We start from the raw sequence: 117,284 nt of genomic DNA on the forward strand, positions 1-117,284 counted from the left end.
GATGATGAAATTGCCTTTTATTAATTGATATTAAAAGTACAACAAGTCAATCTTTCCAAAACCTTGGACCGTTATATGCTGAGATCTCATTAATTCCATCTCTGATCAACCCAAAAAACTGATGGAATTCATTTCTGGTCATTGGCTCACCATCTGCTACTTGTTGGGCTAGGCCTCGTAATCCTAAAGCATAATTCTTGGCATCATCTGCTTGTACATGATAGCGCATAGCTTCAGAAGCCCAACGTTCTGCTTCTCTTTCTGCATTTTCTTTTTCTGATGATAAGGTTTGCTCAACAGAAAGCAAATGGTCGACATGCTCATCTAAATTGGCAATGACTAAATCTTGATTTTGATGTTGCTCTTGAAGTGATTCATTTTTCTCTTCCAATTTTAATACCATTTCCCTAGCTTTTGATGCTCTTCTAACCCATCTCTTCATGTTGACATCTTGCTTCCTCTTATCTTCTGATAAAAGTACATATTTTTCTTGTAATTGCTGGAACTGAAGTTGTTGATGTTGTAGCTGAGCTGACAAGTCATCCTTTTCTTGTTTTATGATAGCCAAAGTTTTCTCTCGAGTGGCTAGATTAGATTCTAACTTTCTTTTTTTAGCCCATAACTCTTCTACTTCAGCATTCAAACTTAGGTTATAAGATTCTTGTTGGGCGCGGACTTCTTCGTGTATGTCTTCAGCAGACTGAATCAAAGACCTGGGTGGCCCTTCAAAAGGAGGAACTTTGTACCTTTTCCCTCTCTTCTTTTGCCATATTGGATATCCTTCAGTTGTTTTTCCTTCTACTCTCTTAGCAGAAGTAACCCTACCAGGATGTTTCCTTGCCTTCTTCACTGACTCCAATAATTTCTTCGAGGTCTTGAAATCTTCATAAAATGTTCCTAGTTTGGTAGTCCTTGGAATAAACTGCTCAAATCCAAACTATCGTAAGACCATGTTGGGACAGTAACTAATACAGTAGTGGGCTCCTATCAACGGGACCCATGGGTACTCACCACAGTATGCCAGATAAGATTTGAAATAAGAGTATCGACTTCTCCAATGAAATGGAGATTTACTTAGACTCAAGAACATTGATTCCCATGTGGTTCTTCCTACTTCATGCAAGTGTTTTTCAGCAAAATTCTCTAGCTGAGAATAAAGATGCCATGGGGTACCAACCAAACCTGAAATCTTCCCCTCAATCATATGACTCACAGTCCAGACAAACAACAACTGCAAGCAACATCTTAAACGACCCCTTCCGACTTTTCTACAATAATTCAAGGATGAGAAAGTTTCTGCCAATATTGTTGTAGCCGGGTTAATTTTAAGGGTCACCACATTTTTAAATACATTGACAGCCTCAAAATCGATCATTCCCTCTGCAGATGGGAAAAGAACCAAACCATATATGTCTAAGGCCAAAATTCTCAATCGAATTTCATTGCTTTCATCGTGTAATCTCCTCTTAAATATGGCTTCTAGTTCATTCCAAAACCAACCCTATTTATTTCCTCGTTTAATTGCATGTGATTTTGCTAGTTGACAGTCTGTCTGGGTAATCCAAGCAAAGTTAGAAAGTGCATGCTCTATAGGTGTGTAAAAGTACACCTTTTCTGACTTGGGACAATTTAGCAGGGATTCATACTCCTCGATAGTAGGAGTCATATCCACAGTATCAAATGTGAAGCACCGATATTCTGGATCCCAAAACCCTATCATGGCCTGAAAACAAGCATGTTGGACCCTAGTTTTCAGTAAATGTGATAGATCCCCATATTGTTTCTGAAAAGTGATTTGATCATGAGAGGATAACTTTTCCCAGCAGTCTAGCAGTTGTCCTGTGCCAAGTGGTCTGTCATCTAATTTAACATACGCTGGCAACTGAGACTCAAATTATGATGGCAAACAATCCCCTTCATCATGTTGGCTCAATTCTGATCTGGTCAAAAATTCCTCAATAGTAATGGGTTTTTCCATCTCACACTTCCTGTAAGGATCGATGGAGATTTAATGAGCATATGAAATGTATATGAACATGTATGTTCATGCATTGACATTTATTTGTGTCCTAAAGGGTATATCCTACTTGATAGGATCTAGCTCATAAGGTTTGGCTTAGTTTAGTCTATCCTTAAAGATATTTTTTGGTTCTTAGATTGCCTGAATTACTCGTGAAGTAATCGGCCTCTTAACCTTATACAACATGAGTAGGGGAGAAAAATTCCACAATACTGGATGCATAGGGTGAGTTACAATCCAAGCAAAAGTCCAAATGAGTATCAGTGAGCATAAGTCACACTTGCCATCTGAATCTTTCTTTTCTAATCTTAAAAAGGACGAGCTCGGGTCCAGAGCTTTTATGGGTTCACAGTGAAGTGTGTGAAGACACAAATAAATAAACATGCATGCATGTGGCAATATGGAAAATGGAAAAGAATCACAGTAGATATTGCATAAAATAAATAATGCAAATAAAATAAATGCCCAAAAATAAATAGCGATAAGAAAGAGCAAATGAAAAGCAAATACAAGCAGTTGGCTCAACCCTAAGTCCCCAGTGGAGTCGCCATTCTGTCGATACACGACGTCGGGCGACGGCTCCCACTTTTTTTGTTTATTTAATAAAAAGGGTTTTTTTCTCGATTGGGGGAAATAAAGATTTTATTGGAGTCGCCATCTAGTAATTTGAGGGAACTAGAAATCCCAAATTAGACACTGGTCCCAGAGATTCAGGTACGGGGTTAGTTATGATTAAGGGAAGGTAGACACCACCCTTAAAACATCCTTTCAATAGAAAGGTTACCCTTACTTGTGTGTTTTTTGTTTGATTCAAATGCGATTATATTTTGGGCTTATTTGTAATTCTTTTTTAAATGATTAACATCGGTCCCTAAAAATAGGAGACGCGTTAAAAATGACATCACTCCCTAAAAATTAGGAGGCTCGTCTAAAATATTGACGTTTGTCCCTAAAAATGAGAGTTACGTCTGGGTTACCAAAAGAAATAATGGATATAATCCATTATATTTTGGGTTTATTGGTAACTTTTTTTAAAAAAAAATGGTTAACATCGGTCCCTAAAAATAGGAGACGCGTTAAAAATGACATCAGTCCCTAAAAATTAGAAGACTTGTCTAAAATATGACGTTTTAACCGTAAAAAGGAGAGTTACATCTGGGTTACCAAAAGAAATAATGGACATAATCCATATTTGGTATTTACATTTTTGACATCGGTCCTTTTTTTTTAAAAAAGAGACGTGTCGACTTTGGTTTTTGTATTTTTTACAACATGCAAGAAAATTTACAAGCATTTATCTATAAAAAAAATATAAAAAATAACAATAGGAACCCCAAAAAACTACCTGAGTGCCACCGTATAGGTAAAATACTGAAATACCCTTGAATTTCTCCGAAAATTACGAAAATGCCACTGGCGGCGCGTGTGGCTCACGCGCAGCTACTGTTGGAGGAGGCGAAATTTTCTGGCAAGATTGCCGGCCAAAAAATGATTGCTTCTGGTAAATCTGAGGGCGAGGATTCTGATGATGGTGGTCGTGACGGTCGTTGATTTCTGATGAGTGAGAATCGACGACTTGAAACTTCGGTGGCAGCCGACGATCGCCGCCCTTTTCCGGCCAAATAGGGCGGAGAAAACGCTGAAACCGGACGGGTTTTTGCTTTATATGAGGTTAGAAACCTTTCTGTGGTGGTGCGGAGGCTTCAAACGGCCGAAAAATGGAGATCGGATGAGAGAGAGGGAATCGTCGGCGAGAGGAGAGAGAGACTCTGAGATTTGCTACGGTATGGACGCGTGCATGGTGCACCGGTGCTGCTGAAGGCTGTGAACCGTTGGATTGCAGTTGAACTGATCCTGCAGCTGTGATTGGCTGGATCTGCAAGTTGATCGGACGGTTCGGATGGGCTGAAGTATAATCTGGTGTGGCGCGGTGTACTGAGAGATTGGTACACTGGGTGACGTGGCGCCACTGGATCTAAGGGCAAATTGTTTTAAGGGCTGAGATTGATTTGGGTTTTAATTGAGTGTCGTAAGCCCTATTGTATTTTATTAAATCAACGGTTCAGATCTAAACACTATTAGATCTAACGGTTAGGATATATTTGATATTTTTCATATTGTTTTTAATAAAAATCAATATCCTACTCTCGTGAAGAAATAGTAACAAAAACCTGGCTATTTATATCCAATCAGGTACATACAAATCTCAAATTTACACGAATCTTGTTTTTTTATCACCGTTTGCTTTCGGCGCAACTTCCCGTTTTGACAAAAAAATTTATTTTATTTTATTTTTTTATTATGTATAATAATATATATTTATATAGGTAAAATTAAAAACTCAAATCAGTATTAGAACAAGCCCGACTCAACCGCTAAAAATCAATTTTAATTACCGAAAATTATGTTGAAACATAAAAAATCTTTCAATGGATATAAAACCGGTGGACCGGGTTTTGACCAAAAAAAATAACAGTTTTGACCCAAAACGGCATGAAACTCATTTTTTATCCTGGTAATCATAGTTTGACCCGTATTGACCCGGTGAACTCTGTTTTGGTCAAAAATGACGGTTTTGACCCGAAACGGCCCGAAACTCATTTTTATCCTGGTCGACATGGTTTGACTCGTATTGACCTAGTGGACTCGGTTTTGGTCAAAAATGACGGTTTTGACTCAAAACGGCCCGAAACTCATTTTTTACCCTGATCGACATGGTTTGACCCATATTGACCTGGTGAACTCGGTTTTGACCAAAAATAACGGTTTTGACCCGAAACTCATTTTTTACCCTGGTCGACATAGTTTAACCCGTATTGACCTGGTGGACTCGGTTTTGATGGAAAGATGCGGTTGACTCGAGAAAAATATATTTTTGAATTTTCCTTTTTCTTAATTTTTTTGGATTTTTATAAATAATAATAGAAATAAAATAACATTCGAGAAAATCTTGGTGGATCCAAAATTGAGTTACAACAGATGTTATCTGACAAGCACCTGCATATTAGTTCTAGTTATCCTAATACATCAATTTATGAAAGCAACTATTTCCTTTCATAAAGGAAAGAATATAATATGCATTAGTCTCAACAACTATAATTAATGTCTAGTCTTAATAGAACATTGACCAGAAACATTTAGGAACAATGTTTTGATGCAATAGGTTTCTCATAATTATAATAGCTTTATAATTTCTCACGTAGTAGCATTTTGTACCTGCTATCTAATCTCTTATTCTCATATTGTCCCTTTATGAATAATGAATATTTTTTGTCTTCAAGCAGGTTCTTGCACAAGAATATATTATGATGGGCAGGATTACCGACCTAGTATTGCAAATAGATCTTGTCTAAACCTTTTATACCTACTTTGTAAATATATTATTTTAAAAAATTGAATTTATCACTAATATATATTATAACAATCATGTTGTTTTCTTTTATGTTTGTACTTTGTAGGAATTTAAGAAAAAAAAAGATACTTTAGATCTCATTAGCCTTGATAACATTGAATTATTAAATGAGTAGATTTGTGAAGAACTTAGCTTTCTTGATAAAGAGGATTTAAATTGGGAGACTATTGAGGCATCTTTTTTTACTTTGACTTTAAATGATGAAGAGATTCATTTTAATAGCTAGGAATGTTTAGTTGAGCTTGCTTGGATCAATTTTTTTTAATGTAAAAAATATATTCAAGCCTCATGAAAATTTCTGGCAATATTAAGTCCAGTTTAGTGAGTTAACAATGAAACCTTCTTATTCGACTTTTCTTTTAGCTTGGGATTCAAATTAAACTATGTGGAAGCTGTCCCGATATGACCTAGTCCACTTTGCGTATCCAAAAGCAACTCAAACAACCTGTAGAAACATGATTTAACTTTAAAAAAAATCTCAAAATAACATTTTTTTTAAATTTTTTTTAGACACCAACATATTGAATAGAGTCGGGCTTCGTGGCTTAACCCGTGAACCGAGTCATGGACTCCACTGAATTTAATAACTTTGTTTTTTAAATTATTTTTTACTTAATTATATGATAATAAAAATAAATACTCGTAAAATCGCTAGTTCCTAAATCATTTAGGTACTTCCAAGACGTTAAAAACCTGTTGACCAGTTTTCCGATCCAAACGTCCTAGTGTTGCAAAAAGAAGCATGATATTGGTAGGATGATCAATACTTTTCCATGTGACTGATGCCTGTTGGATTGATTCAGAACAAGGTTTCCTGAATTTAAAAGTTGAGCCATAGAGTTGCTGGCTGATGAGACTGAAACATTTGTGAACCAGACAGGACTAGTGAATTTGGTGTCTTTGCCGTAGAGGACGAGGTTATCTTGACCATTGATTGAGAGCACTCCAGAGGTATCATTGATAGGATTATCCCAAAGGGAAGTTTCCTCCTCTGGAGACTCATTAAAACTTAACATTGTCTGTGGACAGGAAAATTTGGAGAAGAAGGCATTCAAGCAATGAAATGAGAAAATATTTGACAGGGATGCATGGTGATGGCTAGTGATCAGGTTAATACATCAAGGTAGATCATTCTTTTGGGAATTAGTAACCACCTCTAGTAGTGTCGGGATTTTTATTTTGTATTGTCATTTTCAATTGACTAGTTACTAAGCGCATTAATTTCTTGGCTCAAAAGTTAAATGCAATTGGATCTAATTAACCCCACCATTAAGATTTAACGTCATTTTAAGGCAAATATTTTTAAATGAAAGTTAAATGGATAATTAATATCTAAGAGAATGAGATTCAACGGAGAATGAAGCTTCTTGATCATTGAAAGAGCGGTCTAGTCTAGCCCGCACTGAAACTCTCTGATGCATATTTTCATTTCCCCAACACTGTGCATGACTTTTCAGCAGTGTTAACCCCACTGCAATACAGCCTCCACCATTTCCCTTCTCAGACTCAACCATCTCCACCATAACCAAACCAGTGATATCAAACCACCAGCAACAGCTTCTTCTTCATCTTTCTTCGAAAACCCAAGAACAGCACCCCCTCATCATCTTCAGAAAGCCAAACCAGAACCCCTCTCTCTCTTAGTTTCTCCCATCGTAGTCTCCCAATGCCTTCTCCTAAACCACAACGCAAGGCACTCTTCACGGCAGATCCACAACAACACAACAATAACAATCAGAAGAGCGAAGAAGAAATTACAGGAGAGAGAGAGAGAGAGAGGTAGATCTAAAAAAATACAAATAAATAAAAACTACTGTCTAGTGTTGATTTCTTTGTCTTGCAGGTAGCGGTGATACTCACCGCCGGCAGGGAAAGGAAGAGGTCAAAGAGTGGCTTCAGATCCACCAATTCTTGCTCTTCAATCGATGACGGCGCATGAAGCCAAGCGCCGACAGTGACTGTGGTGCTTGGTTGGCACTCTTCACTGCTTTTGTATGAAGAGTTGTAACATGAACACAACTTCTAACATTGTAGGTCGATCATCTGGAAATTCTTGCACACACAGTAACCCAATCTGAATGCATCTCAAAACTTCATGAGGAGGGCATGACTGTTCCAGCATTGGATCAGCTATGTCTAATGCCTTTTCTTCTCTCCATAAGTCCCATACCTGAAACAAGTAAGAAGATAATCGAGAAAAGAATCTAAGACAATCACCTAAGATATTACCAAGAAATTTATCGATCCACTTACATGTCCGATAAGATTCAGCCAGGGTTCTTTCTCACCGTAGTCGCTATTTTTCCTGCCACTTATGATCTCCAGTGTTAAGACACCATAGCTGAAGACATCTGACTTTATCGAATACTGTCCGTGAATCCGTTAATTGCGTACTCAGGTCACATGTTTTAAATAATATTTATTTAGTTTTATTTATTAAAGATAAAATAATATTTTTAATTTAATATATATATATATATATATATATAATTTTTTTATATTTAGATTGAATTCTCTAGTTTCTTTTATATTTAATCTGAATTACTTTAACAATATATAACCCCTACAATCATAAAAGATGAAGCTTGTTGGTATTTGATCATGATGGATCACTGGAGAGAGGAAAGAATCAGGTGACTTACTATGTTCCGACCACACGAGTGGTTTTTCCTTGGACTTGGTCTCCATAAACATTCTAGCCATACCGAAATCTGAAATTTTTGGGTTCATTGCAGCATCTAGTAGAATATTGCTGGCTTTGAGATCCCTGTGGATGATTTTTAGTCTTGAATCTTGATGAAGGTATAAAACCCCTCGAGCAATCCCGGAAACAATTTCAAAACGCTTTCTCCAATCCAATAGCACCCTTTTTGTCTCGTCTGCACTTAAACATTAAAGGTTTGCCCAGAAATCATTTGTTTTGATTTGATCAAAGTGAAGCTGCATAATCAGGGGACTCTTCCCTTTGAACACAGACACGAAAATGGATGAAGAGAGCCATACCAAAGATGAAAAAACCCAAGCTTTTGTTTGGTAAATACTCATATATCAGCATCTTTTCCTCTTCATGAATGCAGCAACCAAAAAGCTTGACAAGATTTCTGTGGTGGAGTTTAGATATCAACCTTACTTCATTCATAAACTCCTTCATCCCTTGCCCTAAGCCCTGAAGTTTTAGATAATCTCTTAACTACAATTTCCTGTTCATTGACTAGTGCCCTAGGTTTCTAGCACTTGAATTGTTGGTTTTTAAAAAGTAAATTTATAAGTTAAGTTATACCATTTCATATTATATGTATTATGATTTTCATTGCATAGAAGGTGACAACGTATTAAATATCAGAAGTTATAGCACGATATGTACCGTACTCTCAGAAGCCATCATAGCTTTGAAACTCGATATATGCATGGTTTTGTGCCTGTGTCGTGTTATATAAGTTATGTTATACTGTTTAGTTGAATGTAGCATCAGCAAAAAATGTTTGTAAGTGTACTTGTGTGTGTGTGTGTAGTTTGAAAACTTGTTATTGTTTTTGGAATGTTTTTTTTTTTGCTAACCTGCGCATAATCTAATAAAAAAATCTTTGTGGTTTGGCCGTATGATTCTGTACAAACTCAAAGAAAACTTCATAATCTGGAAAAATTAGTGCGCAAGGGCTTTTGATGGGTGATTTTACTGGATTTCTATTTCTTAGTGTTTAACCATGGATCAGTTTTTATCCATTTTAATGTGCAAGTTTACTCTATTTTTGCAAAGTTTGTTTTCGTGTTTAGAACTGTTTTTTGAAAATGTATCTAATTTGAAAAAAATATTGAATTAATATATTTTAATGATTTTAATGTTTTGATATAAAAAATAAATTTGTTTTTTTAAAAAAACATTTTAATATATTTTTAAGTGACATATAACCTTGACCAAATGACTGTAGTATTGAGGCTATTTTTTTTCCAAGGAAAAATTCCTTTCCAATTATAATATTGGAATTAATAAATAAATAATTCTTTTATACAAGAATAAATCCTTTTAATTGGTGTAAAAAAAACCAATTTAGTTTAGATGGCTTTTAGAGTATTCTTACACTTCCACTTCTTCTTTCTTTTTTTAACTCTTGGAAATCAATATTTTTATGTTTATATAAAATCTTTAATTTCCAAAACTTAAATTATTTAGTCAATTATTCTTAATAATGCTTACTATATTCAAAGATACCCGGAGATTGGAGACGTAATTATCAGCCCTTAAATGATAAAGTATTTGTCTAATTTGTAGATTTACAACAATGGTGGATAGTTGGTGGAAATCACAATTCAAACTTGCCCTTCAATGACGGTGGATAGTTGGAGGTAGACATGAATTTGTTTATTCTTAGTGCATGGCTTACGGCATAATTTGGAAGAATCCTGGAGAGTGGAGGGGTGACTATCAGCCAGAGAAACGAGGGTCGACAAGAATAATCCCCAATTTTCAGCCAAAGCAAGACCATTAACAACAAGCACCGAGACTAGCAACAGTAGACAGAAAATACAGCATACAAGAAGTGACAGAGAATTCCAAAAGCAGAACAGAAACCCTAGACCTCAAATACCGAGACTAACAACAATTGAACAAGGGAGTTCAGGAGAAAGAACTAACATTATAGCGTATTTATGTGGTTGATATTCATCATAATTTCACATTGAATCATCACTATTTTTGTAATATTTTTTTTTAAAAAAATTAATAGAAAAGGACAACAACTCCTTTGAAAGAGTAAACAATAGTTACGAGTAAGGGATACTTTGATAATTGTATAAAGCTAATAGAAAAAAAAAAGACCAGAAATTAAAAGAGAGCAAATTGAAAGGGAGAAAAAAAAGGATGAGAAAAGAGGGAAAGATACAAGAAAAAAGAGTTGGAGAATATAGGTTTTTAAGGTGAAATTTGTACTTTGATGTGTTCGATTGTTGTTATTAACTATAATTTTGAATTTGTTGAGATTTTAAGAATTTGAAGTTTGTGTTTTTTAGTTTAGTTGATGAATTAATTATAATGAGTTTTGGAGTTATAAGTTGAAATTTTAAGAATCTGTAATATTGGAGAGCTGGCATATTGAGATTCTAAAATCCTGACAAACTAGTTGGCTTAATGGTTTCAGTCAACTAGTTTACTGAGTAGTACAGGTTGATTGATTCTTTTAGATTCAATTAATTTAGAAAATGTTTGATATCTATTAAGTGGATCTATTTTAGTTTTATAAATATGTTATGGTTTTTAATTTTAGAGTTGTAATCTCTTATGTTATCTGCTTCAAGTCGTTTTAAGTATGCTTTTTTTTTTTGTATTCAGATACTCCTGATATTCCACTTGTTGAGCATTAGTAGGATTCATTCAATATCTGCTTATGTGTTTCTTCTATTTTTGAGACAGGTCAATGAATAATATTCCATAAATCATATCTTAGAGTCTCACTTATCATGACCTGAATCTTGAGTCCATGACCAGCAACGCAATAGTGGTATCGTAAAGACACCTCACTTACGCTAAGCCTTAGAACGTATATATCATAAAACAAATTATATGAAGATTTCACAATATTTTAATATTTTTTCAAAATATTATTGTCTTCAAAACCAAATAAATCAAATAACACTTCAAAATAATTCTCATTGTCAGATAAAGCAAAACAATAATCTATAATACTTATTACATTATCAAAATCCAAACATAATTAAAACAATGTAATACTGGAGCGTTTAAGACATCAAATCAAAAAATAATAGGAAGGTCTCGTGAAACAAGCAAAGCATATCAACCGAAACTAAAAAAGCAGGAACACTCAACAAAGTCCACTTGCTAATAAAAACTAAAACTCTGAAATAATATTAAAAAATAAGGGGTGAGTTCAACCAACTCAGTGAGAGAATAACATTGAACATACATTTTAAATATTGATAGTGTACGCAAGTCGATATATCTTGATATAAATATACATGTTAAGCATATTAATATAAAATAATGGAATACATGTCAAAGATCAGATGACACTCGAATGTAACCATATGACACTTGAAGGTGACCATTGTGGGAGGATCAGTCATCACAAGTTGATGCCTCTCTCACCAGCTAGTTATGTAGAATATCATGTACACATGGACTAACTACTCTCTATTAGTATGAAGTTACTGACAAACATACTGATATCAAGATATAATATAAACTTGCATAATTATCAAAGTAATGTATATCATATTGAATAGAATTTAGTTCAATAAAATATGAGTGCATATTCAAGAGGAGATAAGTACTCAAAAAATAAAGCAACATATATAAATATTTAAGAAATTAACTAGTTGCACTCATCATATAATTAACATACATATATATTTATATTACATGCATATTAAAGTTATATTTTTCACTTGAAAAATAAAAGCAAAAGACAAATGAATGTAGAATCGAATACTACTAAAGATCATTAGGAGGAACGTTAGTGAAACCTATAATAGATACAAAAAACACTCAGAAACGACTTGAAGCAAAGTAACATAAAAGATTAAAAACTCTGAGTTTAGAGACCAAAACGTAAATATAAGGCCGAATTGTTTCACCCAATCGATCCCGAACATAACACAAATTGATCAAACCTAACAAACCTGATAAAATTATAATGTTGGGTCAATCAGTCGACCAAAATGACCAACTAGTTAATCACTATCATAGGCCAACCAGTCGGCTAGTATAAACTAACTGGTCAGCTGGTTCAGCCAACTGCTCGACCAGCAAAAATCAGTCAACTGGTTGATTGGGATTTCCAGAATCCTAATCTGTCAATATTCAATTCTGTAGTTTCCACAATATAATAATTTGTTCATTAACAACTCATAATTCTAGACATCAAATCAGTTCGTTTTAAGCCAACTAACATCCTAATACATCAATTAAAATCCTTAAATCCTTTAATCATCTAAACAATTTAAAAACCCTAAACAATTCTTACATCCTTCCATAATCAATCTTTTAATCAAGAATAACAAAAAAGGGAATCACTTACTTGTTTCTTCAAACTTTCTTGAATCAAAACTTAAGCTAAAACTGAAATCCTTAGTATATATGGGAGGAAGTTATGGTAGAGAAAAGAAAAGAGGAAAAGAAAGAAAAAAATAATTCTCTACCAACATTTCTTTAAATACCTAGGTTAGTAGGGTTAGGTTTGGGCTGAACTTTGAACTTGGGTATGATGGGATAAGAATATGGGTTTTACATCATCTTGCAGCTTAAGCTTTTAGGTTGAATTGGTTCTTTGACATGGTATCAAAGCATTGTTGGCCAAGTGGTTACGAGTTCGAATCTCACAACTCTCATTTTATTTGATAATTAAACAGAATGTAGTGTGAACATGTGCAAATTTCAAGCTCAAAGCGTTTTTACTTGAGAGAGTGTGTTAAAGAATTATGTAAATCATATCTCAGGGTCTTACCTAACAACTTAACCTTTTAAGTTGAGTTGAATCTTTAACATGGTATAGATATTTGAATTGTTAATATGATTTTGATCATGCTTCTTAGTAAAATATATATTGCTCATTATCTTTGTTTATGATGAATCATGATCACTTATTGAAACTGATTTCTTGATATGAGATACTATGCATATCTAAATTGATAGCTCTTCATTTGATTGATTGTATGAACTGAGTTTTTAAGAAATGATTATGTTCTGTTTGATTATGACCTTGTGGTATGTCAATCTATATACCCCTACTAATAGAGTAATGTTAGCTTTTATACACATTATTATTCTGAACCCTAGTTAGTTGGGGGAGTTACTACCCTATGGTAAATAATCATCCCACATTCTGAAGCGTCATGCTCACTACATATTGATTTTCTGATAAGCTTTACCTTGTGATATTTCTTATGATAGTCTGCTAGTGAAACTCACCTGTAAAAGCATGAAGTCAAACTTGTATATATTTTCATTGCTATATTACATTATAGATGTATATTAAATGTTATTTACTAACTGAATTATTACATTAATCCTTTTATTTTTTTTCAAGCTTATAGCTTTGTTAGCATGTTGTTTTTGTTAGACTTTTAAAACCTTTCTTTTTTATTGTAATAAATATTATTAAGTTATGCCTAGTTATTGCTCCATAGTTATTGAGTTGTATTAAGGATTATATTAAGATAATTAATTCATGTTGTCATGAAATTAATTATGACATAAAATGCTGCAAAAAACTCTGATTAAATTAAAAGAAAAGGTTGGTGTGTATATTTAGGTTCACATAGGTAAGGAACTTGAAGGGAATCGAGCTGTGACAATTTTCAACATAAAAAGGTTATATGTTTAAGTCATCAAATGCATGTACGCAAAGTCAACTTTTAAAAGTTATTGAAATAGAATACGTACAGCCTGGGGAAATTTTGATCTTCATCACTTGGGGTTTACAGATATTTGCAGGATGCATTATAACTTAAAAATTGGCTGCTAACGATTTTTAAAAGAAATTTCCATGTCAGAGAGATACAGACAACTCTTGAACACATTTGTATAATGGTTGTCTGGTTGTCTTGAGGGGCTGCTAAGGTGAAGTCAAGAATATGAACGTGGAAAGCAAACTTTGTAATTAGATTATTTCTACACATGCATCCACACAAGCCAGAGTTCCCTTTTACAATCTAAGTTCCTCCAAGCATCATTTTCATTATATATTTATTGCTCGTTAGCAAAGTCAACACCAAGAAACACGCAAGGTGACCTTGCCCCAGATTCTGAAGTCCCAGAAGTCATACAAAATTAGATTTATCATACTCTGTTCACATTTCCACCACTTAGGTGAGGGAATGATTGCCAAAAAACGTTTTCTACATTCTATGTTTCTTCTAACCCTCCAATTCACTTCATGTACTTACATGGACGCCATAAAGACAAACCAAACAGTTAAAGATGGAAGCCTTGTAATCTCCAAAGAAAACAATTTTGCATTAGGATTTTTTAGCCTTGGTAATTCAAGCTTTAGATACCTTGGAATTTGGTATCATAAGGTACCTGAACAAACTGTTGTGTGGGTGGCAAATAGAGGGCATCCAATCAATGGCTCCTCAGGGTTTCTCTCCATCAACCAATATGGAAACCTCGTCCTCTATAGTGACTCTGACCGAACGGTTCCAGTATGGTCTGCAAATTGTTCTGTTGGATATACTTGTGAAGCTCAGCTTTTGGATTCAGGAAATCTGGTTCTGGTCCAGACTACAAGTAAGGGAGTTGTGTGGCAAAGTTTTGATTATCCTACTGATACCATGCTAGCAGGAATGAAACTTGGTTTAAATAGGAAAACAGGTCAGGAACTGTTTCTGACATCATGGAGATCAGCAGATGACCCTGCAACCGGGGACTACTCGTTTAAGCTCTATCCCAATGGCTTACCACAATTCTTTCTCTCCAGGGGAACAAGACGTTATTGGCGAACAGCCTCATGGCCATGGAGAGGCCAGTGGCAATTGTACAAGGAAAGCTTCGTAAACATTCAAGATGAAGTATACTTTGTCTACACACCTATTGATGATTCCATTATCCTTAGAATAATGGTGGATCATACAGGGTTTTTGAAGGTTGTAACATGGCATGTAAGTGACCACAAATGGAAGGAGTTCTGGGCAGCACCTAAGCACCAATGTGATTGGTATGGAAAATGTGGTGCTTATAGCACGTGTGAACCTGTTGACATTACCAGGTATGAGTGCGCTTGTTTGCCTGGATATGAACTCAAGGATGCAAGGAACTGGTATCTGAGAGATGGGTCTGGTGGTTGTGTCAGCAAGGGACTAGAATCCTCTTCAGTGTGCGATCCTGGAGAAGGGTTTGTGAAGGTGGACAAAGTATTACTTCCTGATTCTTCATTTGCAGTTTGGGTGAACACAAGTATGAGTCGTGCAAACTGCGAAAAGCAATGCAAGATGAATTGCTCATGCTCTGCGTATGCAATTGTAGATGCTCCAGGAATAGCAAAGGGCTGCATTACATGGCATGGAGAATTAATGGACACAACATATGATAGGAATGACAGATATGATCTGTATGTTCGTGTTGATGCGCTTGAATTAGGTACTTCTTGCTTTGCTCTAAATTTTCAAATAAAAAGCAATACTTTCCTGAAACATTTCTCATAAACAATAATATCAGTGGGCAAAGAATTGTTTTGGTTCTGTTTCAGTTACCATCAATTCGGTTACCATTCGTAACAAAAATTTCAAGTTCTCTGTACTCTTCTCACTCTCATGCAGCTGAGAATGCAAGGAAATCAAAAGGGTCTCATGAAAAGGGGTTGCTGACCATTCTTATTCCAGCTGTTTTATCAACATCGTTGATCATTAGCGTACTTGGTTATTTGTGGCTCAGGAAGAGAGGAGAAAAAGGTAAGACAAAGCAATCCTCGCAACACAAGGTAGATAAACTGATAAAGTAACCATCCATAAAAATAATAGCTGATAAGCTCCACTCCAATAGTATTTCATATGGTGATGCTGTTAGTGTATCTTCTTTGACAATCGACAGAACGAATACCTTGGAGATTTTAGCAGTTCTGCTTATATTTGTCCTATTGTTTTCAGCCGCTTTAAACACTTTTTGTTCTAAGAATTGTTTTGAGGAAGGCATTCACTTACTGTTTCCCGTCATTGAAAATTCTACTAATTAAGAGACTTGGGTGGCAAACGAGCTCCGGAGAAGTGGCAATGATGTAGACTTGGATTTCTTCAAGCTCAGCACACTTTCTGCTGCCACAAAAAACTTCTCCCCAGATAACAAACTTGGGGAAGGTGGTTTTGGTTCAGTTTACAAGGTAGTTCTTTATGCAACATCTCAGAAATTAGTTGTTGATTCTCTCTTCAATTGTGTTTGAACTTTGGATTGATTAGCCAGAGTGATATTAGGGTCAGCTACCTAATGGGGAGGAGATTGCTGTCAAAAGACTCTCAAAAAATTCAGGACAAGGAATAGAAGAATTTACAAATGAAGTCAAGGTAATTGGGAAGCTTCAACACAGGAATCTTGTGAAACTTGTAGGCTGTTGCATTCAGGGAGAAGAACCGATGCTAATTTACGAATACTTGCCAAACAAAAGCTTAGACTCATTTCTTTTTGGTAAGCCTTTTCATATTGGCTACATCTTAACGCTTGTTCAAATGAAAAACTTGAAACTTCTTTTACAGATGAAACAAGAGAACTGTTCCTGGATTGGAGCACACGGGTTGTCATTATAGTTGGCATCGCTCGTGGGATTCTATATCTTCACCAGGACTCAAGGTTGAGAATCATTCACAGGGACTTGAAATGTAGCAACATTCTATTAGATGCAGAGATGACCCCAAAAATCTCAGATTTTGGAATGGCTAGAATATTTGGAAGGGACCAAATACAAGACGAGACACGTAGAGTTATGGGAACATTGTAAGTACAGCAGCACATCTGAAAAGAGAGATTGACATAATATTCATGAATGATGAGTATAAAATTTAGTTAACATCAAGGACTATCTGCCTATTTTTCCTTTGCAGTGGATACATGTCACCAGAGTATGCTGCGTTTGGCAAAATTTCGGTGAAATCAGATGTGTTTAGTTTCGGGGTTATGTTATTAGAGATTGTAAGTGGCAAGAGGAACAACAGATATAATCTACAGGATTCTTCCTTGACCTTGATAGGGCATGTAAGAGACTTCTAGCAGTACTGACTACAATAGATACAATTTGATGTTGACTATCATCTCCTCTTGTTTGTTAATGCTATGAACCACACAGGTGTGGGAGCTATGGAGAGAAGAGAGAGCATTGGAGATAGTTGATTCATCATTGCAGGAGTTATATCACCCTCAAGAAGTCTTGAAATGCATTCAAATCGGGCTCTTGTGTGTGCAAGAAGATGCTATGGACAGACCCTCCATGTTAGCTGTTGTTTTCATGTTGAGTAGTTCTGAAGCAGCTATTCCTTCTCCAAAAGAACCTGCATTCATTTTTAGAGAAATTTGCAGTAAGCCTCATACCCTAATTGAGGTACAAGAAGATGATGGTGGTGGTGGTGGTGGTGGTGGTGGTGGTGGAGTAGAATTAGCTATAAATAAACACGGCTGACCATTACTGGGTTGCAACTCCCTGAAGATGTCTCTCTCAGAATCATTAACTGATCGTACACTGCACTATTAACTTGGTTCGAGGTAACTAAAAAAAATTGTAGCTATGATCAAAGAATGTTCTTAATTATGATTGGTGAAACTCGTAACGAACAGGGATGATAATTTAGCCTAGGCATAAATGAAAAGGAGATGCAGATAGAAATAGGAAGGGAAACACCTAGCCTGGTCTGAACTGCTGCCATGCATGCTGGCAACACCCAGATTCAAAGTTCAAACCTCTGATGCACGGTTTGTTAGCCATCTCCTGTTGTCTTTACATTTTAGTATCTTTCAATGATTTCTTTCCTTTACAGACTGAAATAAAGAAGAAATCTTTCATCTTCGTGATTACAAGAAAGAGTTTTTCGGTTATCAGGTTCTTCTATAGTGATGAGCTAAAACATGCAAGTCGCAAAGAGAAATTGAAAGCGAGAGCAAAAACAGCACAGTTTTTCGATCAGCTGGCTGTTCTTGCTCTTGACTCAGACACAGTACTACTAAGTAGGATACATTAACATAAGCAATTTCTTAATAGTCATGTATATAATGTCAGCTGCTGTATTTTCAGAATGGTTTGAAATCAAATTATGGACTTCAAGAGAACTATAGAAATGCTTTACCATCTAGTATGCAGGGTGTTTGGCAGTTCGTGGACCTCGACATGAACTGTGATTTCCACTGTTGTGGATGAATAGACGTAGTTACTTCCACCCGCCATGGACCTGGCTGTTAAAACTATGCTGAGGCCTTCATACCATAATGCCAAGTTAACCCTGACCATTAGCATGCGGCATGGTTCCATTCAAGACTGGTAGTAGGGCAAGGCAAGAACAAGAATACCTAGCTCAATTGCATCCACTCGAACATACATTTCACGTCCATCTTCAAACTCTCTTATTTCCATTAATTTTCCATACCAAGTCAAGCAGCCAACTCCATTCCTTTCAAAACCTAAGCTTCCAAACGCCGAACATGAACAATTCCTCTGCTCACACTCCCATCTGTGAAAAAAATGTTAGCCCAAACGGTTTTGTTTCCTACACTAGCCCATGTTAGTCCAATTTCTTTGGCCCAAAAAGTGTCCATATATATATATATATACACACACACATGCCCAGCTTACTCTTTTTGTTTTTTTCTTCTTCGGCCGAGAGCTACTGTCCCGTTTCTCTTTCCTTTTGCTGCAAATTCCTTTCTCTTCAAGCAATAAGCTAATTAATTAAGCAAATTACAAGTTTCCTTTATCCTTTTCTATTTGTTTCATCGTATTATTTTGGGTTTATTCTTTTATAATTAGTTAGTTAGAATGTTAGGGTTTATTATAATTTAGAGGTTTATTGAATTGATTTGAGTATGTGTAGCAATATATGCTTATAAACATGTATTAAGAATAATTAGTATCTGATTTTGATTAACATGTGTGTGTGTGTGTGTGTGTGTGTGTGTGTGTGTGTGTGTGTGTGTGTGTGTGTGTGTGTGGGGGGGGGGGGGGGGGAACAATTTGAATGCTTAAAGAAAATAGGGAATTATTGTAGAATTATATAGAAATAATCATGTTTAGAGGTTGAAGTTGGAAAAGTTTTAGTTTGGTCCCTGAGTTTTGAAAAAATATGATTTTGCCTCTAGTTTATGAAAAATTACAGTTTAATTCCTAGACATAAATAACAGTTTTTAAGATAGATTTTGATAGAAAATTGAGTTTTATTTGTGTTGGGGGGGGGGGGGAAAACCTAAACAATTTGAATGCTTAAAGAAAATAAGGAATTATTGTAGAATTATATAGAAATAATCATGTTTAGAGGTTGAAGTTGGAAAAGTTTTAGTTTGGTCCCTGAGTTTTGAAAAAATATGATTTTGCCTCTAGTTTATGAAAAATTACAGTTTAATTCCTAGACATAAATAACAGTTTTTAAGATAGATTTTGATAGAAAATTGAGTTTTATTTGTGTTTTATTGACAAATTTTTATAGTTTCATTTTGAATTGAGAATTGATAATATTTTACAATAAAACATATTTAGGTACTTTAAAATCCCCTCATAGTACAAATATGTACAAATATGTTTTATTTTATGGGGACTTCTAAAGTACTTAAATATGTTTTATTGTAAAATAGCATTAAATTTTAATTCAAAATAAACCTCTTTTTTTATAATAAACTACAAATAAAACTTAATTTTCTATCAAAATCTTTCTTAAAACTATTATTTAAGCACAGTGATTAAATTGTTATTTTTTAAAATCTAGAGGCAAAATCATAATTTACCGAAACTTAATAACCAAACAAAAATTTCATCATTTTCAAACTTGAAACAGATTTTTCATGATTTTAACATGATTTTTCTATATAATTCTTCAACAATTCCCTATTTTCTTTCAAGCATTCAAAATCTTTAGGTTTTACCCAAAATATATCTATTAATCAAAATCACATGCTAATTATTGTTAATACAACTTAAATACATGCTCACATATGGCATACACTTAAAATTAATCAAGCAAACTCTTAAATTATCATAAACTCTAACATTCGAAGGAACTAATTATAAAAAAATAAACCCAAAATAATACAATGAAACAAATAGAAATAATTATAAAAAAAGATAAAGGAAACTTACAGTAACTTGCTTAATTAATTAACTTTGTGCTCGAAGAGAAAGGAATTTGCAGCAAAAGGGTAGAGAAACGGGAGAGTAAAGAAAACGTGCGTGTCTAGGTCTCAGCTGGACACACACACACACTCTTTGGGCCACAAAAATTGGACTAACATGGGCTAGCAAAGGACCATTTAGGCTAAGACTTTTTTTTTTAAAAAAAAAAGTTACTACGGGCCTCACAGAACCCTTGTACAAAAATTGGACTAACATGGGCTGAGCTTGCATGTGTAGTCCCCACTACCTGGGTCATCGATCATTGATCTCCACAGTGTTAAGAACCGATCAAGACCAACTCGCCGTCCAACGTGATCTTCATCCCTGGAAGCATCGTATCAGTAGGATAATCAAATATTTGCCAAACAATTCTTTTACTTTCATTTTTGACCGAAACAAGATTTCCAGAATCCAGGAACTGAGCTGCACCAGCACTTGATGATCTTATAGTGGACCACGGAGGAAACTTCATGTCAGAACACGGTTTCCAGCAGGGTTTACCACGAGGACCCCTGAGGGACCACTAATGGGATCATTTTTGTTTACTACCCACACAAGAGTTTGTCTTGTTATCTTATGATACCAGATGCCATGATATTTATACCTTGACTTACCAGGGCTAAAAGATCCAAATGCAAAAGTTCTTTCTTTTGAAACAAGAACATTGCTAGCTGTAAGGGATTGATTAACGGTTATGATATATATATATATATATATATATATATGGAATCACATAATGGCAAGAAGACTATAAGAAAAAAGATCAGGAGTGATTTCTTGGTATCCATGATTGATTTAGTTCCACTCTCTTCAGTTCAAATTTATGTGGTCTTTTTTCCATACATTTACTCTCGATTTCTTGACACGAAGAAATAGCATTCTTTAAATGATTTCTCTACGTTGATGAAATTTCATCTGCTAACCAGTAGTGACCATTTCTGCGGTCAATTTTGATTATGTTGGGCAAAAACAAGTGTTTGTTCTTCCACTCTTCTTGATTAGTTGATGTAGAAAAGGAACTGTAATATATTAGACTAAGCAGGTCCATATTTTGGCTTGCTAGATAGAACTTGAACAAGAAATGGAAAATATGGTCAATAGCAGAAATGATATCGTGGCTGCCATCACAAAATATTACATTTATTTCATTTGAAATATGTCAACACTAGCAGTCAGCACATGCAGTTTCCTGATTACAGGTGTGGATTATAAGTTATCTAATAGGTAAACTTTTCTACATTGCCACTTGAGAATATCTTGGCATTTGTTTGATCCATTAACAGATGTTTGCTGATTGTTCTGTGCAGATTATAATTTGTCAACTCTGCAGTCTGCCACGGTAACTGTCAACTTCCTTGGTCCTGTAAATACTGTTCAACAACTTCATTTTCCACATTTCTGTTAAAAACTCTCGTCAGATTGACTATATTTTCCCTTAACTAAACCTGACGCAATTGGTTTCTGTCGAATGCAATGAATATTAAGTTCTGCGGTAAGTTAACACTTGCATGGGCAAAAGCCTGTTGTTAAATGATCACGGCATGGCATAACTGTTAAGGTTAGTATGCTGTAACTAGTAAAGTTAATGTGACAATATATTTAACCTTGATTTTAGTTAGTTAAACTGTGTTAGAAAGAGAGTAATAGTTAGATTAAAAGGTGATAAAGATGAACAAGTGTTAGGCTAAGGTGTGTTGGTTTTATGTGTATATATGTGGCTGAAAGTTCTGGAGATGTATGAAGAAAAAAAAAGGAAGAAGAAAAGAAAGAAAAGTGTGATAAGTTTCTACAATGTATATCTCCTCTTGTTCATGCTATTCTGCAGAAAATTGCAGACTTGTTTTCTCCCTTAAAACCTGCATTTTGATGTTGTTGTGACCACACACAAGCTAATAATTTAGCCAACAATAACTTCGGAGCTTACTAGTGCTTTATACGGATTTTGAAAGTTTCAAACACAAAGTAAAACCGTAATAAGAAGATAAAACGAATCAGGGGGGAAATAGAAAGAGATTCAAATGCTTTAAGATAGAAGGATAGAATGAAAGCAGTCATGTCCGCCTATCTTCCATTTATCATAATCAAAAGAGCTGGTTTGGAAGATCTAATAAAAATAATCTACTAACAAGTTATAAACTTGAAAATAAAAATAAAAATAAAAAGATGAGTTCAACAACTCACGGAGTAGATAACATTTAATAAACATACATGAGATAATACAATAATAAGGAATATATATACAAATATGACTTTAGGTTCTTATAAAAAAAATTCTCAAATAGATCATAACAAGAATATTATAAGGTAAAGCTCGTTAAAAAATCAAAATGTAATAAGTATATGGCTTCGTACTGTGGGATGATTGGTCCACACAGGTTGATGACTCCCCTGACCAACTATGGTTTTATATACGATGTGCATAAAGACTAACACTACCACGTTAGAATATGTATTATGACTAGCATACCATATGTTCATATCATAATGAAACAAACATATTCACATCTCAAGGCTCAACTTGTGACATTAATCAAATAAAGAGCTATCAATTTAAAAGTCAATTCAAAAGTACATGTTGGCTTATATCAAGAATTTAAATTCAACAATTAATCATACTTTATCGTAATAAGGTTAATAATCAAAATATCTATTATCAAGAAGCACAATCTAATTCGTATTAACAATTCAAATATTTATATTATTTTTTATGCATATGAAAAATTATCCACTTACTTGAGTCAAAAGCGAACAAAACTTGAAAGCAGATACCGAAAGCAATCATATTGATGTTCTGTAGGTAGAATATCGGAATTATCTGAATATAAAATGAAACATATTCCAAAACAACTCGTACAACCTATTTAATATACTTAACTAAAAGTCTAATTTATAACCATATATGTTTATCAATCAACCTAGTTATTTTTTTTTTTAAATCAAAAAATTAAATGGTTTTCTTGAAATTTAATTCAAAAGAAAACAAATCATAAAACTTGATAATTCACCAAATAACCCTTAATTATTCATCAAACCAATCTAAAAAACTAAGATTATAGCTAGGGACCATTCTGAATTTTTCTCAGATTTTTAGGGGTCAAATTGTAATTTTATCTAATTAAAGGACCAAACTAAAAATATCATAAATTCACAACTATATTGAAATTTTGCCCATAATTCATCCTCGATTCTATCCATAATTTCAAATTATGCTCTAGGGATCAATCTGTAATTTTTCCAAAATTCAAAGACTAAACTATAATTTTTACAAATTAAAGGACCAAATTGAAATTTTTTTATTTTCAACTTCGAGACCATATTGTCCAGATTTTGAGCAAGGGTTTTTTTCCTCAATATTCTTACAGCCAACACATCAATTAAACCAATAAATCTCAAAATCATTAGTCCTAATAAAATCATTTAAAATTCAATCAATTAAACCATTATCCAAAACATTTCAATCAACTCATCAATTAAACAATCTTCAAAATCCTAGTGTTCAATAAATTCAAAAATCTCAACTAATAACAACCCTTATATATATATATATATATTAAAGCATAAACCTTCCTTAACAACTTATTTTTTATATTTTTCTTTTCTTTTCTCTTTTTTTCTCTCTTTTCTCTAATTCTCTTTCTCTTTAATTATTTTTTTTTTATCTCTTTCTATTTATATTTATCAATTTTTTATTCAATTACTATAATACTCCTCATTTATTTATATTTATTGTCTAAGCCTCTAAGAGCTTAGTTGCCTTTTCCTGGTAAATCGTTATCTTTTATTATGAAAACATCACACCACCGGATATTTAACTAAATTAATGAGATTAAGCAAAATAGTTAGAAAGATGACATTGGTTCCTGCATCGTTGGAGATATAGTCAACAGTGCTTCTTATGGATAAATTGTGATTGCCTTTACAAAATACTGTAAGACAAACAGGAAACCAATCCGGTGTCAAAGAATTTATCCCTTTGTTTTAGAGTCATATACTGCAAATTTCTTGTTTTCCTCTCCCCCCCCAAACAGAAAACCAATTGTGATTTCCTGTTAACCATTATTCGGCTTGAAACCAATTTATCCATCAACTAAGCAGCACTGTTGACTATATCTCGAACAATGCAAGCACTAATGTCAAAATATATAGCAGACATGACTGAAGATTGAATATCTGTACAAGGAAACCGCCAAATGGGATTCATAATAACTCTATATCTGTTTGAACTAATTTCCTTTCAACAGTTTCACGTTCAGATTCTTTACAATGGGAATATTCAGAGAAAGAATCGCTTCTATATATGTATGCATGAATGGCAAAGAAAAAACAGAAACTATGGCATATCCGTATCTAGGGCAACCTGTTCCTGGCTATGCTCGAACTCAGTACAGATGCAGAAAAAACAGAGTGCAGCGAAACACAGTGAATTGAGGAAGCAAGAGATCCTTACAGCATTCAAAAACCTCCTAAGATCATGCAGCAGAAAGAGGAATCAACATCGAAGTACATGAAACACAAAAAAAAGTGAGAAAGTTGCCAAGCTAGACAACCCCTTAGAAGAACACCTTTTTTTCCAAGCTCCCTCCTCTGCTTGTGCATATTCTCCTTCTACCTCCCTGTCTCTTCCTCTTCCATAAAACGTACAAGGCAACTAAAACCAACAGAAGAACCACTGAGGTTGTTGATGCTGAGAAGATGATCAGTGTCACTTTCTGTAAGCATCCACGACTAAACGGTAAGGATCATCAATTTGATTGGAAATAAATTAATTCTTCTAATTGACTAGTCTTATATACCAATTCAAAGATCCCATAAAGGCCCACCTAACATAACTGAACTATTTTACAGTTATCAACTTGGCGCGAAAACAAACTACCTCCTTCACCAATCTTCTTCTGCCACCTCATCACTAAACCCAAAAAACAGCAACGTGTCATCCTACTATTGGTATTCCAATGTCCCTTCTCAATCTATATATGATCCCCCACTTAGAGCTACGCCTCCTATTCTTGATTTCTTTCCTTAGCCTTCCAAGAGAGAAAGAAAGATCAGAGAGAAACGACGCAGAGAGATCATAGAAATGTGCGACTTTAATCTTCAAGAATTCCAAATCCCCGCAGCCAACAACTTTGAAGATGAATCCATTGATTTCTCTCTTCTCCGCCTTGACCCATCTACCAACAACCACCACCACAGTACTCCTTGCACTACTTGTGGCTGCTCTGCCTCTTACTCTTCCAACAAACGCAGGTCTCCTGACCATAACCCACAAGACCAACTCACAAAGAAACCCAAGAAACTGTTTGTTGAACCCCATGAAACCACCACTACTAACGAGAACAACAATGTCGCTAATTCTGTATCCGGTTTCTCCAAGATTCTCCAACCCATTTGCAGTACTGACCCTGTCCTCCGCCGCTGCCTTTCTGATCCTTGTTCCCCGCCAAATGTGGCCAACTTGGTCGCACAATCGCCACCGGGGAGTTCTAAGAAGGGAAGTGCGTCTCTGCCTCCAAAGCCACCGTTGAGAAGATCAGTGTCAGACCTGTCTCCTAACAAGAGCCTTTCAAGGTCTTCAAGTTCCAATGGAAGTTCCAGTTTCAAGGTTGGTAGTAATTCTTGATTAGTTTCTGTTGTAATTGTCTTAATCTGCATCTTTTAATTAAGTTTTGATAATGATGATAAAAAGATTCTTGGAAATGTGATTCTTGGAAATTTTCCTTTTAAATATTTTTTTTTTTTTTTGGATTCTTGGGATATAGAGAGGATTTTGTGGCTTTAAGATGATTATAATCGAGGGTTTGGGGAATTTATGGTGATTAACAGTGGCTGAAGAAGATGAGGGATAGCATGAAGGAAATAAATCAATGGTGGGACGAAATTATGCCCGATACTGATGAAGTTTTTGCTGAGCCATGTGATTTTGAAGAAGAAGCTGAGAAATTAGGCTCTGAAGATAACCCTACTGATGCAACTGAAAAGGTAAAACTGTTACCCTTAATTTCTTCGTTTGTCCTGACACGAAAATGAACTTATGATTCTTGTGTTTCATTACTGAGTTGTCGATTCTTTTCGACTGTTTGATGATTTTTGTTAAATTGGAGTGTGTTATGATTTTATTTAATGAAAGATTGTGAATAATATGTTTGATGCAGAGTGATTCAATGAAAGATTATGAAGAATCTGTTTGTGTGGAGAAATCTGGGGATTGCTTCATCGTTCATTTCAAGTGTCCCTGCGGCAAACGATATCAGATCCTTCTCTCTGGAGGGAACTGTTACTACAAAATCATGTAGAATGTGCAGCTGATTCGCCTAAAAAGGCTGATATTAGGTACTGATAATACTTGTAAAGTTGCACTCAATAGTCTCTATGTTTCTTATTCAAAGTTCTAATCTTCTGTGTTTCAGATTTTTTCAGGATGATTTTGTAGACAAGGCTATGATTCTGATGCTGTGATAATTCTTCTTAGGTCATAATTTGGCTTTTTTGATTGATATTGTTGATAGTATTCATTTACTCTATAGTCTAATTTGCTCTGGATGAATTACTTTTCATCTGAGTGCGTTGTGTTTTTACCAAATTGGATAGGAAATTAGTCTGTCAAGTTAGAATCTGCAAAGAGAGATGGAAAATAGATCCTGAATGTACTTGTTAAGATTCTTGTCTTCTGTTTCCTGGTTATGAACAGTAATTTCTTTTACACGTTCCTTTTCGGACGCCTTACAAATATGTTTCTGGCCTGTAGCTAGATTCCAAGAGTGTCTGCCGGCAATCTTAAATCTGTAATGTCGATCAGAAACGGGCTTTAATTTCTTGCATCGGTTGACACTCTAATCATCCTGAATTCTCAGACTAGGCTACTTGTTAATGCTCAAGAACAGCGAATTGCAGCCCTTGATGTAGCACTCAAAAAGTGATGAGACACAAATATGCTAGATGGGATCTAATCTTTCTGAATTCCTTGTGTTATTGATTTACATGTCAAGCAAACTACAGCATTTCATAACTTCATGTTTGTGTTTCGATTTTTATGCGCACTTGTGACAAAACAACGTATCCAAGGTTGCTTATAGCTTGTATAAACTATAAATTAAACATGGATTTCCCACACTAGTTATCAAAAGGAGATGCACCAATACACAAAAACTGTAAATCACAACAAATGGTGAGGTATAACAAAATCTATGAATATACAAATATGCTAGAAGAGTTCTACAGTTTCTTTTACCTAGCATCTAGCACTGTAACTGTAACTTGGTTTACAGTGAATGATTCATCTTGTTTGCTTGAAGAGGAATCAGTTTCAAAAGGATTCCTTCCAAGGCAATAACCAGGAGTTTTAGGCTGGGGCATTGATGCAGTTTCACTGCTCAACATCAACACCGCAGAAGCCATTGTTGGTCTATCTTCTGCTCGCTCTTGGACACATAAAAGGCCTACTTGTATACATCTCAAAACTTCACTAGGGCTATATGAACTGCCAACTGATATATCTAACACTTCCAATCCATTCCCATCTTTCCACTGCCTCCACACCTGCAATATTTCAAGTTCAATGTTTGTCGATCAATAAGTTTCTCATTTTCAATGAGAAGTGACGCCACTGAAATGCACTTGTATACTTACATTCCCAAGAAGGTTAAGTTCACTGTTTGAGTGATAAAACCCCCTGTTCTTTTCCCCGCATACAATCTCCAAAACTAAAACTCCGAAGCTGAAAACGTCTGATTTCACTGAGAATAGCCCATCCATTGCATATTCCGGAGACATATAACCACTACGTTTAACCAATATGACAGTTAGATAAGAAGAGGAAAGTGAGGTTTGCAGCCTTAAGGCAGTAAAGAAATCTAGTTGTAGTACTTACTATGTTCCCACTATCCTCCTGGTGTTTGCTTGTGTTTGATCTCCACCAAATATTCTAGCCATGCCAAAGTCTGATATTTTTGGAGTCCATTCCCCATCAAGCAGAATGTTGCTTGCTTTGAGATCCCTGTGGATAATTCTAAATCTGGAATCCTGATGTAAATACAGAAGTCCTCTAGCAGTCCCACAGATGATGTTGAAGCGCCTCTGCCAATTTAGTAGAGAGCTTTTTGCCTTATCTGTAACAATATTTTTACCAAAATAAGTAGCTTGAATTCAAATCTAATCAATGAGATGCACAAGAGAACCAAATGTTAGAGGGGACTAACTGAATAGAACAGAATCCAGGCTTCTGTTTTCCATGAACTCATAAATAAGAATCTTCTCATCTATCTCAATGCAGCAACCGAGCAGTCGAACAAGATTTCTGTGTTGAAGCCTTGCAATTAACCTGACCTCATTCTTGAATTCTTCTGTTCCCTGACCAGACTTCTTTGACAGCCTCTTGACTGCTACTTCTTGGCCTTCTACTAGCCTACCCTGGCATTGTCACATACTTTCTGTCAGGGTCACGCATTTGGTCTGCATTAAAGCTACTGATAATCGTTCCAAATTCTTTCCCTACATTATCTTAACAATAGAATTTACCTTGTGAACACAACCAAAACCACCTTCTCCTAGTTTATTTTCGTCACAGAAATTGCCGGTAGCTGCTGCTATTGTACTAAAATCAAACAGTGGCAGTTCTAGTTCATCTGTGCTTTTTTCACCAGAGTAGTCTTTCTTATTTATAACCACCTCATTTAACAATAAATCTTGGCTTCTCTCTTGAGGACCTGGTTTTAGAGATAGCAAGACAAATTCATCATAGATGAACATAATACAGTAACTACTTCTTTTTATACAAATTTTTCGCCTTACTGAGTTCTTGAATCAATTTTACATTACCTTTCTGCTGTGTTCCATTACATACACTCAGCAATCTCTTCCTCTTCCATATGGAAAAGCCAGTTAGTGATAGTATTAAAATGCCAATGCCAACAGCAATGCAAATAATTATAGTGTCTGCACTCCCTCCATCACCTGACAAGAACAGATTTGTTATTAGTCCTGGTCATTTGGGCACAATTTCACCAAAATGTACGAGCTCGAGGATGATTGTTATCCTTCTTTAGTCCAAATTCATGTCTTGATTCCACTACATTATGCCAAGGGTGTTTGTTGCCTTGACTTGAAGATCCTACGAGGCTTAAGATATTCATTCACTTGCGTTTTCTAAATCAATCACCCTCAATTTTTTTTCCAGTTTAGTTAAGACCATGTTAGAAATGCGGACACTTGACCTAACATTGACTAACAAGTAGCCATTATAGGTCCAGCGCATGGCCATGGAAACAAGTGTCCTTGTGGGTCACCTACTTGCTTTTCTGCCGTGGCTTTCTTTCACAGTGAGAAAGTCTTCATTCTAGCCATGATTTCTGCAAACTATTATATGTAGTTTTCAGCTCTAAGAATCAACCAAATGGCTGCTTGATAACCATATCTTACTTGAGAAATGTTGTGGAAAAAAAGCATCCACATGCTTGGAGGCCAGCTCATCATTTATTGTGAAAACTTGTATTCATAGTAGTTATGGTTATGCATGAATCTAATTAAGACTCGATAAAAGATATAATCTGTAAAATTAATAAAAAAAAACACTCTAATCTTAATCTTATATTATTAAGTGTTTCGTAATGCAGTGTAGATTGTTTTTTAAAAATATTTTTTAATTAAAAATATATTAAAGTAATGTTTCTTACATCGATATATCAAAATCAATAAAAAAATAATTTAAAAATAACAGCAAAAAAGAAGAAGGTAGAAGCTCATATGATACCGTGACAAAAGAAAAATAGAGGGAAATCATCTTGATGCCTTGAGAATTTTCAAAAGTTAAAAAGTACCCTAATCTTATACCATAAAGAAATGGGGGGAAATCATCCCAATGCCTTGATGGGATTTAAGAAAAGATAGCAAATCTAACCCATGCATTTCTTTGTCAATTTTTCTAATCTCTCAAAAGTTCCAAAACTGACTTTAGAGGATTAAATTGAAAAAAAAAAAAAACAGTGGGTCCAAATTAATAATTATTAATGGTGATCTTGATTTTGTAAAGAAAAGGGATGAAAAGGACTCCCAAGTTTGTAACCCAATAGGAACCTACAAATTCAACAATGTCGGCCCATCACCGCTGGGATTATTTGGACCCAACTTTTAATCAAATGGGGCCTACGTGAAAATCCTTAAAAAAAGAAAAAAAAAATCATTTAGAGATGGGACACCTTTCATAAAGAGGACAGCGATAGCCTATTCTCACAATTATACAAGCATATGACCATCACAGCCATCTTTATTAATACTCGAATTCTAACTATGGTCAAATAACTATAGTTAGTTATCAAATTTGGTTTCGAGACTTGGAAAAAAAATGAATTTAAGTTATCGAATTGATTAATAAGTCATCAAGCAGATGTAGAAAAACTATTTTTTTTAATTAAAATAATGTTTTATTTTTTATTTAAAAAATTATTAATATTTACCTGACCATATTTAAACGAGATTGACCAGTTTACTACAAACTTTGTAAAGAAAATCAGGTTAATTCATCTAAAAACTAGTTTCAAGTTGAACTTTAAATCCTAATTTTTTTAGTTAACACACCTTATTAGATCATATATAATAACTAAGCCGATAAGACATATTGAACCAACCATCAAAGAGACTTATTAGCTAAATTTCTAGTTTTTAGTTTAATTGTTATCAAGCTGAAATATTTGAAAATATAATAACAATTATTTTTTAAAATATCCATTCAAACAATAATAATAAAAAAAAACATTAATAATTTTAACCAAATAAACACACACATACATGTGTGTATGCATGGGCGTGCGTGTAACACACTTGACCACCCAACCATGTGATGCATAAATTTTGTCTTTCTTTATTTGCTTCCAAGATTACGGGGACCCTACCCCAAGGGTACCATCACAGTCGGCGGGTGATGTAATTGGTCCATTCAAACACTTGGAGCCCACTCAGGAGTGGGATCCAAACAATGGACGGCCAGGATTTAAAAACAAAAAAAGAAGGTTCATCGATAGCAATCAGTAGAAAATCAAGGCACCAACAATTTGGTTTCTTCTTGATGATATTTACTCGGAATTTGAATAAGATGGCTTTTGCCTTTTTGTTTTCAAAAACAAGCAACGCACAACACCACTCGTGAATCACAAGGTCGGTAGATGCAAATTCATTGATCCATTAATGTAATCGTACGTTCCTTGCACCAACGCATTTATTTCTCAGACCTAAAATTAATTTCCTCTTCTTCCTAGTTAATAATCATCCCAAGTTAATTGTTTCTGCTCAAGTTAGTTCACATAGATTACATTTGTCTTCATGGATTTATGTAGTGAGGGTTGGATCATCATCCATGGCTCCAACATGAATACAGTAAAATTCGATTTAAGATATAGTTATTTATTGTTTCGGGATAAAAAAAAAATGAAAACTGTATGTATGGATAGAAAATCTCTATTGATTTAACTAACTAGTGATTTTTCATGTGAATCAACTCCTAGACAATCATATATTTCCTATCCAACTTCCACTATTTATAAGAATTAAGGAATTTTTTTTTTTAAAAAAAAAAAGTAGTAGAAACGAAAAAAGAGAGAGTTATGAACATACCTATATCGGAAGCTGCCAATCTAACAAAAAGATCTTGTCCACCTTCTGGATATTGTCTCAAATCAAAGAGCTCTCCGGTCCAAATCACACAGCCAGACCCGCCATTGCTGATATTTGAGTTGGCGTAAGCAGTACAAGAACAATTCCTTGAGCACAACAATTCACAATTCTTAAGGCTCATACTCCTGTCCACAAATGATGTTGTGCTCTGTGGCAATTTCATGTTCTTCATGTGCAGAAATTTATCTTTCAAGCACTCCAGATCTGTCTTCCTAACACACCCACCTGACCCATCTCTCAAATCCCATGCCTGATGATTCCTAGGCTGAAAACCCTTCAAGCACTTGCAAACTGGTGATGCATTCGAGTCACAAATACCATATGCACCACATTCTCTGTAGTTGTCACACTGATCTTTTGGTGCGTACCAAAATTTATTCCATTGTTGTGTCTCTGGAATCCATGCAAATCGTTGGAGCAGCCCAGATGAAGTAACTGTCAATCTTGAATATAAATTCTTGGTTGCTATGTGAAACGAGTAATATACCTCATCTTGCTCAGTTACAAAATTGAAACTCAGGTAATCAACAGGCTTCATCTCTGGTACACCACTAAATCTTTGTCCATTCCATGGCCCGCTTCTATACTCAATTTCATGATCTTTCCACAAGAATACTTCAGGGAATCCATGATACTCTAGCTTGAAAGAGAAATCACCTGTACCAGGATCATCGCTGCTTTTCCAGGAACTCAAGTACCTGTCTAGACCCGTGTTCAGATCCCAGCCTAACTTCATGTCAGGTAATAAAGTATCAGTTGGATAGTCAAAGCTTTGCCACAAAAACTGACCACTTTCACTTTCTTGCTCTTTCAATACAAGGTTTCCTGAATCTAGCAACTGCATAACTGGGTTTCGCGCATTGGTTTGGTTGGATGACCATACGACTTTCCCAGCTAGATCAAATAGAGCAATGCTTTGATTGAAGATTTTGAAGGTTCCAGAGGAGTTTGAAAGAGGGTTGTCTCTGTTAGCAACCCACACATAAGTTCTTGGTATGTTCTTGTACCATATCCCCACATACCAGTTTCTTGAATTGCCAGGAGTGAAGAATCCAAGCTCAAAGCCCTGGCTTGTGGAGATGAGAGTTTGGCCATTTATGAGAGATTGTGTTGCTGTTAAGGTGTCTAAAGATGAGGCAAATTTTGAGGAGAAGAGAGAAAGGAAAGTGATGAAGAAGAACAGAGTGGTTGTGCCATAATGGTGCCTCATTGTTTTAGATTTTATGCTTCACTAATTTGGTCTCTCTCTGTGTCTCTAGTGTGTGTTTACAGGCATTTTGCTTTCTTCATCTCGAAGATACTTGGTGATGGTTGCTAGGAAGAGAAGAAAAAGGAGAAATTGTCTTGTTCTTGAAAGCATGTGTTTTTTTTTTTAATTTTTTTTTAATTGTGGACACTTTTGCTTTTTTGAATGTATTGGTCTGCTTTATTTTTCTTTGAAAAGGCTACATCAATATTTTAATTTTCAACTTTCTTTTTATTATAGTTTTCTTTTTCGGTGCTTTTAAAAATATATTTGTCTTGTTTTATATTTATATATTAATAATATTTTTTAATAATTTAATATGTTAATATAAAAAATTTAAAAAAATCTGAATAAACAAAAAATATTTTTTAAAAAAATCTTATACCACAATATCAAATATTCTTCTTTTAAGTATAGTTTCTATGTAAATTCATCATTCTGATTTAATTAAATGTGAGTTATTTATGTTGGGACTAGAAGGTTTTTTCTGAATTTTATTTCTCATAACTTAATATTATAATTTAAATTCCCATACCATAATCATCAAGTCAGTCCATTAAATCAGATCAATATTTAAAATGAAAAAAGAAAAAGAAAAAGAAAAGAGAGAGAGCATAAAACACATGCATGTGGTATGTCTGGGCCTAATCAGGGCTTCTTCAAGGATTTAACGAGCGAGATGAATGGGAGGAGGTGACCTAACTTTCAACTTCTGCTTTCTGTAGAATATTTTTGGTGGAAGAGTAAACACTATGCATGAATGGCATTGGACTTGTGACTGTGAAAGGGTCTTCGTTAATATTACAAAGCTTGGATGATCCTTTTTTTTTAACTTTCTTAAATCCTAATACATCCTCCATGTGTAATTAATTTATTTATTTTAAAAAAAGCTAAAAGATCTGGTGAAATTTTTGCGGACCAAGTCATTATCACAGTAGATTATGATAATTTCTTTTTAATTTATTTTTTATTAAATTATTATTAGAGAATAATATAAATCATATTTGAAACTTCACCTAAAAACTTAAGCTATTGAGTTAAGATGGTTCTTTGACATGGTATCAGAGATTTAATGACTAAACGATCACGAGTTCGAATCTCACCATCTCTATTTATTTGATAAAAATTAAGCATAAGATAATGTAAATCTGTGCAAGTTTAAAGCTCCAAGAGCTTTAACTTAAAAGGGTGTGTTAAAAAATAATATAAATCATATTTTGGGACTTTACCTAAAAGTTTAAGTTATTGGATTGAGATGGTTCTTTGAAAATTATGATATTGTCAAAAAAATAAAAAGAATTCGATAGTAGATTGATGTTTATTTTATAAAAAAAGAATTTGGTTTTTTTGTTTATAAAAACATTAAGAATAAGAGAAATAAAATTGAAAGTGAGGGAAAAATAGAATCTCTTTTTAACTTGGCACTGTTCACTCAGAGATTTTAGTGAAAAATGCCTCGAGATTTTTTTTCAATTTTTATTTGATCCTTTTAATTTAAAAATTATATGTTTGGTTCAAAATTAAGCCCTCGAGAATTCTTATATCATTGCATCTTTAATTAAAGGAAAATATTTTTTTTCCCGAGGCTCGAGTTGATATCGACCTTGAAAGGGGTGACGAAGATAGCATTAAATTACCAAACCAAATGGTTGGACCAATTCTTGAATTAGAATTTGTGGTTGAGACTGCAAGTCATGTTGTTTTATTATTTTTGGATTGTATTTTTCTATCATTTTCATTAATTAATTTTCCGAATTTAGTGAGACAATTCAACGGCTTCGTAGACTTGTAAACTGCTATGTAATGCCAATAATTTGATATAAATCTCGATCGAGTTATAGCTTGTCTTTATTTAGTAAAATAAAAAATAAAAACTCCCTTTTGAATGTGACTTTGGCAATGTCTACTCCAATTTGGTGATAAACAAGTGATTTATTTTTCCTCAAGTGTTGATGATCATGACTTGGTGATGTGAACTTTCTGCAGCTACACCGTTGTCCTTGTACTTAGGCAGCAATCATACCTTATATTTCCTTAATTAAATCGTGGATTAGATTATTTAAGACAATTCTAAGGAATTGAAGCTGCAAGCAATAAGAAAAATCGGGAAAATCTCAATTTAATCCTTACGTCCCGAAACAAAATATTTTATCAACTGGGTCCCTACAATTTCTCTCATTGCGTCCTTTTATAAGAGAACTTGAAAGAAAAGGTAAAAAACATGGATAGAATGACCCAACCATAGGGACAAGATTGATAAAACTTTTTATCCTAGGATTCAACAGAGAATTGAGCAATGTATTCAAGGCTTATTTTAGATTTCTCAGAAAATCTCGTTATACAGGTAAACTGGAGAAATTTCATAAAAACATGAATCCAATCCTTGAAATATTTCATAAACAAGTTGTTTGTTAGTGCCATAAACATGTATGCCTTTAGCTCATAATCAAATTCAACATAGCAATCATTGAAGCTAAGAAGTCAATTAAAAGGGATAAAACATCACTTCAAGTCATGTGCTGCCTCTCAAAATAATTGAAATAAAGAGATCGCCATATTCATCACGGAAGCAACTCTGTTGTGTATGATATTCTTTTTCTTGCGTACAAACTATATAGATTCTTGTTTATTTTCGTGTTTGTATTGGATTTTGATTATTTTTCTCATCATCTGTCAACAAAACTGAGTTGATCTCATCTCCCTGTCCAATTATTTATGAATAATATTATATCTCAATCCAATATGTTTGTTAAACATTTGACAATGACAATTGACTAATTAGTCTTCTCAATATTTGGTTTAAATTAAATTAAATTAATGTAAGAATTTCTGATCAAATTATTAGTAATAACTAGTAAAATTCTTGGCTGCAATATTTCATTAATTAATTCTAGATTGCTGGTTAGCCAAGGGTCATATTTTCAGAGTCCAACAAATGGACTTGTATGACTATTAATTCTTGCCTTACCACCTACCTAAATTATATTCAACAAAATGCCAACCATGTGAGAATTTTCTTCTTTGTTCTTGTTCGTTTCATTTGGAATATTAATTTATCAATTTACAGACCCCAAGACTCCATATTTGAAATCAAAGTCTTTTACATTTCTCTCTAGTAATTCACTAAATATATCGTTACTGTAGAAAGGAATATATATCTATAAATCCAAAGTGATCAATTTGTTAAACGTCAATCCGTTGATCTGTTCTGAAAATCGAAGAGATATATTTAAACGTAAACTAATTCGAGCATACATATATCTTACTCGAAGTCAAACTGAAAGGGAATAATTGGAAGAATAAAGCTAAGTTTGTCCCAGATGCTTTGTTTATAAACGACGAAAATATTGTCCTTGGCAAATTGATGAGCTTCTTCCGATGAATTATAGAATCTGTAGGACCAAATGGTGAAGCTTCCTTGCAAAAACAAAAGAAAATCTTTAGGATTCCTGGCATGCATGCACATCGATTTTCCTTTCAATTTTGGAAAATTCTATATCATGTGCTGGTGTGAAATGAAGAAAGCTCAACCTGTTGACTAATATGATGCACGGCTGCCATTTCAGTCAGCAACAACTAGAAGAAAGAAATATTCAACTTTCATGTTTTTTCTTGTAGTTGCAATATCCCTTCTGTACTCTTACAATAAATCAACTTCACTTTCTAGTTTCTATACAATCTAGGATAGGTGACACTCGTAGGAGTTCGATCGGATTGTTTTTGGTAGAGTCTAAGAGATTTTGGGCATTCATCAAGACTGTAATCCATAGGACAGGTTGAATATATCCTGATCACAGGCTGTATACATAGGACAAGCATACAATAAACATTCTATCTGGTAGAACAAATTATTTACAAATCTTTTGTTCTATGATATGCACCTGAGAGTTGTCAACTTTTTCTAGATCACAAAATTTAATGTTCTATGATCAAACGTTCTTCGATAGGCAGGCAACCTTCTCAACTTATAATAGTAATCGTTTTATACTTACAGGTGGTGATTATCGCAGGATATGCAGTTTTTAAGGATGTGTCACTCATGGTACATCCACATCACATTTCTTCCTTAGTTTGCAACAAGCATTGAAGTCTCATTTTACAATTAAATTGTGGTAAACAATGGTGGCTGGTTTGCACAGATGATTGGGAACAGTTTCTGCTTGTGAAAGAGCTCTTGGCCTAAACCTGTGATGAGTCTGCTCTCAATCCACTACCTCAATGGTTATCGCTGAATTTTCTCCTTAGAGCACATTAAAAGGTTAAATTAAAACAAACAATAGGATCAATTTATAGACCACAAAAAAATGTTTTTGTTTATGTAAGAAATTGATTGACAAAATACCTATACAAATATCATCTCTTTTTTTCCGACAGGACCAACTGTTAATGTTACTGTGCTGTAAGGCTAGTTCGCTAGAGTTAGCTTAATGTTAGATAGAGTTGAATGTGTGTTAAGTGTATTATTTTTTCCAAGTGGTAGGTTACATGGAGCTGAAATTATTGAGAGAAGGGCAGTGGGTAGCAGTCGAAAGTGAGCAGAAACCGGGGCAGTAACAGAGAAGAAGAAACAGCAGCAGTTTGTGTGTTTCTTCCTCCATTGTAAGCCCTTCCTTGTGTGAGTTTTGTACCAGAAAATTACAGCAATGATATGCTACGTCGAAGTGTGTTTTGTGAGTGTTATTAGCTTGACAATGCTACTTCATGCACTTCCAGAGAAATTTCAGGGTCTATAGAGGCCCTGATAGAAGTGAAATTCGGTTGTCTAGGCAATGGAATGTTTGTTGTGCAGCTCTCCAGCATTACCACAACTGATGCCATGCTTGGTCTATGAAGTGCAGAATCTTGCACACACGACATGCCGATTTGTATGCATCTCAGCACTTCGTTTTCATCACATGAATCTCGGATGGAAGGATCAACTATCTCCATTGTCTTACCTTCATTCCAAAGATCCCATGCCTGCAATCAGTCGGAAATTGGATCAGGTGAGTGAAAAAATAGCAGTAAAAAACGTTGTGTTGTATCTCAAACCAGAGCCTAAATTGGTGACATTTTGCATGTACTTACATAAGCAATGAGGATCATGCGTTCTGTTTGACGGAAGCTAGTATTCCTTCGGCCACTCACAATCTCTAGGAGTAGTACTCCAAAGCTATAAACATCAGACTTCACTGAAAATAGGCCTTCCATTGCATATTCAGGTGCCATATAACCACTGCAAGATACAAGTGACAGTCAGAAAAATCATATTGTTGATTAGAGTTTAACACGGGCAATCTCATAGATATCAAACTTACTATGTTCCAACAACTCGGTTTGTGTTTATTTCACTTTGGTTTCCCCCAAATATTCTGGCCATGCCGAAGTCGGAAATCTTTGGGTTCATTTCTTCATCCAACAAAATGTTACTAGCCTTTAGGTCCCGATGAATGATTCTTAGTCTTGAATCCCTATGGAGATAAAGAAGACCTCTGGCAATCCCCTCAATAATTGCGAAACGTTTACTCCAGTCTAATAGAGCTTGCTTCTCGGGATCTGCCATTGCGATCACAGGAATCAGAAACAATTAACAAGCCTGGTACAAATCATTGTTTTGAGCTTTGACAATCCTTTTCTATTAAGCACTAAATATAAGGAAGAACTCACCAAAAAGGAAGTAATCCAGGCTTTTATTTGGCATATATTCATAAATCAGCATCTTCTCATCACCCTGAATGCTGCATCCTAACAATCGAACAAGATTCCTGTGCTGCAATTTGGCAATCAGAATAATTTCATTCTTGAATTCCAGTAAGCCTTGGCCAGAGATATTTGAAAGCCTCTTTACAGCTATTTCCTCTCCTCCATGAAGCTTTCCCTATTAATTAATATGAGCAATACTAAGCTTTAGGACTTGAATTCAGCTTCTGTTATATTCTGATACATGTACAACATAAATACTCACCTTGTAGACGAGGCCAAATCCTCCCTGTCCAAGCTTGTTTTCTTCAGAAAAATTGTCTGTTGCAGCTGCTACACAGTTGAAACTCAACATTGGCAAATCTGAACCATTTACTTGGCTCACTTCTATAACAAGGTCGGCAGATCCAGAAGCATCGGTTGCGAACTCTTTACTTTTGCTGAGATCATAAACTGGGAATTCGCATTTTGTGGATGTGCAAGCTGAGGTAGCCGCTGGCAAAACTGAAGATAAAAATTAAGAAGGTAAGATGTCATTTCTTGATCAAGACGGAAGACATGTCTTAACCAAGCATGAAACTGAGATTCTTACCTTTGAGTCTTTTTTTGAGCATCCACAGAAGCCATATAGATATGGCTAGGAAGGCCAGTCCAGCCAAAACTATTAGTATTATCACATACGTAGGCATCCTGCTGCGACCTATATCGAGAAACAAATCAGAAGATATCCAACATAAAAAGTAACTTGAATAAACTGTTACAGGATTTCATATCTTTTTCTTCATCTAATTCACTTAGTTTATTATCACGACAAACCAGATATACTAACTAGAAACTTGACTCTGCATCTTAACTTTTTCATGATCATGGTCTGCACGTTTTGGGATTTTTGTTAAGACAAAATGATGATCAGAAGAAGTAAACAAACTTGGATTGTGTGTTACAATTTGGAGCTTTCCTGAGGCCATAACTGAGTTGCTAAACCCAGAAAGGACTACTGGATCAAAGACTAATTCAACAGGCCCTTTTATTTTCAATGATGATAGCAATAAACTTGAAGTTGTAATTCTAACTACTTCTATATGAATTCTAATTATAAACTACTAAATCAGTTGAAAAACAATGAACACAACAATGGGAGAGAGTTTACCTAATTCAGAATCTGCGAGACGCAAGTACAGTGTGTCCCCACCTTCGACGGAATGCTGAACATCAATCAAGTCTCCATTCCATATCATGCATTGAATCTCACTGACGTGCGCATATGCCTTACAATAACAGTTATTTAGACACATTTCTCTGCAAGCATCCAAGGAGATCGACTTCACATCTGCAAAATCAGGCAACTTCATGCACCTTACTGTTTTGAACCCATCTTCTCCACCACTACTAGTGTTCCTCTGGCACTGTAAAGGAGACCTTCTTCCACATCCGCCTGACCAATTTCCTAGTCTCCACTGATCTGGATGCCTTGGCTCAAACCCTTCCATGCATCTGCATTTGGGAGATCCTGATGGAGTACAGACTCCAAAATTGCCACAGTAATTGTAATTCTCACACTCTTCAGAAGGTTGTGATTGAATTACTTGCCACGTCTTTGCACTTTCATTCCACTTTTTCGCCTCTTCAAATCCATTCCAAGTTATCTGAAACCTCAAGAATTCAGAATTATCTGATGGATTGTATGTAACATAAAAGTTTCCATCGCTTTCAGGAGAAAACTTAAATCCATATTGGTAAGTGGTAAAAGCTTTCATATACGGAACACCTGAGAATATTATTCCATTCCAGTGCCCACTTCTCCACCTTCTCCTCGATCCCTCCCAAACAACTATCTGCGGTGTTCCGCGAGGATCAACTCCCATGGTGAAGTTTCCTGGTGAAGGATCATTTGCAGATTTCCATGAAGTGAAGACATGAATCTCTGCAGTCCTTACAAGAACTTTCATGGGTGGCAAATAGGTATCGGTTGGATTATTGAAGCTTTGCCAATAGGCTTTATCTGTCTCACCAATACTATCATTGCTCGAGAGAATAAGATTACCTGTAACATCAAGCATCGCTGCTGTGTTACTAGAAACTACTGAAGCATTACTCGACCAAACTGGACTTCCATTTCCATCTGTAACCAACAAATTCCCATCTTCACCTATCCTCAAGACTCCATTGCTACCGGAGATTGGTTTTTCTCTATTAGCAACCCAGATGACAGCCTGATCCTGAATCTTGTAATACCTTATACCAACATATCTTAAACTAGAATTTCCAGGGCTAAAGAATCCCAGTTCAAAGTTCTCATCAACTGATATCAAGGTCTCCCCATCTTTTAGTGATTGGCCTGTTGTGAGTGTATTAGTGGCAGCATGGCAAAAGGGAGCTAGAAACAACAGGGAATAAGAGACCGACAAGAGAAAAACAAGAACTGGGATCATGCTCATGCTGACCATTCTTTACAACCTCTAAGAAAAACAGATTCAGAGAGAATAAAGAACTAGAAAGGCAGAAAAGACGTAAAATAAACAGATTTTGTCAGGGGTTTGACATTCAAAGAAGGAGCTTCCCCTAACGGTGGTTTTGGTGGAAGCTGACTACTCTGTTTACCGAGCTAGGCTGACAAGTTAAGACTTGAAAAGCTTCTTTGACATATGTTTCCAGTAGATCCTTCAACTTTCCATAAACAAAGATATCAAAATTTGTTCCAATCTTTGACCAATAAAGCTTTAAAATGGCATGGAGGGGAGTTTTGGTTGGAAATTGTCAATGAAAGTTCAATGACATTGACATTAGTAGAGACTAACTTATTTTTTATTCTTGTTCATTTCATTTGTACTGTTAATTTATCAACGCACAGATCCCACGACTCCATTTTTGAAATCAAAGTCTTTCAAATTTGTCTCGAGTAATTCACTAAATAGTTACAATTAATACACAAGGAATAAATTTCTATAAATTCAATGGTATGATAGTTAAAGAGATATATTTTATTTTCTTACTTTTAAATTTGAATCTTGAAGAAGCCGGTATATAGACAGAGAACTTTATTATTAATTTTTTAATACATTAAATCGATATGAGAGTGTATTTTTTTAAAATTGTTTAAGAAAAAAACTTAGTCTTGATCGCGCATGTATCTTGTGGTCTTATAAAAATAAAATAAAAATTCAAAGTCAATTAAAAAGGAATAATTGGAAAAATAGAGTGAAGATTGTTCCACGTGATTTGTTCATGACAACAAAAATGTCCTTGGAAAGTTGTTGAGCTTTCGATGAATTAGATTCTGTAGGACCATATGACGAAGCTTTCACGCATGTACTAATTAGCTTTCTAGCAATAGCAAAAGGAAATATTAAGGGTTCCTGGCATGGATACTCATTGATTTCCCTTTCATTTTTGGAATTCATATCCTGTGCTGATGTGATATGAAGAAATCCAATATGATGTATGGCGCCTGCCATTTCAGTCAGCAATAACTAGAAGAAAGAAATATTCAACTTCGGTATTTTTCTCGTAGTTACAAACCTTATTGTACTCTTACAATGAATCAACTTCACTTGCTTTTTGGGATAAGAGACACTCTTTAGGAGTTCGATCGGATTGGTTTTGGTAGAGACCAAATGATTTTGAGCATCCAAGACTGTAATCCATAGAACAAGTTGAATATCCTGATCGCAGGCTGTATAGGAGAAGCGTAAAATGTTATGCATCCACAAACAATTCTCAAGATTACATACTGTGATATACATGTTTTGGCCATAAGATCCAAGCCTAAAATTTAACTCAAATCCAACCGATGTAATTTAGATATATATAAAAAAGTTGTAAGAGAATTATTTTTCTTTCTTCTAATTTTTGTGGTTGTCGTAACCCTCTCCTCATCAAACAAAAAATTTCAGTTTTTTATCTTGAAGTTTTGGGTTCAAGAAAGATAGAAGTAATAAGTGAGTGTTTCCCTTCTATGTTATTTTTTTATTTTTGGATTGTTTATGGAATAATCAATAAAGAAGTTAGGGTTTTATATTGATTTGATGATCTAATGAAATAAGGAAATTTATTGATGTATTATGGTGATTAGTTGAACTAAAACAAACTAGGTTGATGTCTAGATTATGGTTTGTTGAAGAACATAATGTCTTTTAGTTTTGGGTTCTATAAATTGTTCGACTAGTAGGTCAAGATCTTAAAAATCCCAACTATCTGGTCGACCAATTGGTTAATCCGGTCAATTGCTTGACCCTGTAGTGGCGGTTAATTAGGTTTATTATGTTCAATCAGTTTGGATTATGTTCGGAATCGATCGAGTGAATCAGATCAACTTTATTATTACAATTTGGTCTCTAAGTTTAGGGTTTTAATCTTTTATGTTATGTTGCTTTTAGTCTTTTTTTAGTTTTTTTCATATATGATAGAGGTTCTGCTAACGTTTCTCCTAGCAAGCCTCAGTAATCTCCAATTTTGCATTTGTTTATCTTTTTGCTTTGTTTTTCAGTTGAGTGGGATAATTTCTATTATGCATCATGTGTGTGTGTGTGTGTGTGTGTGTGTGTGTGTGTGTGTGTGTGTGTGTGTGTGTGTGTGTGTGTTGGTGTGAAATGATGAGTATTATTGTTATTGTTGATTATATAAGGCTTATTAGTTATTGTTATTATTATTTTGTTTTCTTCTTAAATACTCATCCTATGCTTGTTTGATTTGAACATGGACCATATATCCTTTATATTTGTTCAAACGTTATCATGCTTGCATTTTGAATCTTGATGATAAACCATGAACACAATATTCATGTTATTTGTTTATTTGAGCTCATGATTCTTATTACCCCATTTAGACTATTGTCAAAAACTCCAGACTAATAGAGGGTACTTAGTTACTCTATGCTAACTGTAACATACCTAAAAAAAGTTAATTATTGAGAGCCCCACTTGATAGGAGCACTCACACAATTTAGTGCATCACTAACGTGGAGCACTAAAACAATTATGTCACAACCTGAATTTCAGGTTCATGACTAGCTATATAGGAGCAGTGTCGTAAGAATGGATATATCAAAGAACAATTTATTTAAAAATACATAGCATTTTATAATCTTTCAAAATATTATATTATTAAAAAATAATGAAATTAAATGATAGTTCAAAATTTCTCATAAGTAATTAAAACAAAAACAACAATCTATAATACTCATTACATTGTCAAAATCCAAACTTAATTAAAACAAGGTAATAATAAAGTGTCTAAGATATCGAACAAAAACAATAATCTATAAACTCATTATATTGACACCCGAAGATGATCACTATGAGAGGATCAATCACCACAGACTGGTGTCTCTCTTACTAGATAGGTATACAGAATACTATGTGTATATAGGCTAACTATTCTCTGTTAGCATGAAGTTACTAACAAGTTCTATATCAAGGCATAATAGATATTCGTATAATTATCAAAACAATGTATATCATATCGAATAGAATTTAGTTCAACATAATGCAAGTACAAATTTAAGAATAGATGAGTACGCGAAAAATAAAGCAACATATATAAATATTCAAGAAATTAACTAGTCGTACTCATCATATAATCAACATACATATTTTTATATATATTACATGTATATTAAAGATTATCTTACTCACCTGGAAAATATAAAAGTAAAAGGAATAGTAAATGAAAGATCCAAAAATCCTATTAAGGATTATTAGAAGTATCTACAATAAATATATAGAATATAGAGAAAAAAAAACTTAAAACAACACAAATAAAAGACTCCAATTCATAAAAGGAAACCAGGTTTAGTCTCCTATGTTTACAGACTAAAACGATAATTTTTAAAAATCAGGGACCAAAGCATAATTTTACCATAATTGGATGACCAAATTGTAAATGTCAGAAATAGATAACTATACTAAAATTTTTCCCATAATTCATCCTCAATTCTGTCCAGAATCTCAATTTACGTTCCAGGGATCAAATTGTAATTTTTTCCAGCAAAGTTAAAGCAAATTTCTTAACCCATAATAAATCAATTAAACAAATCAATTTAAAAATCCTTATTTCTATCAACACATAAAAAATCAATCACTTTACCTTAAGTATTTTGTTTTGAAAGAAGGTATGATTTTGATGTTTTATGATTGATTATGTTGGTCAAGTTTGATTTAAGATTTGAAGTTTATGTTGTTAAGATTAATTGATGTGTTATGGGTTAAGACATTTTTTTTAACTTTTCTGGAAAATCTGGATAGCATGGTCTTGAGGTGGAAGATGATGAAATTTTATTTTGGTGTTTAATATGTGAAAAAAAATTACAGTTTAGTCCTTAAACTTTGAAAAATTATAATTTGACCCTTAAATGTATTTTGGGATTCTACGTAGTATTATTATGAGGTTAAGGATGATGAATCTCAGTTTCACAATTGATTTGGAATATTTTTAGTTTAGTCCCTCAATTTTGGGAATTTACATTTTAGTCCTTGAACTTTAAAAAGATTGCATTTCGGTCTCTGATTCATTTCTAGACAGAATTGAGGGTGGTTTATGGGTTAAATTTCAATATGGTTATGTATTTACAGTTTGGTACTCCAATTTTGGTAAAATTACGTTTTAGTCCCTATTTTTGGAAAATTATCGTTTTTAGTCCCTAAAATTAGGAGACTAAATCTGGTTTTCTCTTATGCATTGGAATTTTTTATTTGTGTTATTTTGAGTTATTTTTAAGTATATTCCTTATATTTGTTGTAGGTTCTTCTAACGATCCTTAATAGGATTTTCGGGTCTTTCATCTTATATTCATTTTAGTTCTATATTTTTCGGTTGAGTGAGATAATCTTTAATATGTATATAATATAAATAAATATATATGTTGATTATATGATAAGTATAACTAGTTAATTTCTTGAATATTTATGTATGTTGCTTATTTTCCAAGTACTCATCTATATATTATTGAATTTGTACTTGCATTCTGTTGAACTAAATTATATTCAATATGATATAAATTGATTTGATAATTATGTGAATAACTATTATACCTTGATATATGACTTGTTAGTAACTTCATGCTAATAGAGAGTAGTTAGTCTATGTGCATATAATATATACCTAGCTGGCGAGAGAGGTCCCAACCTGATGTGATATAATTTGTATACCTAGTAGTTAGTCTATATATCTATTATGAAATGTAATGTATTTTGTAATGTAACACGTATTTTATATAATTTGTTTTATGATATGTAAGTTTTGACACTTAGCATAGGTGTGGTGTCCTCATGACACTATTTCTGTTTTGCCAGTCATGGACCCGGGATTCGGGTCGTGACACTAACAGAGAGTAGTTAACCTATGTGCACATGATATTTTGTTTTCTAGCTAGTGAGTAAGGTGTCAGTACTCAGTACATTATATGTGTGTGTATGTGTGTGTGTGTATTCCCTGGCTGACGAGTAGGATGTCAGTAATATGATATGTAGTTCTGACATGTATATTTCTTTTGCATACCATTTAATATGATACCTTTGATATATATGTTTCGTTCGATACTTGATTTTTGCATATTCACTTATCTTAAAATGTATATTAGCATGTATTATAGTTATCATCTCTCACTAAGTGTTTGGACTCACCCCTCCATTCATATTTTTCAGGTTTTTATTTTAATTTTAGTAGCAGGTTCTTTTGGCTTCTTTTTTTTTGCTTCTTAAGTGGATATGCCTCATTTGTTCCTCAAGGCCAATAATTTATTATTTATTTGTTATTCATAGATACTCCACAAAATAATTTTAATTATGTTTTGAATTTGTTTTGAATTATTTATGAAAGAGTCAAATTTTAATTTATCTATTGAATTTCTTATTTTTTGGATATTTTATTTTATGATTTTTATAATATCAAATGTGTAAATTTTGAGGCTTGACACAAGCGGGGCACCTTGAGGTGCTACGTTTGCGTTGCCGATCATGGACCTGGAAATTGAGACGTGACAAAGTTGATATCAGAATTTGTAAAACTTGTCATTTTATCGAAATTTTTCTTTTTACTAAAACTCTGTTTTGTAAACTTTGTAAACTGTAGAGCTTAGGATGTGTCTTGCCTTGCTATCATTCTTCTTTGAATGCTTCAATTCCATGTTTTGTATGCCTTCCTTGAACTCTTTTTATTGTTGGGTTGTCATACGTGTGTTCTTATTAGGAATATATCGAGGGATAAACGTGTAGGAAATGTCAGTCGAGGTCGCACAATGATCCTGATAAGGTTCTTTTGGTTCAGCTTAGAAACCCAAGATGAGGGGGTTAAGGCCAGAAACCCTCTAAAAAGTTGGACCAAGTTGAGGTCAACAACTTCTTAGACTTACCTCTACCACTGTTTATGAAGGATATGTTAGGATATTGCTATTTTGTGGCAATACCCCACCACTAATTGTGGCTTAGTGGAAGCACCACTAGTGCCACAATTAGTGGCATGATTTCAGGACCTATTGTCCCCTCCATGTGCTGGAGAAGGTTGCTAAGAAATGCCTATAAAGGAGGCTTATATTTGAGAGTGCAGTGTGAGAGTGTGAGAGTGTGTGAGAACGTGAAGAGAAGAGAAGAAGAGAGAAAGAGGAGTTGCTGCCATATGCAACAGAGTGTGTGAGCTGGGAGTTGAGTGATCTTCCTCAATGTATTTATTGTATCCTTTCTCTATCTCTAAATAATATGGACTCTCTCCCGTGAATATAGGCGAATTGCCGAACCACGTTAAATATTGTGTCAGTGTGCTTCCCCTCCCTTGAGCAGATATCAGTACACCACAGACGTCGGAATCCCCAACAGGATAAGGCTCAGAATTGTGTAGTCAGGAGGAGGAGGAGGTGAAGACAGGAATTCGATTATGGATCAGGAATCCACTAGGGAAGCACCTCTGCTAGTGGTGATAGGATTGGTCAGGCTATACAAACCCTGACCAACCTCATGGCAGAGAGAGAAAGGAACAGGTATGCACCTTCACAGATAATGCATGAAGTGAAGGTGCCACTATCTGAGTTCTTGAAGCTAGCACCTCCCACCTTCAAGAGGGTAAATGATTCTGATGACCCCCAATAGTTCTTGGATACATGCGGTGTGGAGGAGGTGTGAGGCCATAGGAAGCACGGATCTTCGTGTAGTGATTTTAGCGTCCTTTAGACTTGAAGGAGATGTGGTTGTTAACTAGTATAATTCGAATAGAAGAGAAAAAGTAGCTGATTCTCCTTCTATAACATGGAAGGAATTCTCGGATATGTTCTTGGAGAGCTTTCTATCAAAGAGTGTGAGGGATGCCAAGTCCTACGCTTTTGAGAAGCTAGTTTAGGGTGACTTGGCTGTGATAGAGTATGATGTGGAGTTTACATGACTGTCTAAATATGCTGGCTATATGGTATAGACTAGGGAAAGAAAGATCAAAATGTTTGTTTGGGGTCTTAATAGCCACCTCTTTAAAGCTATTAGAATTCACGTGTACACTATAATGGATCATACTCGGGTTATTGAGGCACGAGAGTTAGATGATGAAATAACAATTGGTTCTGTTAAGAGGCCCAAGGTAGTGGCGATGTGGGAGTTTGAGAAGGAAAAGTTACGATGATGGTAAGACTTTTGTTAAAGAAAAGTTATGTTTAAGATATTTTTATTGTATTGGAGATATGAGAGTGCACAACAGAAGCATTATGCTATTTTGTGATTTTTAAAGTGGACTTTAAATGGTAATTTAAGAAATGAAATTACTTAAATTACCATGATGGACTTCCATCGTTGGCCTATCTGCAGCCTGACCTTGAACATACGAGAAGTTCAATTTGAACACATCCCATTACCTCTGATGAGGAAAATGAGCTTGCCCATTCTTCATTTATCAAGCCTAGACCCCTGCTTTCGGACTACAGCCTCCATGCCTGGAATGGATGCATATCAGCACGAACCTTTATAAACCAAACAAGGCCAATAGGGAGGCACTTACATGAGCATAAGGCATGAAGTGATGGACACTAAATCCCACATCCATGGGAAATATGAAAGAAGGGCCTCCTGCATGTAAATCACACGGACCAAACAATCAAATGGCTTTAGGCTAAAAAAAACTAAAACGGGTGGTGTCGGTCTTACATCTTGATATATGTTTTTTTCATCATCTTAAATCACTTCTGTGACTTGGCTCAGTGATCAGCGTGTACGGCAGGTCCGAGGTCATGGGTTTGAGCTGGGGAGCACGCTCTAATTTCTTTGAATTAAACACAGATAAACTGTTGTCTTTGTTTGATTGTGTTCTTTTTTATATACATGGGCCTTCTTGACCCTTTTTTTCATGCTTTATATATATATATATATATATATATATATATATATATATATATATATATATATATATATATTCATTGTTTAGTGTGTGTGTGTGTGGGGGGGGGGGGGTTATTTAAGTTTATCCTCCTAAATCAATTTTTGTTTTTTTTTTATCATGCAATAAAAACAATTAAATCAAACCAATAAAGTTTATAATAGAAATTGCGGATGTGATGTTTTGAATAAATAAGTAGGAAAATACAATAAAGCCCTTGAAGGCTTAAGATGTAGGAATAATTAAATGAAGGGTATTGTAGTAATTGTATAAATACATAATATATATAAATAGAAAAAAAAAAAAAAAACAAGAGATCTGAAAATTTAGAGTAAAAAAACTGATGGGAGAGAGAAGGGAGAAAGAGGAAGAAGAAGAAGAAGAGAAAAGAGGGGAAAATAAGGGAAAAAGGAAAGGAGTTGGAGGAAATAAATAAAAAGGGGTAAGATTATGCTTTAATGTATATAATATGTTTTCTTTAGCTTTAATTTCGGTTTTGATAAATGTTAGGGTTATGAAATTTGTGTTTTGAGTTTAATTGATGAATTAAATTGAATGTTAGGGGTTGATTGTTGTGGTTAATTGATGATTTAGTTGATTATGGAAGATTGTGATAATTTTGAGTTATAGTTTTGTTTGAATGGTGAATGTTGAGTTAAAAATCAGTGGAGAACAGTAGGTTTCTGTGAAAATTCTGGGTTGGAGGTTGAAGATGACGAAAATTCAATTTGGTCCCTCAATTTTGGAAAATTACAGTTTAGTCCCCAAACTTTGGAAAATTTGCAGAATGGTCCCTGGAGCCTATTCCAAGATTCTGAACAGAATAACATATGAATTATGGACAGAATTACTGTATAGATAAGAGAATTTAACACTTTCAATTTGGTCCTCCAATTTGACAAAAATTACAATTTGATCCTAAAAATTTGGTAAAATTCCAGAATGGTCCCTGGAGTATAATGAGATGATCTGGACAGAAATGAGGATGAATTATGGACATAATTTCAGTATATTCATGGATTTATGATAAATTTTAGTTTGGTCCTCCAATTTGACAAAAGTTGCAATTTGACCCTTAAAAATATGATAAATTCCAGATTAGTCCCTAGCTGTACTATTATCTTTTTCAGATTGGTTTGATGAATAATTGAGGATTATTTAGTGAATTATTACCAATTTTATTAATTGCTTTATTATGGATTAGATTTCGGGAAAACCGTTAAATGTTAGGTTTTTAGGAAAGATAACTAGTTAGTTCAAAAACATTTAGGGTTATGGAATACACCCTTAGATAAGTGTATTAAATAGGTTATATATATTCTTTTGAGTCATTCTTAAATATGTCTCCTTTATATTCAGATAATCCTGATATTCTACCGGCGGGACGTCAGTAGGATTTTTCTTCGATATCAGCTTTGAGTTTTATTGCTTTCAAGTCAGGTGAGTGGATAATTTTCCATATGCATGAGAAATATTATAAATATTTGATTTGCTAATATGAATTGGATCATGCTTCTTGATAATATATATGTTAATTATTATCCTTGTTTTGATAAAGCATGATCAATTATTGAATCTGAATTCTTGATATGAACCAACATATATTTTGAATTGACTTCTGAATTGATAGCTCCTCATTTGATTGATGTCATGAGTTGAGTTTTGAGATATGAATATGTTTGTTAGATTATGATTATGAACCTATGGTATGTCAGTCAGAATACCCATGCTAACAGGGTAGTGTTAGTCTTTGTGCACATCGTATCTGAACCCTAGTTGGTCGGGGGAGTCACCAACCTGTGTGGACTGATCATCCCACAGTACGGAGCCTCATGCTCATTGCATTTTGATTTTCTGACGAGTTTTACCATATGATCTTCTTGTTATGGCCATTTTGAGAACACTTCCATAAGAACCTAAATCCATACTTGTATATATATTGCTCATTGCTGTATTACCTCGTGTGTGTATATTGAACGTTATCTACTCACTGAGTTGTTGAACTCACCATCTCATTATTTATCCTTTTCAGGCTTATAGCTTGATAGCAGGTCATTTTGTTGGACCTTCAGAACCTGCTCTTTTGGTAGTAATTTGTACCTTCCTTTATGTCTAGTTAGTGCTCCAAAACTCTGAACTTATATAAACTCTTGTATTAAGACAATTCAATTATATTATGAAGTTGATTTTGTTATAAATGCTGCGTTGAACTCTGATTGAGTTAGGATAAGTTTGTGTGTAAGTTTGGGTTCACATAGGTATGGAACCTTGGAGGGGAACCTTGCCTATGTGCCGGTCATGGATCCGGGGATCGGGTCGTGACAGCGGATTTGATGAGTTGATTAAATATTAATTAAAGAGTTGGGTTGAAATTTCATAGTACTTTTTTAATATTTTTTTTCGTCCATTATTTAGTATAGGGTTTTTTTCTTGAATTTTATCATTAAGTATTGATTGATAATAAATTAATTTTTAGATTTTTTATTATAAAATAAAATAAAAATAAAATTGACTGAGTTAAATGATAATACCAGCAAATTTTTAATGATATAAATATTTTTTTATGTTTTAAGAATATCCAACCCGAAGCACAGTAGAAACTAGCATATTTAGCACTGTATGTTTATCAATAAATGTTTTTATAAAAGCTTTAAGATTAATTCTAAGGAAATCAAAAAAATTCAAAAAATTAAACTCTAAGAAAATACTATGTAGAAAACATGATTATTTAAGCATTATAATTTTTACAAATCCTCCTAAATCATTAAGCATTATAGTTACAAAATTAAGCATTATAGTTTATTTAAGTTTATCCTCCTAAATCAATTTTTGTTTTTTTATCATGCAATAAAAACAATTAAATCAAACCAATAAAGTTTATAATAGAAATTGCGGATTTGATGAGTTGATTAAATATTAATTAAAGAGTTGGGTTGAAATTTTATAGTACTTTTTTTAATATATTTTTTCGTCCATTATTTAGTATAGGGTTTTTTTCTTGAATTTTATCATTAAGTATTGATTGATAATAAATTAATTTTTAGATTTTTTATTATAAAATAAAATAAAAATAAAATTGACTGAGTTAAATGATAATACCAGCAAATTTTTAATGATATAAATATTTTTTTATGTTTTAAGAATATCCAACCCGAAGCACAGTAGAAACTAGCATATTTAGCACTGTATGTTTATCAATAAATGTTTTTATAAAAGCTTTAAGATTAATTCTAAAGAAATCAAAAAAATTCAAAAAATTAAACTCTAAGAAAATACTATGTAGAAAACATGATTATTTAAGCATTATAATTTTTACAAATCCTTTCACTTCAAATAGATTTTTTTTTAAAAAAAAATATGGAAGGTAAATATTGAAGAAATATACATGAATAATTTTTTCCTCTCATCTTTTGATCTCATAGTCCTTTTAAATATTAGTGTAGAGCACGTCAAGAGATATAAATTATTTTCACCAAAAGAGTCAAAGGAATGACCGGTGTTGGAACCGCCACCCATCAATGACTAGCTTGATGAATTCTTGAATTGCTAGTCATTTCTCAGTCTATTATAGCTCCAATAAGCATTCAATCTCGTAGAGTTTTCAACTCTTTCTAGATCACAAATTTTAATGTTCTATGATCAAACATTCTTACATAGGTGGGCATGCGGTTCTTAAGCATGTGTCGCTCAAGGTTCATCCGCATTACATTTCTTGCTGGGCGTGCAACAAGCATTGAAATCTCATTTTACAATTGAAATGTGGTCAGAATTGCTGGCTGGCTTGCACAGATGATTATTGGCCACAGTGCTTTTGGTGCCAGTTTCTTTTCTGATTGTGAAAGTGCTTTTGGCCTAAACCTGTAATGAGTCTGCTGTCAATCCATTACCTCATTGGTAATTGCTGATTAAAAGAAACCACTATCAATTTATAGAGCACAAAAAATAGTTTTGTTTTTGTAAAAAATTGATTGACAAAAGACCTTTACAAATATACTCTGTTTTCCAACTAAACTAACATATGAACATATAAAACAAGGAATGCAGAGGAACAGAAAAGGAAAGATTGTAATCATCTGCCTGCTACCACTTTCACTGTCAAGTCGCTTGACGATGCTACTTCTTGCACTTCCAGAGAGATTTCAGGGTCTATAGAGGCTCTGACAGAAGTGAAAGTGGGTTGCCTAGGCAATGGAATGCTTGTTGTGCTGCTCTCCAGCATTACCACAACTGATGCCATGTTTGGTCTATAAAGTGCAGAATCTTGCACACACAACATGCCGATTTGTATGCATCTCAGAACTTCCTTTTCATCACATGAATCTCGGATGGAAAGATCAACTATGTCCATTGCCTTACCTTCATTCCAAAGATCCCATGCCTGCAATCAGTCAGAACTTGGATCAGGTGAGTGAAAAAATAACAGTAAAAAACGTTGTGTTGTATCTCAAACCAGAGCCTAAATTGGTGAAATTTTGCATGCACTTACATAAGCAATGAGGATCATGCGTTCTGTTTGACGGAAGCTAGTATTCCTTCGGCCACTCACAATCTCTAGGAGTAGTACTCCAAAGCTATAAACATCAGACTTCACTGAAAATAGGCCTTCCATTGCATATTCAGGTGCCATATAACCACTGCAAGATACAAGTGAGTCAGAAAAATCATATTGTTGATTAGAGTTTAACACGAGCAATCTCATAGATATCAAACTTACTATGTTCCAACAACTCGGTTTGTGTTTATTTCACTTTGGTTTCCCCCAAATATTCTGGCCATGCCGAAGTCGGAAATCTTTGGGTTCATTTCTTCATCCAACAAAATGTTACTAGCCTTTAGGTCCCGATGAATGATTCTTAGTCTTGAATCCCTATGGAGATAAAGAAGACCTCTGGCAATCCCCTCAATAATTGCGAAACGTTTACTCCAGTCTAATAGAGCTTGCTTATCGGGATCTGCCATTGCGATCACAGGAATCAGAAACAATTAACAAGCCTGGTACAAATCATTGTTTTGAGCTTTAACAATCCTTTTCTATTGAGCACTAAATATAAGGAAGAACTCACCAAAAAGGAAGTAATCCAGGCTTTTATTTGGCATATATTCATAAATCAGCATCTTCTCATCACCCTGAATGCTGCATCCTAACAATCGAACAAGATTCCTGTGCTGCAATTTGGCAATCAGAATAATTTCATTCTTGAACTCCTGTAAACCTTGGCCAGAGATCTTTGAAAGCCTCTTTACAGCTATTTCCTCTCCTCCAGGAAGCGTTCCCTATTAATCAATATGAAGAATACTAAGCTTTAGCACTTGAATTCAGCTTCTGTTATATTCTGATACATGTATAACATAATTACTCACCTTGTAGACGAGGCCAAATCCTCCCTGCCCAAGCTTGTTTTCTTCAGAAAAATTGTCTGTTGCAGCTGCTAAACAGTTGAAATTGAACATTGGCAAATCTGAACCATTTACTTGGCTCCCTTCTATAAGAAGGTCAGCAGATCCAGAAGCATCGGTTGAGTACTCTTTACTTTTACTCAGATCATAAACTGGCAATTCACATTTTGACGACGTGCAAGCTGAGGTAGCCGCTGACAAAACTGAAGATAAAAATTAAGAAGGTAAGATGTCATTTCTTGATCAAGACGGAAGACATGTCTTAACCAAGCACGAAACTGAGATTCTTACCTTTGAGTCTTTTTTTGAGCATCCACAGAAGCCATATAGATATGGCTAGGAAGGCCAGTCCAGCCAAAACTATTAGTATTATCACATACGTAGGCATCCTGTTGGGACCTATACGAGAAACAAATCAGAAGATATCCAACATAAAATGTAACTTGAATAAACTGTTGCAAGATTTCATATCTTTTTCTTCATCTAATTCACCGAGTCCATTATCATGACAAACCGTATTTACTAAGTAGAAACATGCCTCTGCATCTTAACCTTTTCATGATCATGTTCTGCATGTTTTGGGATTTTTTTTTCAGAAAAAATGACGATCACAAGAAGTAAAGAAACTTGGATTATGTGTTGCAATTTGGAGCGGTCATGAAGCCATTACAGTTTTACTAATCCCAGAAAGAACCACTGGATCAAAGACTAATTCAACAGGCCTTTTTATTTTCAATGATGATAGCAATAAACTTGAAGTTGTAATTCTATCAAGTTCTCTATAAATTCTAATTACAAACTACTAAATCATTTCAAACAATGAAAACAACATTGGGAGAAAGTTTACCTAATTCAGAATCTGCGAGACGTACATACAGAGTGTTCCCACCTTCGACAAAATGCTGGACATCAATCAAGTCCCCATTCCATATCATGCATTGAATCTGACTAACGTGCGCATATGCCTTACATGAACAGTTATTTAGACACATTTCTCTGCACGCATCCAAGGTGATCGACTCCACATCTGCAAAATCAGGCAACTTCGAGCCCCTTAATGTTTTGAACCCATCCTCTCCACCACTACTAGTGTTCCTCTGGCACTGTAAAGGAGACCTTCTTCCACATCCGCCTGACCAATTTCCTAGTCTCCACTGATCTGGATGCTTTGGCTCAAACCCTTCCATACATCTGCATTTTGGAGATCCTGATGAAGTACAGACTCCAAAATTGCCACAATAATTGTAATTCTCACATTCTTCAGAAGGCTGTGATTGCATTACTTGCCACGTCTTTGCACTTTCATTCCACCTTTTCTGCTCTTCAAATCCATTCCATGTTATCTGAAACCTCATCAATTCAGAACTATCTGATGGATTGTATGTTAAATAAAATTTTCCATCGCTTTCACGAGTGACCTTAAATCCATATCGGTAAGTGGTTAAAGCTGTCATATATGGAACACCTGAGAATATTAGTCCATTCCAGTGCCCACTTCTCCACCTTCTCCTCGATCCCTCCCAAATCACTATCTGTGGTGCTCCGCGAGGATCAACTCCCATGGTGAAGTTTCCTGGTGAAGGATCATTTGCAGATTTCCATGAAGTGAAGGCATGAATCTCTGCAGAACTTATAAGAACTTTCATGTGTGGCAAATAGGTGTCGGTTGGATTATTGAAGCTTTGCCAATAGGCTTTATCTGTCTCACCAATACTCTCATTGCCCGAGAGAATTAGATTACCTGTTGTATCAAGCATCGCTGCTGTGTTATTAGACACTACTGAAGCATTACTTGACCAAACTTGACTTCCATTTCCATCTGTAACCAACAAATTCCCATCTTCACCTATCCTCAAGACTCCATTGCTACCGGAGATTGGTTTTTCTCTATTAGCCACCCAGATGGCAGCCTGATCCCGAATCTTGTAATACCTTATACCACAATATCTTAAACTAGAGTTTCCAGGGCTAAAGAATCCCAGTTCAAAGTTCTCATCAACTGATATCAAGGACTCGCCATCTTTTAGTGATTGGCCTATTGTGAGTGTATTATTGGCAGCATGGCAAAAGGGAGCTAGAAACAACAAGGAATAAGAGACCGACAAGAGAAAAACAAGAACTGGGTTTATGCTCTTGCTGATCATTCTTCACAACCTCTGAGAATGAAAAAGATTCAGAGGAAATAAAGAACTAGGAAGGCAGAAAAGATGAAAAATAAACAGATTTTTGTCAGAGCTTTTTACATTCAAAGAAGGAGCTTCCCAAAATGACCCGACATCTAGGTAGTGGTTTTGGTGGAAGGAAGCTGACGATAGTGTTTAGCTAGATAGGAAGACAAGTTAGACTTGAAAAGCTTCTTTGACATATAGTAATTGTAGATCCTTCAACCTTTCATAAACAATGTAGCTTGATATCAAAATTTGTTCTGATCTTTGACCAATAAATCTTTAAAATGAAATGGAGGACAGTTTTGGTAGGTAATAGTCAATGAAATTTCAATGGCATTGACATTAGTAGAGATTGACTTCTTATTACAAGGACACCATTTTTTGTTTTTGGCTACCTAATACAAATGAAAATGTGGTAGACTATAAAACATGAGAAATGGAACCAAGGAAGGATTCATAATTTTTTTAGGTGGTAACCTTTGTTCTACATTTTTTATTTCCCAAGTTCACATTTTATTTTTTTTTAGCTTTGCATCGAGAACATAGGAATTTGTGCCCAAGTTGATATATGTTATATTAGATGTTTTAAAATATTTTTCGTTTAAAAATATAATAATATTGTTTCACATTGCATTTAAGTTACATTTTAAATTATTTTTATATATAAAGAAAGGTTACAAATTTTTTTTTCATACAATCCACAGTTTAAACTACAATGATAAATGAATATTACATTGAGAATTGCAAAAAAAAAGTAGGCAAGAAAAGGAGAAATCATAACAGGGATTGTACCTAATAAAGAAGAAATTCCTTCAGCTCCACTAAAACATTTCAAAAATTATTTGGGAAAAAGAAACGATCGTCAATAATTTAGTGCTTTAGCCATCAAAGCATAGCTGCCAGAGGCATCAAAATAGACGGTTTCTTCCTCTTCTCGGGTTCCTTCTCTAAAGTGAAGTTGCTGTAATGATTAAAGAACAAGAAAATGTTTCTATGGCTGCTAAGGCCTAAGAATAAGATACTGTTTGGTAATGCGGCTGTACCGGAGGTTCAAATAAACCACAGTTTCTACATGTTTGGTTATGCAAAAAAGTAGATTTTATTTTGGTGGGATCCACAATAATTGTGGCTGCACCTGTGGCTGATAAGAAGCTGGAAAATTATGCTTTCCAACAACAGCTAACCTCATTTTTCAAGATTCACTGTGCTAAGAAAAAAAAGTCGGCTCAACTATTCATCTTTTGTCTCTGGAATTGCAAATTCTATATGCTGTAGCTTGTCTTCCCCAAACATTAGAGAGCATGTAAAAGATGACTTCCTGGAGCTTTTCCACTGTGTGGAGAACGGAGTAGCATGTTTTGGCCGGATCAGGTTGGTACAAACCTAAATGTAAAAAAATATATATATTTTTTATTTTTAATTATATTTTATTCAAAAAAACTAGTATTTAACATTATTTAATGACACTACATAAATTAGAAGGATATCGCATAATGACATAGTATTTACAGAATTTGATCGCAATTTCAATTTTATTCCTGATAATATTTTATCTGATGTTGTTGCACGCTCAATAAACCATGGAAATTATAGTCCTTATCGAATGAATTTCATACGTTATGAAATTGTAGATGGTTTAATGGAACAATAAAAAATATTTTATATAAAGTGTTATTTATTTTATGATGTAATAGCAGTAGTTAAATCTACAATATTTAAATTAAAAATCATCAATATTAATATATATTTTTTAAAATTATTTTATAACCTTAATTTCAAAAGCATTCTTAACCAAACACATTAAATTACTTTTTATTCAACCTCAATTTCAACCACAATTTTAACCAAACATCTATTTTTTCAAATCAACTTCAACTAAAAGTACTTTTTATAAAACAACTTTTTTTAAACCACAACCACAACAGCTACCACAATACCAAACACACTCTAAACTGATGGCCCTTTATTTGGACTGTAATGCATGGAAGAGAATATGGGGGTCAATCTTCATCTGGGGATGATGCTTCCTCGAAATACCTCACATTCTTGCTTTTGCAAAATAAAAATAAAAAACCAAGATAAGTGGAATTAAGATGGAAGATAAAATACATGATTCGCTGTTTAGGTAAAAATTCTCAATGAATTTACTAATTTGAATATAAATTGTCTACTTCAGTCTAAAAAAAATAAAAAATAAAAAAAATTATTCCAATACTTAAGAACCAATTAAAAAAAAAACTAACTAGAACATACCTTAATTAAATTAAAATCAACTGATTTATTTCAATTGCATCTGTAACCTAAATCAAATATTTTTCTTTCTTTTCTAAAATACACTTGCAAGTAGATAAATATTATTTTTTTGGGAGAAAAAAATAGTCTGGTCCGCAGCTTACCAAGGCTAGTTTAATCCTAGAAGGTCTTCAACTTGAGCCCCCGGATGCAATAAGGCATGGTTTAATCACAAGGCAGCTATTCAATGGATTTAAAAAGCACAACTTGGGAAGACAGTCAAATATGAGCAGCTTGTGGTCTCCAAGAGTGGGGGGAAAGATGCATACGGTGAAACCACGAGAAAAACACACAAATTAGGTTGTCTGGCCAAATTTTTTTAAAATTGTTTTGTCTTTAAAAATAATATTAAATTAATTTTTTAATAATATTAATAAACTCATATAAAAAAAATAAAATAAAAAAATATTATTTCTAATAAAAAAAGACTTTGCGTTACCAGCTACGCGTCTCCCAAAAAGAAAGATCGCTAGTCGCTATATTATATACAGAAGAGGATAAACTAGCAGATGAGGACGGCCATGGTGTGATGCAACGCGACAAGTTGTTAAAGCTACCACGTTGCCATCAATCCCAAATCCTCCATGATTTCATGTGACTATCACTTAAGCCAGGGCCGACCTGTCTGTGAACTGAAGAAGAAGAAGAAGAGTATAATAAGCCATGCTTGTCTTTTCTCCTTCTTGTTCTTCTAAAACACTTATCAATTTTTTGAATACCTATCAATTGAATCATTTTTTGAGGGAAAAAAAACTGATAAATACAAAGAAAAAAATTCAAGAAAATCGTGTAGCATTAGATTATAATTTTAATATGAAACTTAATGATAGGTCCCACAAACATAATAACTCAAATGTGTTCTAAAAAAAATCTTATATTTTTTTTTAATTATTAATGTGTATCATCATTTTCATATAACTAGAGAAATTTATTCATCGATAAGAAGAGGAAAACACATCAATAGCTAGTCCACTAATTTCATGAGATAAGTAATCCTAAGAGATAGACAAATTATGTCTCATTATTTGACTTTTAAGATTTACAATACTATTTATTTATTTTTATTAAATTCCTTTGAATATACTAAATTCATATAAAAAATTAGTTCTTAAAATTAATTACCCTCGTGGATTACTGTTGTATAAATTAACTAAAAAAATACTCTTATCGTGGAATATATATATAACTAATATCCCATGATTAAGTTCTTACTCAAACTAGTTTATTTACCAAAAATATTATTATTATTATTAATTTCTTAATTACCGTCCATACTAGTGACTAGTGCATCGATCCACCGGCCAAAACAAAGAGTGGTATAATCAAAATTCTGTTTTCAAGGCACCACAATCGAACCTTTGACCTACTGCCAATAATATGAATGAATGTGAAACAAAAACCAACAGGCCACAGAAATTAAAATTGTCTGCATGATTGCTGTCCATATACTCAACATTCCATAGCCAGAAACAGAGCATGGTTTCTGTAGATATGGCGAATGAACACTCACCAGTCCTATCCTCTCTATATCCTCTTCATGACTTGATCATGGCATCCACTTCAAGTCCAAAATCAGATGATTTTGGCACAGCTACCTGTATGGAAATGCACCAACTATCATTTCTACTTTGGAAGATGATTTTGGCACAGCTACCTGTATGGAATGCACCAACTATCTTTCTACTTTGGAAGATGATTTTGGCACTATCTTTTCAGTGGGTATATATACATCCCTTGCCCAAATTTCAAGCTACATTTTCCGTGTCAAATCAGCTGGAAATTTGGAAACTAAGACGCTCAAAACCCTATTTAGAATTTCAAAATTGAGAAAATCTTGGTAGACACTAATGTGATGCATGCATGAGGGAGGGCTAGCGGCTCCTATCACTAGTATACTATAAAGCTTGAGGCAAAAACATCTTAAGAGGTGGGAAATTTTGAACAGAATACTCAAAAGCTTGTAAAAACTTCCAAGTTCAGAAAACGTTTTGCCAAAATATAAATGTGATAAATGGGTTTGAGGGCAGGACTATCACGAGTACAGTTTGAACATTCTGTAGAAAAGAGAGGACTAATGTGCCAGCCAAGTCTTCAGATGAGAAAAGAGTGAGGCTAATCACTCATTTGGTCCCTGCATTATGCTAGTTTGATTAAATGAGTCCCTCCACTACTAATTTGATTTGACTGACTCAACCGCGTTTTACCACTTAGAAGCATCATTGGTTTACCATTGATATTTTTTATGCGGTTGAAATGGAGTTTCAACGCTTAGACAGAAAGCTATAATCAAGACTCTCCACCATTGATGTATGAGCACTAATTTGTTTTCATGTTTATGCATGACATGTGTCCATATTGACTATTGGCTTGGTCTCCAATTTGTTAAAGAAAAAAATGCTTAGAAAATGAAATTTGATTTTTTTTATAATTAAAAATGATTAATGTCATAATTCAATTTTTAAATTTTTTAAAAACAAACATATATAAAAATAATAAATAACCAAAAAATAAATGAATAAAAATAATTTAAGAATTAATTTAAGACAACACAAATCAAAAATTTAAGATATAATAAAGATTGAATTATAAATATGGAAGTCAATTGGTTAAAAATTAAAATAATTTATAAATTTAAAAACTTATTTAAACTTTGGATTAGTTAAATTAATAAAACCAGAGTTTAATTGAAAAATTAAAGTTTAACCGTTAAATGTCAGAATTTCAGTAGGCAAAATGAAACTAGCCATTTCCAGGACATAAACGGAGCCGTTTCATAAAACTATTTATCGCCTTCTTTTTCAGGAACCGTTTCAGCAGTAAAGGCACTAAAACCGTTTCAGTCATGGCGCACGTCTCCTGGCTGCTATCCCTCGCCCCCACAATGCATGCCTTTACCAAGCCACGACCGCATGGCATTCTCTGGCCTTATACAGAGAAAGGCCGCAAACAAGAGGGGGGCAAAGAAAAAAGGACGCAAACGCCAGAAGAGAAGATCAAGGGACAGAGGACGGAAAAAACAGAGAACTTAGACCGGAAAACCAGAGGAGGAGGAAGACAGAGAGAACTGGGGAGAGCATAAGACCGAGAACAAAACACACACAGACGCGAAGGGACAAACACAGGGGAGAAAAACCAGAAAACACAGAGGAACATAAAACAGAGGGAGACAGGGAATCAAGGAGAACAGACAGACGAACCACACCAGCAACAAAATCAAAAGAAAGCCAGAGAACAAGAAAGAAAAGACTAGAGGAAGGGAAAGCAGGAAGAGGCTAGTCGATCAGCAACCGCACGGCTTCGCCTCTAGCCTCCAGGTAAGTTCTTCCTCTTCCCCACTTAGCAAAATCATTTCATTTGTTACTGTGCAAAGGTAAGATAATTATTTTGTTACTGTTGCAAGTTATTCATCCGCGTAACAGTGCGCAGCCGGGTCACTGGCTTGTAACAGTCATCAGGCTGGGCCGGCTGAATCCAGCCTAACTCATACAAACTGAACTGGATCCATCTAAAAAGGAACAAACAGATAAACAGCTAGGCCTGGGCTCTCGCCCAACCCTTTTTATTTTAGTTTTATTTTTATTTTAATTTTCGGCCAAACGAGTTTTATTTTAATATCAAAAAATTCTAAAAAAATTTATGAATTCTTTTGAATTTATTTATAAATCCCTCGTATTTTTTTATGATATTTTACTGTATATTTCATTTGTGAATTTTACTGCAACGGTATCCATTCTATGCCCACAAAAACATCAAATGTCATGTGGGAGACTTGTAGTTTTGAATGGTCAGCAACAGATTCTTTGGTCATCAAATGCTTCAGCTGGAGTTAAAGACTCAAGTGCACAGCTTACGGATGATGGAAACCTTGTCTTGCTCGGTAAAAACAATGGAAATGTCATATGGGAGAGTTTTCAGCGGCCTTGTAATACACTCTTGCCAAATATGAGACTTGGTGCTAATGCAAGAACTGGCGAGTCGACAGTACTAACATCATGGATAAGCCCTTCTGATCCATCCGTCGGACGCTTCTCTGTTTCCATGGATCCCTTAATAATTCCCTAAGTATTTGTGTGGAACTATAAGACTCCATATTGGTGGAGTGGTCCATGGAATGGTCAGATCTTTATTGGGATTCCTGAGATGAACTCTGTTTATCTGGATGGATTTAATCTTGCAAAAACTGCAGATGGAGCCGTGTCTCTAAGTTTCACTTATGTAAATCAGCCTAATAGCTATTTTGTTTTGCGTTCCGATGGAAAATTGATAGAAAGAGCCTGGAAAGTGGGAACCAGGATTGGAATAAATTATGGAAAGTGTGGAGCATTTGGAAGCTGTAATGCTGTGAATTCACCAATCTGCAGCTGTTTGAGAGGGTTTGTCTCAAAAAATCCAGATGAATGGAATAAAGGAAACTGGACAAGTGGTTGCATTAGGAGGACACCACTAGAATGCACAGAAACACAAAATATATGAGAAGTGAACCCAAAAGATGGGTTCTTGAAGCTTGAGATGATCAAAGTACCAGACTTTGCAGAGTGGTCATCTCTGTATTCAGAACTAGAATGCAGAAATGAATGCTTAAGTAATTGTTCCTGTATAGCTTATTCATATTACAAGGGTATTGGCTGCATGTTGTGGACCAGAAGCTTAATTGATATACAGAAGTTTTCCTATGGTGGGGCAGATCGTTACCTTCGCTTAGCATATTCAGAACTTGGTAATGCTTCATATTTTCTTCTTTTGTCCTACTGTTAATGTTTTGTGTACCAGTATTCATGTTAGAAGTTGATGCAGCCGATCTCCTCGAGTTGTTTGTTTTGTCAAAATTTTATTTGCAGATAAAAGGAAAAGCATGAAGATAGTTATCAGAATAACAGTGATTTTCGAACAATTGCCTTTTCAATCTGTGCATTTCTTTCATGGAGGTGCATGGTTAAACATGGAGGGAAAACCTTTTCAGTACTAGTTTGTTTTGGATATTTAGAGTTTTGCAATTTCAATGATGCTTACTCTCTGATTCTTAATCAGAAAGGAAGAGGAAGAGCAAAAGGAACAGTGGGGGCAAAGTTAAACTCCGGGAATTACCAGCTGTATTCAGTTTACATCCATAGTAGCAGTCTATATTATTAAAGATACAAAAAAGTTACAATACACATACATATATATGAACACATATATGAAGGAGGATTACATTTATTCAACTTAACTCCCATTATCCCTTGCTGCACAAGGCAGCCAGGCTACTGCACTTGACAGCCCTTCTCTCTCTCTCTTCTCACATATTTCTCTCAATTCTGCTTATAAATGGTGCTTTTATTTATAGGTTTTAATAGCAGCTCCTCCTGTTCTTTTATCAATAATAGTGGCCATTTTTTATCAATGGTTGGTGCAACATTTTTAACAATCTCAAGCTGCCACCACTAACCCACCATTGTAGCTTCTTATTGAATATATTTAGTCAAGCAGACGTCTACGGCTTGACACAATAAAGATATTGCATTGGGAAGAAACTACTAAAGCTAAGGCTGCTGCATTGATAAGTTAGAACACGTTGAATACTAAAGCTGTTATACTAAGCATGGCAGGCAGTTATATTCTGTTGCAAAGTTTGTTATTTTATAACTGATTCTGTTATTATACTAAAGATAGTACTATAAATATTGTATCAATCAATTCAATGAATAAAAAGAATTAAGTTTACACCTTCATATTCAATACTTCTTTCTTTAACAATGGAACAATGGTAGCCATCTTCTTCTAAAGAATGGGCTGCAGATGCTACCACATAAGTGGCAATATCCTAACACTTACTCTGATCCATGTTTTCAAGATGAAGTTATAGAAGCATGCATGTAGGTCTATTGTGTGTTCAAGAGTTTGCAAAAGATAGGCCAGCTGTGCCTACAATCATTTCAATGCTTCACAGCGATATTGTGGATCTTCCTGCTCCCAAGAAACCTACACTTGGTTTCGAAATGGACTCCCTTCAATGGAGCCAAACGATATGTTCTAATGACATATCATTTACTGTTATTGGAGGGCGATAGGTAACGAGTTTGAGGCAATATTTTTCTGTTACATGTAAATCTAGATTACTTATGTAAAATATCAAAATGTTAAATGCTTCCCTTATGGATCAGTTTGAGCATCCACTGATGAGTTAATTGACTTGATCTTCTACTACGATGAAGCCTGCATTTACTGAGAGGCAAATTCGTCGATAAATAGACCATTCAATAGAAGAAACATTAAAAACTTGCTGTTAACATTACAGAAGGCCAATAGACTGAAGTTCCGGATCAAAACTTGAGTTCCTTAGTTCATACATTATCATAGTTGTTGAATAAAGAAGGATAAAGACTGTAGTAGATTGATAGGATCTTACACAATTTGAGTAAAGGACTTAGCTTGTACTTGTTCTGTCTACAGTGATTTCTGAGAGGTAGCACCTAGTATACTTGTAGCATATTAGCATGTCATCAGGCTTCTGAATCCGACACTCAAACTACCAGTGAAGGAATTAGAACGTCTGATGTCAACATGCCATTGTAGCCAAAACTAGTTACTTTCTCTCTTCTCTTCTGTATGTTGATTGATAAACATAGTTATTGATCACAAATGGCTAGATAAAATCCCATGTTATCATGCACTTTTTTTTTCTTCAATTTGAGATGATGTAGAGGCTTGGTGTTATGATCAGTATATGTCTATGCTGCCACTAATCAGGACAATGGCCCCGAGTTGGCTGCAATACATGGGTTTAGGCCTGGTGTTATGATAAATCTTATTTTTTACTGTAACACATGGGTTTAGGTTCGCGTTTTCCAGTTTTATAGGTTGAGCAATATTTAAAAGATTATAAATAAATGTTTTACATATTTGTTCTATGATATATATATATATTTGAAGTATAGCATAAGAGTTATGTCTTTATAAAATAGCTTCTATGATCATGGTCGTAAAATCCGGATTGTGACAATGCTGTTGCCAAATTTGATTTTTTGTCAAGTTGAAGACCATCAATGAAACAAAGTAAATATCGATGGCTTGCAAGGAATCTTCCTGCCTTGGTAAATACGCAATGCTGTTTTATCGATGACCATTGACCCCTGCCTTGGTTCTTTCGTATAATTTTCTGTTCAGTGGTACTGACCTAAGTTCAAAAACATGATAATTCCTTGGTTTTTGCACGCATTATTATCATCATGATTGACAGCTGATGGAATAATTGACTCTTTGCTGTGTTCTCTGGACAAGTTGGGCTATGATTGATACTATTTACATCTCTTGATAAGTTTTTTTTAATAAAATAATAATATAAATTATATCATAAAATTCTATTTTAATAACTTCAATTATTAAGTTGATATGATTTTTTTAATATAATATTAAAATCTTAATAATTAAATGATTATAAATTCAAATTTTATTATTTTTATTTATTTATTAAAAATTAAATATAAAATAATACCAATTCATACAAGTTTCAAACTCATATATACTGAGACCACCGGTGAGGGAAGTCTTGCTTTGCGCTTGAGCTGGGCCCAAGCACAAGGGGAAGGATTTTTTTCCTTTGATGCCAGTTGAGAAAAGTTAATATTAAAGCCTAGTAGTGTAATGTATCCCATGCTCATCGAGAATTAGCAATTAGAAATTATGGGACTTGGCAGAGGCAAAATTTCGATGGCTCTGCTTCTCTTAACATCTTCTTTTTGCGTAGAGATTATCACTGCCATAGATACCATCACATCAACGCAATTCCTGAAGGATCCAGAGGCTATAGTCTCTAATGGAAGTATATACACTCTGGGATTTTTCAGCCCAGTTAATTCCACCGATCGATATGTAGGAATTTGGTTTAATGAAGTTCCTGTAGTGACAGCCATATGGGTAGCTAATAGAAACAAACCTCTAAATGACTCATCTGGGATTCTGGCCATATCCAAAGATGGCAATCTTGTAGTTTTGAATGGGCAGCAAGAGATTCTTTGGTCAAGTAATGTGTCGAATTTTGTTTCAAACTCAAGTGCACAGCTCTCCGACACAGGAAACCTTGTTTTGCGAGATAACAACAACGAAGAAATCATGTGGGAGAGCTTCCAACATCCTTCCGATACATTCTTTTCGAATATGAAATTAAGCGCCAATAAAAGAACAGGTGAGAAGATACTTATAACATCATGGAAAAGTGCTACTGATCCATCTATTGGAAGCTTCTCTGCGGGTCTTAATCGCCTAGACACACCTGAGATATTCATATGGAAGGATAATTATCCGTCTTTTCGGAGTGGTCCATGGAACCGTCTGGTCTTTATTGGAGTTCCTTATATGAATTCTGCTGCTGTTGATGGGCTCAATCTTGTAGATGATGGAGAAGGTACTATTGATCTAACTTTCTCTTATGCTAATCAGTCTTTTTTGTCGAGCTTTGTTTTGACTTCACAAGGACAACTAGAACAAACACGTTGGGAGCATGGCATGGAGGATCGGATTGTTCTATGGAGTGTTCCAAAGTTTGATTGTGAATTTTACGGCAGATGTGGCCTTTTTGGAAGCTGTAATGCACAGGCATCGCCTATCTGCAGCTGTTTAAAAGGGTTTGAGCCAAACAATCCAGAGGAATGGTATAGAGGAAACTGGACTAGTGGCTGTATCAGGATGAAACCATTGCAGTGTGAGAGAGTAAAGAGCGGGAGTGAAGCTGCAGGACAAAATGATGTCTTTTTGAAGCTAGGTAATATGAAGGTGCCTGACTTAGCACAATGGTCTCGTTTGACTGAAATTGAATGCAAAGATAGGTGCTTGACAAATTGTTCTTGCATAGCATATGCGTATAACTCTGGTATTGGCTGCATGTCATGGATTGAAGATCTGATTGATGTACAGGAGTTTTCCACAGGTGGTGCAGATCTTTACATTCGAATGGCGTATTCCGAATTAGGTGGATCTTTTTGTTGTCTTCCTGATTTCCTAGCAATCTTACAATGGTTTAAAAGCAGTTAGTTAATTGAAAGATTTCTGACTTGCAGATGGAAACCATAGGCGAAAAGTGATTGTCATAGTAAGTGCCGTTATAGGAGCAATCACCAGTGCCATGATCTGTGCTCTTTTGACATGGAGGTTCACGTCTAAACATAGAGGTAATATACAAATTCTCATAACTCAAATTAATTGATTGGAAAAACATGCAATTTGAGCTAAGACTTGTCTCTTGAATCTAACTCAGCGAGAAAGGAAGGAGGAGAGAAGTTGCATTCTGATACGAATGAAAAACATCCATCATTTTTGGATAGAGACATGACTGGAGACAGCATGGACCGTGTTAAACTGCAGGAGCTACGACTATTCAGTTTAGAGAGTCTGACAGCTGCAACAGACGGTTTTGATCTTTCAAATAAGCTTGGGCAGGGTGGTTTCGGTCCAGTGTACAAGGTATGCTGTTCCTCTAGAGTTTTTATGGTTATTGAACTAAATTGAACAACTTGATAAAATATGATGTGATTATCAAGGGAAAATTGTCAGATGGAAAGGAAATAGCAGTGAAAAGACTCCCAAGAGCATCTGGGCAAGGGCTCAAAGAATTTATGAATGAGGTTGAGGTAATTTCTAAACTGCAACATAGGAATCTTGTAAGACTTCTTGGTTGCTGTGTTGAAGGAGAAGAAAAGCTGTTGGTCTATGAGTACATGCCAAACAAAAGCTTGGATGCATTTCTCTATGGTTAGAGCTGATTGCCCTATCTCAAGTAAATATAATTAAGATATTTCTGTCTTTGATCTAGTCATTTATTTACCCTCTCACACTTTTTTCTGGGCCGCAATTTGTCTAGATCCTCTCAGAAAACAACTTCTGGATTGGAAGAAGCGCTTCAACATTATCGAAGGAATCTGCCGAGGTCTCCTTTATCTCCACAGGGATTCTAGACTAAGAATTATTCATCGAGATCTAAAGGCAAGCAACATTTTGTTGGACCCAGAACTTAAGCCAAAAATCTCAGATTTCGGAGTGGCCAGGATATTTGGAGGCGATGAAGATCAAGCCAATACCGTAAGAGTTGTTGGAACCTAGTAAGCATCCTTACCTTTCTGAAATTCCAGTCATTTTACAGAATCACATTATGATCTCAAAAATGTCTCTCATATTTCAATGTTGCTGATATGCAGTGGCTATATATCCCCTGAATATGCAATGGAAGGTAGATTTTCTGAGAAATCAGATGTCTACAGCTTTGGAGTTTTGTTGTTAGAGATTGTAAGCGGAAGAAGAAATACTAGTTTCTATGGGAATGAGCAAGCTTTGAGTCTTTTAGGATTTGTATGTCCATAAAACTCAACGCAGCAGTCATATGTAATGCTTGGATTTCATTTCTGACAACATTTAAATTGCTATTTTCTTATTTGTGCTACTACTTTCACTTCGCAGGCATGGAAACTGTGGAATGAAGGCAACATTTCAGCTCTAATAGATCCAGCAATATCTGATCCGAGTTCGCAGGTGGAAATATTTAGATGCATACATGTAGGCCTATTGTGTGTTCAAGAATTTCCAGAAGATAGGCCAACAGCTTCTACTGTCGTTTCAATGCTGAATAGTGAGATTTCTTATCTTGCAACTCCAAAGCAACCGCCATATGCTGAAAGGAAATACCACTTCAATGAAGAAAGACCCCATCAAAACGAAGAAAAGTGTTCCATCAATTACGTGACAGTCACAGTTGTTGATGGCAGATAATGAGTTCCCGTCACGATTATTTTTCCTGTAACATGTACTAGTAGACAATGGATTATCAAAGCTAAAATGTGCAAATGCTAAATATTTTTTATAGTTCCATTCTATTAAACCTGTTGATCTGATAAGCTACTGACTCAAAACTCGGTCTGGATCAGGTTTTATTTCGAAGGCATAAACGGTCAAATCCTGGTGAGACTTGGCTGGGTCAGCTCTAATTTTTTTCTTTATTTAAAATAGTTTTATTTAACTTGAATTAAACTAGCAAACCTGGAAGTTGAGCCTTGGATGACCCTGTAATCTGCTCAACATTTTTGAGTTGTTCAGTTGGATGGCGAGAAGTAGACTATGTTAAAATGCTAAAATTTAATTTAGCAGGATTTTGGTTTCCGTAATTTAAGATTTTCCAACATCGGTCCTATAGTTTTCAAGAATTCCAATATAACCTCATGTCGATAATATAACCTAACAATGAGCACATTTGCACATCACCTTTTGGAGTTCTTTTGTTTCTAAGATCTTTTCTGGGAGATTATTGCATGAAATAGAGTTGGGAAGAAAAGGACGAGAGAAAAAACATGAAATGAGACAAAAGGATGGAAAAATAGGCACACACTGTGCATTGTTTGATTTTGGTGATTGCTTACTAACTGGAACACATAGAGATTCATGTATTAGAGGCTAAACTTATTCCCACTATTACATTCATGTCTTTTTATGGGTTACACACTGCTCTACTAGGAAAAGATACTGTAATGTTTTGAATTAAAAGAGTTAGGAAAAGGCTACAAAGCCCTTGGTGGCTTAAAGAGAGAGTATAAATAAATAAGGGTATTGTAGTAATTCAACAAACTTGATAAATATAAATAGAAAATAAAAAAGAAAGAGAGAGAAAGAGATCTAAAATTAAAAGAGCAAACCAGCAGGAGAGAAAGGGAGGAAGAAGAAGAAGAAAAAGAGAAAAGAGGGAAATTAAAAGGGAAATAGAAAGGAGTTGGAGGAAATAAGTAAAAAGGGTAAGATTATGTTTTAATGTGTATAATATGTTTTCTTTAGCTTTAATTTCAGTTTTGATGAATGTTAGGGTTTTGAAAATTTGTGTTTTGGGTTTAATTGATGAGTTAATTTGAATGTTATAGGGTTAATTGTTGTGGGTATTTGATTATTTGATTGATTTTGAGAGATTGAATTGAAAGATGATAATGATTTTGAGTTATGATTTTGTTTAAATGGTGAATTTGTGTTATAAATTTGGAGAGGATAGTAGGTTTTCTGTTAAAATTCTTGGTTGGAGGTTGAAGAAGACAAAATTTCGGTTTGGTCCCTCAATTTTAGAAAATTACAGTTTAGTCCCTAAAATTTGGAAAATTACAGATTGGTCCCTGGATCATATTCCGAGATTCTGAACAGAATAAAAGATAAATTATGGGCAGAATTCCTGTATAGTTATGAAATTTTAACACTTTCAATTTAGTCCTCCAATTTGACCCTAAAAATTTGGAAAAATTCCAGAATGGTCCCTGGAGTATAATGAGATATTCTAGACAGAATTGAGGATTAATTATGGTCAGAATTTCAGTATAGTAGTGGATTTATGACAAATTTAGTTTGGTCCTCCAAATGGACAAAGTTACAATTTGACCCTTAAAAATATGATAAATTACAGATTAGTCCCTAGTTGTAATATTAGCTTTTGCAGATTGGTTTTATGAATAATTAAGGGTTATTTATTGAATTATTATCAATTTTATTATTTGTTTTATTATGGATTAGATTTCGAGAAAACCGTTAGATTTTGAGTTTTTAGAAAAATAACTAGTTTAGTTTAAAAACATATAGGGTTATGGAATATACCCTTAGATAAGTGTATCAAATAGGTTATATATGTTTTTGAGTCATTCTTGAATATGCCTCCTTTGTATTCAGATAATCTTGATATTCTACCGGCGGGACGTCAGTAGGATTTTCTTCAGTATTTGCTTTTGACTTCTATTTGCTTTCGAGTCAGATGAGTGAATAATTTTCCATATGCATGAGAAATATTATAAATATTTGATTTGCTAATATGAATTAGATCATGCTTCTTGATAATATATATGTTGATTATTATCCTTGTTTTGATAAAGCATGATCAATTGTTAAATCTGAATTCTTGATATGAACCAGTATATATTTTGAATTGAATTCTGAATTGATAGCTCCTCATTTGATTGATGTCATGAGTTGAGCCTTGAGATATGAACATTTCTGTTTGATTATGATTATGAACCTATGATATGCCAGTCAGAATACTCATGCTAGCAAGGTAGTGTTAGTCTTTGTGCACATCGTATCTGAACCCTAGTTGGTCGGGGGAGTCACCAACCTGTGTGGACTGATCATCCCACAGCACGGAGCCTCATGCTCATTGTATTTTGATTTTCTGACGAGCTTAACTGTCATGACTCGAATCCCGGATCCATATCCGGCACATAAGCAAGGTTCCCCTCCAAGGTTCCATACCTATGCGAACCCAAATTTACACACAAACTTATCATAACTCAATCAGAGTTCAACGCAGCATTAATAACAAAATCAACTTCATAATATAATTGAATTGTCTTAATACAAGAGTTTATATAAGTTAAGAGTTTTGGAGCACTAACTACACATAAAGAAAAGGTACAAAGTACAATCAAAGAATAGGTTCTGAAGGTCCAACAAAATGACCTGCTATCAAGCTATAAGTCTGAAAAGGATAAATAATGAAAGAGTGAGTTCAATAACTCAGTAAGTAGATAATATTCAATTTACACACATGAGGTAATACAGCAATGAGAAATACAGACACACACACACAAGTATGGCTATAGGTTCTTATAGGAAGGTTTCTCAAATAGGCCATAACAAGAATATCATATGGTAAAACTCGTCAGAAAATCAAAATGCAATGAGCATGAGGCTCCGTACTGTGAGATGATCAGTCCACACAGGTTGGTGACTCCCTCGAACAACTAGAGTTCAGATACGATGTGCACAAAGACTAACACTACCTTGTTAGCATGGATATTCTGACTGACATACCATAGGTTCATAATCATAATCAAATAGACATATTCACATCTCAAGGCTCAACTCATGACATCAATCAAATGAGGAACTATCAATTCAGAAGTCAATTCAAAATATATACTAGTTCATATCAAGAATTCAGATTCAACAATTGATCATGCTTTATCATAACAATGATAATAATCAACATATATATTATCAAGAAGTATGATTTAATTCATATTAACAAATCAAATATTTATAATATTTCTCATGCATATAAAAAACTATCCACTCACTTGACTCAAAAGCAAACAACAATCAAAAGCTAATACCGAAGGAAATCCTACTGACGTCCCGCCGGTAGAATATCAGGATTATCAAAATACAAAGGAGACATATTCAAGAACGACTCGAAAGAACATTTAACCTATTTAATACACTTAAGTAAGGGTGTATTCTGTAACCTTATATGTTTTGAACTAACTAGTCAATTTTCTCAAAAACCCAAAATTTAACGGTTTTCCCGAAATTTAATCCATAATAAAACAACTAATAAAATTGATAATAATTCACTAAATAACCCTCAATTATTCATCAAACCAATCTGCAGAAGCTAATATTACAACTAGGGACTAATCTGTAATTTATCATATTTTTAAGGGTCAAATTGTAACTTTTGTCAAATTGAAGGACCAAACTAAAAATATCATAAATCCATTACCATACTGAAATTCTGACCATAATTAATCCTCATTTCTGTCCAGAATATCTCATTATACTTCAGGGACCATTCTGGAATTTTATCAAATTTTTAGGGTCAAATTGTGATTTTTGTCAAATTGGAGGACTAAATTGAAAGTGTTAAAATTTCATAACTATACAGGAATTCTGCCCATAATTCATCTTTTATTCTGTTCAGAATCCCGGAATAGGCTCCAGGGACCAATCTGTAAATTTTCCAAAGTTGGGGACTAAACTGTAATTTTCCAAAATTGAGGGACCAAATTGAATTTTCATCATCTTCAACATTAAACCCAGAATTTTCACAGATTACCTACTGTTATCCCCTGATTTCTAACACAAATTCACCATTCAAACAAAACCATAACTCAAAATCATCATAATCTTCCATAATTAACTAAATAATCAATTACCCACAACAATCAACCCTATAACATTCAAATTAATTCATCAATTAAACCCAAAACATAAATTTTCAAAACCCTAACATTCATCAAAACTGAAATTAAAGCTAAAGAAAACATATTATACACATTTAAGCATAATCTTACCCTTTTTACTTATTTCTTCAACTCCTTTCTATTTCTCTTCTAATTTCCCTCTTTTCTCTTCTTCTTCTTTCTCCCTTCTCTCTCACAGTTTGCTCTCTCAAATATTCAGATCTTTTTTTTTCTTTTTTCTATTTATATTTATCATCTCTTTATTTAATTACTAATATACCCTTCATTCATTTATTCCAACTTTTAAGCCTTTAAGGGCTTTATTATATTTTCCAATTCATTAATTCAAAACGTTACATTAACCTTCTGATATTCTTGTTATGGTCTATTTGAGAAACCTTCCTATAAGAACCTAGAGTCATACTTGTATATATATTTCTCATTGTTTTATTACCTCGTGTGTGTATATTGAACGTTATCTACTTACTGACTTGTTCAAACTCACCATCTCATTATTTATTTTTTTAGGCTTATAGCTTGATAGCAGGTCACTTTTGTTGGACCTTCAGAACCTGCTCTTTGGTTGTACTTTGTACTCTTTCTTTATGTCTAGTTAGTGCTCCAAAACTCTGAATTTATATGAACTCTTGTATTAAGACAATCGAATTATACTATAAAGTTAGTTTTGTTATTAATGCTGCGTTGAACTCTAATTAAATTAGGATAAGTTTGTATGTAAATTTGGATTCGCATAGGTATGGAATCTTGTTTATGTGCTGGTCATGGATCTGGAAATTGGGTCGTGATAGATACCATGATGATTCTAACAACAAAGTGAAAAAGGAATTTTTGACCATTGAAAGACATTGTATTTATTATTAGGTTTGTGGGACCTATCATTAAGTTTGATATTAGAATTATAATATAATGCTACACGATTTTCTTGAATTTTTTTAATTTCTTGTTATTTATCATTTTTTCCCTCAAAAAGTGATTCAGTTGATAGTTGATAGGTATTCAAAAAATTGATAAGTGGTTTAGAAGAATAAGAAGAAGAAAAGAGACGCATGGCTTATTATTACTCTTCCTCTTCTTCGTTTTTCTTCTTCTTCTTCTTCAGTTCACTGACAGGTCGGGCCCGGCTTACGTGATAGTCACATGAAATTATGGAGGGACCAAATGTGTGATTATTGCTTATTTACCAAGGCAGGAAGATTCCTCGCAAGCCATCGATATTTACTTTGTTTCATTGATGGACTTCAACTTGACAAAAAATCAAATTCGGCAACAGTATTGTCACAATCCACGACCATGATCATAGAAGCTACTTTATAAAGACATAACTCTTATGCTAAATCTCAAAATGTACATATCATAAAATAAATATATAAAAAATTTATTTATGATCTCTTAAATATTGTTCAAAACCAATAAAACTGGAAACGCAAGCCTAAACCCATGTGTTACAGCCAAAAATAAGATTAATCATAACACCAGGCCTAAACCCATGTGTTACAGCCAACTCGGGGCCAATGTCCTGATTAGTGGCAGCACAGACATATACTGATCATAACACCAAGCCTCTCCATAATCTCAAATTGGAGGGAAAAAAAGTGCATGACAACATGAGATTTTATCTAGCCATTTGTGATCAATAACTATGTCTATCAATCAACAAACAGAAGAGAAGAGAGAAAGTAACTAGTTTTGGCTACAATGGCATATTGACATCAGACGTTCTAATTCCTTCACTGGTATTTTGAGTGTCGGATTCAGAAGCCTGATGACATGCTAATATGCTACAAGTATACCTCTAGATTTACATGTAACAGAAAAATATTGCCTCAAACTCGTTCCCTATCGCCCTCCAATAACAGTAATTGTTATGTCATTAGAACATATCGTTTGGCTCCGTTGAAGGGAGTCCATATCGAAACCAAGTGCAGGTTTCTTGGGAGCAGGAAGATCCACAATTTCGCTATGAAGCATTGAAATGATTGTAGGCACAGCTGGCCTATCTCTTGCAAACTCTTGAACACACAAAAGACCTACATGTATGCTTCTATAAATTTCATCTTGAAAACATGGATCAGATAGTACTCGATCTGCTAGAGCTGAAAGCTTGCCTTCAGTCCACAATTTCCATGCCTGAAAAGTAAAAGAAGAATAAAGCAAGTAAGAATTTTGCCTGTTTAACCTTACGGTTGGGAAAATTGGAGCTTTGCACTCCAGAGGTATTGAGTTGGATGGACATACAAATCCCAAGAAACTCAAATCCTTCTCATTGTCGTAAAAACTACTGTTTCTTCTACCACTTATTATCTCTAACAGCAAAACTCCAAAGCTATAGACATCGGATTTCTCTGAAAAACGCCCTTCCATTGCATATTCAGGGGCCATATATCCACTGCATGTTGTCACAAAGCATAGAAAACATTTCTGAGCTCAAAAAGCAATACAATGCAATGATTATAACTGGAAAACGCAATGTGTACTTACTATGTTCCAACAACCCTTGTCGTATCGGCTTGATCTTCACTGCCTCCAAAAGTCCTGGCCATTCCGAAGTCTGATATTTTAGCATTAAGTTCTTGATCCAGCAGAATATTACTTGCCTTCAGATCTCTATGAATAATTCTTAGTCTAGAATCTCTGTGAAGATACAGGAGACCTCGACAAACTCCTTCGATAATATTGAAGCGCTTCTTCCAGTCTAGAAGTTCTTGCTTGGCTGGATCTGAATAAATTGCATGCAAATATAAAATAAAAACATGAATATATAAATCAAACTGACTTGACAAATGAAAGATTCAGCTTCTAAGTGTATTAAACTGAATGTTGCTTGATGCTACAGCTACAGATATATAGAAAGGGCGACAGTTCTAACCAAACAGAAATGCATCCAAGCTTTTATTTGGCATGTACTCGTAGACCAACATCTTTTCTTCACCTTCAACGCAGTAAGCTAGGAGTTTCACAAGATTTCGGTGTTGGAGTTTGGATATCACAGAAACCTCATTCATAAATTCTTCAAGCCCTTGCTGAGATGCTCTTGAAAGTCTCTTCACAGCTATTTCCTGCCCATCTGGTAATTTCCCCTGGAAAGTCCATTAAACAAGTAAACTACCTATTCGGTTTAACTAACAATGGAACTCCAGTAGAGCAGAAAATTTACCCTGTATACTGGACCAAAACCTCCCTCTCCAAGCTTCTTGGATATTTCAAAGCTATTCGTTGCATTTTCCAACTCCTGTAAACTGAATACAGCTGGTAGTTCCTGGAGTTTAACTTTGCCCCCACTGTTCCTAATCATATTTCCATCCGAAGATGATCGACATGGCTCCTCGCTTTTGGATAATGATATCTCCTTGCTCTTCCTCTTCCTTTCTGATTAAGATTCAGAGACTAAGCATCATTGAAATTGCAAAACTCTAAATACCCAATAAGCTAATACTGAAAAGCTTTTACCTCCATGTTTAAGCATCCACCTCCATGAAAGAAATGCACAGATTGAAAAGGCAATTGTTCCGAAAATCACTGTTATACTGATAACTATCTTCACGCTTTTCTTTTTATCTGCAAATAAAATTGCTACTTTTATTTGACAAAACAAACTACTCGAAGGGATCGGCTGCAACTTCTAACATGAATACTGGTACACAAAACATTAGCAGTAGCACAAAAGAAGAAAATATGAAGCATTATTTTTAATGAAAATCAAAGAGAAAATGAAACAATTACCAAGTTCTGAATATGCTAAGCGAAGGTAAAGATCTGCCCCACCAACGGAAAACTTCTGTATATCAATTAAGCTTCTGGTCCACAACATGCAACCAATACCCTTGTAATATGAATAAGCTATACAGGTACAATTACTTAAGCATTCATTTCTGCATTCTAGTTCTGAATACAGAGATGACCACTCTGAAAAGTCTGGTACTTTGATCATCTCAAGCTTCAAGAACCCATCTTTTGGGTTCACTTCTCTTATATTTTGTGTTTCTGTGCATTCTAGTGGTGTCCTCCTAATGCAACCACTTGTCCAGTTTCCTTTATTCCATTCATCTGGATATTTTGGAACAAACCCTCTCAAACAGCTGCAGATTGGTGAATTCACAGCATTACAGCTTCCAAATGCTCCACACTTTCCATAAATGTCACACTCTGTTTCTGGCCTATTCCAGATATTGAACCAATCCTGGTTCTCCACTTTCCAGGCTCTTTCTATCAATTTTCCATCAGAACGCAATACAAAATTGCTATTAGGCTGATTTACATAAGTGAAACTTAGAGACACGGCTCCATCTGCAGTTTTTGCAAGATTAAATCCATCCAGATAAACAGAGTTCATCTCAGGAATCCCGATAAAGATCTGACCATTCCATGGACCACTCCGCCAATATGGACTCTTATAGTTCCACACAAATACTTCGGGAATTCTTAAGGGATCCATGGAAACAGAGAAGCGTCCGACGGATGGATCAGAAGGGCTTATCCATGATGTTAGTACTGTCGACTCGCCAGTTCTTGCATTAGCACTAAGTCTCATATTTGGCAAGAGTGTATTACAAGGCTGCTGAAAACTCTCCCATATGACATTTCCATTGTTTTTACCGAGCAAGACAAGGTTTCCCTCATCTGTAAGCTGTGCTCTTGAGTCTTTAACTCCATCTAAAACATTTGATGACCAAAGAATCTCTTGCTGACCATTCAAAACTACAAGATTTCCATCCTGGAATATTTTCAGGACCCCAGATGAATCATTGAGTGGCTCGTTTCTATTAGCTACCCATACTGTAGTCACTGTAGGCATATCATTGTACCATATTCCAACATAACGATTTGTGGAATTAACAGGACTGAAAAATCCCAGTTTGAAGATGTTTCTAGCAGATACTATAGCTTCAGGATCTTTGATAAACTGAGATGATGTAATGATATCTACCGCAACCCCAAAATCGAAACAGAAAAGGAGCAGGAAGAGAAGAAGAAGAATTGCTACAAATTTGCAGTAGACAAACCCCATATCTTGTCTATCACCTGCCCTTGACGAGAGTGAAATAGTTTAGATCAATAGCGAATGACTTATCAAATGAACGCCCACCACGGAATTAATTGAACTTTTCTTCGTGTCCTATTTTTCTCAAGATGGAAAATATTCCTTCCAAGAGTATTTTTAAATTTGTTTTCACTATCAAACTCAGAATATACTATGAATGTAAGCTTGACTTTTCTTCTTTTATTTTTGTGGAATATGATAGTTTCATTGAATCAAATAAGGATCAAAATATATAGTTATTTTCAAAATTGACCAGCTATAATTTTTCTTAAGTAGCTTTCAAAAATTAGACCGTTGTTGCATTATGTATCAAGAAAAGTATCAAATCACCATAAATCAATCTTAGAATCTGCATCACTACACTTCACAGATCAAAGATCTCATATTTATATAAACTAATTTTTAAAAAATTAATATGTATGATTATTAAATTTTTATTCAAATTTTTTTTATTAAATTAGGGGTGAAAATAAAAATACTGATAAAAAAACAAATAAAAATAATCGGAACTAGATTTAGAAGAGAGAGAGAGAGAGAGAGTCAATTTATTTATTTATGAATTTGCATTAATAGTACTAATAAATTAAAGAAAATGTGAAATGTGCATTACAATAGCCTGCTATTTAGTATTAAACTTTTTGTTTTTAATGGTGGTCATCATTTTTTTTTTAATTTTCATCCTCTCATGTTATGTTATGTCATTTTATGTGTTGGGATTTGTTTCTCTTTGCATACTCTCGCATATACAAAGTGTGTGAGAAATTAAATTCTTATATTTAACTAAAGATTAGTTTATAAAATCAAATTTAAAATTATAAATAAAAAATAAATTGAAATAACAAGTACAAGAATTAAAAAAAATACTATTTGTTTGTTATTTTCACGTGGCAAACTTCAGTTGATCCCTATAATTTTAAAATTTTACATTTCAGTCTTAAATTTTATTTATTTTATATTTCAGTCCATGATATATTAAAAAGGAGAAACAAAATTGCTTTAAAATAAGAAGAATAGAGAAAGGTTATTGCCACATCCTGTCCAAAAAAAAAAAGACAATCCTGGAGTTAATGGGTTTGCATTGCAAAGGAAAGTTTTATGGAGGAGTATTGGAACTTTAATCCTGCTATAAAAAAAACAAATATAGGGGCTCAGCTGGGTTTTTTCTTTTGGTTTAATTTTGGATTTTTTGATTGATTAAAAGGTTTTGTTGGGTTAGAAATGAGTTTATTTATATTTTTAAGACCTTTTTTTAAGTGTTTTTTTGTAGGGAATTATATTTTTGGGATCTCAAAACTTAGACAATGATTTTTTAGTCATTAAAGATATCTAAAGAATATATAAATAAATGACAAGTCATTTATCTAGGATGATGTGTTGTTGTTTTTATTTAAAAAGAAAAAAAAAATTAGTATTCTATTAAAAAAAAATAGTCAAGCACACCTAGGTATTTTAATTTGGGCCAGACATGGGATCCATCCTTCCAAACTCATGCCCTTGGCCTCAATTTAAATGCCACTTCAGTTTTTTCCTTAAATATTTTTAAAATAAAATGCATTATAAATAAAATTATTAAATTAATATTTAAAAATAATCCAATTGTTCTATTATTCAAATATGGTTATAATTTTTTATGGTTATATTAACAATCAATTCCTGTATTATTATATCAAAATTGAATATGCAAATATTTTATAAAATGTACATTTTAATATTTAATAAAAATAATATATATATATATATATTATTTTTTATTATAAATTTTTTCATAATTTTTTGAAGTTGATTATTCTTTTATTTATTTATACAATCATGATCAAATTATCAAGTCATGATTATTATTTTTAATTGAAACTTGTTTTTCATATTATTGTTTTTCATATCATGATATATTTTTATTTTAAAAAAATTCATCAAAACAAAAAAAAAATAATGAATAAAGTAAGAGAGTTTTGATTGAAGAGATACAATTTTTTTTTCCTCTTTAATTAAAATCATTAAAAATTTTAAGAATATTTATTTTAGTTTTCTTTAATTTTTATTCAAACAACATGTTACTAATAAAACAAAATATACATGTTTACGTCAAAAATAAAAAACATGAATAGAAAAAATAAAAATTTTCTAATAAAATATATTTTCAAAAATTTAATTTTTTTTATTTCTTACAAATATCTATTATCATTGTTATAAAACATAATTTTTTTTTATTTTTTTGAAAACTGTCTAAAATAGTTTATACTAGGATGACTTGGCACCTGTAAAGAATACAGTTGCAAGAATAAGTATTAAAGTAACACCACTCACTCATTTCACCTTATCATGTCTAACAAGATTATTACACATTGAAGAGGTAATTTGCAATCGACAAGCTAACAGAGTGAACTCTTGTAAGTAAGTTTCTGTCTTCGCTGGAACAGTTGGAGGGTTTATATATAGCTTCAGGATCTTTGATAAACTGAGATGATGTAACGATATCTACGTACAGAAACCCCAAATTTCAAACTGACAAGAAGCAGCAAGAGAGATCTATTTCAATTTTACAGCTGCCAAGTTCCATTTCTTATCAATTTGCTTGTTCCTTGATGAGACTGGAAGACTTGTCCATGATTGTCTACCATGGAGACATAAACTGTGCTCCTCATATCGTTAAATTTCCCTAACTTGAAAAATATTGCTACTAGGAGCTCTTCTTTATATTTAACTTTTGTCGGTTCTCGATGGCAGAAATTAGCATGGTTTCAAGACTTTGGCACTATTGTTTAATTAGAATGATTCTTGATTAATTTATAAAACTTGTAACATCAACGGACATGGTCAGGAAATTGTCTATGATCAGTAAAGTCAATAAACAAATAAACAAATAAAATGAAAATGATGTATCTTCTTACTTCTAGTTTAGAGATATGATGATCAGTAAAGTCTTCTTCCTGTTAACTTCTAGCCCATCTGCCAATTTTCCCTTTGAGTCAAGAGAAACAACAGCCAGATAACCACCTATTCCATTATCCTCAACATTGTACAAGACGACACGGTCAGGAAGACATAAGGTTTCCAGGTAGTAAAAACTTCCTGTAATCCTGTTGGCAGGAAATTATTCCCTATGCTGGACATTAGTCATTCAGGAGCTGATGGAAATTGTAACTTTCTGATAATCTGTCATTCGATAAACACTTTCTAGTTTCTGTATTAAAGTTCCATTAAAACTAGAAAATGCAACACAAACAAACACACATGAACTGTAAAGTTCCATTAAACATCTAGTGATTATTCTTCAGTGTTGTGAAAGGACATGCAGTTGATAAAGACATAAAAAACGCACTTTTTTTCCCGTTGAGTATAGAAATATTTTATCCCAGAATACAGGATCATCACATAGAGTTAAATGTAGCAGAGAAGTAACTGCATCATGACCTCAATCTAACGGCCTTTAAGATCTGAAACTGTGACAATGTTAAATCAGATACTTCTGAGTTTCCACCAGACAAAATACAACCTCTACAGGAACAACTTTCAACCAAAGCATTGGCTCTTAGCAGTCATCTTTCATTTCATGAAACTTGACCAATCATCAGAAAAGTCTGGCTCTTTTGTTCACAAAAAAATTCTAAAAGCAGTAACAGATATAGATACTTCTTTTCCAGTGGTAGGTGATAAACCTATCTTCTGTTCCAATTTCATCGCCATTTTTTCTATCTTTTTTTCCCCTAATAGGTAGTGTTTGGTATGTGCATATATGATTAAAAAAAATAAAAATTCTTTAGTTCCTTCCCATATCCATATTTCTACCTACCTTCCCCCATAAGTTTGTTCCTGAGTCCTGACCTATCCAATCCCATGTAATCCTTTCTTCTTAGCAAAAGTACCTGTTTGCTAGCTTATTTGATTCAATCATTTGACGCAACTTGAAAAGAAAACGCATTTCTATTGTATAACTCAAGACTGTAGTCTCTCCCAATGACCCTATGTTGTTGTTCAGAAAGATTCTCAAGAGGTTAAGAATTGGAGAATCTCTATGCATATGGAACCGGACAATCAGTTTTTCAGATCCGACAACCCCACTTCAGAATTTTCCAATCTATCTAGCTTTGCAGGAAAGTCAACGCAAGTAGGACAATGGTTGTTCGTTATTTATTTTGTTTGTTGATTAGTTTTTCTGAATTTTCAGTTTAGTGACATGACATGTATTATTTCTTGTACCATTTTGTCAAATTGCATGTGGATGGCAAGGCAGTAAATGATATATAATTTGCCCTGAACAAAGAGAATGGTATGAATAAGCACTAGAATATGTAATTTTAATGCTTTACCGTTTTCTTAATCATCAAGAAACTGTCTTTGCCTTGGATCATCAGCTAAGTTAGCTAGCTTCCTTGACTTCCCGTTATCAGTGTAAAGTTGGGTTTTTAAAAATATATATATATATATATATATATATATATATATATATATATATATATATGCCATCAAAATAATAAATTTAAATAAATTTTAAAATTTTAAGGATATTATTAAACAGATTTAGAATTATTTAAAGTTATACAAAGATGATTATCTGAATATTATATGTTTTTTCAGCTTTAAATATTTGCTTTAAAGCTAAGTTGTCATCAACCACAAGGTGTCTAGATGTTCAGCCTCTAAGGGTAATCTATATAAATTACCAGTGAGAAATATCATGAACTCTTTTAGAAGAGAGAGATTATTATACCTTAGAGTACTGCTAGCTTTTTTTGTATTTTATGTGTTTTTATACTGTACTTTTCTTACCCTTCTCTTCAAAAATAAAAGACATAGCACTCTATTTATAGAAAAACCAAAAAATTCTATAAATAGAAAAATATTAATTTTTCCCCTGAATAAAATTACATATATTATTTTAGGATAATTTTATAAATTTATTCAATCAAGTCCTTACTTGATTTTTTTTAAGTCTCTAATTGCAATCCCTTTTATTAATTAAACTATAGTCCTTAATTTCTAAAATTTATTTACAATCAAGTCACATATGATTAATCATCCATTTTAATTTTTGACCAATAGTTCTTATATGTGTGACCCATTAATTAGGTTTCCTAATAAGTTGATCCAAATCCTAAATAAAATAAGATTAAAAATAAATTAAATGGTTTAATTTATTATTAATTCAACAATTAATCGACTTATATTTGAAGATCAAGTACAATGTATAGCAACCTGTTATGATCACTCAAATATTAAGAAAGTCAAATGATTTGACTTAACCTTTCAGTGACTAGTTCTCAATGTAATTATTATTACTTCATCATGAATGTTTTGATTTAGAGATTATAGCATAAAGTATGTCTATTTTATCAAATCATGTTAGTTCTCAACATTATAGTTATTGATTTTTTGAATAAGATTTTGAAATTCTTTTCAAAACTCATTCCTCTTTGGCCAATGTGATGTTTTGAAAGAAAAAAAGAATTAATAGGAAAAGGCAACAATGCTCTTGAAGGGTATTGTAGTATTTGAACAAAGAACTTGATATATATAAAAGGAAGAAAACCAAAAAGAAAAAAGAAAGAGAGAAATCTAAAATTAGAGAGAAAGAACCAGAAAGAGAGAAAGGAAGGAGAAGAATGAAGAAAGAAGAAGATGAAAGGGAAGAGGATTTTAGAAACTAAGTTTTTAAGGTAAAGTTTATGCTTTAATGTGTATAATTATGGTTCTTAGTTTTGATTTTTAGTTTTGTTAAGGTTTAAGGTTTGAAGTTGTATTTTAGGAGATTAATTGATGAATTGATTATATACGATGGATTAATTGATTATAGTGTGGTGGGTTGAATTTTTATAGGTTGATTATGTTGGGGTTTTGAGGTTTTGGGTTGAGATTTTGGATCTACCATTTTAGGTTAGATTGGTTTGGGATTCCTGACCAATCAATCGACCGGTTGGCTTGAACTAGTAAACCAGTTAGTATGCTGGGTTTCGATCGACCGGTTGAATTGAACTAGTAGACCGATTGACTTGCAGTAAGGTATAATCAATTCTTTTAAGTTCGGTCAGTTTAGGATAAGGTTGGGATCGATTAGGTGGATCGATTCCAGTTTATAATTACGTTTTAGTTCATAAACGTATAGTGTTATGGGTTATACCCTAAGTTAAGTGCATTATATATATTGTATGTTTTTTTTTAATTGTTTTTTAGTATGTCTTTTTTTGTATTAAGATAATCTTAATGGTCTACCTGCGAGTTGTTAGTAAGATTTCCTTTGAGATCTGCTTTTATGTTCTTTTCGCTTTTGAGTCAAGTGAGTGGATAATATTTCATATGCATGAAAAATAGTATAAATATTTGAATTGTTAAAATGAAATGGATCATGCTTTTTGGTAGTGTATGTGTGTGTATGTGTTATCTTTTGGTATGATAAAAGATGATCATTTGTTGAATCTAGTTATGGATATGAGATATGTGTACGATTGATATGATAACTCCTTATTTGATTGATGTCATGAGTTGAGCCTTGGGATATAATTCTATTTGTTTGATTACGGTATAAACTCTTGGTATACCAGTCAGAATAATCATGCTAACAGGGTAGTGTTAGTCTTTGTGCACATTGTCAATTTACACATACGGAGTATTAAGACAAAAAAATATATATACAAATTTGACTTTAAGCTTTTACAAGAAAGTTTCACAAACAAGCCATAATAAGGAGTATCATAAGGTTAGCTATATTTTTTCATAGTTCTCCTTAATTTGGGATCAATTTATAATAATTGATTTTTTACTAGGAGTGAGAAAGTTGAAATTATGGGACTGAGATATCTTAACACAATCTCATATACCATAGAGAGGCCAGATATTGGGTCTACACTATTCCAGATCATTCTCTTATTCTGATTATAGTAGCGGATCATAGAGGATTAGTATAGGTGTTAATATGGCATGAAAGTAATGGCCAATGCAAGGATTCCTTCTTGAAAGACAAACTTGAAATCTCTCTTCTTTTTTTAATCATGTTTATTAGTCGGAAAGTATTTTTTTAAGTGATTTTTTATCATATTTAATAATATCATAAAAAATAATTTTCAATGTTTGGGTATATTATATAAAATAAATTGTAAAATAACTTATTATTGTTTTTTTTGAAGTTTATATAACATATATAGAATATTAAATATAAATATTTGACCACATGTAATAAAAAGATAAGATATAAAAAGAATAATAGTGATTTTCTTTTATTATATCATATATATATAATATTATAGATATATAACCTTGTTAACTATATACTTGCAACAACCACAATTTCATTATGAGGTTTTTTTTTTTTAAAAAAAAAAAGGAAAAGTGTTTTTCAAAGATAAAAATAGAAAAAATTTCCTAGAATGAAAACTTAATTTTTTTTAATTAAATTGTTTTTTACTAACTTTCCTTACACTCATTAAACATAAAAAAAGTAAGGAAAATAGTATCTAGAAAAGTATTTTTTTTAAAAAAAATAAGTTCTTTAATTTATCACTATCACTGTGTCAGCTTAAAAAAGAGAGTTTTTTTTCTTTCTTTCTTGTATTTTTTCCTTGCTATTGATTTATCATGTGCTTTCAAAGCTATTAAATCTAAACCGGATCAAGACCGGATCAAGAGAGTCGGCTTGTATTGAAACATAAAAAATATTATTATAAACTAAAAGCTTATGGGCTGAACTTGGGCTTATAATTCAACCCATTTATATCCTGCTGGACTCTATAACAAAAAGCCCAAACAAAACTATCACTAACAAAAACATAGCTAGGAAGCCGACTCTATAGCTCCCTCTCTGCTTTCGCTTACGCTAGTTCATCTATTATTTCTTCTTCTTCTTTATTTGTGATTTTAATCTTTCTTCATCCCCGCTAGTTTTGATAAGTTTTATCTATGCTCATTTTGATTTATTCTCATTCTATTTTTTTTTAATCCTTATCCCCGCTCATTTTATTATGCTGGTAAATCAAATGTTTTTTTTTAAAGAAATTTGTCATTTGTTGGGACTAAATCTTGATTGGATTAATCATGTTGTAGGTCAATTTAATTTTTAAAATAAATTAAACTAAATTAATTATTTTGTAATATAAACTGGTTCAAATCCAGAATGTGTCTCGAGTCCATCTTTCAAATTGGTTTGGTTTGAATTTTATAACCATGTGTGTTTCAACTTGTAACGTAACATTACCTGCCAACTCAACTTAACTCACGGAAGTTCAAGCTTTTATTGTCTTAATCTTAAAGCATGAAGGATTAAAATTAGAAAATCAAGAGATAAGAAATCTTAATTAACTTTAACCAATAGTTTAGGCGAGTAACAACCAATTCGCCAATGTTTAATTGGATTGTTTGTCTTTTGTTTTTTGTTTTTTTTTTCCCTGTACGGTTGATTAACCTATCCCAGATTCGTTTCCAGCCTCCACCAGTAGTTCTTAGGAAGTACCTGTCACTGCATAAGCTGTAAAGATGATACTCAAGCCATCTTCACCGAAGCAACGGGCATTTTGGAGTTGTTGTCGCTCCCTTGCTGGCAACTCCTTCACTACGCAGCTTAAAGATATGGAGACGTCGAAAACCCAACTTCAGAGAAGGAACGCCCTTTTTTGGCTTTGTTCTTGCTACTTGTCATTTCCTTCTGCAAGCTGCTAAAAAATCTACCAAGTCCACTGCATGTCAGGCTCACTAGGCCATGTCTTTCCTCTCTTGGAATTTATAGAAAATACCTGAAGCTTACCGATCACTACCCTATAAATGTCAAAATATGTGCTATCCATTGATTATTTCCATGTAATGTTGACAGAAAAATGAAAGGTTTGGGTGGGAAATTAAATTCTCAAAACCGCAATCAGCCAAAAATCCCCAACATGGAAACCATCCAGCTACAGTACAGTGAAAGGTCGAATGAATCAGTGATTGGTCATGTTATTGTTTTTTAATGTTTTTGCCCTTGTAATAACAAATTTAAATTATTTTCTTTGTATTTTCTGGGGATTGACACTCATTATTTTTATTTTATAATGTCGAGTTGTGAATTGTTTTGCTCTAAAAAAATTCCTTTATCATTGATTGGTCAGACCTCTAAATGAATACGTCAGGAGGTGATGCCATGAAAACTTCAATTATATATGTTTGTGGAGCAGGTCTTAAAAAAAAAACTATATGGAAGACTTTTATCAATCACTTACATAGCAAGTAAAATTATTGATATATATTATATCAGTCCTCACCTGCCACGCCACATCAATAATAAGTTTTTAATTACGTATTAAATTTTCAATTTTACAAATTTTTTATATATTTGTTAGCACATCAATCATCTAGCTAGATAAACTAAAGATATATAAAAGTTAAAAAAGAAGTTGTGATTTAATTTTCAAGATAATAAAAAAAAACTCTAACTATTCTTTTAAAAGTTAATTTTCAAGTAAATGAATGTGTACGTAAATATATATGTGGAGCAAGACTAAAATAAAAATGAAGAAACTATAAGGAAAAACTTTATTAACACAAAGAATAAATTAATTATTTACATATAAGTAAGATATTAACATGATAACATTCATCACCTGTCACATTAATTAATAATAAGATTTGTAATAGTGTATATATAGAGTATTTAAGAGTATATTTAATAATGATTAATTTTTAATATATTTATCATTTGAAAATATATATATATATATATATATATATATATATATATATATATATATATATTCATCCTTGCATGCGTGTCTCCATCCATTGTTTCGTAGCAAAAGCAAACCCCTTCGACTCTTCACCATTGGCGCCGGGGGGTCAAAACAAAAACAAAAACAAAACAAAAAACAAAAAAAAAAAAAAAACAAAAAAGAACTGTTTCATATATAATGTTAATTGCGTGGCGTTTTTTTTGTAAATAATCCTGAGCAAGACAAGTTGAACTTGTGGTCAGGAAAATGCCCACGACCAAAAATTAAAGTGGGCACCTTCCCATGCAACTTCGAGGAAGGAGAACAATTCACGGCAGAAATGGCCACGGATCATACGCTGCAAAAAAGCCGGTAAGAACAACCTTCCTTCACATCTAACCTCTATTATCTGTACTTTCTTTGTCATTAACATGCACCCACTGATATTTCCTCGAATACTTCTTTTCCTTTGCTCCCAAGCCTTTATAATATTCTCTTTACAAGCTATAAATATGGACCCTTGCCCAGTCCCATTTCCATTGTAACAACTTGTAGAGTTTCTCCATCTTATCTTGGCTTCGAATTAATGGCGTCGCGAAGTGGGATTGTGTTTGAGGATTTCTTTCCTTCCATGGTGGATAAGTTGGGAGCTGAAGGGTTTATGAAGGAGTTGTCTAATGGATTTCAGTTGTTGGTGGATGAAGACAAGGGTTTGATCACCTTTGAGAGCTTGAAGAGGAATTCAAAATTGCTTGGATTCCAAGATATGACTGATGATGAAGCAAGGTGCATGCTGAGAGAAGGTGATTTAGATGGAGATGGAGCTTTGAATGAGATGGAGTTTTGTACCCTTATGTTTAGGTTGAGTCCTGGCTTGATGATGAATTCAAGAAAATGGCTGGTAGAGGCCATTGTTAGTGAGGTGTAGCTGGGGCCTTTTTCTTATCATTTTTCTTCTTCTTTCTTTCTAAATATCTTGTAGCTTCCATTTAACGTTTTGCAATCCACCCATTTTATTTCTCTCTTCCATTTTCAGTATATACTCCATCTACTACAATCTGGCTTGGGCTCCTGTTTGATCAGGTCATCATTTTGGATTCTAAATTGCCATAGAGTAAAGACTCCATTGATTTTAAGTGCATATATATATATATATATATATATATATATATATAAACACATAACCTAATAGTTCATTTCCTACAATATTTCAGAAGTAAAAAACAAAAGAATCACAGAGAATGGAATCTAGCTAGCTAAATTGTGGAGTCCTTTTAAGCCAACTTATAAGTCCAAAGAATTGCTGGGCCGAAGTATATTAGGCCAGCTTACAAGTTCAAGGAACTAATTAATAGGATGGGTTTTCTATGCAAAAGTACAAGAATTCTAGCCAACTTACAAGAGTTTTATTTCTATGTAAAAATACTTGATGGGCCTGTACAGGTCTGAATTGGATTAAAAGGCAGATTTAAAATGCACAGGTTAATTTTTAGGGATATTTAAAAGTATAATAATAATTATTTTTTAAAATATTTTTTATTTTAAAATGTATTAAAATAAAATTATTTATTTTTTAAAAATTATTTTTGACATCAACAGTTAAAATGATCTGAAAATAACAAAAAAATATTAATTTAAAATAAATAAATAAAAAATTTAACTTTTTTAAAAATACTTTTAAAACCCAAAAAAAAACATGGGCTAAAATGATTCAACCTCGAACAATGAAATGCATGCCATACATATAACTTTGGTGAATGATGATTTTCAAAAACTATATCACGGGAAAGGGTTTCTCAACTCGAGATCTTCAATAATCCAATACTTACATATAAGTTGGAAATGCATTTAATAGGATTTGAATATATTCTCTTCCTCTAATTGATTTTTTTACCACTGAACCATTACTGCTGAACTACTAGCTTGAATCATTCGCAATTCACATTCGTTAATGCAAAAGGATTGTGCCTGAGAGGTGGCAACGATGGACGAAGGGAAAAGTTGAGGAGCAATACTACTTGGACGGCACAGGAGACTTAGCTGGCCAACCTTTTGTGTCAAAAGAAATGCAAACGGAAAACGCATTCCCTGGTTGGGAATTTTATTATATCATATATTTATATATATAGTTTAGTTTATAAAATATAACTATATACATAATATAAATATTTTAAATATAATATTATAGATATATAACTTTTTTTTGGTGTTTGGAGAACATTAAAAATAATTTTTTTTCTATGGTATCCTATTTTTATAATACAATTTATATGATTTAAAATTTATAATTATTATTATAATATAACTTGTTCTGTATTCAAATGTATTTTTTAGCAAATTAAATTATCTAAATTAAAGTATATGCACTAATATACCAAATTATTATACTTCTATATTGGATATTAACATATCCCAATGTATTATTTCCCATATAAATATATTAATAATTTATTATTTCCTAATAATATTATATTTGAAAGTATTTTATAAATATATTATTGTATATATATATTTATATAATGAAGTATTGTGCCACTTTTAAGGGCCTTCATAGAAAATACTTTCCAATCTTTTAAACCGGACACTTTTCTCCATCTAAAATTTATACTTTTTTTATCAGAAGTAAATTTTATTAACTAGTTTTTCACAATGTAAATAAATACAAGAAAATTAATTATATATTATATTCCTTTATTATTTCATTTTTTTATTTACTCTATTTTTTTTTTCTAATCCCGCCGGCCCCTGGTTTGATCTAACACCTAGTGATCTGTTGTTAATAGTAAACCATTTGAATTTTAAATTATGTTCGAAAAAAAGATGGCCCTACGACGTGACTCAATTTCAAAATCCAAAAATATCATTACAGATGCCTAACAATTTGTCTCAGTACGTTTTCATTCTATCCATCAAAATCAGCATACAAACATAATACATCAAATCTGTCTAAAAACAATAATATGTGGAAATTCCCCAATTTTTAAAAGAAAATTTAATTTAATTTTTTTCTAATTTTAAAAAAAATCAGAAGCAGGTTTTAAATATGAACAGCTGCAAGTTGCTGTGCACCATGTGTTCTGTTTTTTAGGCAGAGAAAGGGCTAAATAAACAGAAACTTGTATAAAAGCAGAACGTGCACGTAGAAAATATCTATCTTAATCTACTCCCAACTCCAAACAGAGAGGAAAGAAATGAAAAAATGTGAGCTCTGTGATTCTTTAGCACAAATGCACTGTGAATCGGATCAAGCTATCCTGTGTTCAGCCTGTGATGCATATGTTCACAGTGCAAATTTTCTTGCTGCAAAACATTCAAGAACGCTTCTTTGCCATGTTTGTCAATCTCACACGCCCTGGATTGGCACCGGACCCATGTTAGGTGCTACTCTTTCGGTTTGCAACAGCTGCATAAACAACTCGAGTTGTACTGATGGAAAAGGCAGTGAGAATGATCAAATCGCCAATAATGATGATGAGATAATTGCGAACATGATGAAAACGATGATGGCGGTTAAGACGGCGATGAAGACGATGAAGAAAATCAAGTAGTTCCATGGTTTTCTTTATGCCGCCCCTGCCAGTTTGACTTCTTCTAATGATATTAGTGAAGAATGTCATCCTTCATATGTGTGTGTATTTAAATTTGACGTGGAATATTTTGCAGATGTGTTTATGGATTGGCTAAACAAGGCAAGGCAAAGATCGTCAAGAAGTCTCTACGCGTCAAATGCTATTTTAACAAAAATAACCATAACTTTAGATATAGTTGAGATTTAACAAGGAGGTTCTATAGAACTTTTTTCCGATGGAGTTAGCCTACTAGAGCCAAAGGTCGAGAAGCTCTAAAATTAGACCTATAAAATGTTTCTGATTTTTTCATTATTATTTTAATGTTATTTTTGGATTTTACTTATTTTTCATACTTTCAGTGTTTTTTTCTATATAGGTTATGTTAATCTAAACTGATATGTAAATAGTTCGCATATTATTTTTCAAGAGAGTTTAATATATTAATGATTTTTTAGAATATATCATACTTTTCTTCTATAGTATGAGCAAGAACAATCAAAGGTTAAATCGAGTTGTGCAAGCCTAACGGAGATGATGAAGAATAATATTATAATTATAATTATGAAGGTCGGATCAACATGGATAAGAAGATGTTAATGCTAAAGATTTTTTTATGATTCATAACAAAACAAGTTATTTCATTATAAATTGAAATTGATAGCGATAGTTACAAAAATATTATAAGAAAAAATAATATTAATAAATTAAAATTTTTATTAGAACCATATCCTTAACCATACAAGATTAGGTGTTTCAAGGATAACACAGAGTGCATGTCTTTTTTCATAAAAAATTATAGGGATGATATATTATAATGTAGTAAAAATAAATACACTTAACTTATATCTTATAGGCATTGACAATATAATGTAGATGCTAGATATCTAAGTAAGGATAATTTATATAAGATTAATAAAATTGTGTATAAGACTGAAGTCTAGAATATAATAGTTGATGCTTTTTAGTAGGAAGGTAGCCCTACTAGTTATTTTAAGGGGAGAGATCATTGAATTTAATTGATTAAAAAAATTGTATAAACATGATAAGGATTTGAGTGAGTTATGGGAGAGGTTAGAACTTTCTTGTTAGTGACTTTGATATTCATAATGGGTTATTAATGAGATGTAATTAGCTTTTCATTCTTCATTTTTTTTGTGAGAGAAATAGATTTAACATTTGCATAAAAAAAAAAAACTTAACTAGTCATTTTCAGGGAAAGGAAACTACTAATGCTATTATAAAAAGTATTATTCGCCTCACTTGATATGGGGATATTGGTAAGTTTTTTTTAAAAAAAAATTATTTATTAAACTATTAAAAGTAAAGCATAAAATATGGGTTTATATATGCTTTTGTCCATTCTTAAAAATATATGAAAAGTTTTATCTATTAATATTTTTTTTGTATTTGTTATAGTTAATAGATTTTAAAAGACAAAGCATTTTATCCCTTACAAAAAGATGAATGATGCTTCTACAATTTTTCTTTTTTTTTTTTCAACAAGTCATTTATTGAATTGCGCACTAAAGAACATTACATTTTATTAAGACAACAACTTTATTAATTACTTTGGGAGAATATTATGGATCATGTATGATTCAATTCAGTACATGAACCCTTATTTCAATTTCAAATGCAATCCTTAACGCTTAAATTGTTCTTAATCAAGAAAGGAAGAAAGGGTTGTTAGGAGCGAACCTCTAACAAGAGTGCACCATGCTTTTATATGAAAAAGGATGTCAAGAAGATTTAGCCGACGTCAAGGAATGACATCATTAGAGTTAGGTGGCCGCTACATGCACCATCCAAGAGTAAGAATCTATCTCACTCGCTGGTGCGTGTAATACACACGTTAACCAATTCATAATATTTAATTGAATTCTGTTTCTAAACTCTGTTTTTAATTTAAAATGTGGTCCCTACAGCTTCAATTATTCTAAGTAAATGAAATTGATTTTTTATTTTTCAAATCTAACTTCACATGTTTGAATTTGCAAGCTAAAATAGTGAGATCACCTTACTCATGCAGGTAATTTTTTTTTTTTTTTTGCAAGAGTCAGAGCCACATCGTTAGATAAGGATTGGAAAAACCTTTAATATCATCTAGCTATCACGGTATAAAACCAAAATAATTAAGCTAATAAATCAGTAATGAAGCTTAATTTCAATTTGTCTTGTAACATATTATAATATACTTTACAACGTGTGGGAGAAATATTGTGTTGATACTATGTAAATAGAGTATTTACACTGTAAATCACACTGTAAATATTCAGAGGACTATAAAAAGCGCTATCTTTTCAATTTTTTATTCCAAAAACTTCTGATTCATATTAGGTCAAGGCATGACCTTGAGTCTGGCATATCAAACAAATAAGTTCAAGGCCATCATCATGAACTGAAGAATAAAATATGATATTGCTATCAAAATCGTGATTCGACTTATAAGATTATATGTTTTTACATGTAAATATGCATCTAACATGTAAACTTGGAATAAAATCATAACTTGAAAACAATAAAATCATCCTTAACAAAATTAGTAAACTCAATTAAAATAATGCAAAGCCATGATTTTACATCCGAATTTAGAGTTTATGAAAAGTATAAATTCTTCCAAATTAAATTTTTTTTCTCAACTCTAGCACACCAATCAACACTGCCACTCTCTTTTTGAAAATAGCTTCTTCTTTTTTTTTTACTTTGTCTTATCATCTCCTTCTCTTTCCTCTCTATTACTCGCACCAGCTATGAAGACCAAAAAAAAACTAAACCAGATCCGCAACCTTGAACTACCATAAGCAACTACTTATCCATGTTGTACATTGTGTTGGTACCATATACATAAAGTGTTTGTACTGTGAATCACATTGTAGATGTTCAGAGAACCATTAGGGGGCACTGTCTTTTCAAATTTCTTTTTTATTTCAAAAGTTGCTAGTACATGTTGGGTCAAAGAATGACCACCTAACCCAAGTCTCACGAGTTTGGCATGGTCGTCAGACCTAAGAGCATATAAAAAATAAAAAATAAAAGAATTAAAAAAATAAATTAAGATTTCTATTTAGGTTACTTCAATGATAGTTTAAATGTTTGTTTTTTAATAAAAAAATAAAAACAATTGATAAAAAAATTTTAATTAGGATTTCAGTTTAGAATACTTTAAGGATAATTTAATTTAAAAAAAAACATTTATAAAAAAATGATTTACGAAACATCAAGGGTAGTTTAAATCTTTTTTCAAATAAATAAAAAATATTAAAAAACTTAATTAACATTTTTGTTTAAGATATTTTAAGGGTAGTTTAAATTTTTTATATAAAAAATCAAAAAAATTTATAAAAAAATTAATTATGATTTCTGTTTAAAATACTTTAAGAATAGTTTAAATGTTTTGTTTTAAAAAATAAAAATTATTTATAAAAAAAATTAATTAATATTTTTTTTTAGAATATTTCAATTATAGTGTTAAGTTACATAAAAAATAATTTAATTTTTATTTTAGATACTTAAATGCTATTCCTATCAAGAATCATAGAGCAAGATGAACCACAAAATGCATAAGCTCATAACAGGACAAAAGTTAGTGTCACAATGCTAGATGAAAGAAAAAAAGGGCCCATGGTACTTGAGGTCTCCATGACAAGACCGTCTTGACTAATCTTTGCCACATGCTAGGAACTACGTCTGATGCTTTTCGTTTTCTTCGAATCCAGCTCCTACTCAGAGTCCCTTCCAAGTACTTGAAGATCTTATTAAGATACTAGGAAGGCCACAGAGTTCATCACTGTAATTTATAAAAATACTTTTTTCAAACTACAATCATACTAGCCACCATAATAGAAAATCTGTTAAATGATAGCTATAAAAATTTGAACCAAAACGGACGAATATTCGCCAAAATTGGCAAAAACAATTGAAGCTATGGAACCCACTTTGAACTATAGATAAATTTTTTCCATCTTTATTTTATAAAAAATAATGAACTTTATATTTTTTTTATTAAGTTATTTAATTTCATGACTTAAGCTATAAGTTTGATGGAATGATTCGGGTTGACTTAACTTTAATTACTAAGGTTACATGTTTGTCATGTTAACTAAGTGAATCAAAACTAATTTTTTAGATTTTTTTTATTTAATTTTTTTATTTTATATATAATTAGTGTGAATTGAGTTACATCATTTATCTTATTTTAGAATTTTTTTTCTTAGGTTAATGTGATTACTTTTTTTTATTTAGTTCATCTAATGTCATTGTCTATATTTTACCGTCTAATTAGAATAAAACAACTTATTTGACCAATTCAAGTAGGGAACTTTTTTTTTCTAAAATATATTTGTGATATTTAAATATTATTTTTACGTAAAAAAAACATATTTAGCTTGCAACTTAGCGCAGGTCCATAACTAATATACACTAAATAAAAATGTTAGCATTTTTTGTTTTATATAGAATAATAATAAATATTTGAAAATAAAAAAATAGTGAACACGATAAAAACCTAATTCATGGATTCACGTTTGTCATCTGTGAATCATGTTCCACCACATGAGTATTCCTGTAAAGCAAAACTGTGAGAGCATGTGATGAAATCATATTATCATGTGAAAGGATGGCACTTTAGAATGATATTAATTATGTGAAAGGCTCTACATAAAAGTTAGGAATCCTTGACAAGAACTTAGGTATATGATAGGACCTGGAGGGTTAATTTCAATTCCTGATGCCATGTGCCTGACTTCAATCCCCACGTTAGCTTTTTGATTTGGTAAGCTTTTGGTGGGCATTGACTTGTCCTACGGTTAACCTAATTCTCCCCCGATAAAACTGAATACTCAATTCCATGAAATGATAGATACCATGTATAGGATCAAATTTAATTTTTTTTTTTTTATTTGCTGGAGCTTTGTCCTCGTAAAAAGGTTTTGCAAATGCTTGAATATATAGGTCTATCTCTGACCTCAATCGGAAAGGGAAAAAAAATACTAGACAGATATGAAAATTAAAAGCCAAAATACAAATTTAAATTGGAAAAAGCTAAAATTTAAGGGAAAAAAATTATATATCTTTTAGGTATTAGCTGAAAGCTTTCTCAATTAACACTAGTTATAGCCGACCGATCTTATATAAAATAGAGCACGTAGAATTATCCGGCGAATTTTAAACATGATCTAATAATAATTAGATCAAAAGTTTTGCTTGTTTTTATTATCTGACAAGTTCATTGACGCGACTAAACCTCCAGAGTTCTCCATTTGTTCTAGACTTTTCACATCATCTAATTATAACAGATTCATACACGACTGTTTCAATCCTCCTACACCACTTTGTTTGTTTGTTTTTTTTTTTTCATTTTCATTTTAAGAAATAAAAGCAAAGCAGGTTTAAATATGAACTGTTGCAAGCTGTGCGACACCATGTGTTATGTTTTTTTAGGCCGAGAATGGACTGAACAGAAACATAAATAAATGCAGAACGAACAAAATATATATCTTTCTTAACGTCGTCCAACTCCTAAGACAGAAGAAAGAAATTAATGAAGAGGTGTGAGCTCTGTGATTCTTTAGCAAAACTATACTGTGAATCAAATGAAGCCAACCTTGGTTGGCAATGTGATACATATGATCATAGTGCAAATCTTCTTGCTGCAAAACATTCAAGAACGCTTCTTTGCCATGTTTGTCAATCTCTCACGCCCTAGACTGGTACTGGACCCAAGCTAGTTCCTACCGTTTCTGGTTGCAACAGCTGCATAAGCAACTTGAGTTGTAAAGAAGAAAGAGGCAGTGAAGGTGATCAAGTCGGCGATAATATTGATGTTGATGAAGAAGAATATGATAACGAAAAAGACAATGGTGTTTATGATGCAGACGATGAAGAAACGGAAGAAAAAGTAGTTCCATGGTCTTCTACGCGGCCGCCAGTTGCGACTTCATCTAGTAATACTGAAGAAAGTCCAAGTAGATTGTCTGATACTGATGGTGGAATATCTCAATCGAGAACTGTGTTTTCTTCTAAACGCAAGCGTGGAACTGTTCCTGAGTCTACTGACTGTAAGTCTTAATTATATGAAAGAAGATTGATGTGAGTCCACTGCTCAAATAGATTGATGTTAATTTTGATGACCAAAAGCTTTCTTGTAGGCCTGTCAGACTTGAAGCTAAAAAGTGAAGATTGTAACGAAAGAACTCATTCTTTCTCTTCTGAAGCAGGATCGTATAGACTAGGCTGCTTGTTCATGCTAGATAATCAGCTGAATGTGTTAACGTCAAGTGAATCAGCTTATAGGTGCATCTAAAAATCAAATGCATGCCGTGCACGTGCATGTGCTCTATGAACGTATCACAATTGCAATTCACATTCATTAGTGCAGAAGAATTTGTGCCTAAGAGGTGGTAACGATGGACACTAGGTATCTTTAGAGAAAGGGAAAAGATGAAGAACAATAATACATTGACGACACAAGAGTTGGCTTATATCTCGGAGGGAAAAGGGCTTCTAGGCTAGGAAGACATTGTTGCGTGGAGGGATTCAGACCTCTGCATATCTCCGAGGTGATATAGGAAGTTTATATAGGAAGTTTATATCCAACACATAACATTTGAGCGTTTCATGTGGTGATTCTAGTCTGGTGCGGAGAACTAAAATAGAGAGATTCATGGTTCAATTATCACGTACACAGGCGCATCTATTTCATTTGTATCACATGTGAAGCGAAACTTAAGATTATTTTTCATTACATATATTTTTTTAAAAAATATTGTTTTATATGAAAATATTTAACTAAGAACAGTTTTCTTTTATAGGCTATGATTCTTGGACACGATCTAAGATCGATGGAGCTTTTTATTGAAACTAACATGCGGAATGAGAACTATTGAAAAAATGAGCAGCAACTCGTGGATAACCAAGCTTAATTAGAAGTTCATGGTAAGTTGGATTTCAATATTTTTTTTAAGTTATTATTTTTTTAAGCTAACTTGTTTTTTTTCAGAAAACATATAACACCCGATTGTAGGAGAGATACAATGACGATCTTTCAACCCATCTAGAACTTGATCTAAATTTATGGTTTGAGGTTGGATTGTATGGTGGAATTGATAGAAATCGACTTTATGGTATCTCAAACACTATGGTTAGATTCTATCGTTGGTCATAGTGCATCAATTGTTGGTTCCTCGCAATCGCGTTCGAGCTCTCAATGCTCAGTCGTCCAAGTGATTGTACGAGAACAAGTTGAAGCTTAGATGACCTAGCTTAGTGCTAAGATGACCTGACTTAGATCCAAGACAATTGAACTTAGGTGATTGTACAAGTAGTTGTTGTCAAGTCTCGGTGGTCCATATGATCTACCTCATCACCTATTTCGTCTTGGCGAAGATCCGCCTCCGCCTCAGCCTCCGCCTCATTCAACTTATGTCCTTTAGATATAAATTGTATTTAATAATATTTTTTAAATTAATAATAACATTTTGGTTTTTTATTTTAGTTTTATTTCTTGAAATTTTTTGTTTTGTTTATTATAATTTTTTAAAAAAAATTAAAAAAATACGAACGAAATCACCAACGAGATGACCAATGGACTAGGTCCCTCAAAAAGTTTTAGAGAATTGAAAAAAGATTCCAAGAATTGCCACCGGCAATATTTGATTCACTAATGAGTTAATTAAATTGGTAATATGAATTCAATTACAGAAGGAATTACCACCGATTTATTCTATTGGTGATTATGACTAATGAACTATTTCTCTTGGAAAGTTCCAGAGAGTAGAAAAAAATTAAAGAGCTTTGCTACTAACAAATACAAATAGAATTAGTGACGGACTAAGCTCATTGAAAATTTTCAGAGAATCGGAAAAAAATTACAGAAATTTCCATTGATAATATGTGATTCACTAACATGTTAATTTTATCGGTAATATGAATTTAATCATATATAAAATTATCGATGAAACGATACTGATAAATTTTTTTGTGCGCTTTTTTATCTATAAATCTGATTATATTACTAATGATATGATTCATTAAATAGAAATTATCAATGATAAGCTTTTCAACAACCATTTATTCAGTGGCCACAGTGGGTCAAAAGGGGGCAATTGCCCCCTTAATTTTTTTAAAAAATATTAATATATTAGTGAGAGTGAATTATTGCTACAACCTACAGGTAAGGAAAGTTTTTAACTTTTATTATTGTTGACTAACTTGACTTTTATATATATATATATATATATATATATATATATATATATATATATATATATATATATATATATATATAATTACAGCTCCCCAACTGTTCCCCTTTTCCCTTTTGTTTCTCATGTCTAACAAAACAAAGAGGGTTTTTTTTCCGGCTGCCGTTCTTGCCTTTCCTTGTCTCCTGAATGCAAATTTGTCATCAATTAATTTTTTTGCCTTTTGCTTTATACTTTAAGTAAATTTTCTTTATCTTTTCTATTTATTTTATTATCTAATTTTAGTTTTATTCTTTTATAATTAATTATTAAAAATATTAGGGTTTATGATAATTTATGGGTTTTATTATAAATATATTTAAAATAAATATTTAAATGTTTCTTTTCTTATTATAAAGAAATAAATTAATATTCATACAAAACCATTATTCTTGATATTTCTTGCATTGACAGAGTAGTTTATTGAAATTTAATATTTTCACATGATTTATTTGTAAGTAAAATATCAAGTAGAAAACATATTTTTTAAGCATTGTTCCTCTTACACATACACTAGGCATTGTTCCTTAATTAAATGTCTAGAAATGATTAAATATAATTTAATCAACATACTTATTATATGCATATAGATATGAATTGAAATAGATTTTGATTTTGATGAATTAACGTGTATTTTGCTATTAATTTTATATGAAAGATTTAGAATTATTGTGTAACTCAACTGACTTTTGTTTAACAGTGAATTATTGTGTAGTTATGTTAATTATTATATAGACACTAATCATAAAAAAATCCAGCAGGTTCATATTAAATTAACATGTCACCAGACAAATATTTCAAACGTAAATCTATTGAGGATGAAGAGTCAATCAAAGTTTCAAGTCATATAACTCAATTAAGTTCAAAAAAAAGTTATATTAAAATCAACCCCGACACTCTCCTTGTTGACTCTAGCTTAAAAAGACAAATTTATGAGTATCATATAAATGATAGGGATGCAATCTGAAGAGCTGATCTACAAAAAAAATCCTGTCAACCTTCACACTATGATTTTCTATATATATTTGAATTGATTTTTAATGCATGTCCATATAAAAATTTGACTCCTAATTTAAAAAATTGACTCCACCACTGCATTTACTGTTGATGATTTCATCAAAAAAAAAATTTATAACAAAATCAGTGTTTAAATAATGATGAAATAATCTGTTAGTATTATGCATTATTCTGGTTGTTATAATAGAAATATGGGTGCAACAGTGATCTTCATTGTTCTTGTCATAGCTTGTCCACGCAATTGCGTCCTTTCTGTCTTTTTTTATATTTCTCTCTCTTATTTTTCGTTTTGAAAATTCAATACAAGTAATTAATGTTACTAAATTTAAGAAGGACAAGCGGGTCGATTGAAAATCCAATATTATTAATGCCACGTAATTCGTCAAGATGGATGTCTCTAACTAGATAAACGACAGCATAGAGGAAACTGGTCAAATCCTATCAACTTCAATCAAACCTAGCTGATGGGACAAGTATTGAAGTCTTAAAAAAAACAAAATTGTAGCTTTTGAAGCTTGACCTTGATACCTTTATTTTCTAAAATTATGCACTAACTACTTTATAACTTCTTGATTATATATATATATATATATATATATATATATATATATATATATATATATCAAACTATACATGTATTATAGTAAACGATCTACATGATAAGCCAAGTTAGAACATGTTTAACAATAACTAGATATGGGTCAGCATTATCTTTTTATGTAAAAACCAACGTATAGGTGTTGTAAGCTCATTTTAAAAAAGAAAGAAAACTCCACGACTCGAGTTATAGCCTCGACTAGTTAAATCAGCTAATTTTATTTAAATCATATGAAAAAAAATGTAACAATAGCAAATGAACAAAAAAAAAAAAGCTATCACGATAACTTTACAAGAAAAAAAACTTTTTGCAAAAGTAAAAAAACAATATTGTTTAATTTTTAGCCAATTAAATATGGAAAGAAGAAATTAAATAAAACATAAATAAAAAAATCAGTGTCAGTCAACCTAAATTAGCATGATAGACATGTACCCTTTATAATAAATGACGAGTTAGCCTCGATTAACTCGTTAAAATCTCGTCTCAGATCATGAGATTGAGATCCAATAGAAAATAAATTAAAGAAAACCACAAAATTATTTTTTTAATAAAAAACTAATATCAAACGATTAAATTGAAAAAGAAAATAAGCTAAAAATAGATGTCAACTCCCCTTAGCTTTTCAAATCTAAGACCCGGGTTATTAGATTAGAACCATTGTATATGAAAAAAATCATGAAGTCTAATCTCCAATAAATAAAATGTTAAAGAATGAAATCCAGAAAAACAATAATAAAAAAATAAAAATAAAAATTAAATTAGAAAACAACTATAAATTTTTGGTTGAAGGGTGAAATTAAAAAGAAAAATAATTTCTACAAAAGGACGAAAATGAATAAAAAAAATAATATGTTGGTACCACCCACACGCCAGCAAAATTTTCCATTTAAATAATAATTCATCATTCTTAAATGATCAAAATGCCCTCAATAAACCTGATAATAAAAAAAAACCAAAGTAAAAATACAAAAAAAACCCATGGATGTGTGATTTAGTTTTTTATTTTTATTTAAAGGGTAAACTTCATTTTGAAAAAGATACTTATATCCTAATTAATTTTTTAATAATTAATTAGTCATGTAAAAATACCAAAATACCTCCAAGACAAAAGCATTTGATTGTTTTTTTAAAAGTCAAAATGGTAATTATTCTATAACAGTGAAAAATAAAATGTATATGTATGACGGCTACAGTTAATTTTCTACATTAGCTTACTATTGGATGGAGACATATGCTGGAACTTTTAACACCCTACTCTACTAGCACATAATGGATTTGGCTATTTTGTTTCTCCAATTTTATTTTATTTTATTTTATTTTCATTTAACACCTTCACTATTGCGAGAGATATCTAACCAGCAACTATTATATATCATGACAACACCGTCACAGTATATGAATATCTGCAATAGAATAGGTCTTATAAAGCAACAAAAAAAAAAAACAACAACTACTCGTCTAAATTTCTTGAGGTCCCAATCTGATCCCAATTTATTACATCGCCAGCTACAGGAAGAAAATCGCCAGGCCCAGTTTCCTTTCGACACCCAGGCTAGTGCGCAGCAATTTCCACACGATTAGACAGGCTATAGTAGGTCTTTGCCACATGCTAGGAATTGCATCTAATGCTAGTCGTTTTGTTGTGCCATCTGGAGTCGAGATCAGCCACAAAATCAATTCCAAGTACTTGAGGTCTTCAGATTGTAGGAAAGCCACAGAGTTTATCATTCAGTAGAACTTAGACATCTGTTATTCTAGGGAGTGGCAAGCATGGCTAAGATGAGGAATGGAAGATCTCATTACATATGGTATTCCATTATAATAAAATGGTGAGACAAAATGATTAGAAGAAATTAAGAGCTTTGGTTTGAGGTTGAAATTATATTTTAAAAAAAAATTAAAAAATTAAAAATTTATTAAAAATTATTTTTTATATCATTTTAATATGTTAATATTAAAAATAATTTTAAAAAAATTAAAAATATATTATTTTAATATATTTTAAAAAACATTTTAAATCACAACCACTACCATATTCTCACCTAAATTTTTTCATCAGAACAAAGCTCATGAAAATAAGATCAAAGTCCTTATCACACTTATAATTGATAGGTGACATTTTAGAGCTCGTAAAAATAAGGGATCCTTCATAAAAAATTAGTATCTAACCAATTCAAATCATAATTATATATCATCCCAATTAATCCTACAATAAATGTGTATTAAAATGATTTTGAACTTGTACTTACACCACTAGAAAATTATTAAACACCGATGAAATATTGCATATTTATATTTGATTTTTATTAGTATTTTAATTACTGATAAAATAAAATCGTTAGTGAAATACATGTCAGGAATTTCGTTTCCATTGACGATGCAGCTCATAGCTTATTATACTTCCTATTAGTGAGACCACACCACCTGATCAAAGTATATAATATTAGTTTAGAGGAATTGGAGCTGCATCATTACATGTGAGGATTGGAAAAAACAATAAATATCATTTCTTGTCGATATTAAAACCAAGATTTGTTAATAAATCAGCAAGAAAACTTATCTGCAATTCAATTTGTCATAGGCATTATAAGTTGACGCATGCACAAGAGCACGAGAAGAGGAGGGGCCTGAGAGAGGTTAGGTCTAGTGCTTGAACTCAAGTGCTTCACTTCAATCCCCACCTTAGCATTTTGATTTGGTGAGATCTTAGCGGGCACTGATTTGTCCGATAGTTAACCTAATTCCCAGGCAATAAACAACATGCAAGATCCCTTTCTTTCCCTGTCCACAATCTTTTTCTCATTTCTTTCACAATTTTGCCTCACAATGTCTCATGTTTCTATATTCTATAGTACGATAACGTGAACGATCCGTTGGTTGAGGCTTGGTTTTGCCCAGCAAGTTTACATTGTTGATTTGATTTGGCTTACAGAATCTTGTTTATCCTGAAATTTAATCAACATTTTTTTATGAGTGTTATCCAATTTTATTTAACTTCATAACTCACATCCCTTTTATGGAAGAGAGTATCACTGAACTATATACGCTTATTGATATTTTAAATTTATAATTTTTTGTATTAATGTGATAGCTTTTTTATTATAAATATATACTGTTGCAAGTTGTCCTGAACCATGTGTTCTGTTTTTTTAGGCCTAAACAAAGACATAAATAGAAGCAGAGCATGCACAGAAAATTGCAGCTTAATTTAGCCTGTTCTCCAAATAGAGAGGAAAGAAATGAAAAGGTGTGAGCTCTGTGATTCTTTAGCAAAGATGTACTGTGAATCAGATCAAGCCAGCCTGTGTTGGGATTGTGATGCTAATGTTCATAGTGCAAATTTTCTTGTCGCTAAACATTCAAGAACACTTCTTTGTCATGTTTGCCAATCCCTCACGCCATGGACCGGAACCGGACCCAAGTTAGGCCCTACGCTTTCTGTCTGTGACAACTGCGTTAACAACTCAAGTTGTAGAGAAGAAAGAAGCACCAAAGATGATAAAGACGTCGACAATGATGATGATGATGATGATGATGATAGAGAAGAAGAAGAAGATGATGATGATAGAGAAGATGATAGTGGTGAAGATAATGAAAATGGTGATGGTGGTAATGATCATGGCAGCGAAGATGATGAAGAAAATCAAGTAGTTCCATGGTCTTCTACGCCGCCACCTCCCTGTTTCAAGTTCTTCTAATAATAGTGAAGAATGTTCAAGCAGATTTTGTGACAATGATGGAGGATTATCTCCAACAAGATCAGCTTTCTCTTCGAAATGCTGGCACAGAACTGCGCCTGCGGCTAGTAATTCTCATCCAGTCTTTTATATTTGATGTTATTGTTGATGATCAAAATCTTTCATCCAGTCCTGACAAAATGTTGAAGATGCAATGGAAGAACTTTCTCTTCTGAATCAGAATCTCTTAGGCTATAGCTAATCTGCTTGTTATTGCAACATAACCTGAATGTATTTTTCCTTTAATAGAAATGTTGTCATAACTTCAATGTGATATTGATTGATCCTTATTAGTTTCTATTTAGTCATAAGTTCATGTTTTGCAATTTCCAGTAACAAGGCATATCATATATCTCTCTCCGAATTGAAATTCAGATTCTATGGTCAAATTTTAGATGTACAGTACTTTTAGATGGTATTATAAATTTTTATATTAAGATATTTTTTTTAATATAATATCTGGGTGTTGTTGATCAATTGATCACCAGTGCTAATCTTATAAATAATATTAAAAAATAATATAAATTATATGTTAAAGTTTTATTTAAAATTAAGATGTCATGGTTTAGTTTTCCTTCAAGAAATAGCTCTAGATTTTCAATCAACTACAGAATGGAATCACCAGGTGTTGGAAAGATCCATGCGAAACACTTCTCATGGTGCAAATTTAGCCCCCTGGTGAAAGTGGGACCCTGCTCCAGAAGGACTGTGGATACTATTGTCTCCTTCGTTTTATATATTATATTTGAAATCACCTTAGATATTGGTTTTTAAAATATATTATAATAATATTTTTTAAAAAATTATTTTTAATAACATAGTTAAAAATGATTTAAAAACATTAAAAAATAATTTAAAATTAAAAAATTAATTTTTTTTAAAATCATAATTGGACCCCAAAGTCGAGCACGTATACACACTTATTGTTTCGATTCTTTAACCAATATGAACAGAAACATAACAGATCATGACAGAATCCATTGACTCTGGGGGTGATGGTGGAATGCATTCATTGTTTCTTTGGCAAGAACCACAAGTTTTGTTGCTCCCTCGTTTTGAAGACCTAGCAAGCTGCCATTCATATTGTTCATTGCTTTCCTCTTAATTCTTTCATTAATTGGTAATAGAAAATTGAATGGTTTCAGGCTTCAGGTGGATCGCCTCCTCTAGCTCCACATGCATTCTATTAGGGTTTAAATTAAAAAATCCACGCCCTGCCAACAGAAGAAGACATAGTTTTCCTTACAATAATGCATGATTTGTGGCTGTAACCTGGTGAAATATCTTGGGATTGTGACCTCAAACTAAATGGATAATAAATATATCATGCACAGCCGACCATATAAGATCAAGATTAGGAGGCTTTTAACTAGATTATATTAAGAGATTACAACTATAATAGACTACTAATCCTCCGACAGCTTCACGTGCCTACCATAGGCCATGAATTAGTATTATAATTGCAATTTGATCATGAATAATTTTCCTCTAGAAGTAATTAATCTAACACAATTTACTGAAAGCAATTTTTATATTGCTTTCAAAACTTTAGGATGGAATCTAGAAATGAGAGATTTAAGAGGAGAGATTTTGAATAAGAAACGCATTAGTACTATTGCATCGTTTTCGTTGTTGACATCTATTGCTATGTTTTTTGTTTTTTTAACCTTTTAATGAAAAAAAATGGTTAAAATATTTGTTTTTTTTATCATTATTATAATACAAATATACATAGGCAGTTAGATTTTCATAAACTTAATATTTGGATAAATAATTTATATACTGTGGCAAGCCTGGTAAATTTAATATATATGTATATATGTATTCAAAAACCAACTCCACAGCCTTATTATAATATTGATTATGTTTGGTTTGTGTTTTTGAATAGAAATAATAAATATAAAATGAATGAAACATTTTTAGTTATAAAAACAGATTGAGGCATGATATAAAATAAATTCGTCACTTAAATAATTTTAAAATAAATTTATATAATTTCAAAACAAAAAGAAAAAATATATATATCTTCTTTCTGTTTTTATTATCATTATCTCTATTATCTTTTTATTATCATTATCTCTATTATCCAAATACAGAAACTACTGCTTGTGTAACATCCATAAATATTGAAATTTCAACCACAAATGTATAGGCAGCACAATGATAACGTGAACATATTTTATAGCTTTCTTGGGGAGCATTTTCGAAGATCCTATATAATTTTTCTGCCTTCATTGATGTTGTGATTCTGGTTGTGATTGCTATGGATATCTGCCAGAAACTGAATTATTCATTTATACTTCACAATGTTCATGGCCTTTGTAACTTCAAATGATAGCCACTTCTTAGCCATTATTCTCTAGAATAGCACATGAAACTACCCATGTGAAGTTCTCGTGTTGCCTTGCTTCCCCCTTATCATTCAAGCAAAGCCATGCAACATTATTGCGTTTGTTGTCTTAATCAATCTAGGCTCACTCCTTTTGTTGGATAGCTTTTAAAACAAAAATTGACACCTGCTAATCTTCTTGTTGTTGGATTTCCCAAATATATTTATGTAGCGGAAATTGTGAATTTAAAGTTATTTAAGGTTTATACAAAGATTACTTGAAAATTATATATTATTTTTGGCTTGAAATAATTGTTTTAGGATTGGATTGTCTCGAACCACAAGTAATCTAAGTGTCCGATCTCTAACAATAATCTATATAAATCCTCAATGAGAAATCTCTTAAACCGTTTTAGAAGAGGGTGATTGTTATGCTTTTGAGTGCTAGTTCTTTTCTTTTATGTTTTTTTACGTGTTTTGTAACTTATATAGTTTCTCTTTGTTCAAGAATGCAGAAAATAAAAGGCATAACATTCTATTTATAGAGAAACTTTAAAATTCTATAATTGACAAAATATTGATTTTTCCCTGAATAATATCACATATATTATTTCAGGATAATTTTTTAAAAATTTATTTAATTAAGTCCCTATTTGATTTTTCTAGGTCTAGAATTATAATTCCATATATAAATTACACTTTAGTTCTCAAATTCTAAAACTTATTTACAATCAAGTGACACTTGATTAATCATCTAATTTTAATTTCTGACCAATGGTTTTTATGTGTATAACTCATTAGGTTCCCTAATAAGTTGACCCAAATATAAATCACAATTCTAAATAAAATAGGATTAAATAAATTATTTTTTTATCAATTAAATAATTAATTGATTTATATTTGAAGGTCAAGTACAATGTCTAACAACCTATCATGATCCCTCAAATATTAGAAAAGTCATAAGTAGTTTGAATTAACCTTTTAATGACTAGTTTTTTAATATAATTATTATTTATTTATCAACAATGTTCTAATTTAGATATTATAGCATGAAGTGTATCTACTCTGTCAAAATCATATTTATTCTTAACACCATAACCATTGATTATTTAAATAATATTTAAATATCTTTTAAATTTCATTCTGTTTTGCACAGGAATTTACAATCAATACTATTTGAGAACAAATAGAATATTTTTTCTAATACACCTATAATGATGAATTATCTTTTAATTACTTAAATATCTTCATATAGTTCACGTTATACTCAATAACTGCTCTTTTGTTACCCTTGATTAGGATAACATGTAGTAGAATCAAAACATAACACACCCTATATAAAATAACTTATTGATCTTCAGTTTAGGGATCGCTTACACAATCATTACGTAAGCTTTTTCATAGACATATATGATCTCTTTATATAGAATTCTCATATGAGTCGTTCACTATACACATCATCTAAGAAGCACTTATATTTTAGTTTTAGATATCCCTCCTACTTTAGCTAATAAGAATAATTGTTTACTCTCGTAAAAGAAAAAACATAAAATATATCAGTCTCAACAGCTCTAATTAATATTAGGTCTTAATAGAGCATTAACCATGAATATTTTAGGAAGAATACTTTGATGCAATATGAATCTCATAATTATAACAACTTTATAATTTTCTTTGCAAAATATTTTTGTTCCAAGAACTTTATTTTTACTCTATATTTAATAATTAAATATTAGATTTATTAATCAAATATTTGATGAATATTAAAGATAAATAAATTTTTATTAATAAATTAACTATATTTATATGAATAAAATCAATTTCATATATAACTAACTGATTGGTTACATGGCATATATGTTAGCACTTGTAACTTTAGAAACTAATGAAATTGAGTTATCAAATATGAACCTCTTACAGGAAAAAAATATAATAAGATGGATCTTTATCAATCTTAAAAGTAGTGTAAGTGTATTTTTACTTTTGAACTTAATATTTAATTACCATCTCGAGATAAAAAAAAATAAAAAGATGGAGATAGTTGGAACAAAAGGAATATACATTTATCCACATTTTGAAAAACAAAATATCACTTTAAAATTATCCAGAGATAAATTTATTTTATCTTTGTATTTAACGCGCTATCCATACCATATGTTTTTATCATTTCCTTATCTATCTTAAACTACTAATCAAACGTGACCTCAATAACTAGTTGTATGACACAAAAAGAATTACAAATCTCCACTATTGGTATACATAGAAAATTATGAAAACTAAGATTTAAGATTGCAATATATTTTATGATTTTTCATATTCAAATTCCTAGAGATGGCTTGAAAGTTGGAATGAATTCATAGAAATGGAAGTAGCTCAATTATCAATTTTTGAGGTCCCAAGTAGTTTATCCTCATCGAAACAGTTGTCTGTCCTGCCATCAAGTCCCAGACGAAATGATTTTCTGGAAAATGATATGAGCTCAGTTTTTAGCAAGTTTGACAATAACGTTTGCTCTGTATCGGAATCATGCCACCCAATATAGCACCTTGACGTTGAGGAGAAAATTTTGTTTTCTTTATTTTTAATAAAATTACATTTAGCTACATTGACTTTTTTTTGAGGCATGTTTAAACGCAGCACCGTATGGTCAATACAAAATAACTTGTAAATATAGATATAGATTCTGTTTAAAAAATTATTTTAATCTAAAAATTTAAATTATTAGATAAAATTTTAAAATATAATTTATATTATTTTTTAATACATATCTTAAAAAAAAATTATTTAAATTTAAAATTTATATATATAGATTAATCTAAAAATTTAAACTATTTTATAAAGCTCGAATATATAATTTATAGTCATTCATATTAATATTATTTTTTTTATCCCAAAAAGAAAGTAGTTTCAATTTTTTTTTTTTTATTATTTTAGCCATTTATTGCTGCTATGCAGAACTTGCAGCATTTTAATAATGTAGCGTGTGTAAGGTATGGTTTGTGCCTCTGATATATCAATACTCCCTTTCAAATTTGCAAGAATAGTTCGATGATTCCCACTGAAATGGTAAAGACATGGAGAGAGTGCATTCTTTGACTAACAGCTAGGTCACCGCTTTTGACAGATGATCCTTCTCACTAAACACATTCTAAATACCAAGAAAAGTAAACCCTGATATGGTTTTTCTTCAAAATAAAAGCATGCCAATCTCTCTTTTCTGAACTGGTATGCCATGAGAATTATGACCAACGAAGGTATTGAGTTTCTGAAGTTTGAATGAAGAGCAAAACAGTAGACCAGTTATGGTCGAGGGTGAAGGCAGCATTTGGCTGCCATTTCACTCCTAATCATGCAGCAATCCAATATTAAGCAGTTCACATGTGCTGAAAACAAATAGCCTGAAAACCGAAGGAACCATTACTGATTGTTCACATCCTGATCAGCAGCATTGATGCTATGTAACAAAAGCAGTTCACTAGTAAAAGAGGTTTTTTGCAGCACTTTCACCAGCCTGAGTAAAAAAAGAACTACTTATATTAAGAGCTCAAAAGGAAGTGTCATCACCCAAACTACACACACAAGTAAACCACACATTTTGAAAGGTAGTGAAAAGCTGGAGAACATAGAGAACAGTACTACCAAACATTTTTCAAAGACATGGTCATGCAATCATCAGGACACATGTTCTGATACATCAGCATCTCATCTATCCATTCAAGAAGCCGTCTCCATATCTGCAAGACAAAGAAAAGGTAGTTTAAATTTAGCTTTAACAAAAGTAGGAATAGAAAAGGCAACTTTCTTATAGATACATCACGTACATATATGTTTGTCAATTATATATGTGTGCATGTATGCTTGAACAGAGAAAGGGAGAGAAAGCAGGAAGTATTCAGTATTTCGATTTTATTAAATCCATGCAATTGCAATCTTAACTTCCAAGAAGGGGTCCATGATCGAATCATGTACCTGTATCAGAATCCTCCCACAAAAGTGAATCCAAATTCACTCCAACATGGGAATCAATTAAATCATTAAACTTTGTAGTCTGAATGTCTCAGTTGAAGGATAGAGGAGAATAGTCATTGAGGCAAATGCATATATCATTATTGGAACCTGTTACACAAAATTCCAACAAAGTTGCGATGGAGAATACTAAGACTGATCTAGATCGTAGCCATGATTCTACTTAGTTCAGAAACATTCCAAAAGTTAAAGGCCAGTGATTCACAGTTAGACACCTGAGAAATGAATCTAATGTTATCGTGAAATGAAAACTGATAGTAACTTGGTTTAGTTTAAATGAGTTCAACACTGCATTTTACTGATATGATATGTAATGATGATAAACACATGTAATGAAAGCCATTTTGGTGTTTTTGATTAAGTTGTTTTATTAAATTGTCACTTACGGAATGAAACCCGGCAGGGGTAATAGGCTGGGTGATAATATCACCACCACCATGTTAACTAAAGGAAAAGTAGTTCCCTTCCAGTCAAGCACATAGAATCTCTCTCAATATTTACCAGCAGTGGGGGATCTAGGGTCCCTTTGGGCCACCACAACTAATCCTCCACTGCAATCATTGGTATCTATTGTTTGCTATTCATTTACATGGTCTGTGAAAGATGATGTTTTAGACTATGCTCACAATCATAAATATGATCATAGAGACACATTTTGTCATTGCAAACACATCACAATATTGGGTTGTAAGGCAGAAATACATATTAAATGACAATAATTCCCAAGAGACCAATTTTCTATGCAGTCTAGAGTAAAATATGCTCAGAAATGAGCAAATACTTCTATTTTAACTTAACAGATGATAAACACACCCACAAAATCAAATATTAAATGTGCCAATTCTCTTAGATAGGCTAGTTTTTTCTAGGCATGCTAACTACATCGACCATCCCTGATATTGTATCAACAACAAAAAGAAAATTGGTATTGGTGATGGTAATAGCATTAGATCCTTCCATCACCAAGCTGTAATCAACAACACCTATAGAATATGCCCATTCAGGTCCTGGTATGCCAAAGGTACCTTTCTTCTTCAGCTACCTTGTAACTCAGACCTACAATTACCATCAATGCTTCCCCATAACTTAATAGCAAACCACGGGGTTTCATAAACATCCCAAACACAGCCACCACCCCCAAACCCACCTCATAAGTAAAACATGGGAGCTGCACCCCTATCGCATGTCTTGCAACCAAATTTGAATTTCAATAAGAAACACTATATTGAGCCTTGATTCATGCTACTAACTTTTCAATCTATGCTAAGAATGGAAGACAGACCATCTTAATTCATGGAAGCAGCAAATATTTTAATTTTTCATCCAATAATTGGTCAAGTTTCATATGTCACCCCAACTGGTTATTCTGGACACAAGCTCAAACATGACCATAGTTTCGCTAATATGACAAGACATAAGTTCAAAATCATTATTCTTCTAGCTAACAGCTCTCAATCAACCTAAAAAATGAATGCATAGATAGGGATAAATGCCACGAGCATTAAGTTTTCATTTCAGGAAAGTAGCGTGAGTTTATCAGCATGACAAACAAAAAATAAACAGATCAGATAATCAACAGATCTCAAACACTAGTCGCATTTATCACCATACGAGAGCAAATGCATAAGCTATCTAGGTTCCACTCCCAGCTCCACATTTCCCCATCTAAAATAATTTATATAATAATTTTTTTAATATTACCTAAATTAACTTTGTTAAATGCATTTACATCTAGAAGGTATTACCTAAAATAATTTATATATCAGGTGTGGAGTGATCCACCAGGAGGTGGTGCATTCCAGCAGTTCTGACAATTCAAACCTTATCTAAAAAATATTACGTAAATCTTGGATGATCTTGTGTTTGTTATGATTATTGTGGAATTGTGATAATTATAAATGTGTAATTGTAGGATGTGTGTTTAAATTTATGCAGAAAATAGGTGAGTTTTTTTTTTTTTTTTATCATGTGTGAGATAAATGGTTAAAACAAAAGGATAAAAAAAAATAAACATTTTTAAAATTTTTTTTATTAGGGCCAAACATCTGTTTTTTAAAATATATATAAAAAATATATCTTTTGCATAATTTAGTTTCTTTTTTAAATACCTTGTTTAAACATTAAAAAAAAAACAAACAAAAAATAATTTTGCATGTTTTAGCATTGTAAAAAAAATGCTTTTGTATTTTTGGACATGATAACAAATTTATCAAAGTCCATTAAAATCTTGGCCTAAATAAAATAACTTATTGGGCCTATATAAACACACAAAAATCTGAAAAACCCATGTTTATTAAAAAAGAAGAAGATAAACAATGATAAAAAAAAAAAAAGTTAACTTACAAGATGTTCTTAATAAAATAGTTAAAAAAAAAGAACAAAAATATCAAATATTTTTTTTAAGTTGCATTAGGGCCAAACAATTTTTTTGAAAAAAAAAAAGCATAAAAAATATATCTTTTGAATAATTTAGTTTTTCTTTTTTAAATACCTTGTTTAAGCATTAAAAAAAAAGAAGAAAAACAAAAAACAATTGCATGTTCCTCTTCAAATATTTTAAATGTTGGAACTGCCAAAATGAAGCTTTCTGTTTGAATTCCAGTGTCTGAAATTATTTTATGCATACGATTTTTTCCCAGTTGAGCTCAATATGGCTTCATTCATATACATTTGGAAGTTATCTGTGATCTAGAAAATACATAAATTTTCGTACATATATTAAAATGACAAAATGTACATTCAATATATAATATTTCCAGGTTAAATCAGATTTATATATATATATATATATATATATATAATAATAATAATAATAATAATAATAATCAAGTATAATAATAAAAAAATCATTTAAAAAATATCTTGTAATCAAATCAAATTTAACCTGATTATTGACATAAAATTAATCAGATCGGTCAACTTCCACCCCCTTCATCATAAAACTTGATTAGGCAAATTCTTGAATGACAAATTGTTTTATTATATTTATAAATGTTAAAAATAGATAAATAATGTTTCGTTAATTTTTGTTGTTGTGTTTTTGAGATATAGAATAATCAATGAGTATTATAATATATTAAATTGCTAGTTAAATCTTCAAAGTCGAGCTAAGTTTAATAACGCTCCACCTTTTAAATCCCATTTATTTCATAAGAAGTAGCATTTAAGCTATGTTTGTTTTTATAATTTATTTTTTGAAAAATTATTTTTAAATTTTTTTTGTGTTTGTTTGTCATTAGAAAGTTAGCCAACGAAAAACACTTTCCAGTAAAAAAAAAATTGGTTTGGTTTTCAGGAAAGTGTTTTCCTGGAAAATTTAGGCGGAAAACACTTTCTGAAAGTTGTAAAAAATTTAGAAATGTTATATTATTTGCTGATTATATCAAATTTGATCATCAAACTTTTAATTGTTATATATATTTTATTTTGAATATTTATTTTTTAATTTCATCTCTTAAAATTTAATTTTTATATTAACTTTGATCCTTATTTTTTTAATTGTTATTTGTTTTTTTCTTATATTTTTTTATTAAAATTTTTTATGCTTGTTCCATTTTCAAATCTTTTCAATGTTGGAACTGCCAAAATGAAGCATTCTGTTTGAATTTGATAGTCTGAAATTAGTTGATGTATATGTATTTGTCATGGATGAGCTCAATGTGGCTTCATATGATTAGTTAAAAATAGGGCTATCTCACTTATTGGTAGTAAATTAAAAATTAAAAAGTGATCGTTCAAAATTGATAGTATAAGTTTAAAAAATAATTGTAATAAGTCAAAAGTCAGATATCAAAATTATAGATAGTAACAGAACAAAATTACGAGAGTAACATATCAAAATTAAAAGTACAAATTCAAAATTAAGATATTAACAATTTAAATTTAAGACAGTAACAGTTTGAAAGTCACTTATTGATAGTAAGTTTAAAATTAAGAAGTAATAAATTGATATAATAACTTATAAAAAATAATAATATAAGTTCAAAATTAAAAAAGTAGTTGTTGAAACAAAATATAGTAACAGTTGAATTAATGAGATATTAACTAATAAACATTGATTTTAAACAATATATTATCAAAATAAATTTATAATATTTATTTGAACATTAAACAAAAAATATGTTTTTTTCTTAATAAAAAACAAATTCATCAATTAATAGAAGCAGAATTGCAACAACATAAACATGTCAATAGAAGAAAAACAGCAGAAACTTATTACTGGTTCAAGAATGAATTCATTGAGATGCCCCTAGAACATCTCTGAGGGAGGACTGTTGCATGTCCTTTTATCGTGTATTTTTCATTGGTTATCTCCAGTTCCACATTATGAATAAAAATAGTATTTTTTTTGCAGTAAAAATGGTAGAAAAACTTGAACAAGCTTCATCCATGTCAAAATAATATAATCTGAACCCAAATGTCTCTTTTGGGTTATTTATTTAATAACATATAATGTCTCTTTCTTGTTCCATCCTTTTCCTTCATCACATCACCTCTGCCGCTTCTCCTAACTTTGTACCACTACAGCTTTCGTCCCATCATCACTGCATCTTTTATTTATCAATAACCAACATTTTCTAATTTTTTCCTTACCCAATAAATTTCATTTATTATTCCTTATTTTTTACAATGACTAAAGAACACAACAATAACAAAAAAAAAGAAAAGCATGACCAGTAGCTAGGGGTGAGCATTTTCGGTTCGGTTCGGTTTTTATCTAAAAAACTAACCAAAATCAAATTTTGAAAAACTTAAAAATTCAAACCGGACCCAAACCGAAACCAGTCCAAACCGACCGGTTTCGGTTCGGTTCGGTTCGGTTTTTTTAACAGAAAAACCGGAAAACCTGTATTTTTGTTTTTTTGGGCTTTTTTGGGCTTTGTATTGGGTTTTCTGATGGGCTTGTAATTAATATAAATATTATCTAATTTGTTACAAAATTCTATAATATATTTAATATTTTGTCACTAAATATTCATTAGTGATAATATCATGTTTAATATGTTGCAAGTCTTTCTAATATTTATGTTTTGGAGTTTGGACTCCTCATGTATCAAAGTTAAATAACACACCAAA

The 117,284-nt window shown here is 32.7% G+C and overlaps 8 protein-coding genes, 4 long non-coding RNA genes and 1 pseudogene across 13 annotated transcripts; 8 read left to right on the forward strand and 5 right to left on the reverse strand.

Moving 5' to 3' along the window:
• Positions 1 to 14,284: 14,284 nt before the first annotated feature.
• Positions 14,285 to 18,208, forward strand: LOC133699582 (G-type lectin S-receptor-like serine/threonine-protein kinase At1g11410). 2 transcript variants are annotated; one of them, XM_062122880.1, is made up of 7 exons: positions 14,285 to 15,522; positions 15,702 to 15,833; positions 16,116 to 16,258; positions 16,350 to 16,560; positions 16,629 to 16,866; positions 16,974 to 17,124; positions 17,216 to 18,208. In XM_062122880.1, the coding sequence occupies exons 1-7, from the start codon at positions 14,292 to 14,294 to the stop codon at positions 17,543 to 17,545; spliced, it is 2,436 nt and encodes an 811-aa protein (XP_061978864.1). In that variant the 5' UTR covers positions 14,285 to 14,291; the 3' UTR covers positions 17,546 to 18,208. The 2 variants fall into 2 exon arrangements, with proteins under 2 accessions (XP_061978864.1, XP_061978866.1); XM_062122882.1 differs by having other exon boundaries at positions 16,356 to 16,560.
• Positions 16,884 to 18,267, reverse strand: LOC133699589 (uncharacterized). The gene is made up of 2 exons (XR_009843302.1): positions 18,207 to 18,267; positions 16,884 to 17,417 (listed from the first exon to the last, which is right to left on the reverse strand). It is a non-coding gene; the product is annotated as an uncharacterized LOC133699589 (long non-coding RNA).
• A 7,000-nt stretch (positions 18,268 to 25,267) lies between these two features.
• Positions 25,268 to 26,938, forward strand: LOC133699584 (uncharacterized). The gene is made up of 3 exons (XM_062122885.1): positions 25,268 to 25,838; positions 26,060 to 26,215; positions 26,389 to 26,938. Exons 1-3 carry the CDS (start codon positions 25,314 to 25,316, stop codon positions 26,527 to 26,529), a joined length of 822 nt encoding a protein of 273 aa, XP_061978869.1. The 5' UTR covers positions 25,268 to 25,313; the 3' UTR covers positions 26,530 to 26,938.
• A 434-nt stretch (positions 26,939 to 27,372) lies between these two features.
• On the reverse strand, positions 27,373 to 33,107 carry LOC133699580 (receptor-like serine/threonine-protein kinase SD1-8). The gene is made up of 7 exons (XM_062122878.1): positions 31,838 to 33,107; positions 29,051 to 29,185; positions 28,751 to 28,938; positions 28,432 to 28,642; positions 28,104 to 28,341; positions 27,863 to 28,013; positions 27,373 to 27,772 (listed from the first exon to the last, which is right to left on the reverse strand). The coding sequence occupies exons 1-7, from the start codon at positions 33,105 to 33,107 to the stop codon at positions 27,461 to 27,463; spliced, it is 2,505 nt and encodes an 834-aa protein (XP_061978862.1). The 3' UTR covers positions 27,373 to 27,460.
• Positions 32,505 to 33,253, forward strand: LOC133699587 (uncharacterized). The gene is made up of 2 exons (XR_009843299.1): positions 32,505 to 32,638; positions 32,718 to 33,253. It is a non-coding gene; the product is annotated as an uncharacterized LOC133699587 (long non-coding RNA).
• A 4,422-nt stretch (positions 33,254 to 37,675) lies between these two features.
• On the reverse strand, positions 37,676 to 41,269 carry LOC133699578 (G-type lectin S-receptor-like serine/threonine-protein kinase B120). Its single transcript, XM_062122876.1, has 7 exons — positions 39,973 to 41,269; positions 39,415 to 39,522; positions 39,088 to 39,326; positions 38,790 to 39,000; positions 38,441 to 38,678; positions 38,211 to 38,358; positions 37,676 to 38,102 (listed from the first exon to the last, which is right to left on the reverse strand). Exons 1-7 carry the CDS (start codon positions 41,267 to 41,269, stop codon positions 37,824 to 37,826), a joined length of 2,520 nt encoding a protein of 839 aa, XP_061978860.1. The 3' UTR covers positions 37,676 to 37,823.
• Positions 41,270 to 49,469: 8,200 nt separating this feature from the next.
• On the forward strand, positions 49,470 to 51,364 carry LOC133699586 (uncharacterized). The gene is made up of 3 exons (XR_009843298.1): positions 49,470 to 49,608; positions 50,526 to 50,606; positions 51,199 to 51,364. It is a non-coding gene; the product is annotated as an uncharacterized LOC133699586 (long non-coding RNA).
• A 1,707-nt stretch (positions 51,365 to 53,071) lies between these two features.
• On the reverse strand, positions 53,072 to 57,128 carry LOC133699577 (G-type lectin S-receptor-like serine/threonine-protein kinase B120). The gene is made up of 7 exons (XM_062122875.1): positions 55,411 to 57,128; positions 54,855 to 54,962; positions 54,528 to 54,766; positions 54,230 to 54,440; positions 53,881 to 54,118; positions 53,653 to 53,800; positions 53,072 to 53,544 (listed from the first exon to the last, which is right to left on the reverse strand). The coding sequence occupies exons 1-7, from the start codon at positions 56,705 to 56,707 to the stop codon at positions 53,236 to 53,238; spliced, it is 2,550 nt and encodes an 849-aa protein (XP_061978859.1). The 5' UTR covers positions 56,708 to 57,128; the 3' UTR covers positions 53,072 to 53,235.
• Positions 57,129 to 61,795: 4,667 nt separating this feature from the next.
• On the forward strand, positions 61,796 to 64,403 carry LOC133699588 (uncharacterized). Its single transcript, XR_009843300.1, has 2 exons — positions 61,796 to 63,740; positions 63,862 to 64,403. It is a non-coding gene; the product is annotated as an uncharacterized LOC133699588 (long non-coding RNA).
• Positions 64,404 to 66,543: 2,140 nt separating this feature from the next.
• On the forward strand, positions 66,544 to 69,850 carry LOC133699579 (G-type lectin S-receptor-like serine/threonine-protein kinase At1g11330). Its single transcript, XM_062122877.1, has 7 exons — positions 66,544 to 67,967; positions 68,056 to 68,166; positions 68,253 to 68,458; positions 68,536 to 68,746; positions 68,856 to 69,093; positions 69,190 to 69,340; positions 69,449 to 69,850. Exons 1-7 carry the CDS (start codon positions 66,683 to 66,685, stop codon positions 69,755 to 69,757), a joined length of 2,511 nt encoding a protein of 836 aa, XP_061978861.1. The 5' UTR covers positions 66,544 to 66,682; the 3' UTR covers positions 69,758 to 69,850.
• Positions 69,851 to 75,532: 5,682 nt separating this feature from the next.
• On the reverse strand, positions 75,533 to 79,049 carry LOC133699581 (G-type lectin S-receptor-like serine/threonine-protein kinase At1g11330). Its single transcript, XM_062122879.1, has 7 exons — positions 77,710 to 79,049; positions 77,437 to 77,544; positions 77,144 to 77,355; positions 76,856 to 77,066; positions 76,468 to 76,705; positions 76,225 to 76,375; positions 75,533 to 76,116 (listed from the first exon to the last, which is right to left on the reverse strand). The coding sequence occupies exons 1-7, from the start codon at positions 78,992 to 78,994 to the stop codon at positions 75,826 to 75,828; spliced, it is 2,496 nt and encodes an 831-aa protein (XP_061978863.1). The 5' UTR covers positions 78,995 to 79,049; the 3' UTR covers positions 75,533 to 75,825.
• A 9,967-nt stretch (positions 79,050 to 89,016) lies between these two features.
• On the forward strand, positions 89,017 to 89,721 carry LOC133700192 (calcium-binding protein PBP1-like). Its single transcript, XM_062123735.1, has one exon. It carries the CDS (start codon positions 89,279 to 89,281, stop codon positions 89,618 to 89,620), a length of 342 nt encoding a protein of 113 aa, XP_061979719.1. The 5' UTR covers positions 89,017 to 89,278; the 3' UTR covers positions 89,621 to 89,721.
• Positions 89,722 to 105,282: 15,561 nt separating this feature from the next.
• Positions 105,283 to 106,127, forward strand: LOC133698409 (zinc finger protein CONSTANS-LIKE 9-like; annotated as a pseudogene).
• The last annotated feature ends 11,157 nt before the right edge of the window (positions 106,128 to 117,284 follow it).

This window comes from Populus nigra, chromosome 7 (assembly GCF_951802175.1).
Source record: "Populus nigra chromosome 7, ddPopNigr1.1, whole genome shotgun sequence".
NCBI lineage: Eukaryota > Viridiplantae > Streptophyta > Magnoliopsida > Malpighiales > Salicaceae > Populus > Populus nigra.

What these genes read in the sequence shown, in the direction of transcription:
- LOC133699582 (XM_062122880.1), top strand. Translation starts at nt 14,292, where the DNA reads ATGTTTCTTCTAACCCTCCAATTCACTTCATGTACTTACATGGACGCC. An exon ending in TGTTGATGCGCTTGAATTAG is followed by an intron (nt 15,523 to 15,701) that starts GTACTTCTTGCT and finishes ACTCTCATGCAG; the next exon opens with CTGAGAATGCAAGGAAATCA. An exon ending in CCTTGACCTTGATAGGGCAT is followed by an intron (nt 17,125 to 17,215) that starts GTAAGAGACTTC and finishes TGAACCACACAG; the next exon opens with GTGTGGGAGCTATGGAGAGA.
- LOC133699584 (XM_062122885.1), top strand. Translation starts at nt 25,314, where the DNA reads ATGTGCGACTTTAATCTTCAAGAATTCCAAATCCCCGCAGCCAACAAC. An exon ending in ATGGAAGTTCCAGTTTCAAG is followed by an intron (nt 25,839 to 26,059) that starts GTTGGTAGTAAT and finishes GGTGATTAACAG; the next exon opens with TGGCTGAAGAAGATGAGGGA. An exon ending in CTACTGATGCAACTGAAAAG is followed by an intron (nt 26,216 to 26,388) that starts GTAAAACTGTTA and finishes TGTTTGATGCAG; the next exon opens with AGTGATTCAATGAAAGATTA.
- LOC133699580 (XM_062122878.1), bottom strand. Translation starts at nt 33,107, where the DNA reads ATGAGGCACCATTATGGCACAACCACTCTGTTCTTCTTCATCACTTTC. An exon ending in GTTTTGGTTGTGTTCACAAG is followed by an intron (nt 28,643 to 28,750) that starts GTAAATTCTATT and finishes TGACAATGCCAG; the next exon opens with GGTAGGCTAGTAGAAGGCCA. An exon ending in AACTTAACCTTCTTGGGAAT is followed by an intron (nt 27,773 to 27,862) that starts GTAAGTATACAA and finishes GAAATATTGCAG; the next exon opens with GTGTGGAGGCAGTGGAAAGA.
- LOC133699578 (XM_062122876.1), bottom strand. Translation starts at nt 41,269, where the DNA reads ATGGTCAGCATGAGCATGATCCCAGTTCTTGTTTTTCTCTTGTCGGTC. An exon ending in CCTGGATTACTTCCTTTTTG is followed by an intron (nt 38,679 to 38,789) that starts GTGAGTTCTTCC and finishes TCGCAATGGCAG; the next exon opens with ATCCCGAGAAGCAAGCTCTA. An exon ending in GCATGATCCTCATTGCTTAT is followed by an intron (nt 38,103 to 38,210) that starts GTAAGTACATGC and finishes GACTGATTGCAG; the next exon opens with GCATGGGATCTTTGGAATGA.
- LOC133699577 (XM_062122875.1), bottom strand. Translation starts at nt 56,707, where the DNA reads ATGATCAGCAAGAGCATAAACCCAGTTCTTGTTTTTCTCTTGTCGGTC. An exon ending in TCTCGCAGATTCTGAATTAG is followed by an intron (nt 54,963 to 55,410) that starts GTAAACTTTCTC and finishes TTTCTCGTATAG; the next exon opens with GTCCCAACAGGATGCCTACG. An exon ending in GATTTGGCCTCGTCTACAAG is followed by an intron (nt 54,441 to 54,527) that starts GTGAGTAATTAT and finishes ATTGATTAATAG; the next exon opens with GGAACGCTTCCTGGAGGAGA.
- LOC133699579 (XM_062122877.1), top strand. Translation starts at nt 66,683, where the DNA reads ATGGGACTTGGCAGAGGCAAAATTTCGATGGCTCTGCTTCTCTTAACA. An exon ending in AATGGCGTATTCCGAATTAG is followed by an intron (nt 67,968 to 68,055) that starts GTGGATCTTTTT and finishes TCTGACTTGCAG; the next exon opens with ATGGAAACCATAGGCGAAAA. An exon ending in GTTCACGTCTAAACATAGAG is followed by an intron (nt 68,167 to 68,252) that starts GTAATATACAAA and finishes AATCTAACTCAG; the next exon opens with CGAGAAAGGAAGGAGGAGAG.
- LOC133699581 (XM_062122879.1), bottom strand. Translation starts at nt 78,994, where the DNA reads ATGGGGTTTGTCTACTGCAAATTTGTAGCAATTCTTCTTCTTCTCTTC. An exon ending in GTTTTGGTCCAGTATACAGG is followed by an intron (nt 77,067 to 77,143) that starts GTAAATTTTCTG and finishes TGGACTTTCCAG; the next exon opens with GGGAAATTACCAGATGGGCA. An exon ending in ATTTGAGTTTCTTGGGATTT is followed by an intron (nt 76,117 to 76,224) that starts GTATGTCCATCC and finishes TTTACTTTTCAG; the next exon opens with GCATGGAAATTGTGGACTGA.
- LOC133700192 (XM_062123735.1), top strand. Translation starts at nt 89,279, where the DNA reads ATGGCGTCGCGAAGTGGGATTGTGTTTGAGGATTTCTTTCCTTCCATG.